Here is a 144179-nt window from a genome sequence, read left to right as displayed (position 1 = left end):
ATGAGTTGCTGAAGACCTATTCTACCACGAATCTTCGCGTGTGTCTCATTCTAGTTGGGTCTGGGAACAAACAAAGTTGGAGTTCCCGAGTGGGATGGTCTTCATGATATAATGCAGATCACATGACCATGTTTAAGTATGGTATGAGTATAACATAAGAACAACATGCAAATGTGAAACACGGGGATATGTATGACCAATAATTCATTGCGGGAACCGTGCAGAAGTAAAACAGATGAATAATGGCGACATACACTGCCGGGGAAAAGAAAGTACACATGAAAATTGGATTGAGTGAGTGAGTTGAGTTTAACGCCGCTTTTAACAGTATTCCAGTTAAATCGCGGCGTGTCAGCTTAATGTGGGAGGAAAGCCCGAAGTGATGCAGGTCTCAGACGTTTACCACTTCGGTGAAACCCACGAGCACGGGTATGGTGTGAAAATTGGATGTTACCAACACATAACAAACGTAATAAAACCTTACTAGGCTGAAGAGAGTCGCTGACACACTGCAAACTTAAGGTCCATTCACACCTGTGATGCTTGTATGAAATACATCATAATCGAATAACAATTTGTTTGTTTCATTTACAGCCACCACCAAACATGGGTGTATACCTTTTTTTTCCTGGCAGTTTATTGCACCGAAAGACACGTGAAGCAGATAGTCGCCAATGATAACTGTGAATATCACAATGTTTGCTGTTGATGGCCGTCAATGTCATCTCGATATATACACTACAGCTGGTCCATTCGCCACACACCCCGCGGTCACCATACCGTTATAGTGAGAAGGCACAAAACCACAGTCCATCGTAAGCGTCTCTAACGTTGACGCCTTTTTCAAAGACGGAGAAAAACACCAGACTTTGTTAGATGCACTGACAATTCTCACATAGACTAACGTGTACTTTTCACATTGCATCGTCTCTATACAATGAACAGTCTTCAAGAACAAGCATAGCAACTAAACAGTTTTAAAAGTACGTCTTGAGAACCAATTGACCATTTAAGGTCTTCAGGAATGATTATCCCAAAGAACAGTTTTCGACATCAGCTGGTGATTAATAACATCTTTAAGACGAATATCACAATGGGATGGCTTAAGAAGTTCAAATGTCCAACATCTTGAGAACATCAACTCACCAGCGCTTCTTTAAACTTCTTGAGTCCGGGGCGAATATATCGACACTCTTGGAGGTCCTCCCATTCTTCGTCAGTGATGGGCCCTCGGGTTGAAGGGGTGGAGAAGAAATACCTCGGCTGAAGCGGGGTGGGCTTTACCGTGTAAAGAGGGGGGAGGATAATAGGGGGTAGGCGAAGGGGTCGCGGCTTCTTATAGGTCACTCTGTCACCATCGAATCCAAACTCAGACACATGCTCAAACTGTCGGGAACTGTCGCATATCGAGGGAAAGCCATCCTGTCGTCTGCTGATGTGAACATCGGACATATCGCTCCGAGCCTCTCGCCACATTCTATCTTCTGGGTCGTACTTGGGTAGTTCCGACAGGTTGAGACTGTGGGCGAGGTAGCGGGGGTACCTCCCAACAACGCTCACCTTTCTAGCGCGATCCCTCCTCCCTCTGTTAGCCATGTCGGTGTCTGGGATTGTGAGAATCCGTTGCAGCAGGTTCATGTCGATGTTGGCGAGGTTTGGGTCGTTGTCTTTGAGTCCCAACGATTGGATGAGATCTTGCGTGACAGAAGGCATCCCCAATTCCCCGCCGCGCTTGCCGCAGCCGCCCTGACGGTCAGTGAAGTGTGTGGTTTCAAACCGCAGCTCCCCCAGGTAATTAAATCTCACACCGATCTTGCGTGTGTCCAGTTTCGCACAAAATGATTGAAGATGTTCAATCGAAATTCATTAACCTAGCACGTTTTTTCGTCAATCAAACTACCGACGCCTAATTTGTTCCTTCACAGAATGTTCATGCGCTATTAGCTCTGTAGATGAATAAACCACAACCTTTTCGCTTTTCGTCAATGAATCGATGAGTTCCCCAAGGGCGGATCGTGGGTCCACGGCACTCGCCACTAACTCTATATGTGAGTTGACATTGACGGACTGGACTATTTATCAGCGAGCGGAAACCCCCAACGACGCCTTGCCTCGGTATAACGCCCGCCACCTCGATATACCCCGCGTGTTGACGTACAGGTACAAGTTACGGCGTAGACTGACCCCCCGGGACGTCCACTCCAGGAAATGGATTATATGGTTGAGGCGGATCAGATCCGGGTATATTTGTAATATATGGAAAATATGATGTTGATTTGGGTTTTAGGACAAAGTTTCACCAAGCTTACTCTGGAAAGTAAATGTTGGTATAGGATTATGGTGTTTATTTTAGCTGCGTGTTATGGATGAGTGTATACGTATAGGGATCACTTAATTAGGAAAAACTTATACTTATGACAAATATTATGGCTTATGTGATATATATCTCATATTGCTTATGACATGTGATAAGTGATATAGTTCTACGTTTGTCTAAAGTGTTAGGTACCGCTACACCAACACGCACATTTCGACATCCCAACCTCCCAACTGGCCATTCAACCCAAGCGCGACCCCACATCCTGCACAATTCTCGCTCCCAACCCTTCACGCCTCTATCTCCCCACCCCACTCTCCAGACCTCACCCTCTCTGCCTCCTTCATGACATGACCCCGCCCATCCGATCCCGTGCCATTGAACACCCGTTCACATCACTTATTAATTCGGGTAATTCGTTTTCATGATGTGAACTATTAGGACTTATTTCCGAAAACAGGTATGCCGGACATAAACCTGTTTTCTTGGTCACGTGGGTCGCGTACATCTAGTACCTCTCCCCGACTTCCTTCAAGAGCTTGTTTATTTGTTTGTTTATTGTTCGACGCCGCACTCAGCAATATTCCAGCTCTATGACCGCGGTCTGTAAATAATCGAGTCTGGATCAGACAATCCAGTGATTGACAATATGAGCAACGACCTACGCAATAGGGATACGATGCCATGCATCAACCAAGTCAGTGAGCCTGACTACCCGACCTCGTTAGTCGCCTCTTACGACAAGCCCATTTCGAACCCGGAATCTTCACGGGACCCATTCAAGAGTAATTCTCTGTGTAGAAAATCTGAGTTTTGAGGTCAGTGGATGTGTTCGTGTTTTCTTACTATCTGTACGAAAGTCAAGATTGCTCTCACGATTATTCAGAGTATTATATCACCATTTTTTTAACAAATACCTTGGTTCCATTCGGTGACAGAGTGCCGTTGTACCAATCAACCTCAGTGCTTAGTGATCTTAACTCCCATTCCTTAACATATATTTAAAACAGTCGTAGCGTTAAGGTTATTTTGTACAACGTCTCCAAGCATAGTTCCATTTTTCATTTTTCAAAGCTAATCTGAAATCAGCTGAAAATCATCTTGAGCAAGGGAGTTAACTGACTATAAAATACCAGTTTCCACCCTGGCCGAATTAGGTTGGAATTATGGAGTTACAATTAAGCTGGATTAACGAGTCTATGCATAGTCCAATCAAAATCGTGTACGAAAGCGACATCCGGTTCCGGTTCGTAAACTGCCGTGTAGATTTCGGTCGATTGCAGGATTTGCAAAACATGTGTACCGCCAACTCGGCGTCAACAGATATTTTCCAGATGTTTTCATGTATTAATCAAGGTGATCACGCGATTTGATACGTTTCGCGAAGTAAGACCCGTTTTTTTCACAATATAAATTTTGATTAACTATCAGATCGTCTTAACTGGGCGCCGCCATTTTGTTTGGAGCAAGTGCAAGTGATGTGAGAGGTGGAATCTGATTGGTGCATAGGGGGGACATAACTGGTAATAGACACTGGTGGCGCGACGATCGAGCTTAGAAATTCCAGCCCAGTTCGGCAAGGGTGGAAACAGGACATATACAGGACGTATAGCCTAATAACTCCCTTGCCTGGGGAAATTGCTGAAAATAGCCAGTCAATGATATTAATTTCATGTGCGAGAGACATTCTGTGGGAAGTTTCTGATGGCGTAAAAGCTACAGTAGCGAACGCAGGATATTTATCACAATACAACTGAGATGTAATACACTAGACACTCGATGGTGATGGTTGCCAGAATGAAAGGTTTGTTTCAAGGTTGTCTTCAGTCTGTTTTGATACGAGACCTGTACATTCTCCCGACAGCCCGTCACGATGTACGTAAACTCATCTTACGATTACGTTATCGCCAGTCAAAGAGACGGTGTGTGACATATCATGTCTTCTCCCCTACATCGAGGTGCTCAGATCTCCAGCCTCAAGACAATGGCAAATATGCTTGGAGAAATACGAGAACGCCTTCTATGACCTTTGTCCCTGGAACACCACTGCGCATGTTTGTATGATACACACAAATACAAGGGCATTTCACAGTGATAGGAATATACTACCCAAAAGAAGTTAAAGCTCACTTGACTATTTCATAGTATTATATACTGAACAACAAAAGTTCCTGTGACATTGAATAAGATTTAATGCAAAGTTATGTTTTTTACCAAATCTGAAACAATTTCGGTTTGCAACAGAAAAAAGACTCCTGGAAAGTGTTCAAATGGTTTAATTTGCCATACTGACTTCAGAAAATGCGTGATTTCATAATAAAAAAACCATGAACATGCCAAAATGGCAATTTGCAAATCAATAGCGTGTGTGTCCACCTCTGGTTGCGATGCAAGCAACACATCTTCGTCTCATGGAATGGACCAGGCGTCGCACAAAGTCCTGTGGGATATCTGTCCATATCTGCTGGAGCATGTTTCGAAGTTCCTGGAGTGTCTGTGGAACACGTGGTTGACGTCAAAGGTGCCGATCCATCTCATCCCACATGTGCTCGATTGGTGAGAGATCAGGGGAGCGAGCCGGCCAGGGGATAACATTCACGTTGAAGAGAATCCTGAACAAGTCGACCAATATGAGGCCGGGCGTTGTCATGTTGAAAGGTAATGCCTGGGCCATGACGACGCACAAAAACGGTAGAACAACAGGGCCGATGATCTCGTCGCGGTAGCGCTGTCCATTGCGATTTCCCTCTACCACTATCAAACGGGTCCTCTGTCTTCTTCCATGACATAATGATTGACGTAACGTTCACCTCGACGTCGGTGCACTCGAATCCGTCCATCGCTGTGGCTGAGGTGAAAACGAGACTCGTCAGTGAAAAGAACTTGCCCCCACTGCGTAGACGCTGTCTGCACCACTGTAGACGTGCTTGACGGTGGTTTCCTGTCAAAATGGGACGTCTAGCGGGTCTTCTGGTGACAGTCCCTGCACATCTGAGGCGACGACGTACGGTTTGTGAAGATATTCGTCGAAGGCCAGGGATGCTTCTTGCAGTCACTGTTGCTGGCTGGAACCGATTTCGTATGTGTGTTGTTCGAATCCAGTTGTCTTGTCGATTATTGGTTACGCGTGGCCTGCCACTCCGAGAATGGTCTCTGACTGCATTGGTCTGTTGCCAACGTTGCCATAAACACCAAATGGTGTTTCTGTGGACGTTAAATTGTCTTGCAACATCACGTTGACTCGATCCTGCTTCAAGCATACCAAGGGCTCGCAGACGCTAATTTTCGGACAGGCGTGGCATTTCGTAACATTGAATAATTGCGTAATTTTGTTGTTTTTCTGAGTGGTTGTTGTCAACACTGTGCTAAACAATTAATATGGAATCCCGTTAACACACATGTTTTTATACCGATTCTTGGGTAGTGAAATGCATGGGGCTTGCATAAAAGTCAACTTTTGCATAGAAGCATGCTTTTCTGTAGCAGTTGCGATTTTGGGACTTGATTCCATACATGTACTACAATATTGAAAACCAAACTTTACATGTTTGAAAAATACACTAAAATATTGGTGTCACAGGAACTTTTGTTGTTGAGTATAGTTAGTCATGCCATGACAGACTAACTACAGTGATATGAAAGAATTGAATGTTTTATGGCTTTTTAACTTTATAACTTCTTTTGAGAAGTATATAACATGTGGTTTGTTTTCCACTGATGTCCTTCAAGTTTTGGTGAGTTGGAAATGCCCGTTGGAGCAACTGACCATTTAATACATGATATATTGTGATACTTTGGGGCATAGAACAGGTGACAACTAGCAACCAGCAATGTAGAGATTGAAGTAGATGTGACATTGGCGAAGTGCGATAACGGAGGACAGATGGGGTATAATGACGGCAGCCAGATGGGGTATGGTGACGGCGCTGGTATACTGATGGCAGACAGATGGGGTATGATGACGGCGCTGGTATATTGATGGCAGACAGATGGGGTATGATGACGGCGCTGGTATATTGATGGCAGACAGATGGGGTATGATGACGGCGCTGGTATATTGATGGCAGACAGATGGGGTATGATGACGGCAGACAGATGGGGTATGATGACGGCGCTGGTATATTGATGGCAGACAGATGGGGTATGATGACGGCGCTGGTATACTGATGGCAGACATATGGGGTATGATGACGGCGCTGGTATATTGATGGCAGACAGATGGGGTATGATGACGGCAGACATATGGGGTATGATGACGGCAGACAGATGGGGTATGATGACGGCGCTGGTATATTGATGGCAGACATATGGGGTATGATGACGGCGCTGGTATATTGATGGCAGACAGATGGGGTATGATGACGGCGCTGGTATACTGATGGCAGACAGATGGGGTATGATGACGGCGCTGGTATATTGATGGCAGACAGATGGGGTATGATGACGGCAGACAGATGGGGTATGATGACGGCGCTGGTATACTGATGGCAGACAGATGGGGTATGATGACGGCGCTGGTATATTGATGGCAGACAGATGGGGTATGATGACGGCGCTGGTATATTGATGGCAGACAGATGGGGTATGATGACGGCGCTGGTATACTGATGGCAGACATATGGGGTATGATGACGGCGCTGGTATATTGATGGCAGACATATGGGGTATGATGACGGCGCTGGTATACTGATGGCAGACATATGGGGTATGATGACGGCGCTGGTATATTGATGGCAGACATATGGGGTATGATGACGGCGCTGGTATATTGATGGCAGACAGATGGGGTATGATGACGGCGCTGGTATACTGATGGCAGACATATGGGGTATGATGACGGCGCTGGTATACTGATGGCAGACAGATGGGGTATGATGACGGCGCTGGTATACTGATGGCAGACAGATGGGGTATGATGACGGCGCTGGTATACTGATGGCAGACATATGGGGTATGATGACGGCGCTGGTATATTGATGGCAGACAGATGGGGTATGATGACGGCGCTGGTATACTGATGGCAGACAGATGGGGTATGATGACGGCGCTGGTATACTGATGGCAGACAGATGGGGTATGATGACGGCGCTGGTATACTGATGGCAGACATATGGGGTATGATGACGGCAGACAGATGGGGTATGATGACGGCAGACAGATGGGGTATGATGACGGCGCTGGTATATTGATGGCAGACAGATGGGGTATGATGACGGCGCTGGTATACTGATGGCAGACATATGGGGTATGATGACGGCAGACAGATGGGGTATGATGACGGCAGACAGATGGGGTATGATGACGGCGCTGGTATACTGATGGCAGACAGATGGGGTATGATGACGGCAGACAGATGGGGTATGATGACGGCGGAGGATATGAAGACTGCAGTCAGAGTGCGTATGATGACGGCGGAGGATATGAAGACGGCAGTCAGAGTGCATATGATGACGGCGGGGGGTATGAAGACGGCGGGCTAACGGGATATGACTGTGGGCTAAACGAATGAAAGCTCACATTTCCTTCAAGATGAATTAAAACGAAACTTTGTTATCGTAGTACATCACTGAATTAGAAAACGAGGCGGAAACTGACACAGACAAAGCAGGCTTCAAAGATGCGACAAAACAGGTCAGAGAAGATTGAACTCAATAACACCGCAAACCGTGACGCAAGGGATGCGAGTGCCATCCTTCCTCATAAAAGTCCCCATAGCAACGACAACGGACCGCGGTCGACTCTTATTCGTGTTCATCAACATACAACAAATCGAAATAAATCTACTTCACTCGTTAATTAGTTTCCATTAGTTAAAACTTCCCATCTACAAACAGTCAGAAAAGCACCTTACACAGTCAGAAATCAATAAGCTACCTTGTAGAGAGCAGAGCGTTCTCCACAATCTTGTCAAGTCTGTAATGGTCATATTCAGGACCCGTGACCAACTTGGTCATTTCGACTGGGTGTAGCGACTGTTGGTTGCATCAAGAGGTGAAATTGGGTTTAACGTCGCGTCCAAGATTATTGCACTTATATAGCGACGTGCATACACGTGTATATGTGGCTGCTTGTACTAGTCCGGACTGATGCCGATTTATAGTGCTAGCACACTTAGATACCATGCCGCAGTTTAACATGAATACCCCACTCAGACACAGTATGCTGACTCCGAGCCGACCAGTCCTTGTTTTAGCCTCTTAATGCCGAGCGCCAGACAGGGTAACAACAAGTACCATCTTTTAACGTCTTTTGGTATGACGCGGTCGGGGATCGAACCCCGGACCTTCCGCTCTCCGGACGAACGCTCTACCACTAGACCACGGAGGCGGTCGGTTGCATCAAGAAACCGCAACATGAATGACATGAATGGTTACACCAACAGGTACTTCCAACGTTCTGTTACTAGAAGTTTGTCGTAGTAAAAATAATAATAATGCAATGAATTTAACGAGAGTGCCCAACACATCGTCAGTGGATGCCCAGCTTTGGCACGAACGCAGTATCTTAAGCGACATGATCAGTGGCTCGATCATTTTATTACCGCCTTCGCCATGCTTCTGGTTTTGACACAGAGGTCCGTCCATGGTACGACCCGGAATATGTTGAGGGCGTCATGGAAAATGATAAATACAATTTTTCTTTGGAATAGGCCCATTTACAGCATCAGACGTAACCAGGCCAACAAACCTGGTCTTGTCCTTTTTGATAAATCCAATGAAATTATTTATATCATTGAATTTTCTGTCCCTTTTGACACAAATGTGATTGACAAGATTCAGGAAGAGCATGGCAAATATGCGGACCTCGTTTTCGAAATGTCACGCTTGCATCCCAAGTACCAAGTTGTTCGACTCTCCATTGTTCTCGGTGCAATCTGTTGACTGGCAATTGGAGAGTACCCGGGTTTGCTACAGCCCTTCTGACAATCTGGATAATGCAGAAGGCTGCAGTGTTGGGGAGTCTTCACATTCTCTGAAAAGTTCTGGGTGGGTTTGACTAGGCAGCGCTTCCTGGGAGAAGTCCCATTCGCTGTCTGGGCTGCGTGTAGAGGGGCAAGGGCCCTGAGATGATGATGAGCCTAACCAGCCTGACTGTGCAAGGATCACCCAAACCCGCTTCATTGTTTTATTTAAATCTGTACATAATGATAATATCTTTTACTTATATTGCGCTAGACTCCATACACAAGGCACATGCTGAAAGCGTTAACATTACCACCCCGGTCAAAGGATCAGTGTGCACTCGATTATCATTCTCAGCTCCATGGGGAGTATACAACCCAAGCGATAAGGTTAACAGCCACTTTACCATATCACCCTTAAGGGTACGGTCAAGTACAACATCAAGGGAGACTAGGGTCTCGCGACTATTCGCAGTCCTGAATTTGATTAAAGTCCCTCAAAAACACTTGCGTGGTTCAAAACACAAATTTTATTATTTATATCAATCAATCAGCTTCATATAACCCTAATTACACATTGTCACATTCTCTAACTACAACGCCTCGGCCTTCGGGCAATCCTACAAATTAATGTAGATGTATTCCGTGAGCGTGGGACTAGCAGTTCCGGGTCGTACCGGAAATGGTGATTGGGAAGTAATAGCTGTTATCAACCACACAACTCTCATATCACCTTCGCATTTCCATTTGTCGACTTAAAAGGTTTTTCTTCAATCGATATCATGACGGCTTTCATTCATAAATAACTTCGTGTCGATAGGGAATACTCATTAAAGTTTTAGGAGCGGCTGGTTGATCGGCCGGCCTTCCACGGCTAACGTGAGAAAATACTATTCGATGTGTTATTGTTTACTCCGGAACGATAAAAACAGTGGAATGGGTGTAGATAGTTGAGAGATATGCCCACAAGTTCAATTGAGGTCACAGTATACGTGTTAATGTTTTATATCACACGAAATATAAATTTGATCTGTTTGTGTAAGTTTGCTAAACAATATATTTGAATACAAATATTTATTTGTTAATTATGTTGTTTCACTGAATAGGACTTCACACCTGTAGTTTGAAGGTGGATAAGTAAATTGTAAGTGTGGGAGTTACAACTTGGTACAAATCTCACTGAAACATTTACAAAATAAAATGTATTATGTAAGGACAGATCCTTTGCAGAAAAATAAAAACCGGGGTCTCCATTTTCGTTTGAGAATAAAAATATGTTGAAAATTGTTAAGAACTTAAAGTGTTAATCAAAACGCATTACAATAACCAACTATTTTTTTCACCATAAAAACGTTCAAATCGTAAGATCATTTTTATATTAAAGAACAACTGGTGTTTAATTTAAATGTTTTAAGATAATTTAGAAAAACAATAAATAAGACTTTTTAAATATAAATACCTGAGATCATTCATAACATTTTACAATTGTAAAATTGTAAAATGTAGAGGTCACCTGTCAAAAAAGTCGTTTGTGGGGGTCACCTGTCAAAAAAGTCGTTTGTGGGGGTCACCGGTCCAAAAAGTCATTTTGACATGTCGCCTCTCAACCCAATTTAGAACAAACCAATTTCAACAAGCTCTTCTCAATTTAAAGGGATGGCAAAGGAGAAAGTTGTCTATGTGTTCACGTTAATCAACCGGTGGGTGATTACGGACACGCGGAAGATTGGTCGAACCAACTCCACATAGTTGAATATTGTATTGAATGATTTGTTTGTTTGTTGTTTAATGCCACACTCATCAATAGTCCAGCGAAATGACGGCGATCTGTAAATAATCAAGTCTGGATCAGACAATCAAGTAATTGACATCATGGGTATCGATCCACACAATTGGGATCGATGACATGTATCAACCAAGTCAGCGAGCCTGACCACCCGATCCCGTTAGTCGCCTCTTACGACAAGCATAGTCGCCTTTTACAGCAAACATGGGTTGCTGAAGACCTATTACCCCGGAATCTTCATGGGTCTGTATTAAATGCATTCGGTGTCCGTCATTAACGTGGTATTTATGTGGTATTTCATCCCCACGACGTCTTCGGGTGGTCACGAGGTGTACATAGTTATTTTCGCTTCAGCCATAAAAGTTGAGTGAAGAAAAATGTTGACAGTGTTTGTGTGTGCGTGTGCGTGCGTGCGTCCGTGCGTGCGTGTGCGTGCTCGTGTTCAGTGCGAGCCATGGACAGCGACTACCTGAGCGACTTCCTGGTCCTATAGGTGTAATGTTCAGGTAAGCGCCGTACATATACCAACTTGAGGTGAAAAGTAAAATGTTACTTCCGACATATTGGATTTGTAGTTACCCCTAGCTGATATATACACATTTTACTTTATAAGACATAATAATATACACTAGATTGTCATTAAGAGTTTGTTTCAGAAAGATTATCCACCTACGCAGACAACGGATCATAATATGATTCATACATTCACATGGTAACAAACCTACTTTTAAGCACGACGGACGCAGTTCCGACAGTGATTGTTCTGGCACCATTAAGTAAGGCATTGTCGGCATAAATGGAGCAGATTGATTTAGGACGTATGTACGCTACTGTGTGGTTGTTCTAAAGTTTGTAATGTTTTATATGAGGTAAGGTCACTTTTAAAGAAATACAGCATTTCAATGAAAGTTGCTTCTGATATATACTGAGGGGAGAAAGAAAGTGATTAATTTTCAAAGATTAGATATCTTAGAGGCCCATCAGCAGTTGTGTGTTAAGCGATTTTGTTTCAATTTGTAAAAGTTTTAAATGAAATCATATTTCAAAACATAAAACCAGGTAGAAGCAATCTTTGAGTTCGAAGAGCCAGTACAGTTCATTTTTTGGATACAATATCGCTAACTTTCAATTGAAATTCAAACATGTGATAAAATCAACTGAGAGGTACAATTTCTGTTGTCCTTCCGTTTATTTGATAGAAAGAGTGTACCCATGTCTACATAAGGGAGTGAAATATGGGGTTTTCAAAGACGTAGACATGTTAGAATGTTTGCATTGAAAGTTTTGTAAATATGGATTATACAGCTGCATGCTGGGAAATGGGAAGACATCCTGTATAAAATACTAGTTGCATACAACTTATTACCTCAAACAGGAAACCCTGTTCAGTTTTAATTAATGTCAAAACAAACTATTGAGAGAAGGCATCCCAACTAGCGTCCTGGTGTCAAGAACTTACGTTTCTGTTAGAACCTACACCGAAACGTCGCTGTTAATTGTAATAAAGAAGTTGTTCATCCATAAATTCTTATCCTTACATAGTTTCTGATATGGACATCGCATGGTACGGATTTTGACAGAATAGAAAGAAGAGGAATAGAGAAACGTATCTACATAACATTACTCACTCAGACGTTTTTGTTTTCTTTATTTTTGTGTACATTCCTACAAATGTTTTCGTTCGCATGATGAGGTAAAGCTGCTTTGCCACCTAGCATCAAGTCAATATTGACATCACAACTATCTTTCACAATTGATAACAGTGAGTGCATCAATTCGTTTCTAGCTAATTTAAAAAACGGTCATTCATCGAAAAAATATAATGAATTTTCAAATTGGCTGCCACATCGGCATTTGGGATCCTCGTTAAACCTTTTCTGAATAAAGAAGTTGGTGATCACAATGTCTTTGTAAATGTATTTTGGGGCACGGGTGGCCCAGTCGTCTAAGGCGCCGCGATTCGCTGTGCAGAGTTGCGTTCCTTGGGCATGCCAGAAACCTATGATTGTGGGTTCGAATCCCGGTTCGCCCCGATTATGTTTCTAGGTTTGTCAGCACAATACCCGTGCTCGTGGGTTTCACCGAAGTGGTAAACGTCTGAGACCTGCATTACTTCGGGCTTCGGGCCGTGATATAACTGGAATACTGTTAAAAGCGGCGTTAAACCCGACTCACTCACTCACTCACTCACTGTAAATGTATTTAAACAAAGAGTCAGAGATTGTTCATCATATGGCTGGCACACATCTGTAACAAACAAAACCGTCCTTCAATTCTAAGCTTAAATTAGGTCCTGTATAATACAAGGCTATGTTCCCTTGCACAACAAAGACGTCCTTATATCTCTTAGCAGGTATGATTCATTTGGAATACAAAATGTTCGTGGAGGTTTATGCATGTCAAGGTCAAAGAGATTTATTGCATGTAAGGCCTCCGGCCCATATACAAAGGAGTTACTTATAACTAGTTTCACATATTCGGATATATACTAATATTTAACAATTCGTTTCTTAGAGAAATCATATTGCATTTATAAACAGTTTTAATATGACAGCGTCGTCTTTTAAAGAGAAGAGACATAGAAGCAGGTACAGGATAATTCTTGTTTCTGGTATAAACTTGTTCCTTAGATCACAATAGTAAGGACCTAAAAGAAGTAAAAGGAAATTAATATTCTATAGCTGAATGACATAATGGGCATAACCTCTTCGATTTTTCAGTGGACACTTTTCTTCCTTCATTTATCATGAGATCTAACAATCCAAGCCTAAATTGACCATTTCTTGTTCGTTTCTCATTTTCAGCCACCATCAAACATGGTTATCCATTGTGTTTTGCTCCAGCCTAGAAGTGACCGGTGCCCTCTCACATGCTGGTTTTATTGTAATCATTTGTAATATGGGTCGTAAGTCCTTAAATAAAATAAACATCTTGAATCTTGAAATTGATGTCGAGGGAATTGGGCTTTATCTTAAATGAACAAAAGGTAGATTTCTTTAACCTAAATCAGCCCATATATGGATATCCGTGTTGATTGGTGCACCACGAAGCACTAAATAATTGCAGGTATAACGGTACTTGTTAGACTAACATATAGTCTCTGAAATGAACATATCGTACAGAAAAAACAGTTGTTCAGTTATCTTAATAAAAATATAATAAAAAGGGAGCCCAGTGATTCTCTTCATTTTCAGATACTGATACTGCAGTAATCTAGACTTGCCAAACATTATAGACTTGCATGGGCTGTAGTTGATATATTTGTATCAGGGTCTGTAAGACAGACTACGGTACTTGCGTGCAGGAGACAATGCATGACGTCGACAGCCGCTGACACTTGACAGATAAGTATCATCGAGTACTAGATGTATGTATATATCACCTGAGATGCTCTTGGTGTAGTGTTCGTGATAAACAATAGGTTTCAGACTTACTCATAAACAATTGAGACTAGGCATAAAACATTCCAGACCAAGTTGAAATGTGTAGTCCAACTTCACTTTTCAAATGCCCCTTGAACAAGAACGCCTGAAGTCTGACCCGTGCTAAATACAAAATATAGTTCATCTCCTATTTTCAACAAAAACAACATTTTATATTTGAATAAAAAATAATGGTATTTTTCATGAAACTAACTGTTTTCTGCCTTGACAATAACCACGAGGCAATGACGGCCGATATATAATAAATGTGTGGGTGAGGTGAAAGTGTTTAACGTGGCATTTGAAATTATTTTGTTAAGATTATTGTACATATATAGCGACGTGCATGCACGTACTCGCACGCGTCTGTGTGTGTGTGCGTGTGTGTGCTTGTGTGTGCTTGTATGTGCGTGCAGCTGCTTGTATTAGTCCGGACTAAGACCTAAGGACAGGTGTAATCTGATTTTTAATTTACTTCGACCTAATTAGCTTTGTTTGTTGTTTAACGCCGCACTCAGCAATATCCCAGCTATAGTCTAAGCTGTATGACGGCAGTCTGAAAAATAATCGAGTTTGACCAGACAATCCAATGATTGACTTCATGAGCATCGATCCACGCAGTTGGGATACGATGACATGCATCAACCAAGTCAGCAAGCCTGACCACCCGATCCCGTTAGTGGCCTTTACAGCAAACGTGGGTTGCTGAAGACCTCTCCTAACCGGGATCTTCACGGGTCCCAAATCAGCTTACTTGGTTAGACCTATATATGGCTGTCACGGCCAAAACATTCTAATTTGTAATATATCCTACGGTGATGAGCCAAGTTGGGTGTGAGTGAGGTGGTTTTACGCCGCTTTAAACATTACTCAGTGTCAGCTTATTATGGGAAGAAGGCCCAGGGTCACGCAGAACTTAGACATTTACCAGACAGATGAATTCCACGACCAACTGTATACTGCTGACAAACCAAGGATTCCTCACCAGGGCCCACTTGCACAAAGCGATCTAAGCGCTAAGATGATCGTAACTCCCATTCTTTAACATAGGCTTAAGATAGTCTTAGCGCTAAGATTGCTTTGTGCAAGTGGGTCCTGGGCCCCGTTCCTCAAAGCGATCTTAGTGCTAAGCCTATGTTAAAGTATGGGACTTACGATCACCTTAGCGCTAAGTTCGCTTTGGGGAACGGGGCCCAGGTCTACAGGCGCCACCCATGCCACCAGTTAAAAGTTTACCACCATTTCTCCACACCATTAGAATATAGGCACACTAGAGATTTACGACCTCTGTTTTTTTTCAAGAGTGAATAAGTGAGTATGGTTTTACGCGGCTTTTAGCAATATTCCAGCAATAATACGGCGGGGGATACAGGAATGGGCTTCACACACAGGGGTTTTCGGCGTGACGAGCGAACGCTTTAACCACAAGGCTACCCCACCGCCCTGTTTCACAAGAGAATCTACTCGACTTAAACCCTCCACGTGGCGGGCTCGGGGAACAAGCGCGCGTCTGATCTCCCCCTGCCTGACTCTCCAAACAGGTAATAATCAAAAGTGTCTTTGTTGATAAGACACGCGATCACACCAGCATTTGTCTTTTTGCGTTACACATCTTCACAGATGATAATTTATAAGGTGATTTACTGACGACATACGCACTTGCTTGAAGCGGAGTCCGTGCACAGTGAAATGTTCACAAGCTGTATAAGTGTTTTACGTGTCTTTTCATTGAGAGGGCCTAACAAACACAAATATTATTGGCTTCCGTTTTGTCACAAATGCGAATTATATTGATCTATCAAATTTATTCTATTGATTTTTTGTCAAGGTTGTGAATGAGAGAGTGGGTGAGTGAGTGGGATGGGTTCTTTAAACTATTTCAGCTTGATGTGAGAGAGCCCCAAGCTGCGCAGGTCGTAGTCCTCGATCACTCGTGTGACAACCACGAGCACGAATATGGTGCAGAGAAACCATTTATCAGAAAACAAAAACAAATGTATGTTGTAGGCAGTACAATTATCTGAGAGGATTTTGCTATCCTGGACCCCTCCTTTTTAAAAATGCTGGATCCGCCTTGCAGTGAAACCTCGTTAACTTTAGTGATCCGCCGACAGACCAAGGGTCATGAAATAAATCGAACTACTCTGATGTTCAAACCCGCTCTCATCGGATCCTGACACACCTTCCCGAGGCAAGGGGGTTAACTGAGTATGAATGTCCACAAACATGAAAAGATTTGGATATATAGACAGTTTGCGAATCGGATGTCGATTTCGTTACGCATATTGATTGGTCTGTGCATAGACTCGTTAGTCAAGCCAAAATATAACTCCGAAAGTCCAACCTTGTTAGGCAAGGATGGAAACTGGGCTTTTAGTCAGTCAACTCCCTTGCCTCGGTTGGTTGGTTGGTTGGTTTGTTGTTTAACGCCGCACTCAGCAATATTCCAGCTATATGACGGCGGTCTGTAAATAATCGAGTCTGGAACAGACAATCCAGTGATTAATGTCATGAGCATAGATCCACGTAATTGGGATCGATGACATGCATCAACCAAGTCAGCGAGCCTGACCACCCGATCCCGTTAGTCGCCTTTTACGACAAGCATAGTCATCTTTTACGGCAAGCATGGGTTGCTGAAGACCTATTCTAGCCCGGATCTTCACGGGTCCTTGCCTCGGGAATATGATCCTGACACAGCTCTAAGGGGCGCAATTTTACACAGAAATTTATCCCCTTATATATATAAACCCCTATCAAAAATATGCAAAATATTTTTTTCTCTCGGAAATGTGAGTGAGTGAATGTTGTTAAAGGCCGCACTCTCTAATATTCCTGCCACACCTCGACGTCTTAAAATTAGGCATGCCGGTCCACACCACAGGGTCACGCCGACAATCAACCAGTCCGGCCTAGCCGTCGGAGGTTATGCATTTTTTAAAGATACCGTGAAGTGAAAGGGGTTCACTGTAGGAGCACTTTGCTCATTCTGAGAAATACTTGACACAGTTTATATTCGTGTATATATTAACTATAAAATATGACTCATATATATATGAACATGTGTCAGTGCATTCTCCTCCCAATGAGGTCGTGTTCCGTGTTGACTTACACGTTGACCATAGGCCGTGCTGACTTGTTGACCACGCTCCGTGTTAAAAGTTCACCTGTCATTAGCCCCAAGGCCACGAGATCTTGTGGGTAGAGTCCGACTCATGTCCGGCCCTGTTGGTATAACAGGGAATCTATTTGCACTGTCATTATACCTCGAAGCTCTTATACCCCCGAATGTAAATGTTTTTGTGTATTATATGGCTATAGAATTTAAAGGTAAACAAAGAGGTATGATAAACACCCTTCGCGCCCACATAATCTTCATTATGGCAGAGAGTAGCAATAATCTATGGACATATTTCGTTTTTAAACAGATTCAGGTAAACACTTGCATGTTATGGACTTTTCTAACGCACAGGGGCCACGGGTGGCCCAGTCGTCTAAGGCGCCGCGTTTCGCTCTGCGGAGTTGCGTCCCTTGGGCACGGGTGGCCCAGTCGTCTGAGGCGCCGTGATTCGCTGTGTGGAGTTGCGTCCCTTGGGCACACCAGAAACCTATGATTGTGGGTTCGAATCCAGGTTTGCCTCGATTATGTTTCTAGGTTTGTCAGCACCATACCCGTGCTCGTGGGTTTCACCGAAGTGGTAAACGTCTGAGACCTGCATCACTTCGGGCTTTCCTCCCACTTTAAGCTGACACGCCGCGATAAAACTGTAATACTGTTAAAAGCGGCGTAAAACCCAACTCACTCACTCACTAACGCACAGGTACCCCGATACGCCGTAAACTCTCTCTGGTCACTTAGCTTTCATTCTGTTCCGTTCATGTTTAGTATAAGCTGTAAATCAACTGCGTAAATATCTGGGAAAAGGTGTCCTAAGTTGGAGAATTTACCCAATCCCATTCACTTTTTGTGATAAAATATGTTTAAATCAATATCAAATCATACGCCGTGATTGTGTTTTGGGGATTGCCAGCACCATACCCATGCTCGTGGGTTTCACCAAAGTGGTAAAAGCTGAGACCCGCATCACTCTGGGATCCCCACTCTGCGACCCCCCCCCCCCCAAAAAAAAAAAAAAATTAAAAAAAATTAAGCGGACACGCCGTGATATCGTTGGAATATTGTTCAAAGCAGCGTTAAACCCAAACTAATCGTTGAGCGCCAGACGAGTGTTTGTCTCTTGTGGTTGTCCAAGGCTGAATTTGAACTGAGCTACCTTGATCTTCCCTGTGACGAAGCCGCATTTCACTGTGCAGCGTTACACCATAAGACGTGCTGGTGTCAGCTGATTGTGGGTTCGAACCAAGATTCGCCTCATTTCTGATCCTCGGTTTGCTAACCATATTTGCCACATGATAAACAACTAAGGCATGCATCAGCTTGACCTTCCCTGCCACACGTAGCCCAGTAACAAAAGCGTTCGCCCGTCCCGCTAAAGCCACAGGTTCGATTCCCTACGTGGGTTAAATATGTGAAAGCCATTTCCGGTGTCCCGCAGTGTTATTGCTGAATACTGCTCAAATCTGGGTAAAACCTTCCTCTCTGAAAGTCACGGGAACACTTGCCTTAAAGGTTTATTTGTGTACAGTATATTTAGTATGTAGATAAAATGTTATCCATACAATACACTGAACTATGTACATCACTTAGTATGAACAAGCGTGAAATACCACGTCAATATGACATGTCCGGTTGTGTGCAAGGCAAGACATATTGTATGGTTTTCAAGATCTGCTCTGGAAACGAGCACTACTGCCATTTTCAGTCTAAGTCAAAGTCGTTGCTACGGAAACTTGAAAATAATTTTTTCAAAAATCCAAAACTACCAAAGGGCACAAGTTCACCATCTATCAGACCTATCTATGTGCCAAGTTTGGTTAAAACTATCTCTCATGGTTTTTGAGAAAACGAAAAGAAACGTGACGAACGGACAGCACCCATTCTATACTTCGTGGCGGGGGGTAATAAATATATGCAAATTTGGCAATTACAATGGAATTCTTGGTGCCCCCCTCCGTGATGCTGCTGAATATTGATAAAAGCGGCGTAAAACCTTCAGTTTTAAACATGGGAAGCATGGGAAGGTTCCGGTCCAGTTATAAAGCCATAGACGGGTCTAGTATCATTATTCACTGTAAATCTGCGTGAAACAGTCACTTGACACGGAAATATTCCTTTCTCTGTCGGCATTTTAAAACTACCCGTGGAGTAGGATTAAACCCATATTGAACTAAATACCCCCGTCAACAGGCTTACTTGACGGTACATAAGACCCGCTGAGGATCTGTCGAACATTCGCGGACACCTGCTTATTTTCTATACAGGAGTAGAATTATTTGTCGCATTTATCATAAATATTTACGTGTATTGAATAGGTATATATTTATCAAAGAGACTCGAAGCACTCTGTTCCCAGCGAGCTACGCCCTTGGGCAGAATATTTAATCGCCAGAACAATGCCGTGCTTTATACAGTTCCCTGATAGGCCTGTAGAGCAACTCCACTCGTGATAGTTTCGATATAGGTAAACCTAGCTCCTGGAATGTTATCTTGGAGACTTTACGATTATCACGACACATAAACACGTACATTAGTAAACCCGGAGGGGGAGATTAACACACTCACCTGATAGACACGGAATGGAAATTAACGAACCGAAATCTGCAAAAATCAAATATAGATAATACATTTCCCTGACATGCGAGCGTTTGTTTGTTTTTTAATGCTGCAGAGCTTTATGACAGCGGCCTGAAAATATTCAAATCTGGACCAGACGATCCAGTGATCGCTGTTGAAACAGTCCAGTGATACAGTCTTTGTATTCATGAATCTGATCTAAACTGATTGGGCCATTGTTCCAGGCCCGCAGGTGCGTTTCTCGGGGTGTGGGGGCGAATCATACATCCGTTGCTCCTACGGGCCTTTGTTGGGGAATTTGATATTGCCATGTGTAAATCATTTATCAAAGTTCTTGACATATAGTTCTCTACATATACACAAAGAAAAATGTTAAGGACCCCTGTATATTTTACAATGTTTGGTCATACGAGCGTTGGCAATGAAACCCTGATAACATAACTTCAGAAAAACGAATGTGGTTTGCATTGAGACATCCCTGACAATAAGAAAACATAAAAAGTTTATCCTGTTTTAAGATTTTAATCGTGATTCTAACAAACACTCAGAGGCACTGTATTTGTGTAAAAACAGTAGCCAGAGTAAGTATGGAGGTGCAGAATCAGGAACATAATTCCACATCATGATTGATGATGAAACGTCATTTTCTGTCCAAAGGTGACATTTATGACACAAATCATCAATATCGGGTAAACCCGCCACGTGCCCGGATGGCAGCCTCCAGCCTTCCTCTCATCCTCCAGTATGTCGTCTGATCTGCTGAATGGGCAACTGCAGCCATTCCCGATAAAGAGCTGCCTCCAATTGGGCCAGAGTCTGTAACGTGGGTCCATTGCCTGTGCTCGACGCCCCAATGAGTCCCAAAAATGCTCCAGCGGTTTCAGGTCAGGACTCAGCAGTGTCACCTCAGCGTCATTCTGCAGAATAGCTGTTACTGCTCTGGAACGATGTGGCCTAGCATTGTCATCCGTGTACACAGGTCGGGTTGCAAGTGAGCAGTTGTCGAAATGCTGCACAACAACTGGTTGCAGGAAGTTACGAATTTACCGAACAGGATTGAGGTTCCTTGGATGGTGACAAGATCCAACTTACAATAATGTGACAGGTGCACCCAAACCATTACCGAACCTCAACCATACGGGGTCATAGGTCTTCCCGGGTCTGTAGGCCATATTTGTTATTCCTCCAAACCCTCAATCGGCCATCCGTCACATGGAACAGGGACCTGCACTCAACGGACCAATGAACTCAAGGTCTCAGATTCCATGTTCTCCGGGCCAAGCACCATGCTAAACGAGTTTTCCGATGAAGATCGGTAAGGGAGGGATGCTTGATTACCCTTTTGAACTTCATTCCCGCCGACTTCAGTCGATTCCTCGCTGTTCTGGTTGACATCCGTCTATTGGGTAACCACTGGCGCTTCAGAACAGATGTTGCAAATGGTTAACGACGCACAAGCTGAAGCAGGGCCATGTCCTCACACCTTGAATTCATGTGAGGTCTTCCTGATCCTGAACAGCATTGGTTTGCCCGTGTTTTCGTACCAGTCTGCTGATTTCGGTATGATACCCCAGTTGACGTCCTCTGCTTTTGTAGGCCATGCCTGTCGAATGCATACCAATAATACGCCATCCTTACACCTCGGATAACCTTCTTCGTGTCATGTTCACAGATGATGGTTTATCAATGCAAGACATTACGTTAAATGCCCACAATTGCGGTAAACAATTACATTTTGAAAAATGCATGGATGGTATTCTGTATGTGAACAGATTTTGTATCTATACTATTGGCCTCATGGCCAGACCATACGAAATAAATTCTGTATGTTCATTCTGTATGTGCATGTCGTGCTGCGCTGTGACGTCACAGTTGCCATTGTACCGTCCTATCATTTCGATGGAACTTCTTGACTTACTCATCACGAAATTTGCAGTTGATGCGAATGGGGATAGTTCAGTATTAATTATTTCTTTGCGTACAGATGCAACTCACAGATAATGTGTCAATGAGGTGACACATCTTCACGAAGTTCGTCATGCAATCGTTCTGATCGGGTTTAAACTTGCTGAAGTAAACTGCTTGGTACCATTGGTGCATTGTCCACTTGGCCGCACAGGATCAATACATGAACACTCATTTTGAAGTAGATTTCTTTTATGCAATCGGCTTCTGAACCGTTTGTTTTTCTTGTTTAGGGTTGCAATCACCAATATATCGGCTTTATGACTGCAGCCTCTAAATAATAGTCTGGACCCGACAATACAGTGATCTACATTGTGAGCAACGATCCAGGCTGTTGATCCCAATCCTCTAACGAATGAGTGAGTGAGTATGGTTTTACCCCGCTTTTCGCAATATCATGGGGGTGGACACCAGAAATGGACTTTCCACATTGTACCCATGATGAGCGAACGCTTTAACCACTAGGTTACCCGACTGCCCCCTTTTATGACCCATATTGGTTGGCTTGGTCAATTCTAGGAAATGAATCTTAGACTTGGATAAAGTGGAATCTATACTGTATACAAATTAGGGTTAAGGCTCTGGATCACTCTACTGGAATTAACAAAGTGAATCAGCAAAGCCTCAACAACATATCACAAAATACTTAACTATTGATAAGGATATTCCTAATATTGCAGGACACATCAAACTGTTTACTGAGGAATCTTCAAATCTTATTTCTGCCACCAGTATACCAGCTGTCTCCCCTTTGTATCAGTCAAGCATTATTCATAGCCAGTAAACATCTTGTCTGGGTCTCACCATGTCTCTGGAAAGAGTGAGTGAGTATGGTTTTACGCCGCTTTTAGCAATATTCCAGCAACATCACGGTGGGGGAACCCAGAAATGGGCTTCACACATTGTACCCATGTCGGAACCAAACCCAGGTCTTTGGCGTGACTAGGGAACGTTTTAACCACTAGGCTACCCGGCCGCCCCGTCTCTGGAAAGGAAGTTCACATCTTTAATATTTAATAGGAGAAATTGTTTGTTCTTTGAACAACAGAATTTTTTTGGGTTCGTATTCCAAGCATGATGGACACTAGATCCCATTTGGTGTACACTCTAGATGACATGGCCGTCCAGGAATAACTCCCTGACCCAAACAAACCACAGGCAAAACATCCATCATATATACACTGTTTATTTTATCATGATTTGTACAAGTATGAAAACATGAAATGAATAGACGTAGGAAGGATGAGGCAATCACGATACATCTCAAAGATGACCTGATGGTTGATGATGCATCTGCCAGAGCACACAGCTTCCCTACCCAAATCTGTCTCTGTAGCACTAGCAACCAGACTCTGACGATGAAGGTAGAAACATGGTGGACAGGGTGACTTGAGGTAGTATGCCCTTGTGTCTTGTGTCGGTCATACATGGGTTTCTTTGTGTTATGATATGGATGTACATTTCTTGTGTGTAGAATGGTCATGACATGGTTGCAGCTATCTACAAACTACTGATCAAGTCAGGGCTCGGATTTCCATAAGGCTCCAGGCATTCACTGATGTTTGATAGTTGATTTCCGAGCAGTATGAAAACAGCCTGTTAGAAATCGAATCTGGACCAGACAATCCAGTGGTTGATGTTATGAGCAATGATCCACACCATCTGGACATGAAATCCACCAAAACATTGAATCTGACCTCCCCACCTTTTATGACTAGCATAGGTTGCAAGGAACCACCCATGAAGAACCAAACGACTTCCATTTATAAGCTGAGGTCTCCTGACCCCACACTTCAGGAAGCCCATTCTTTTCACAGGTACTGTATCATTAAAATACCACTGTGAAACTGATGAAGTGTATCGGATGACATGAACTATATAACGTTAGTATCAGACATTGTGTAAAGACCAATACGTGTTCTGATTCCTGGGTACTTGAAGACTCGACCATATTAAGGCTAAAAATATAATAGTCTTGGTTCTCAGGCACTGCCAACATCATCATGAAGTTTGCTGCACATTTTATTTCTAAAAACACACAAACCCAAAATCCTTAAATATTCCAAGTCCACCGGTAGTCAAATACTGTATTCCAGTATTTTACTCATCAAGGAATACATCAATGTAGGGTGGCCCTTTCCCAGGTTGATTGTACACAACTGTTTATTTGGTTACAAGCTAGTTTGAAACACACACCCCACAAAAAAACAAAAACACACTGACCGCCCACCCACACTATATTTTCACAAGCAATTGCCTGAGAACCAATTCTTTTACTGTTTTAAGCATAACATTGAGGACCTCCTGATATTTAAACGATACAACACAGCCCTCTCCAGCATACTTCCATCATGCAGAGCTCCAGATAAGCTGCGTATCTGCGTAAAATACGCATCAGAAATGCAGAAATACGCTGTAAAATAATATCCAAGCGTATCAAATACGCAACGAACATTACAGATACGCTACAAAAATAAAGCTTGAGCGTATCATCAAAATGTTGTGAAGTAACCCTGCGTATTCGATTGGCAAATCAGCAACTTATTTGGAAATTATAAACGGGCATTCCGTCAACCTAGCCAAACTCCACGATGATCATTTGCCATCACACTTTCTTGTGGAAGTATCGTGGTATTTTTGAGTCCTATAAAGCTCTCGAACCCACACAACACCAGTTTGCAGGGACTAGATGAATAGTGTTTTTAAATATGTAACTTAAATACCCACATGTGTAAAAACTAGTGGGTAACATAAATGTGAATACCCAGATAGAATTACTGATACCCAGTGATTTTAAAATGCATGGGTAAAATACCCAATACACCAAAAGCTTATCTGGAGCTCTGCATCATGTGTCCTGTGACAGTCAGTGTTCTTGTGTCCAGGCAGGACAGATCCAACATAAAGCACACCTGTCCACTATACTGGTGCTAACATGCATCAGTCTCACCACTCTCATACACAGAGCACATGGCTGATGCAGCTCTCACACACGTCCCATCTACACACGCTGTTGTTTCCTGTCTAGGGGAGTGATCTCCATTACACCAGCTGGTAGCCGAGGGGATCCTTGTTCTGGTCCAGGAGAGCCAGTGACGAGTCACGTATATGTCGCAGGAGTCGTTGAAGGTCATCCTTGTTGAATTCCTGTAACACAACAACAGTCATCAGTCCACAGTGAAGACCTTCAGCATTAAGGCCACACATCTTTTTGTAACTTTTTGTACTAGCCAAATAAAATGTTAACACACATCCCCCCCACCCCCTCCCCACCCAATATTCATATTCTGTTGCTATCAATATAAATAAATTATTATACATACCAAAATTAAAACCTGTTGAAAATGTATCTTGCAAACTTCAGAACATAATGAATTATGACAAACATTTTGAGGAATTCCCCAAAAGATATTTGCAATTGGAATTTTTGTACTGACCGGAATTTTTGGGTACAAAAAAAGAAAGAAAAAAAAGAAGTCTGGCCTAACATGAAAAACACAAACACAAGCATGGTCCAACAGAAAACGATAAAAGCGACAAATCTGGGATTCCATCAAATGATCATCAAATCCTGGCACAGCAAAGGGATGCAACTCCATGTTTGTTTACACGCTGAATTTGTTTCTAGGTTTGTCAGCACAATACCCGTGTTCGTGAGTGTCACCCAAGTGGAAACGTATAAGACCTGAATCACTTTAGACTTTACTCCCACATAAAACAGACACCCGTAATCTAACTGGAATACTGTTCAAAGCAGCATTGAAAGAGACTCATTCAATCATGCTGCACTCAGCAATAGTCCAGCTATATGATGACGGCCTGTAAATAATCGAGTCTGGACCGGATGCAACTCTGTAAGTTAATTGTAGCTTCTTGGATGAGCAAACATAGATTCACATATGAACCAGGAAGACATCTTGTTTTATCACCTACTGATCATCTCCTAAACCTACTACCAGTATACAAGGCTACATGTAGAACACTTTGACAGACTGCATTGGTAGGACAGGCAGGTATCATGGTCCTGCAGTCTTGATTCAGGGGATGAGTCATTATAAACATATTCATAAACAATCCCAAAATGTATAGGTCATAAATTAGACGAATCATTCTCTCCTACCTTGTATAGCTGATAGCGTTCTGCGGAGACATAGTCGGCCAGTTGGAGGCATTCTGCGAACAGTTCGCTGGTGTGTAGTACATAATGCAGGTTAAGGCACAATGCTGGTAGGTGGAGCTGTCTCAACAACGCCATCTGGTGGTGGCGGGACTCATCAACACTTTTCTCCTGTGTACAGAAGATGACATATGAAGTGTCGCTGTGTCATCACAATGCAGTGTGTGAAGTGAGTGAACGTTCTAGCCGTATCCATCTACCCGAGGCAAGGGAGTTATCCGACTATAAAAGCGATTACGGGTTATGTCCCTTCTCTGTCCCTCCTATTATCCAATCAGATTCCACCTCTCATATCACTTGCATTTGATTCAAACAAAATGGAGGCGCCCAGTCAAGACAATCTGATCGATAAGCAAGATATTTTTTGTAAAAACATGGATCTTACCTTGTGAAGTACAACAAATCACGTGAGCACCTAGATTTAAAACATTAAAAGATTTGGAAAACATCTGCTGGCACCCATTAGTCAGTACATAGGCTCTACAAATCTGCACGGCAGTCGCCATGTTGTTAATGAACCGAATGTCAATTTAGTTCTGTTATTTGGATTGGACTATGTATAAGACTTGTTTTCCAGCCAAAATATAACTCGATAATTTCTGCCTCGTTTGTCAAGGATGGAAACGGGACTGTTATAGTCAGTTAACTCCCTTGCCTCAGGAAGATGAGCTGCATCCTGTTGGAAAGCATATGAGGGCTTACTTCAAGTAGATTGAAGGTTGTTTTATGCTGGGTCAGGCAAACTAGAGGTCGACAGCATGAGCAATGATCAACAGAGCTGGGGCACAATGACACAAGATCTACTTTGGTCACCTTCATTAGTGTGACAAGCAAGGGTGCTGGGGACCTTTACCTCAGAATCCCCATGGGGATCTAACACAGGAAGGTGGTGAGTTCATGGCGATACTTATCAGGGCTTCATCTGCAGGATGTGACAGGTGAGTGAAGGGGAGATAACTGTGTCAACATACCTCCCTCTGATCCACCATCCAGCCTCCATCAGTAAACAGCAGCACATTGTATATATGGTCCTTAGTTGTCTGAAAACAGCAGCACATTGTATATATGGTCCTTAGTTGTCTGAAAACAGCAGCACATTGTATATACGGTCCTTAGTTGTCTGAAAACAGCAGCACATTGTATATACGGTCCTTAGTTGTCTGAAAACAGCAGCACATTGTATATACGGTCCTTAGTTGTCTGAAAACAGCAGCACATTGTATATACGGTCCTTAGTTGTCTGAAAACAGCAGCACATTGTATATACGGTCCTTAGTTGTCTGAAAACAGAAGCACATTGTATATACGGTCCTTAGTTGTCTGAAAACAGCAGCACATTGTATATACGGTCCTTAGTTGTCTGAAAACAGAAGCACATTGTATATACGGTCCTTAGTTGTCTGAAAACAGAAGCACATTGTATACACGGTCCTTAGTTGTCTGAAAACAGCAGCACATTGTATATACGGTCCTTAGTTGTCTGAAAACAGAAGCACATTGTATATACGGTCCTTAGTTGTCTGAAAACAGCAGCACATTGTATACACGGTCCTTAGTTGTCTGAAAACAGCAGCACATTGTATATACGGTCCTTAGTTGTCTGAAAACAGCAGCACATTGTATACACGGTCCTTAGTTGTCTAAAAACAGCAGCACATTGTATATACAGTCCTTAGCTGTCTGAAACACAAAACACATGTCTGTGCCATCCAGAGAAGCAAGAGTTGTGTCCCTTAGTTATCCCACAACAAGGAACAAAGCCATCAGATATCATCCAAGAAAATGGACACAATGAAAGAGACATATTACACAGCAAAACAAACCAAAGTGTTAATTAAGATATGATAGAATTTTGTCCATGATTATTTTCACACTGTATACATGAAAACTTTATCAGGAAACGTGTCTATCAAAGTTTAGCACTTCACAAATTAAATCGATGATGTGGCATCCTTATATATACTTGTACTGTTTTGTATAGATACATGACCTATCGATATACTTGTATTGTGTTACAGAGTACAGTGATGACCAACGTTTATTGACTCGGTTCACATGTTATTGCAAATATTTGTGGCTACTGGTAATTATAAGATGGCAACCTTTGTCTGCATCAGGAGCGTGTGCTTCCATCTGTCCACCTCCATCTGGTACTGCTTCATGCGATGTTCGTACGCCACACGGTCTGTGAAGCTGGCGCCCACTGTCAGATCAGGTTTGGCTGGCTTGCCGTGATGACAGAGGGAGAACCAGTCGTTGAAACTCTCAATGGCATCCTGAAACACGTATATAATTGTGGTCAAAGTTTACTGCCAGAACCCTTCTGCTGTCAACTGTGTGACTAAAGAATCAACTGGAGAAATTATGAAGAATATCACATTCCCAGGGGTTAATGAACAGATCTCGATCTGAAACATGAACAGGTGGAACCATCCACCAACCGTAGGATTCAAGCAACATGGGATAACATAAAGAAACAACATTTCAGTTTTTACTTTTCAAATTAAAGATTATCCACAAGCAGAAACATCCAACATAGTGAGTGAGTATGGTTTTACGCCGCTTTTACCAATATTCCAGCAATATCATGGCGGGGTACACCAGAAATGGGCTTCACACATTGTACCCATGTCGGGAATCGAACCCGGGTCTTCAGCATGACGAGCGAACGCTTTAACCACTAGGCTACCCAACTGCCCACATCGAACAGACTTAACCAAGAGATAATCTTCAGGCAATCTTTCAGTTCAAGGACATAGCAATGCTTCTGAAGCAAAGATTTCAGGACCTTGTTAAGTAAATTCACAAAGAAAAGGTGGAACTAGGTATGATTTGTAACTCTCGTCCTATAAAACAAAATGCAAACACCACACTACATGCTGGGTAAATCCTACCACTAGCATGACAAATGCATGACACTCACCAGGTAGGCCTTGATACACATGTACTCCCGGATAGCGTTCTCTTCCGACGACAGCAGGGATGTTGACCCAGTCTGCAGAAACCAGTTTGTACATGTATAAACTAAAGATCACAATGAAAGAGCTTTGTTTGTTGTTTAACGCCACACTCACCAATATTGCAGGTACATGTATATGACAGCGGTCTGTAAATAATCAAGTCTGGACCGGACAATCCAGTGATTGACATTATAAATATCGATCAACGCAATTGGGATACGATGACATGCATCAACCAAGTCAGCGAGCCTGACCACCCAACCCGTTAGTCACCTCTTACCACAAGCATAGTCGCTTTTTATGGCAAGCTAAAGACCTATTCTACCCCGGATCTTCACGGGTCTAATGAAAGAGGTGGATCAAATGTTTGTAACTTAAGGACAAGAAGCGATATACTGCTGATGTCAGAGAACTTTACCAACAGACTCGTATGACTATTCCCACACAACAATTTGATCATCTAGACTTCATTACAGTTGATTGTCCTCATTGTTTTCTCAAGACAACAAAGCAACTGATTTACTGAGTCTGGTGGGGAGAGAGCAGAGGTTTAAATGTCACAACTTGTCTTCAAGCAAGAACAGTGAGTGAGTGAGTGAGTGAGTGAGTGAGTGAGTGAGTGAGTGAGTGAGTGAGTGAGTGAGTGAGTGAGTGAGTGAGTGAGTGAGTGAGTGAGTGAGTGAGTGAGTGAGTGAGTGAGTGAGTGAGTGAGTGAGTGAGTGAGTGAGTGAGTGAGTGAGTGAGTGAGTGAGTGAGTGAGTGAGTGAGTGAGTGAGTGAGTGAGTGAGTGAGTGAGTGAGTGAGTGAGTGAGTGAGTGAGTGAGTGAGTGAGTGAGTGAGTGAGTGAGTGAGTGAGTGAGTGAGTGAGTGAGTGAGTGAGTGAGTGAGTGAGTGAGTGAGTGAGTGAGTGAGTGAGTGAGTGAGTGAGTGAGTGAGTGAGTATGGTTTTACGCCGCTTTTAGAAATATTCCAGCAATATCACGGCGGGGGACACCAGAACTGGGCTTCACATATTGTACCCATGTCGGGAATCGAACCCGGGTCTTCGGCATGACGAGCGAACACTTTAACCTCGAGGCTACCCGACCGCCCCACAAGCAAGAACAGCATGCCCATCATGCCTGGACAGTGTCAAAGACTCAAGAACATCTCCTACTGACAGTACCCCGAGGTTCTGGGTTACCTTGGAGAGCCAGATTCTGTAGATGACGTCCACCGAGTCGGCCGGCAGCTTGTCGAACACCTCTCTTGCAGCTACATGCTTCTTCACAGCTGCAAAACACACAAGTCTCATTTCAACAAAGATTCCGTGTTTGTTTGTTTGTTGTTTAATGCTGCACTCGGCAAAATTCCAGCTATATGATGGTGGTATGCACATAATTGATTCTGGACCAGACTATCGAGTGATTGATATCATGGGCATCAATCTAAGCAATTGGGATACGATGACATGAATCAACCATGTCAGCGAGCCTGACCATCCGAACCCGTTAGTCGCCTCTTATGACAAGCATTGTCACATGTTACAGCAAGCATGGGTTGCTGGAGACCAATTCTAACCCAGATCTTTAAGGGTCAAAGATTCAATGAGACATATGGATCCGTACCAGTAATAGTCCCACAAGCGCAAGCAACTAGGATATACATAGTCCAACATCAGACAACCGTATAAACTTATCTGACCTCTTGGTACAGATGTAATGGGATTATAACTCATTATTGAGGTGCTTATTTCATTGTTAAAAATTGTAGAATTTTCCTATTCGGAATATTCTATAAGTAATACGTTACCACTGTTATACCGAGGCTGTTGTCTCCCACAACTGCTGCTATAGCGAAATCTACCACAGAGATCTCAATTACCTCATGCAGCACGTGCGTAGCCACCCAGCTGCCATGTGACACCCTTCACTCTTGTCTCCTGCGAGAGCAAGTGCTCGGGGGACGGACGGGCGGGCAGCAGCCCAGTGGTAACGTATTACTTATAGAATATTCCGAATAGGAAAATTCTACAAATTACATTAAGTAATACGTTACCACTGTTATACCGAGGCTGACTACCACAGTAGGCGGTGGGGAGCACCTACAACCCGAATCCTGACTGCTAGCGTTCCTTCCGACCAGCGGAAGTAAACACCAAGGCGGAAGCACTCGATGCGCATGCACCTAGCTAGGTGTTACCCTATAGGAATACCAAAGCACTGTCAAGCGCATACCGTAAGGCTCAATCGTCATTGCCAAAACGATTGGTGACTCCAAACGGCCCCACTGGATAGGTATTTCATCGCCGCAGCGGATGAGAACACTGTATCCGCGTGAGCTTAATCTTAGATCAGGTTAAACAGTCGAAAAGAGGGAAATTAATTTCATTCAGACCGTATATCCCAGAGCAAGCCTACTTAAAGTATGCATTAGGCGCGTGACCTAATTCCAGTATTTGTAAGCATGCATCACAAGGTTGGGATACACGACAGACAATTAAAGACATAATTGTCAAAATACAAATAAGGACAAAGCACACAAAAAGCCGCCCTCACCTGTGGTGTGAGTGCGCTGGTTTGCGGGACCCCAACTCCTGTACCCACGGCAGTGGGAACATTGGAGTCGACCCAGATTGACCACCGTGCAAGGTCAGACGCCTGAGGAGTTCGGAATTGCGCTGGGCACACCCCTTAGGTGCCCGCTTGCGCCGTGATCCGCGGGCCAAGACGGTGCACACTCTCCACGACGGCATCAGCGACCTGTTTGAGGTAATGATTGGCAAAAACCGAGTCAGAACGCCAGTAACAACCTCGTAATATTCTGCGAACAGAGATATTCGAGTGTAGGGCAAATGTAGCCGCTAGCGCCCTGATCTCGTGCGGGTTTGACCCCGCTACCGGTAACCCCCGAGACCGGTACGCCAGATTGATGACAGAACGAAGCCACAACGCAATCGAGTTGCGAGTTATGTCAACCGTGCGATTAGGGTTACACGATATGAACAGACGGTCACGCCCTTGTCTACGTTCATTCGAAGCCTTAAGATAATACTTAAGGGCCCTAACCGGACACAGCGCTCTGTCCTCAGTATCAGCAGGATGTAAGATTTCTTTGAGTGATCTTACAGTGAATTCTCTCTCCGTTTGCCCGACTCTCTGATTCTTGGCGACGAAGCCCATGAGCAGGCCCAGGCGGACCGCTCCTTCGTCACCCCTATCGAATCGTACCTTGGCGACATCGAGTGCATGAATTTCGGATACACGTGCCGCCGTGGCAAAGGAGAGGAGAAATGCTGTTTTCCAAGTCACATGCCGGAACGAAGCACTATGCAAGGGTTCATACGGAGCTTCCGTAAGTGATTGCAACACTAGGGAAAGATCCAAGGCCGGTGCCCGAAGGCGGCCCTTCTTAAGATCGTGCTGTTTGAAACCCTTGATAATACCCCGTATCACCGGCTCTTTGGAGAGACTGGTACCCATAGCAACGTCCCGTACCGTAGCAACGGACGAGACATAGTTGGCAATGGAACCCCCGGAGAGTTTCCGGGTCTCTCGCAAGTGAGACATGAAACGAGCAATATCCTGCACAGATACCTTATCTGGCGAATGAATGTGATGTTTACAACACCACTTCGTGAAAATAACCCAACGTGCATTATACACCTTCTGGGTAGAATCACGATGCATACTAACGTATGCCCGAGACGCCCGGCGAGAAAAAAACTTTACTCCTCAGACGCTCGGTGACAACATCCACGCATGCAGATTGAACTGCCCTGCGTTTGGATGAAGCTGACGGGTGTGAGGGTGGATCAAGAGATCCGGTCTCACAGGCAGTGGAAGTGGCGACTGCGTGACCTGGGTCAGCAAGTCGGGGTACCACGATCTGTTCGGCCACATGGGCGCGATCAGTAACATTCGACAGCGAACTCCTCGGAGCCGGCTTAGAATGTGTGGTATCAACGCTGTCGGCGGGTAAGCATAAGCGACCAAGCCCGTCCAGTCTAACGCGAGAGCATCGTGATCGATGGCCCTCGGGTCCGGGACTGGTGATACAAACAACGGGAGTTGATTGTTGAACCGCGTTGCGAACAGGTCCACCATCGGACGACCCAAACGTTCGCACAGCCACTGAAACACTACTGGGTTCAGCATCCACTCTGTGGGGCTTGGATCCTGAGGCCTCGATAGAGCATCGGCCAGTACGTTCCGCACACCTGGGATGTGACGGGCGCGTATCTGGCACGGGACACTGTCCACCAGAGCGTAAAACTCGAACGTGAGATCGAGTAGCGAGTGACTGTGGGTTCCCCCCAGTTTGTTCACATAGGACACTACCGTCGTGTTGTCGGTCGCCAGCATGAGCCGGGCGTCGACGAGACGATGCTTCCAGTGATTGACTGCGTTGATCACTGCCTTGAACTCGAGACAAGTGATGTGAAGACCTAGTTCGTCTACGCACCACATCCCCGAGCTCACCTCCCCCTTTAGATGGGCGCCCCAGCCCACTAGAGAGGCGTCTGTATACAGGGTCAACGTGGCCCGGTAGGGCCGCATAGAGACTCCTGATAAGACAATGTAAGGGACCGTCCACCACTCCAGATGCGGTCGGAGCCGATCCGGGAGGGCGACGGTCGCACTGTTCACCTCCGTTGCTAACAACTGGATTAAAAACCGTTGCAGCGGGCGGAGTTGGAGACGACCCCGTGCGGTGCAGTCCTGGGCTGATACAAGTAGCCCTAACAGCTGTTCCCAAAAGTGAACAGTCTGTTGCACCGCTAAGACTTTGGCAATCAACGCCTGAATTTTGTGCCACCGGTCTGGGGGGACAAAGAGGCGATGGGACACCGTGTTGAACCGACCTCCGATGAACAGCAAGTTCTGAGAAGGGGTTAACTCGCTCTTGGGGAGATTGATAATCCACCCAAATTGCTCCAAGAGCCGACGTGCGAAAACGAGATGGCGTGACAGGGTGTCCGTCATTCGATTTGCTACTAGCGAGTCGTCCAGGTACGCAAAGTACCGGACACCCCTCCTGTGGAGGAACCCCACTATGGGGGTGGTTAACCGGGTGAACAGCCAGGGAGCGGACGTGTGAATCATTCTGAGTTCGGCACTGTCCTACTTGGGAACGAGAAATATCCTGGAGTAAAACCCCGGTGTTATTTCTGGTAGAGCTAACTCCCGTACTGCCCCTTCTCCACCAACCTGCCGATGGCATCGGCGAGGATGGGAAGATCGGTTTCCGAATCGAAACCTGCCAACGGGGCAACGGTGAGCGGCGGATTCGCTTTGAGATCAAGCCGATAGCCGTACCGAATCGTGTTGACCACCCACGGGTCGTCGAACACTTGTTCCCAATTCTCCCAGTAAGTCTGGAGTCTGGCTCCCACTGGGGAAGGAGAGGGGGCCCTGACAGGTTGCGGCAGGCGCAACTGTCCAGGGCCAAGTGACTCGGGTTCGCCTAAGGGCCAACCGAAGTTGGCGCTGTCGGCATACGAACCCCTCCAATGAGAGTCACCTGGAGGGGCCCATGCCGTCCGTCGACGACTTGGGCTTCCCCCAGTTCCCCGTCTTCCCGCGAAAGGGCAGCTGATTGCCCATACCGGAGCCCTCAGGGCGGGGCTACTTCCCAGAGGAAGAAGAACCCGACCCCTTAGACCTACCGGCCGCAGCAGCCTGGGGCGCGCTCCGGTTAGGAGCGGCACCCAGGCGCCTATGCAGGGACCCAACAAGAGCAAGTGTGTGCCGAGAGTCCTCGGCAACGTACTCCAGGGAAGCATTTAAACTGAGCAGGCAGTTGTAAATGCGCTGGTCACGGTCCGTGGGAGAACCTTCGACCAGACGGGCCGCTGCAGCCAAGTAAGTGTCTCCGTGAGACATGGAGTGCCGAGCGAGGGCGTCCAGCTGGTGCAAGGTAGCTTGCGTTACCGTAGCAGCCGGTGGGGCACGGACACCCAACCGCTCAACATGGGCCTCCGCGGTAGGACCAGCCTCGGGAAAGGCAAGGTCATGTACCGGGAAGAAACCCTTTCTCCACGACGTCGGAGGCAACGGGAGACCCCGACCGGAGGCCGCCGCGAAGGCGTTCTCCAAGGAAGGCTTGAAACCGCGCAGCAAGGTTGATGCGGGGAAAGCCGTGTCGGAAGACTCATCGTATACCTCGGAGGAACCCACAGTCGTGGATTCCCCGCGGTACCGGCCGGGGCATGTCCTCAAAGAGGTCATAAACCATGGCCACGCGGTCCTAAACCGATAGCGGGAGCAACAGTTCGGGGGAAGGACCGGTGACCACGGGAGCCGCCGCCGTACCGGTGGACCCCGCGTCCGACCCCGCGGCCACCGAAGTGGCCGGGGACGGAACAGCCAGCGGCCTATCCTGAGATAAGGCCGCCAGCTTGGAGTCCACAAGTTATGCAAGTAATGCAGCGACGGAATCCCCGGACAGCACACGGGCCGCCAAGAGATCCGCCGCTTTACCGGTGGACCCCGCGGCCACCGAAGAGGCCGGGGACGGAACAGCCAGCGGCCTTTCTTGCGATAAGGCCGCCAGCTTGGAGACCACAAGTTTCGACAACAATGCGGCGACGGAATCCCCAGACAGCCCGAGGGCCGCGAGGGGATCCGCCGCAGCCGAGGAGGTGGTACCCGCACGGGGACCCCGACCGGACGAACCGGCCACCTGGAGACGGACTGTACGTACAGCCGGTACCGCTCAAACTCCGCAGGCCCCAGACCTTCGCACAGGATGCACCGGGTGTCCCCGCAAGGAACCCTGCACCGCGGGCAACGATCCTGGGGATCCCGGGACGACAAAAACTTTCTGCACACCCCACAACTCCGAGGAGCAGGGATAGAGGGGGTGGATACTGGGGACATATCCATGTCAGACATTGATTGTTTGCTATAAACAAAGAACAAAACATGGTCACAACGCACGCACCACAATGATTCACAAACGAACATTTTCACAAGAAAATAAACGAGCAATGTGAACATATAACATACACATATAACTTTTATTAAAGAAATAAGTGATGTTAACCCCCAAAACATACAAGAACAGGGGAAACGTAAAACACAACGTGCATACGCGAACCCCGCAAGTATATAGAAAAAAGGGCGGGAAAAATTTCCCGTTTGGCGGGAAAATTATAACCAAGCGTAGCTACCGCAACGCCCCATAAAAGCACAGTTTATTAGAGAATAAACTATAATAAATATCACCAAATCTTCAAAAAAACGCTTCAGCAGGAGAAAACACGTCTTGCTAAGCAGACGAAGGAGACAAGAGTGAAGGGTGTCACATGGCAGCTGGGTGGCTACGCACGTGCTGCATGAGGTAATTGAGATCTCTGTGGTAGATTTCGCTATAGCAGCAGTTGTGGGAGACAACAGCCTCGGTATAACAGTGGTAACGTATTACTTAATGTAATTTAAACTGATCTTTTTTTCTCATTTGACAAAACTGAAGATATTTTAATACATAATCCACGCCTGATACGTTTAGTTTATATTTTCATTTTAAAAAATAATAAAAAATCCTGATACTTCATAAAAGAAAATGTGATCCAATATAGCACAAAGTTACTTCCCTTTACATGTGCACTGCTTTACTGCGCTTCTTGTGTTATGGTCATGGCAACAATAATAGTTTATATGCTTGTTTACGTAGGAAGGCCCTTTCCCAGATTGATAGTACACAACTGTTTATTTGCTTACACATGAGTTTGAACAAGCAAAAAAAAACCCCCCAAAAACCCACTGCCCATCTGCAATATATTTTCAAAAGTCAGCAATTCTTTTCCAGCCTAACATGCATAACTAGGCTTTGTTATGACTGGTCTGTGTGCAGTTGTGTGACGTAATTGTGAACATTTTGTTTTGTTTTGTATTGTTATAAACTTAAAGGAAACTGCCAATTGTTAAAAAGTAAAATAAAAAAATCTCTCAAAAGCAGTCCCATGAGCCTTGTTGATCACTCTTACTCCGCTCTGAATCCACTGTGGGCATAACTAGGGAGGAGCTCATTCACAAGGATGAAGCATACATGCATCTCACTCAAGGGTATCAGAGGTAGCAATGAGAACATAAGCCTCTGATATCTCACCGATGAATGACCTCATGACTGCGTTGGCCTGTTTCACAGCCTCCGACCGCTGCGACTGGTCAAACACCAGCCAGTCTATTGCCTCGATCTTCTTACGATCCTCCTGAAAAGAGAGAAAGCTCAATAAAAGTTTCAACAAGAACTACCTCCAAGTTAAGGAAGAGAATTTATGGATGTCCACTTCTTTATTATGAGGAACACAACGTTCAGGAGTATATACGTATGCTTCATGAGGTGAATGAATGCCATGAGACAGAGAGCATATGTACCTGTAAGAACGACAGAAGTAATAAGATAACAAAGGTGGAAACTTAACAAGGGAAGCCAACAGATAATTGGTGCTGATAGATGAATAGCAATAGACAATCTGAATGCCTTTCAAAGACTTTCGTACCTCAATCTCGTACAATAGCCGGGATATATCTCGATTTATAAACTAAGTACCCTTTGCAGACATTTTCTTCAAAATTCTTATTATCTGAAACTAAACCTAAAACCTCTTCCTCTCTATTTGCCCTAGCTGCAGACACAAGCCTCTTCTACCAAGCCATAACACTACTGGAATAACACAAACTTGGAGGTTTTACTGACATTGTCTGCAGACTTGGGGTTGAATATCGGCCTCTGAATATGTCTAGATAACTCCCTGTAGAGTGTGGTCCCACAATGGGACGATACACCAAGAATGTGTTTCATAGAGGAATGGGGAATTAGTTGACTGAATGTTGTGTTATGCCATAGTTAGCAACACTTCAGCCTTGACCAGAAAGGCACAAGCTACAATCCACTATGTTGGTGTATGATGACACACTGTCCACCAGGTCGGACACTACAGACAACATGTGACAGAGCGGTAACCTGTTCTAGCTTGGCATCTGCACAAGGTGTGTTGTACGGGAGATCTGTCAATCGATTTTCTGGTGTTGAGTGGATTTTGTGCCACTTTCAGCATTATCCTAAAGTATGCAGGGGACACTAACGACATGCTTCAAATATTGTATCAAATTGGGAATCAAACCTGGGTCTTAGATGAAAGGATTGGTCCGAATTCAAAGGTAAGGGCAAATTCTTTCTTCGACCTACCATAACAACACACATCAGGTACAGGTATTAGTGCCAGGGCCCACTTGCACAAAGCGATCTTTCTGCTACGATGATCTTAAGCCTATGCTTAAGTAAGGGAGTTACGATCAACTTAGCGCTAAGATCCCTTTGTGGAACTGGCCCCTGTGCTCTTCCTTAAGCTGCTATCACCATTTCACCAGCTACTGACCTCTGACACTGCGGTCTCGACAGACATGTCTGCTTTGACCTTGACCTCTGAGTCCCGATGGCGGATGTTCTCAACAACGGTCTTGGTGATGAGGGGGATATTGAGCCCCTCCTCCTCTGCGAGCTGCAGACAATGCTGCCTCTCCTCCTTGTTGTCAATACCTGTACATTTAACATCGTCAATACCTGTCCATCTAACATTATCAATACTTGTATATTGTAACATTGTCAATACATGTTCATGTAACATCGTCAATACCTGTACATGTAACATTGTCAATACCTGTATATTGCAACATTGTCAATACCTGTACATGTAACATTGTCAATACCTGTACATTGTAACATCGTCAATACCTTTTATTGTAACATTGTCAATACCTGTACATGTAACATTGTCAATACCTGTACATTGTAACATCGTCAATACTTGTACATTGTAACATTGTCAATACCTGTACATGTAACATAGTCAATACCTGTATATTGTAACATCGTCAATACCTGTACATTGTAACATTATCAATACCTGTACATTGTAACATCATCAATACCTTTTATTGTAACATTGACAATACCTGTATATTGTAACATTGTCAATACCTGTACATTGTAACATCGTCAATACCTTTATATTGTAACATCATCAATACTGTATATTGTAACATTGTCAATACCTGTACATTGTAACATTGTCAATACCTGTACATGTAACATAGTCAATACCTGTACATTGTAACATCGTCAATACCTGTACATTGTAACATCATCAATACCTGTATATTGTAACATTGTCAATACCTGTATATTGTAACATCGTCAATACCTGTACATTGTAACATTATCAATACCTGTACATTGTAACATCGTCAATACCTTTTATTGTAACATTGTCAATACCTGTACATGTAACATCGTCAATACCTGTACATTGTAACATCGTCAATACCTGTACATTGTAAAATTGTCAACTTGTACATTGTAACATCGTCAATACCTGTACATTGTAACATTGTCAATACCTGTAATGTAACGAGGATCCTGGCCCGGCTATGCCTTATACCACTTGGCCCACTGTGACAAATCACATAAGGTTCCCAAAATGAGACAAAGATGTTACTTCAGGTCGGTACATTTTGTTTTGTTCTAACCTTTCAGATGGTAATACAGCACCAACAACTGGGCCACCTCTACCCCTATAACATCTTGTGAAAACCCATGCATGACTGCTAGCCTGAGGTGTCACAGGACTGCTCTTACCTTCCAGAAACTTGGCGTACCAGATGACCTGGGACTCCTTTGGGAGAGTGGCGACGTAGTGCGCCACCTGATGCTTGTGTTTGTTGTTGATGAGGTCCTCCACGTATGTTTCCAGGATGGTGGTGCACAGCTCCTCCTGACAAACACACAGCGGTATCATCTACGTGTCACAGATGCAACTGAAGGAGGTGGTCTACTGACACTTGCCAGAATGTTATTTGGTTGGTTGGTTTGTTGTTTAACGCCGCATGCGTAAAAAGACAGGACAGCGAGCCTGACCACCCGATCCCGTTAGTCGCCTTTTACGACAAGCATAGTCGGCTTTTACGGCAAGCATGGGTTGCTGAAGACCTATTCTACCCCGGATCTTTACGGGTCTGCCAGAATGTGAACATGAATGGCACTACAGTGAGTGAATGTTTGTTTGTTTGTTTGTTGTTTAACGCCGCACTCGGAAATATTCCACTAATATGACTGCGGACTGTAATTGTAAATAATCAAGTCTGGACCAGACAATCAAGTGATTGACATCATGAGCACTGATCTATGCAACTGGGATACGATGACATGCAACAAACCAAGTCAGCCAGCCTGACCACCCAATCCCATGAGTCGCGTCTTACGACAAGCATGGGTTACTGAAAACCTATTCTACCCCGAGATTTTCTTGGGATAGTGAGTGGATGATTGAGGCTCTGTTCTGTAAAGCAGTATCAGTCATAGTGTAGCAGTTTACTATGGGAAAAAAGCCCAAAGTGATGCAGGTAAAATTGCTTCACAACAACGAAAATCCCAGAAAATGTTTTCTCAAACTCAAAATATATTATGCTACCATGGATATATTTAATCAATGCTACTTTCATTCTAACATTCAATATATTAATTGCAGTGATGTGGTGTGACCACTGACCTTTGTGCTGTGTCCAATGGCTCGCAGGAACAGCACCAGGTGGGCCATAAACCTGACTAGATGTGGCGGCAGTTTCTGGCGGTCTCGCCTCACCCAGTTGTACATAACCTCTATCAGGGCTGACAACACATCAACATGAACACGTCAATAACATTGGTAGCCATCTTATTTTCCCATATGTTTGTTTGTTGTCTAACGACACACTCGGCCATATTCCAGCTATATGACGACGGTCTGTAAATAAATGCGTCTAGACCAGACAATCCAGTGATTGACATCATAAGCTTTGATCCACGCAATTGGGACCGCAAGTCCACCCGATCCCGTTAGTCGCCTCTTACGATGACATGCATCAACCAAGTCAACGAGCCTGACCACCCAATCCCGTTAGTCGCCTCTTACGAAAAACATAGTCAGTCACCTTTTACGGCAAGCATGGGTTGCTGAAGACCTATTCCAACCCGGATCTTCACAGGTTACTTTCCAATAGGAATTAGGTAGCATTTCATTTAAAAAGCATGACTTTCTTGACTGTCTGTTGTTTATGCCACACTGAGCAGTATTCTACCTATACGACAGTGGCCTGTAAATAAATGATTGTGGACCAGACAGACCAGTGACTGACATGAGCAATGTCCCTTGCAGTTGGTGAATGATAATAAACAATCAGCCAAGCCACTGACGCTGACCAACCAATCCATTTGTCCACCTCTAACGACATATAGGTTGACCTATACTAAGCCAGAATCCCAACATACGCTTTACAAGCTGTTCCAAGCCACTTGGCAGGTTGCAAAAAGAGCTAAAGATATATATGCAAGTTAGCCATCCTAGTTGACAACTGCACATGCCAGTATGCAGAGATTCTAGCGACATGTGTGTGTGCTTACATTACATGTACATTTTTACATAGATTACTATTCTGGCCTAATGCCAACTTTATAGTGCCAGCTCACCGAGATACCATGCCTCAGGTTAACATGAATATCCCACTCAGACACAGTATGCTGACTCCGAGCTGACCAGTCCTTAATGCCGTGCACCAGGCATGTTAACAAGTACTATCTTTTAACATCTTTGGGTAAGACTTGGCCAGGGATCCACCCTGACTTTCCGCTCTGCCACTAGACCACGGAGGCGGTTGTAAATGCAGGGATTCTAAGTGACTGGTGACGAGGTATTGATGCTCTACCACTAGACCACGGTGGCGGTGGTAAATGCAGGGATTCTAAGTGACTGGTGAAGAGGTATTGATGCTCTACCACTAGACCACGGAGGCGGTCGTAAATGCAGGGATTCTAAGTGACTATGACGAGGTATTGATGCTCTACCACTAGACCACGGAGGCGGTCGTAAATGCAGGGATTCTAAGTGACTGGAGACGAGGCATTGATGCTCTACCACTAGGCCAAGGAGGCGGTCGTAAATGCAGGGATTCTAAGTGACTGGTGACGAGGCATTGATGCTCTACCACTAGGCCACGGAGGCGGTCGTAAATGCAGGGATTCTAAGTGACTGGTGACCAGGTATTGATGTAGTGTCAACTCACCATCCACATCTCCCAGGATGATGTATTTCTGTATGACATGGAACCACTTCTGGGACTCTGACCTCACCAACTGGCAGAAGCAGACAATATAGCATGGCATCAAAATATGGTAAAACATAACTAGAGATTTATTAGGGGCATGGTTTTTAGTAAATGATGTAATTCTTCATTATAAACGATTTCAGAAATCTGATCAACGTGGGTTTCAGAAGTTGTTAAATTAAAATACGGACACATTTGCGTTGGTTACAACATATGGCTGAAAACCGATCAGCTTATGAAACATCTAGCATCGATTAAGGTGTAAATTGCCATAGCATGATTAAGTACATTACAACTATTACCTCATCAAAACTTGCTTCAATATCTTGAAACACTTGACTGGGTTCTATGCTACAACAAAGAAAGTATGGTTTATTGAGTGAGTTTTGTTTGTTTTGTTTGTTTGTTGTTTACGCCGCACTCAGCAATATTCCAGCTATATGATGGCAGTCCGTAAATAATCGAGTCTGGACCAGACAATCCAGTGATTGACAGCATGAACATCGATCTTCGCAATTGGGATCAATGACATGTATCAACCAAGTCAGCGAGCCTGACCACCCGATCCCGTTAGTCGCCTTTTACGACAAGCATAGAGTGAGTGAGTGAGTGAGTGAGTGAGTGAGTGAGTGAGTGAGTGAGTGAGTGAGTATGGTTTTTACACTGCTTTTAGCAATATTCCAGCAATATCATGACAGGGAACACCAGAAATGGGCATCACACATTATACCCATGTAGGGAATCGAACCCTGATCTTCGGCGTGACAAGCAAACTACTAGGCTACACAACCAACCCTGGTTCATTGGACAAATGTCAAGCACAAAGGCTGCATAACACTTCAAAGTTGTCTTGTCAACTTGAACTTTTTGTCAGGGACCCCGGCATAATTACTCATCAGCACTATGGTACATACTGGCACACCACTTGCCACACACTATGCCTGTTTGTTCCACCACACCGCACTCAGCAGTATTCCAGCTGTATGATGGCTGTTTGTCAATAATCTGGACCAGACAATTGAGTGGATGATATTGTGAGCAATGATCACATCATCAACAAAGTCACCAAGCCAAGTCACTCTTACGACCAGCATAGGTTGCTGGGGACCAATTCTAACCCGGCATCTCCATGGGGCACTCAAACTAGGGATAACTCATTGATGGTCCCAGGACTTGAAGTAATGCGACTTAAAAGCAGCCGACTCTATTACAGTCAAGTATTCTTCCTTTCTACCACATGACACAGCTCTTACAATTAGATATGTCGGCATGTAACATAAGATGAGTCAAAAACACATTCTTTTAAAAATAAAACAATAAAAATAGATCAAGTGAAGATAGTACGTCTTGGACTGGCTATATATCTAAAGGAATGACACAAGAACTTTGAAAGGGGAGGGTCCAAATGTATGCAGTATTTGAGATTCAAAGATCATTAATAAGTGTACAATTAATTTAAAAAACAGAACAAACGACACACAAGACTCCCAAACATCCCAATGGAACATGATACAGTTTTGGAAAAAAAAAAAAGTTTTAAAACAAACAATCCCTACATAATGCTAACCAGGACTAGGGACAGGTGGCATGGGTGGCCCAGTCGTCTAAGGCGCCGTGATTCGCTGCTTTTAACAGTAATCCAGTATGTAGCGGCGTGTCAGCTTAATGTGGGAGGAAAGCTCGAAGTGATGCACGTCTCAGACGTTTACCACTTCGGTGAAACCCACGAGCACGGGTATGGTGCTGACAAACCTAGAAACATAATCGGGTGAACCAAAATTCTAACCCACAATCATAGGTTTCTAGCGTGCCCAAGGGACGCAACTCTGCACAGCGAATAGCGGCGCCTTAGACGACTGGGCCACTCGTGCCCCCCAAATAGTTCAAGATAACGTTACACTCCTAGTGCTCACAGTTTCTCCCAGTACTCGTTAGGCATGTCCTCTTGCAGACGATCAGCCATGCTGTTGAGACGCAGCTCCTGTTCAACCTTCACATCCACCATCACCTTGTAGTACGCCCACAGATAGTCGTACCACGTGCGGCACACGGGCAGCACGGCCTTCAGGTTCCCGCTCAACACGGCGTAGATGGCCTTCTCGTACAGGTTGAACTTGGACTGCGGAAACAAACAGTACGTCCTGGTAATACCAATAACAGGGCTTGTTCTCCAATCGCCAGCTGTTGAATATTCGAAGTGGTTTATTTTTATTCACACATTGATGGGCTGGCTGAGAGTGGAGAAGCTGTGTCTTCGCACTGGCTGGCTAAAATAATTGCCGGCACTATTTTCGGATCGGGGATTCCCAAGGTTGTCTGTGACGGATTCTTAAGTACCTAATAACATGAATAACGGGTCGGGTATAGAAGACTGGAGTATTCGATAGGAAAGATAATTCTAAATGAAACATGGGGACAAAGACATATAACTCGTAAGCAGTACATGTGGCTGCAGCAAATCAAAAACTGTTAGACTGAGCAAATCTAATTGGCCGTGAAAACCACGGGAATGGATCCAGGGGCTGTGTAGGGATACAGACAGATGTACAAAGATATACAGAATGGTAGAAAACTTGTATCTATAGAGAAAGTATGACAGGCTGAACCTACCTCCTGCGCCATGTTCCAGCACACCAACTTCCACACATCGCGGTAGGAGTTGCCCTGCACAGCGCCGATCTGACCGTCGTGACCCAGGCTCTCATAGTTGGGGTCATGAAACAAGCGCCAGCCCTCTAGTGTTGCAGCTCGCCACGACTGACCACACGTCTGACACACTTCCTGAGCCTGCCACACACAAACATGATTAAACAATACATCAAAGACTAGAAACACTATGCAGAGTATGATTTAGAGTTACCATACACAAGAAACTATCAAAGACCAAAAACGTTTGTCATCTGAACATGATGTCATCGTGGCCATCTGTGCAGTGTTAGTATAGTTTCAAGTCTTCGAAAGGCATTTAGAAGTGATACACACGAGGAAGACTTAATGGATGTCAACTTTATTACGAGGAACACAACGTTTCAGAGTATATATTTACTTCTTACTCCTTCATCAGGTGAATTGATGAAGGCGTGCGTATATACTCCGAAACGTTATGTTCCTCATAATAAAGAAGTCGACATCCATTCTCTTCCTCTTTATTTAGTTTGTTTCGTCATTAAACCTTTTGTACCCTATTGTTTGCAGCTTAACCTACTGTATACATAGTTTGCATTTGGTAGAAATAAAAAATGGTGCTTCGCAGCTTACTGGTGACCAACATGACCAGAGTAAGAAATAGGGAGGCAGCAGGCTACCTTGTCGAGCTGCCCAGCCCGGATACAGGCAAACAGATGCTGCAGGAGTCGGGTCTCGTCCTCCTTGTCCAGGTCGTCCAGGATCTTACTCTGACGGATCGGAGCATCCGGGTCCTGAAGTGGAACATGGAGAAACTCGGGTCACAGACAGCACATTGGACAAGGTATACTCTTTCAGTGAATGTCCTGGGTGCTGTTGTACAAAGCAACCCTAGCCCTATGACTGTTGCAAGTTTATGTGAAGGTATGTGAGTCATGATCACCTTAGCGCTAAGATCGCTATGTACAACAGCACCCTGGTAGGTTCTTGAGCTGAACTGATCATCTACTGGGGGTTTGGTAGTCTTGCGGTCAGTGTGAACGATGCTGAACGTGGTCAGGTTACGCCACACAGAGGGAACAGGGGCAGCATACTGGTGTAAAGTTCACTCCTTCAAAAAACACAGTGGCAGGTTCTAGAGCTGAACCAGTGTCAACCTTTCACATCTTCTATGTATCTAACCATTAATATCAGCTAGTGGCACATTCTAGAGCTGAACCAGTGTCAACCTTTCACATCTTCTATATGTCTAACCATCAATATCAGCTAGTGGCAGATTCTAGAGCTGAACCAGTGTCAACCTTTCACATCTTCTATATGTCTTACCATCAATATCAGCTAGTGGCAGATTCTAGAGCTGAACCAGTGTCAACCTTTCACATCTTCTATATGTCTAACCATCAATATCAGCTAGTGGCAGATTCTAGAGCTGAACCAGTGTCAACCTTTCACATCTTCTATATGTCTAACCATCAATATCAGCTAGTGGCAGATTCTAGAGCTGAACCAGTGTCAACCTTTCACATCTTCTATATGTCTAATCATCAATATCAGCTAGTGGCAGATTCTAGAGCTGAACCAGTGTCAACCTTTCACATCTTCTATATGTCTAACCATCAATATCAGCTAGTGGCAGATTCTAGAGCTGAACCAGTGTCAACCTTTCACATCTTCTATATATCTAACCATCAATATCAGCTAGTGGCAGATTCTAGAGCTGAACCAGTGTCAACCTTTCACATCTTCTATATGTCTAACCATCAATATCAGCTAGTGGCAGATTCTAGAGCTGAACCAGTGTCAACCTTTCACATCTTCTATATGTCTTACCATCAATATCAGCTAGTGGCAGATTCTAGAGCTGAACCAGTGTCAACCTTTCACATCTACTATATATCTAACCATCAATATCAGCTAGTGGCAGATTCTAGAGCTGAACCAGTGTCAACCTTTCACATCTTCTATATATCTAACCATCAATATCAGCTAGTGGCAGATTCTAGAGCTGAACCAGTGTCAACCTTTCACATCTTCTATATGTCTAACCATCAATATCAGCTAGTGGCAGATTCTAGAGCTGAACCAGTGTCAACCTTTCACATCTTCTATATATCTAACCATCAATATCAGCTAGTGGCAGATTCTAGAGCTGAACCAGTGTCAACCTTTCACATCTTCTATATGTCTAACCATCAATATCAGCTAGTGGCAGATTCTAGAGCTGAACCAGTGTCAACCTTTCACATCTTCTATATGTCTTACCATCAATATCAGCTAGTGGCAGATTCTAGAGCTGAACCAGTGTCAACCTTTCACATCTTCTATATGTCTAACCATCAATATCAGCTAGTGGCAGATTCTAGAGCTGAACCAGTGTCAACCTTTCACATCTACTATATATCTAACCATCAATATCAGCTAGTGGCAGATTCTAGAGCTGAACCAGTGTCAACCTTTCACATCTTCTATATGTCTAACCATCAATATCAGCTAGTGGCAGATTCTAGAGCTGAACCAGTGTCAACCTTTCACATCTTCTATATGTCTAACCATCAATATCAGCTAGTGGCAGATTCTAGAGCTGAACCAGTGTCAACCTTTCACATCTTCTATATATCTAACCATCAATATCAGCTAGTGGCAGATTCTAGAGCTGAACCAGTGTCAACCTTTCACATCTTCTATATGTCTAACCATCAATATCAGCTAGTGGCAGATTCTAGAGCTGAACCAGTGTCAACCTTTCACATCTTCTATATATCTAACCATCAATATCAGCTAGTGGCAGATTCTAGAGCTGAACCAGTGTCAACCTTTCACATCTTCTATATGTCTAACCATCAATATCAGCTAGTGGCAGATTCTAGAGCTGAACCAGTGTCAACCTTTCACATCTTCTATATGTCTAACCATCAATATCAGCTAGTGGCAGATTCTAGAGCTGAACCAGTGTCAACCTTTCACATCTTCTATATGTCTAACCATCAATATCAGCTAGTGGCAGATTCTAGAGCTGAACCAGTGTCAACCTTTCACATCTTCTATATATCTAACCATCAATATCAGCTAGTGGCAGATTCTAGAGCTGAACCAGTGTCAACCTTTCACATCTTCTATATATCTAACCATCAATATCAGCTAGTGGCAGATTCCAGAGCTGAACCAGTGTCAACCTTTCACATCTTCTATATATCCAACCATCAATATCAGCTGCTTTCCATCTTTGCAGGGGAAAATTTGGACATTTCACACAAAAAAGGAACAAAAATACTGACTTGTGTTTAAAATGTTGTACTGTTATGAAAGAGAATGTATTCAAAGAACGAGCAAGATAGTCAAGTTTTATAGCAACATTCAAGCAATATCCATGGGGTCACAAAAAATGGGCTTCACACATTTTACCCATCTGGGCAATCAGAGCAGGGCCTTAACGCGCAGGTCATAAATCAGGTGAATTTAAGCAACGTTGGTCGTGAAGAGTCTTTGGATGGGTGACCATGTTTCGGCAGGTTAACTCCTGAGAGTTTCTAGGGCTTCGGTCTTGCCCCTCACTGAAGCCCATGTAACACATGCGGTGTCTCCTTGGGCAAGTGACATTTTTCAAAATGAGCCTCAGTCCGGACTAGTACAAACGGCCACACAAACACATACATGTGCATGCACGTCGCTATATAAGTGCAATAATCTTGGACGCGACGTTAAACCCCATTTCACCTCACCTCGCCCTGTGTGGTGTGGAGATATGAGCAACATAAATAGCCTATTATTATTATCATTATAACCGCTAGGCTACCTCAGCAACTCGTATACAAGCAGTATTGTTCACGTACCAGTTGGTCCACCAGGGGTCTGTCGCTAGTGGTGGGGACTCCACGGGCCTTGTTCTGAAGCTGGTGAAGAGTGTTCTCCCTACAATATGGATGACATAATGAACTAAGACTTATAACACCACAGTCAGAGTTGGTCAGCAGGAGAAAATGTATTTAATACAACTGTCACCAAACCTCTTTGGAGGTGAAAAAGGGTAAAAGTAAAATAAATAACTCAAATTCACTGCTTACTAAATTACGGTCACTGTTGGTATGCAATTAACTCGTATTTGTCCTGTACCTAATGTAATGTCAGTCAAACAGTGAAGTTTTCTATTACATAGGTAATGCAGAGTAAATGTCAGAATGACATAAAATATGTTGCATTATGGGATGACCTAGGAGTCGAGAAAACGGACGTTTCCTCAGGACACGAGTCAAAGGTAGACTGTCTCATGTGAAAGTAACATGCTAACTACTGGCATTTTTTCACACCTATACTGTTTTTAAAAATGATAAATCATACGTTAGACTATTCAGGCTAGTAAACTTCTAAAACCTTTGCTTAGTGTCTGAAGTTGCAAACACAACCATGTCATGTACACACCATGCAACGGCCTGATCCGAGAAGAACTTGACGTTGTCAGCCAACATGGACAGGCTATCTTCAGCACAGTTCTCTAACCAGTCCACAACCAGCTGGGGAGGGCAAAACACAAATCTTGGAATATATATAGACATAACCCTTACAAGGGTTTACATGGTTTTCAAACAACACAATTCCCCCACCCACTGATTCTACATTTGTATATGGCCGAGCTACCTGACTGTGCTGTCCTCAAACGACGTCCACACAATTTTCCCAAAACAATTGATTCTACATTTGTATATGGCTAACCTATCAGCCTCTGCCTTACTGTGCTGTCCTTCTCAAACGACGTCCACACAATTTCCCCACCAACCAATTCTACATTTGTATATGACTGACCTACCTGACTCTGCCTTACTGTGCTGTCCTTCTCAAACAACGTCTTCATGACGTTCTGCTCACTTGGACTCGACACCTGATATAAAAAAGTCAGTAGGTGAGCATGGTGAGTGTTTGTCTGCGCAATATTCCAGATATATGAAGGCAGCCTGTAAATCAGTAAAATCTAAATATTTTTTTACATTTGTTTACTTATCCTGCAATAATTATGCAGGTTAAGTAAAAAATTCTCTCAGGTGATTATGATCGGTCCACACCGAGTTAGTGAGTGAGTGAGTATGGTTTAACGCCGCTTTTAGCAATATTCCAGCAATATCACGGCGGGGGACACCAGAAAGTGGCTTCACACATTGTACCCATGTCGGGAATCGAACCCGGGTCTTCGGCGTGATGAGCGAACGCTTTAACCACTAGGCTACCCGACCGCCCCACGACCAGCACAGGTTGCTGGGGACCAATTCTAAACCATAATCCCCAGCGTGAATGAATGAATGAATGAATGAATGAATGAATGAATGAATGAATGAATGAATGAATGAATGAATGAATGAATGAATGTTTACAAAGCAGTCAGCATTATTCCAGAAGTATCACTGTAGTCTCTTGATAGTATGACCTACTTCAATGCTCGGGTAAGATTCTCGCTACTGTTACATTGTTCCAACTTAATTTTGTTCCAACTCACAGGGGGAGGTTTGTCCACCATCATGTCCTCATCGTCCTCCGACCCCGTCACGCCCCACTCCAGGCGGTCACGGTACAACGACCGCACCAGCTGCCATGTCATCTTCTCCTTGTCCAACAGCTCAAACGTGTCGAATGTACGCTGGAATCTACACATAGACATTCATTCATCAGTAACTGATCACAAACACAGATCTCATTACAGACGAGCAGATTTCAAAATTATCACCAAGGCCATAATATTTTTAATAAGAGTTCTTATCCCAGCCATCTTCACATCATATATTGTCTAGAGAAGAAGAATCTGGCTGCATGTCAAAGACATCATATAGGTAGACCTGCCAAACATTCATGGTTCACATGAATCACATCAGTATGGTGGACAAATAAGTTTGGAGTGTAGTATTCAAGATATGATATGATATTCACAAATCGTAATGATAAACAAAACAGCTCCCCACACAATTTTTAATAATCCTAACTTGACAAACCTGTCTTGCTGCTTGGTCGCCCTGATTGCAAGTTTTCTTAGAATGATGACTTGGTCGGAGCAAACATTCTCATAGTCTAGCAGAAGGTCAAGGACACTGTTCTGACCGGAGTTATGTTTCATGCACTGCTCGAAGTCCCGATAGAGTCCCGCAGAGGCTGCAAGACAACATGGATCTGTGAGTGAGTGAGTGAGTGAGTTGGGTTTAATGCTGTTTTGAACACTATTCCAGTTATATCACGGCATGTCAACTTAATGTTGGAGGAAAGCCTAAAGTAATGCAGATCTCAGACGTTTACCACTTTGGTAAAACCCACGAGCACCAGTATGGTGCTGACAAACGTAGAAACCCCAATCATAGGTTTCTGGCATGTCCAAGGGACACAACTCTGCAAAGCAAATTGTGGCGTTTTAGACGACAGGGCCACCTGTGCCCCTACACCTTAGTGAGCTTGCTACAGAATGTCTATTAAGACCAATCATTCTCTGACATAGAATAAGTAATAATCTTGTGGCAATTCCAGGCAGACTGAGTGAGTTTGCTTCGACATTGCTCTTAGCCAGCTGTATCAAGCTAGACAGCGTACCTGAGTGGGGAAATGAGTTTGGGCATATGGCGTGACAAGACAATACTTTAATTACTGAGCTACCTCACTATAACCTAGAACAAATGCTAATTACATGACGTGACTGAAATTGGGATCAGTGTCGGGTGCCACAAAGCGATCTTTCATAGTCATAACTGTCCATGTTAAAGAATGGGAGTTGTGATCATCTCAATGCTAAGATCACTTTGTGCAAGGAGCCAAGGTGGCATGGGCCTACCTGCATGCCATCATGCTTGTACAAGATGGTAAAGGGCAGTAATCGCCTACCTGCATGCCATCATACTTGTATAAGATAGTAAAGGGCAGTAATTGCCTACCTGCATGCCATCATACTTGTATAAGATAGTAAAGGGCAGTAATTGCCTACCTGCATGCCATCATACTTGTATAAGATAGTAAAGGGCAGTAATTGCCTACCTGCATGCCATCATACTTGTATAAGATAGTAAAGGGCAGTAATTGCCTACCTGCATGCCATCATACTTGTATAAGATAGTAAAGGGCAGTAATTGCCTACCTGCATGCCATCATACTTGTATAAGATAGTAAAGGGCAGTAATTGCCTACCTGCATGCCATCATACTTGTATAAGATAGTAAAGGGCAGTAATTGCCTACCTGCATGCCATCATACTTGTATAAGATGGTAAAGGGCAGTAATTGCCTACCTGCATGCCATCATACTTGTATAAGATAGTAAAGGGCAGTAATTGCCTACCTGCATGCCATCATACTTGTATAAGATGGTAAAGGGCAGTAATTGCCTACCTGCATGCCATCATACTTGTATAAGATGGTAAAGGGCAGTAATTGCCTACCTGCATGCCATCATACTTGTATAAGATGGTAAAGGGCAGTAATCGCCTACCTGCCATGCCTGGGTCGTCCTCCAACAGCAGCGCTACATTGGTGCTGGTCACCTCCTCTGTCATGTCAAACTGGAGAACAAGGAACATGAGTTAGGTTGAGTTGAGTTGGAGTGGGGCGTATTTTGTTTGTTTGTTGTTTAAAGCCACACTCAGCAATATTCCAGCTATATGACGACAGTCTGTAAATAATCATGTCCGGACCAGACAATCCATTTTTTGACGTCATGAGCATTGATCCACGCAATTGGGATACAATGACATGCATCAACCAAGTCAGCGAGCCTGACCATCCGATACCTTAAGTCGCCTCTTACGACAAGCATGGGTTGCTGAAGGACTATTCTACCCCGGATCTTCATGGGTCGGGTGGGGCTTAACGTAGCGTTCAAGGTTTTTGCTCTTATATAGCAATGTGCATGCATGTGTGTGTCAGTATGGCAGCTTGTACTAGTCCAGACCAATGCTGTTTAATAGTGCTAGCTCACTGAGATACCATGGCGCAGTTTAACATGGATAGTGCAATGAGACACAGTATACTGACTCCAAAGCGACCAGTCCTTGTTTTAGCCCCTTACTGCAGAGTGCCATACAGTTTAAGAACAAGTACCATCCCTTAATTTCTTTTGGTATGACGCGGCCGGAATCAAATCCAGACCTTTCACTCTCTGGGCAGACAATCTCTCCACTAGACCACGGAGGCGGTCACAAGGAATACAAGCGAAATACCAACACTATTATGACAAATGTTTGAAAAGAAAACTCTACATATTTTTGAATTTTCCACCACAGAAATCTTCAATCAACACTTCCTCATTTTGTAACAAGAATAAATAATTCTTTTCATTATTTACACTTGAACAGCATAAACATGCTGAAGAAGGAACATAGAAAATGAACTCACCATATCCGTGCCCAGTTTCGACTGTGCTGGTCGAATCATTGACAGTGATGAATTAAAGGAGTCGTGGCCCATCTGTCAAGAAATGTTTACATCATCACCATGGTGATATTCCAACCAATCATTAACAGTCAATTTCTGTTTTCTGCATGCATACACAATCCCAAGCTCCTTCTCAGCGTGTGACACCTTCGTTACACTCTCGGTAACATCGCTGCCACCAGTGTGGGCGCGGCCATTACACGAATCTTGAAATTTGCCCTCTAACCCCAAATGTAGTAACATTTATACTTTTGTTTATGTCCTTGGGAATGCAAATACACTTATTTTTTAAAAGGTTTACGACTGACAAATATCCCAAATGAACTGTTTGTTTGTTTCATCAGATTGGTTCGAGATTGCAGACGAACGGAGAATCACCTTAATTCGCCCTTAAATTCTTACTATACCAATTACATGATAGTTGAAATGAATTAGATATTCAAATTAACAAAGAAAATAATTTTGTTAAGGTAAGAGAATTCGGCATCACAGCAGTCATCGCTTGTTTGTTAGCATACTGGTCCGTCGGTTGCGAGTTCAACTCCAAGTATGGCTGTGACCACCTATCACTGTGGGGAGCTTTGACAGGTGGCTGCGATAGTATAGAGAGCTCCGCAAACGGGCTATCGCTGTGAGGAGCTTGACACAATCCAAACAGAAAAGGCACTATGGTCTGACTTGTGTAAATCAACAAAATGCAGATAAACTTGACACACCCACATATATTCCATAGTCCTTAAAAAATCAAGTCAGTTCTTAATCAGGAAGCTCAGTTCAAATTCACTGATACTTGTGAACTATGTCTTACAGAAGCACTCACCTGACCTCCTTTCCTGGGTGTTGGTGTGAACATGTGTGACACATCATACTTCTCCGTGGTGGACACATGTGTCGGGGTGTCTACAACAGCAATAGTCAGTTAGGTTTAACACTGCCTTAAACAGTATTCATATACTGTAAATATTGATATTAATGTGTCTCCAAATCAACACCCCTGACCAAAGATGAGGATAAGCAGAGCTCCAGAGAAGCTTTTGGTGTTGTGGGTATTTTACCCATGCATTTTAAAACCATTGGGTATCAGTAATTCTATCTGGGTATTCAAATTTCTGTTACCCACTAGTTTTTACACATGTGGGTATTTAAGTTAAATATTTAAAAACACTATTCATCTAGTCCCTGCAAACTGGTGTCGAGTGGGTTCAAGAGCTTTATAGGACTAAAAAATACCACGATACTCCCACAAGAAAGTGTGATGGCAAATGATCATGATGTAACTGTCATCGTGGAGTTTGGCAAGGTTGACGGAATGCCTGTTTATAATTTCAAAATAAGTTGCTGATTTGCTAATTGAATACGCAGGGTTACTTCACAATATTTTGATGATACGCACAATTTTTATTTTTGTAGGGTATCAGTAATGTTCGTTGCGTATTTGATACGCTTGGATTTTATTTTACTGCATATTTCTGCATTTCTGATGCGTATATCATGCAGATACGAAGCTTATCTGGAGCTCTGGGATAAGTGTATGAAGCCTATCAGTGCGCGTTGGGTCGTGTCAATCTTTGTCGCAGTTGTTGTTGATGGTTGTTTTAGAGACATAAATGCAATGCGAAGTTTAGTTAATGTGAGCAAAGACCACTCGCGTTTTTTGCACTTAATTCACGGTCGGGTTAATTTTAAAATTTACAGTAATTCATATCGGTTATCCCTCGGCATGGCAGCTTGATGTGGGGGGAAAGTAATGAAGGTCTTAGGCTATGAAACCTGAGAACCATAAGCATCATAATCAGGACAAATTCAAAATGACTATTGTGTGTCTAGCATGGCTAAGGGAAACTAGGGACAGCAAATTGCAGCACCTGCAGTGATTACGACATAATGTGCCCCCACAAACAGAAATCAAACATACAACCAACTCACACAGACTACAAAAGTTTAGTTAATGTGAGCATAATAATGTATAACTGATTAAACACCTATTTCTTGTAACCGGCAACCACGACTACAACTTTCCTATTTCTAAGTAACAGGGTTGCCAAATGTCAGGAAACGAAAATCAAACATCTGCAGACGATGAATTATTAAAGTGCTAAAAGTACAAGCTTAATTGAAATTTGTAGTTTGATCTTTGTAAGATGCAAAATCATTACTTTTGCAAGGATCTAGTTTGACCATATTCAAAAGCTTGGACAATTCACCTGTTTCCTGCATTTTTTGTGAATTGAATTTGAGCATCAAAATGTATAATACTCAAAACAAGTTAAGGTCGACTTGGTTTTTTCATGTTACTATAGTTCATCTGTCAAGACATGGGACATTACCTATAGTAATATGAAAGAATCATGTGATCCTCCACTTGTTTTGAGTAGTATACATTGACACATCTTCCCAAGGCAAAAGAGATAACTGATGTTAAAAGTCCAGTTTCCTCCCTTGCCGAACGAGGCTGCAATTACTGGGCTCGATCTTAGCGACACTAGTGGCTATTACCAGTTTTGTCCCTTCTAAGCCTCTCCTATATATTAATCAGATTCCATTTCTCATATCACTTACATTTGCTTCAAACAAAATGGCGGCACCCAGTCAGAACGATCTGTTCGATAATCAAGATCTATATTGTGATAAAACGGGTCTCATATCGCAAAATGCATCAAATCACATGAGCACCTTGATTAAAAACATGAAAAAAAATGGAAAATATCTGTTGACGAGTTGGCGGTGCACATGCTTTGTAAATCCTGCAATCAACCAAAATCTGCACGACAGTTTACGAACCGGATTTTGATTTCGTTGCTCGATTTTGATTTGATGATGAATAGACTCGTTAGTCAAGCCAAAATGTAACTCCATAATTCCAGCGTAGTTCCGCAAGGGTGGAAACTGGACTTTTATAGTCAGTTAACTCTCTTGCCTCGGGAAGATGACATTGACACAATTATTAGACTTAGATAGGATGTTGTTCTGCTCCTGTCATTCTCAGTTGGAATACACAAAATAATTTACAACATAGAGATATATACAAAAACTAATCAACACCAAACCTACATTATTATTTAGTGCTGATAAAATCCTGGCCCACCTTCTGTCACTATTGTCAAATACTTGTTGAATAAGATACTCTAAGCATTAGCAAAACTTTGATGGCAAACAGGCTTGTGCTCATTCTATGGTGAAAAATGAAGGCCAAAATAAACTGGTAAATCTGGAAATTGAACCAGTGAGCAGTGGAATCTGGCAGTTGGGTGAATAGTTGCACCTTACACCTCTAGGCTACCCATTCCACCTCAAAGTCAAACTTACATGTGCTGTACTTGAGAAGTGTGTTGCGAGGTGTGCGTGGTCCGCGTGCTGTACTTGATGTTGCTCCCACTGCCTCGTCTAGCATGTGTATAGCTGGAGGAAACTAAGGAAAACTTGTCAGTTTGTCTCATAATAAACGAAATAGTTATACAAGGAATTATGTCCATGTTTATCATGTTTATATACATTTCCCACAAGAAGATAAAAAATATAAAATACTTATATAATATTATTTGTTTGTTATTCTGTTTCACAAGTTAAAGCTGCAAATATTTCAGCTATATGACCATGATGACAGTGGCCAGTAAATCGATTCTGGACCAGACAGTCGAGTGACTATTATTCTGAGCAATGATCCACACCACAGGGTAAGGATGACTGACAATCGGTCAAGTCACCAAGCCTGACCACCTGATCCCATAAACCACCATTTACAACAATTATTAAGTAAACACAACATTTGTGATACTTACTTCATCTTTTGACATTCAGGAAGCATCTCTATGTATGACTCAATGTGCATGGTTTAATTATCAACATGCTGTCAAAAGTATTAACCTCAATCATATCCATGTATATCTTTACGTACTGGGTCACTTTTTAAAATGGAAAATAAAATAATTATGTATGAAAATATCATGATAGGTATACATGCAAATGTGAGAATTCAGACCAATGGTGGAAAAAAGCAAATGACTTCTGTTAGAAATGTATGTGATAGCAGCATCAAGGGTGTCTTGATTAGGCCACATAATATATTATCCTCCATGATGGATTGTTTTCGCTTGATAAAATATGTGTCAGTTTTGGCCCGATCCCCTGGTGTATCACTCTGTATATCTAGAAGTGATAGAAGGATACACTTTTGTAGGTTGATTCCAGCACTGCGTCGACGGAACATCTGACTTTTTTCATCTGGCCTGGCTTCAGGCAGGTCAGAATCCAACATTGCCTCAAATGAGGCTTCACCCTATAAATTTAACTTAAGTTTAATCTTCACAAAAGTAAATTAACCTGAAAAGATTGGTTAATAGCTCTGAAACAATGCACACTTTTATTTTATCATCATTATAATTCATCATATTCATTCACTATATCCAGACGTACCCTATTTTCAAACAGTTAAGATGACATTGCTGATATTTTGAGGGATGAGTGAATCAAAACTCAAATTCTGCTTCACACCAGTAGGTAATGTCTTCAACAATAGAATTCAGCTCCATTAACAATCCTTGATAAAAGGTGTGACATCCATTGCCTCATCTGTAAACTTATGCTGCACTCGAGTGATGTCACCTATTTTCGAACACCAGATTGGCTTGCTACTTTAGTGGGGTTTCCATGAATGAACAGACCTGTTTGGGCGTAGAGTTCTCAACATATTTCTAGCAGGTTGGCATTAAAACTCAAACCGTAATTGAAAGATTGAAAGTTTGAAACCTAGTCACAAAATATGAATATTTGCCAAATCATAATTTTCACTCTTCCTTTTCATCATGGCATGGGCACAAATTCTGAAAGACGATGGACTGTTCTGACAGTACTTCACATGAGCCCAATGTTGACAGGCTGAATGTGTGCACTCTCAAGGCGACAGCCTTGTTGACACCCAACCTTTCGTTATAATGTAACAAAATCACTTTCAATATGACTGTTCGAAAATAGGGTACTCGGCGATATAAAGAGTGGTAACATCCATTAATTAACAGTTCATTAATTCTTGATTGATTGCCATTAGCATTACTTTCATGAAATCATCTTTGACAGGTATATGAGGGCGCTTAAGAGACACATTTTCACAAAAATCTACAGATGTTGTGTTTCAATGAATTTTCAGGTGTGATCCACTTTTGACAAAAACTAAAACCTATAATTTAAATGATCACATCATGAGAAATACAATAAACTGGATGGAAATGTCACCCTATTGTACGTATGGGGGTCCATCCTTTCCACCACGGGCGGATTATGAGGATAAACTCGAAGATATCTATTTTTCAAGTTGTTAGATTCGCGCTTTTCATTTCATGCCGCACATTTAAAGAACTTCCGGTAAGCTGCTTACAAAAGACGAATCGGTATCAATCGGATGATTAATATTTAAATGTACTCACATCCACCATGATTGACATTAATGTCTGCGAAAAAATATTTCGAAATTATTTATCAATTCATTAAGATGTATTAATCGCAAAATACAGGTTGTCTCCTGAACGCATTTTAGTACCTCGGAGCTTCATTTCTACTTTTCAGATTGATCGTAAATTCAAGATGGCATCCTCCAAGAAGAAACGTGTAAATGAGAGTCTGGCAAGTCGTGATGAAGATGTCGAGGCTGGAGAAGATGAACTAGACGATGACGACCTAGAATCTGATGATGAAGATGACGATGATGAATTTATAGATCAAGTACATATGCTAATTTCAACCAAATTGACGATAATGTCATTGCATAATTAGACAATATTTTCATGCAATATTTCTTTTTTTTATTTGCAATCATTGTAAATTTAAATTAGGTAAACTAAAGGTGTGCAGTCACAACCACTTTTTGAGAGCATTAAGATCTGAGTTTCTGACAATACAGTAAGTTGAATCAATTTGTCTGCTCAAAACGGACCACACTTGGTCAAAACAGCCCAGTGTCATTCAAGAATAACTATTGTCGTCGATATTACAATGAAAAAACACACCGCAGAAGTATGTTCATTATCCCTTATTTACTTAAGTCATATATATCAACACATACTTAAACATATTGATATTTGGATACAGTCGTGAATGTACATTCAAGACACACTTATACATTCACACACATACACATTTTTGCAATTATACTTGTTATTTTATGCTCAAAATTGATTATGTTTTGTGTATGACACACATAATCAATTCAAGTATGTTACCATGGTCCTTCAGTGTTCACTTGATTATATCTCTGCTTCCTGGGGAGTATTCAACCCAAGCTGCCTGTGAGGCTCTAAAAGGTTAACAGTCAAATTACCATTTCATCCTAGCAAGTACCCATTCACCAATTTTCTGAAAAAGAATCTGTAAATTGTATTACACACAAGAAAATACTGACTGTCATGAAGATTTTTTACCTTCGCTCAGCGAATAGAAAACTTTGGATTATGAATATTCTTGCTTTGATATGCATGATAACTACAAAATCATATGCTTGTTAGTCCTGAAACTCTAGTTCTTGTAGTACTAAGTGATGAAGTGGCACTGGATCTCAAAAATCAATATTCAGTTTCTATCCTATAAAATGGATGTTTCTTTTTAATCTTTCAGGAGGTTCAAGTGGAGTTTGAGGCTCGGATGCCAATTGATTCAGATTTTCATGGTATAAAGACTCTACTTCAACAGGTATGTCAATTGTCAACATGGTAAAGGTACTGATTGAAATAACTGTGATCAAGCAAAAGCATGATTATTATTTGAGCTGTTGGGTAGTTGCTGATTATGTGATCGTATTGTTCATTCAACACCTGTAATATGATAAATAACTGTTTTTTAAATATGATACAACTTACAGATGTTACAGTATAAATCACTTTAATATAATTCTTATATATCATGATATATTGTGTCTAGCATGTTTATTTATATTTTTATTTCAACAGTATTGTCTTCAGAGCATACTGGATGAACTGTAATTTTCCAAGTGGGAAGTTAATATGTTCATCAATATATCTGTTTATTTTCAGTTGTTCCTGAAAGCCAACATCAACCTGTCTGAGTTGACAGACACAATCATCGCCCAGAACTACGTAGGCAGTGTCATCAAGGTGATGTACAATGGTGTTTTCATATTTAAAATATGGGGGGATCGGGTAGCCTAGTGGTTAAAGCGTTCGCTCGCAACGCCTAAAACCCGGGTTCGATTCCCGACATGGGTACAATGTGTGAAGCCCATTTCTGGTGTCCCCCGCCGTGATATTGCTGGAATATTGCTAAAAGCGGCGTAAAACCATACTCACTCACTCACTCATTTAAAATATTATCACTGATTATGATCATTGTTCAGACTATTATTTCAGAACTTTCAAATTCGTCATAAAGAACACCAAGAAACTAGTGTTTGTAACCATGGTAACAGTGATTTGAAAGTGTTCAAAGAGAAGCAATTTCCATGTTATAACAGGGTTTGAATTTGGTAGGTTGTATAAGTTTTTTAACCTGCCTTTGAAATTGGATAATCATTCTCAATTATCCAGCATATTATTATGATCTCCATCCCATTATGATGCACACACTCTGGATCCATATGCCACCAAAGCCTCCTTGCGGACACAATCTCCATCTCCTGTATTGCTAACCTGGCACAGAATTTCTGTCACTGATGAGCTTAAACTCAACAACTAATCAAAACGACTTGTCTTAAATGTAGATGTTCATGAATACAGCAGCTTTGGTTGAGGAAGACCTTGATATGTTTAAATAAAGGATTTTATGACAAATCAAACTGAAATTGTAGTGAGAAAAGATGTTGGGGAGGTAGGGGTTAAGTCCTTAATATCCTCCCAATCGTTCCGCAATTGTATTTCGGTCGGTACATGAAAACTTGAGTCAAGTACTTTTGATATTGTTACTTCCCTATACAGAGTTCCTGTAACCATGGTAACTATTATAGTGTCATTTTATTGGACAGCAATTTTTAGTGTCTTGTTCTTTAAGGGGCATTCACACGGTACAACTAGTTGTATACAATTTGTTGCATGCAACAAATTGCATCGTGTGAACAAGCAAGTCTACAACTAGTTGTACCGTGTGAATGCCCCTTTAAACCAAACCAAAACAAATTTGTCCTTGTTTTTATCATAATGGAATGGAGATGTGATACGCTGTGGATGTTGGATAATGTGCCTTGAAGGTTCCGATACAATTCCTCATCTCAAGTAAATTACCTAAAACAGAATGTATAATGTGTGAAAAACCCTGCAGAAATCTGTTAAAAGTTTTGGAGAAAATGATTTGTATGTGATCTGTTCAGTCAGTAACCCCAGAGTTACCTCCCTTTCAATGAAATTTATTGAGTGAATTTGAAGGCTGAATTGCATCTGGCTGATTCTAGATATAGACTAGCTGTCACCTATGGCATGTCTATATGTTCATATGGCTGCTGTAAATTTCAAGGCTGATATATAAATAGTGTAGGTACCAACAGTTGTTTTGTAGCCTTGTCAAGCATGTGTAGCAGTGAAAGTGTGGATGGTGTGCATGTTGTTGACGGAGTCCCCGTTTGCTTGAACAGTGTGACTCTCCGGAGGAGGAGGATGAAGAGGAGGATGACGATGACCCCGTGTTCGGTATCTTCACCGTCATCAACCTCACAGACAAGAAGGTCAGACTTGGCAAATTACACAGTCTTTTTCTCACCTTACATAAAACTACTAATTTATGATTGGTTAAGGAGCTGGCAATTTTTTTCCATGTAGCCTGCCAATGTAGCCCGCTGAAAAAATAGTCGGAACACATCTTAGGTAACTTGCATATCCCGAATAAATATCGTCAAATGAACCAATGTTTATCCTAATGCATTGGGTAAAGGGAAGTAACTCGGTTCATTTGAATCGTCAGCTACTAGGTTTGAAACTGTGGACATATTCCGGATCTGTATGAATGAATATCGGTAAGACAAATTCGTTATCAACTGTTCCTACACGGCATCTAGTGTGGTGTACCCTGTGTGTGAACCTATGTACCCTTCGCCCGACAGCTCCAGATCGGTTGACAACTTCTAATGCCCAAATACTTTGAGTCTACTGACCTGAACATGGCTCTTAGAATCGTTTTTAGTAGATTTTAGTGTTATGATGTGGACTGTTATTAGTTGATCATACCAGATCGAACAGAATTTTACGGGACTCAGACTTTGGACTTGGGCTCTTGTTTAAAGAAGCTGTAAATGGCAAGATTAATTGGGTATCCAAGGTTAAAAATACTTTATATAAATTTGGTTTCGGTTATGTTTGGGAAAACCAATCAATTTCTTATCCAAAACTATTTATATTGGAATTTGTATCACAATTAAAATATATACATGAACAAGAAAGGCATTCAGATATTGCTAGTAGTCCGAAAATGTACACCTATTCTTTATTTAAATGAAATTTTTGTGTTGAAGCGTATCTTCTAAATATCAATATTTGCTTTATTGCTTAATATATGTGCTTTTCGGCTATCGTTGTAGTTCGCACACACTCCATATTGAAGTGGGTGGATATCACAATGTCACAAGAGACCAAAGACTTTGTAACCTCTGTAACATTGGTCTTATCGAAAACGAATACCATTTTCTGTTAATTTGTAAAACATATAATAATCTTAGAAACAAATATATTCCAGGAAAATATCATGTCCAATCTACATTACATAAATCTAACCTATGTTGTCATCACGTTATGCTGAAACCATGAAAAACCTTTCACTATATACATGTTTATTCCATGCCATGAATATTAGGAGCTCGTTAATGTCCACCGTGGGCCTGACTATCTAAATGTACAATGGGCCGATGGCCTACAGTGTGAATTGAAAAAAGAAATACAACGACTTCTGCTGAAGGAACAGTCAGTGCCAACAAGAAAAACTGATTATCTGTTCCATGCAAAGAATGCAGTTCTCATGACCTTGGCAAGGGGCAGCATTTGTCACAAGGATCATTATTTGTAATTCCTGTTTTAAAATAAACAAATGCCTATTGTCATCTGAAGAAAGGAAATCCATAATGTATATAATTTTGTCGTGAAGAGATAGTTTATAGACCCCCAGTTGCACTGAAGGGGTCGTTGTCGGCACAGGTACAACAGAAATGTACCGTAGCCCAAATCAAAATACAGAAAAGTATCAGGTGCCCTAAACGGAGGATGAGTCCATATTCCACAACCCGAAACCGAAACCGGTTCATGTTGTAGTTCTGGTTCGCCTGATTACGAGTGCATGCGTGCACCGCGGAATATTAGATTAATGTGCATACGTCACTGTGTATGATCGTTTCCTATATGATACGCTGGAATGCAGCTTAAGAAGATAATCTTAATGGACTCTTCCTAGGGTACGTTTCTGTATTTTGAGTTTGGCTAGGGTACATTTAAAAATACAGAAACGTACCTGGGATACATGTCTGTAGTACCTGTGCCGACAACCCTTCATTTACTTAATATATACACTTCTGTTATTTTCCGACAGGGTCTTGTTATGTTTTCGAACCCTCAGAGCTGTATCCAGAATGTATGTGACTCCATCTGCATTATGGATAGGTTTCGATATGCAAAAATAATTTTGATTACCTGTAGATAGATGGCTTTGTTCATGTGGCTGTGACATAAGGTGGTGTGATGCCAAGTTGAGAATTAAGTATGTATTTGTGTCTCCAGGACCGGGAGAGTGTTCAGCAGATCACAGGCATGTTGTCAGAGAAATGTCAGACAGCAGGTCAGGTGGACATGTCAAAGTTCTCTCTCCTGCTAAACGATCCAGACAGCCATCTTGGGTTGCTCGTGAGTGAGCGCTTCATCAACATACCACCACAGATTGCTGTGCCATCATTTGAGTCACTCAAGTAAGTTGGTTGGTTGGTTGGTTAGTTGTTTTACGCCACACTCAGCAATATTCCAGCTATATGACGGCGGTCTGTAAATAATCGAGTCTGGACCAGACAATCCAGTGATTGACGTCATGCGCATCGATCCACGCAATTGGGATACGATGACATGCTGCATGAACCAAGTCAGTGAGCCTGACCACCCAATCCCGTTAGTCGCCTTTTACAACAAGCAAAGTCGCCTTTTACGGCAAGCATGGGTTGCTGAAGACCTATTCTACCCCGGATCTTCATGGGTACACTCAAGTAAGTACTTACATAGCTGGATCATTGCTCATGACGAAATTATTTTCACTTTTTGTGATAATTACATGAAAAATCATGTTAAGTAATATATCGAAAGGAGGGGTGGTTCGGTCCTCTAAGGACCCGTGAAGACCTGGGCTAGAGTAGGTCTTTAGTAACCCATGCTTATCGTAAGAGGCGACTACGGGATCGGGTGGTCAGGCTCGCTGACTTGGTTGATCCATGTCATGGTATCCAAATTGCGTAGATCGATGCAACAAACAAACAGTTGTCTGAGGTGTCTCAATTCGCTGTTCAGAGTTGCATACCTTGGGGACGCCAGAAACCTGTGATTGTGGATATGACCCCGGTTGCCCAGGTCATGTTACTAGGTTTGTCAGCACCATACCTGTGCTCGTGGGTTTCACTAAAGTGGTAAACGTCAGAGACCACCATCACTGTGGGTTTTCCTCCGAAGAAAGCTGACACACTATGATATAACTGGAATACTGTTCAAAGCGGCGTTAAAACCAACCTCACCTTCTCACTAATATTGGCTGATCTTGCCACATGATACCACACAGTGATGGCTACTCCAGGAAAGCAGAAATAAGGCACTTTTGGTTTTCTTTCAGAGCTAAATGTTTATTGGCTGTGATTTAGCTGGAATATTGCCAACTGTGGGATTCAGTCATGACACCCATATACTAACACCTGAGAAATTGCAACTACTTGGGAAAGGAATCCATAAACCATCTCTATTTTTTTTTATCACAACTTGATGTGATACTTTCTTTTGAAAAAGGGGTGGTTGGGTAGCCTAGTGGTTAAGGTGTTTTCTCGTCACGCCGAAGTCTTGGGTTCAATTCCCGACATGGGTACAATGTGTGAAGCCAATTTCTCAGGTGCCCCGGCTGTCATATTGCTAGAATATTGCTAAAAGCAGTGTTAAACCTCACTCATTCTTTTGAAAAACATCAGAGGTTTTAAACCTTTAGAAATTCTTGACATATCAGTCTATATTGTCATTCTTCAATCACCTGATTGATAACTGATTTCGTAATAATTTCAGAGTACCATGAAATTAACACATTTTCATAATTTTGTCTTGAGATGTTACCCACAATGCATTACAGGAAGGACCTTCAGAAAGCCGTCAACAAGAAGATGAACTTCAAATTCGCCAACTTCCTTATGATCAGCAAGACATATCGGATGAAAGTTCCGGGGGAGAAATCTGGTGCCAAGGACGACCTGCTCTTCAGCAACTCGGAGGAGGAACTTATATATGAGGTACTTTTGGTGCAAAATGTTGTCAAAATTCAAAGAATTTACCATCGGGTCAGATGGAGAGTTTGCAATTACTTTTATGGCAGAAACTATTTTGCGTTTGAGAAGACGGTGTCTCTTGGCATCATATCATTGCTTGTTTGTTTAATCAAAGTGGTTGGGGCATGGGTTGTCTGTGATCTAAGGTGGTCTGTGATCTAAGGTGGTCTGTGACTTAAGGTTGTCTGTGAGCTAAGGTGGTCTGTGACCTAAGGTGGTCTGTGATCTGAGGTTGTCTGTGACTTTGGGTTGTCTGTGAGCTAAGGTGGTCTGTGACCTAAGGTTGTCTGTGATCCCAGTTGGTCTGTGATCCAAGATGGACTGTGATCAAAGGTGGTCTGTGATCCAAGGCGGTCTATGATCCAATGTGGTCCGTGATCTAAGGTGGTCCGTGATCCAAGGTGGACTTTGATCTAAGGTGGACTATGATCCCAGGTTGTCTGTAATCTAAGGTGGTCTGTGATCCAAGGTGGACCTCTGATCTGAGGTTGTCTGATCCAAGATGGACTGTGATTTTAGGTGGTCTGTGATCCATGGTGGTCTGTAATCCAAGGTGGACAGTGATCCAAGGTGGACAGTGATCTAAGGACCCAGGTTGGATCCCCAACATGGGTACAATATGTGAAGCCCCTTTCTGGTGTCCCCAGCCGTGATATTGGTGGAATATTGCTAAAAACGGCGTAAAACCTCTTTAACTCACTAAGGTGGACTGATCTAAGGTGGTCTGTGATCTAAGGTGGTCTGTGTTCTGAGGTGGAGTGTGATCTAAGGTGGTCTGTGATCTAAGGTGGACTGATCTAAGGTGGTCTGTGTTCTGAGGTGGAGTGTGATCTAAGGTGGTCTGTGATCTAAGGTGGACTGATCTAATGTCGTCTGTGTTCTGAGGTGGAGTGTGATCTAAGGTGTGGTCTAAGCTGGTTTGTGATCTAAGATGGTCTGTGATCTGATCTAATGTGGTCTGTGATCTGATCTAAGGTCTGTGCACTAAGGTGGTCTGTGATCTAAGGTGGTTTGTGATCTAAGGTGCACTGTGATCTGTGATCTAAGGTGAACTGATCTGGGGTTGTCTGATCTAAGGTGGTCTGTGATCTAAGGTGGACTGTGATCTAAGGTGGTCTGTGATCTTAGGTGGTGTCTGATCTCATTTAACATGGTCTGTGATCTAAGCTTGACTGATCGAAGGTGGTCTGTGATCTAAGGTGTGATGTAAGGTAGACTGTGATCTTAGGTGGTCTGTGATCTTAGGTGTGATTTAAGGCAGTCTGTGATTTAAGATGGTCTGTGATCTAAGGTGGACTGTGATCTGATCTAACATGGTCTGTTGTCTGATCTAAGGTGGTCTGTGCACTAAGGTGGACTGTGATCTGAATGATCTGTGATCTAAGGTGGTCTGTGGTCTTTATGTGTGCTATAAAGTGGTCTGTGATCTAACATAGTCTGTGATCTAAGGTGGACTGTGATGTCAAGCTGACACACAATGACATAACTTTCATACCAATCAGCGTGGCCATAAATGAATTCTCTTAAACAGTAAAATTATAGATTATTATCTGGACAGAGCTCCAGATAACCTTTTGAGCAACTGAGTGTTTACTCTAGGGTTTCTATTTTAATTGGGTTATTACATTTTTCATTGGGTAGCCAATATTCTTTCACTCATCTATTAATAACTATTGGGTTTTCCCCCAAAAGAGTGAACATTTTAAGATTTAAAAAAAATAAATGTTTTAGATGTGTATAACCATGATAACTGTTCTAAATATATAGGCTTGACTCCAAAAGTAAATTAGCTCGTAATTGTGTTTCGGATTTGGAAATTAGCTCGTTTGTATGCATGCTGAAAAATTTTCATTTGGTATTTACGAGTGTTGTTTTTCATTTAATGCATTCGTTTCTGTACGCAAGTTAATTGAAACTAATTGGATTTTGAATATATTTGGGGGGTATTTTAAGCAAATACGATGCTTATCTGTAGCTCTGTCTAGAGATGTCAACATGTCAACTGATGTCCTTCAGGTCTGTGACTCGCACTTCACCTACTCCGTGGCAAGTGAGCGGGACTCCGTGGTCACCGGACAGTGGGACGACGAGGACGATATGGAGGCTCTACGTACAGTCATGACTTTCTCAGCAGATAAACTCGACCTGATAATCGACAGACTAAAGACAGAGCTGTCAAACACTTGAATAAACTGTTGAAACCTGATGAATGTTGTGATTGTGTCACTTGTGGGTTGAAAGTCTTAAGAAACGTCCGTGTCTTCAATAAACCAGGGCCCCATGTCACAGAGCAATTGTAGCGCTACGACTGTTGTAAGTAAATCTGTGTCAAAGTATGGGAGTTAAAATAGTCGCAGCACTATGATAGTTCTTGAAATAGGACCCTGGTCCCCGTTCCACAAAGCGATCTTAGCGCTAAGACTGCCGTAAGTCTATGTTAAAGTATGGGAGTTTCGATCATCTCAGCGCTACGAGCGCTTTGTGGAACGGGGCCCTGAAGTGTTGATCACATCTTTAGTTTCCTTAGTGTTGCTCAGCAACTTATGTTTGGTGCCAAATTATCAGCATTGTCCAGTTCAATGTTATAATCAGTGGTTTAGATATGAGATACTGCTTAAGATAAGTTAAGGAATGTCCAATTCATTCCTATTACTATAGTTGATCTGTTATTGCATAACATTATCTATAGTAATATGAAATAATCACGTGTTCTTAACTTCTTTTGAGTAGTATATATATACTCACCGTCTAAAGAAACGCGAACCATAGAGACATATAGAGAGGTATGTATGATAAGAAGAGATGTTTCGAATGTGTACCAATTAATGACAAAACTAACAATCTGTCAAGTGTTCCCACAGAGTGACTTTATTCCTATCACGATATGCTGCACGTGATTTCCCAACTTTACATGCTAATGGTGCATCTCGTGTCATGGATCTATGATGTCACATGCGATGTGTTCATGAGCATCGGTTCACACAACATACCAGTATTTTTGTTCATCGAACCAATCTTATCGCTCTTCATATATTAACCAAGATGTATGGTATTTGCGTTTTTTTTTGCGGTGAGTATATATCCTACATGGAATGATGTTTCTGTGTTGCAATTAATCACATTTGTTTCAAAGAAACCTAATTCCAGGAGGGTCAGTCGGGTAGCCTAGTGGTTAAAGCGTTCGTTCGTCACACCGGGTTCGATTCCCTACATGGGCACAATGTGTGAAGCCCATTATAACTCAAGATAACTTGTATGTGAAACTCAAAAATGAGTGGACATCTGACAATTACTCTGGCTGCATGTTAAAAGTAGAAATTCTGATATTATTGAATCTGTGCGCTTCCATGCCATCCCTCGATGTTGTGTACTTACTGTACAGGGACTTAAGATAAACAAAGGGGCGGTCGGGTAGCCTGGTGGTTAAAGTGTTCGCTTGTCATGCCGAAAAAACTGGGTTCGATTCCCGATGTGGGTACAATGTGTGAAGCCCATTTCTGATGTTCCCTGCCGTGATATTGCTGGAATATTGCTAAAAGCGGCGTAAAAGCATACTCACTCGTCACAGCTGTCATATGTCTGTAAAAAAACATCAGTCATGAATATATGTCCCTTGGTATATGTAGACCCAGAGAGGGGTGTAGAGGCGTGCCACACCCACCACACCCCTGAAGTAGACAAACCTTATGACATACACAAAATCACGTTACTAAATTATTTGGTGACACGTTTTCAATAAAAATAAGAAGTAATTGACAATTTTTAAAATGTTAATTGAAATTTTCCTCAGGATTTATTTCCGTGTACTTCTTAAAATTTGTCTCCGTTTTCTATGAAGATTTTGTGTGAAGCTGACTTCAGCAATTTGAAGCAATTTGAAGCATGCCATTGCCTTTATCCAAATTCTTTGAAAGTAGAATCTACCACAACACACATTGTAAATGTGATGGTAACTGATTCACATTACATTGCACAGTAGATACTATGAAGTGTGATGTGCAAAATATACTACTCACCTTTTGATAGGGATATTCAGTTTTGTCATGTTTAAGTATACACTTGACAAATGAGAATAAGTTTTGTGTATCAAGGAAAGATAAAAATATTCCTATCAAAAGTAGAGTAGTATATTAGATAATTATTCAGCAGTTGACATTTTCCCCAAAATCTGTAGATTGTTTGTTTCCTGGCAGTTATTTTTAAACTGTGCTTAATAAAATAAAAGAATTGGTTCTCAGGCAATGTTTTGTGAAAAAATAGTGCTGGTGGGCGGTGTCTTTTGCGGTGGGGTGTGTGTGTTCAAAGTAGTATGTAACCAAATAAACAGTTGTGCACAATCAACCTGGGAAAGGACCTCCCTACATAAATGTATTCCTTAATGACTAAAATACTAGAATACAGTATTTGACTACTGCTGGACTTGGACAATTTAAGGATTTTTGATTTTTTAAAATAAAAACGAAACATGCGGCAAACAAAATGATGCGGGCGGTGCCTGAGAACCAAGACAATTATTTTTTTATGCCATGAAGGCCATGTTGTGAACATCCATTCTACTTGATGTAACCTGCAATTTGATTGGTCCATTCGAAATGTGTTTATTCATGTTATGATGGTGTATATTCAGATATAGTGTACATGTTGTACTGTTCCATTGTGTACAGTTCTACTGTTACTGTGTTCTGTGACTGTACAGTTCTGCTAATTGATGTTTGATGGGATGTTGTACTGTGAATCGAGTGGCGGGCTGAAGATTCCGATGTGCCAAACACTGCTATTGTCACTCACTCACACACACCAGTCCTTTTGACTAAGAACTTTTAACAACACTTTGAAAAAGAGAAACTATATTTTGTACCCAGAAATGCTATCCATCTGTAGCAGGGTGTGGAGTCATTTCATAGATGACATCAAAACCTGTTTGGTCATGTGGACAAGGTGCTCGACCTTGGATCAGAAGGTCCATGGTTCGTGTCCAATCACAGACTCAGAAAAGTTATGGTCACAACGCTGGCGCACAATATGGGACTGAGCATGTTAATATCAAATGTGCAGAGGGAAGTCTCATTGCCCTCTATGTGGCCCAGGTCGTGCGTTCTGTTGACGAAGGAGTAGGAGTAGCTGTTGTAGCTGGGTTTGGAGTCATCCTGAGGATGACATCCTTACCTTCACAAATATATCCTGTAACAAGGTCTCACCACTTGATTCTTAAATTCGCAAAACAAGAAGTCTTGGGTTTGTCTCGTCTCTATCCCCTCCCATTTTAATGGAACGCAATACCACTCAAGTTTTGAGAGGGATAAAATGTACAGAGTTTTCATTTGTATTATTTTTGGGTTCCCATCAATAATCCTCAGAAAAGGAGGGATTCTGAACCAATGTCCTGTATCCCTAATTTTTGTGTGTAATATATATATTTCCTTTTATTCTACAAGGTCCACTGAAAGGGTTTCCACAGCTCATCCCTATCAAAGTTGAGTAGTATTAATGTTCCTATGGTGACAAATCGATAAGGCTTCCACACCTCATTATCCCTTTCATATGTTGAGTAGAATGGATATAACCATTATTCCAAAAGTTCAACTGAAAGGCTTCCATATCTCTACCCCTATCAAAAGGTGAGTAGTATATACAGGTTCCTATTCCTTGAGGTGCAAACTCATAAGGCTTCCACATCTCATTATCCCAATCAAAAGTTGAGTAGAATACAAGTTGACAGCTAGACTTACAAAATCCTCCTGTTATATATTTGTAACTCTAGTACTGAGAGCCTGTAATAATATTGAACATGTGTTGCTATTGTTGTCAAGTATGGTTTGTAGAGAAACACTGAATAAATCTTGGAAATAAGTTAAGTTGTTATCTCATGTTTCCAGAAATGTGTAGAGGGCGCTGCAATTCTCTGTGCAGAGTTACATCCCTTGATCATGCCAGAAACCTGTTAGTGGGTTGGAATCGTGGTTTTCCCCGAGGTTTGTCAGCATCATACCCATGCTTGTGAGTTACCAAAGTGGTAGACGTCTGAGACCTGCATTACCTCCCACTTTCCTCCCACATCAAGCTGACATATGCCCTGATATAACTGGAATACTTCCAGTTAAACCCAACTCACTTACTCAGAATTTTGTGTTCTTACATGTTATAGGACAATGGTGATTTCATAAACAAAACAAAACAAAACAGTGACAATCTGTTGGGTTTTGATCAACATTTAATATTTTGGGGTTATTTACAGATTTTACAAATGAAATCATCTTCTGTTCATTTCTTCTTCTTCTTCTTACTACTGAGGCCAGTGAACTCAAAACTTTTCAAGGGATCAGCTTGTCTCTTCTGAAAACAATCAAATGTAGAATTATTTTGAGAATTAGATGAACATAATAATGTGTTGGCAGCACGATAGGTTATATGGCCGAAACATTAACAGTAAATATCATCTGGGGTGAAATGAGGTTTAACGTCGCGTTCAAGATTATTGCACTTGTATAGCGGCATCCATGTGTGGGGCTGTTTGTACTAGTCCGGACTGATGCCAAGTTATATTGCTAGCCCACTGAGATACCATGCCGCAGTTTAACATGAATACCCCACTCAGACACCAGTCCTTGGCTTATCCCCTTAATCCAGAGTGCCAGGCTGGGTAACAAAAAGTACCATCTTTTAACGTCATTTGGTATGATGCAGCCGGGGATCAAACTCCGGACCTTCCGCTCTCTGCGCGGACGCTCTATCGCTAGACCACGGAGGTGGTCTGAAATCATCCTCATCAACAACTTGTCACATTAATGCACCATGTTCACAATACACCACATGAAAACAGACACATCAGTAATCTTCCAGAAGACGGGACTTTCGGCTTAACAGGGTCCAGACTAACAAGGGTTCATTAACAAGAATTCCTGACTGACCTTGAACTTCAACTGTCCCCTAGATGGGCCGGGTTTGTTACTTTTCTTGGTTTTGTCGGTCTTTTCCTCCTGCTGTAGATTCTTCAGTGTCTTCGGAACTGAAACGATACCACAATGAAATGTTTGACCTTGATGAAATTGTGGCTGTTAGAGTAGGTGTAATGCCGCAATTAGTTAATCTTCATGCAGATTGAAGTTAGTTTGTTCCTGTTTATGATATTGTCTCAGGATTGGTGAGTTGTAGGATTTGGGTTTTTTTTGTTTAACACCGCACTCAGCAATATGCCAGCTGTATGATGGCGGTCTGTAAATAATCAAGTATGGACCAGACAATCCAGTGATTCGCATAATGAGCATGGATTTATGCAATTGGGATACGATGACGTGCATCAACCAAGTCAGCGAAGGTGACCACCAGATCACTGTAGCCGCCTGCTATGACAGGCAGGGTCACCTTTTACGGCAAGCATGGGTTAATGGGGTTAATCTTCATGGGTCCGAGATGTAGGAGAACAGAACACCAGATCTTTGGTTTAGTTGGATTCTACTACCGGTACCGGTAGGTTTTTAAAAATAGTCCAATTATATCATGGCAGGAGGAAATCAGATGCAGGTCACAGACTTTCACAATGAGCACGGGTATGGCGCCGACATAACTAGAAACATAAACTGGGAAGACCAGGATTCGAACTTCAATCATAGGTTTCTGGTGTGCCAAGGGAAACAACTCCGCACAGTGAATTGCAGTGCCTTCGACAAGTGGGCCACTCATGCCAATCTGTATCTATCGTCCAATGGTCCTCAACTGTCATTTAGGGCGGTGGGGTAGCCTAGTGGTTAAAATGTTCGCTCGTCATGCTGAATACCCGGGTTTCAATTCCCCACATGGGTGCAATGTGTGAGGCCATTTTTGGTGTCCGCCACCAGCATATTGCTGGAATATTGCTAAAAGCGGTGCAAAACCATACTCACTCACTCACTCACTCACTGTCATATGTGTGTAAGCATCCATCAGTGACTCACCGAGGTAGTCCGGGACGTGTTTGAGAACGACCTGTTTCTTGACGGTGTGGAGAGCCTTGTCGTGACGCAGCACTTGAAGGTCCTGGGGGTTGTCCTCAAAGTGAGACTAAAACAGACATCAGACACGATAAAAATATTTGACACCACAGGAAGTCTCAGTACTACATGTGTGCAATTGCTTTTAAATGTGTATGGGACGGTGTGGGCATCTTTTAACGCCGCACTCAGCAATATTCAAGCCACATGATGGGGGCCTGTGAATAGTGGAGACTGGACCAGACAATCCAGTGATTGATATAGTGAGCAAATATACATGCAGTTGTGATACGTTGACATCAAGTCTGACCATCCCATCCATTTAGTCACTTCTTACGACCAGCATAGGTTACTAGTAGAATTGTAATGATACGGTGGGGTTGCGATACGATACGTATCCAGATACTGTGGGTGCAATACCATTCGTATCCCAATACAGTACTTCCACAAGTTGACATTCTTTCTTTTTGCAGATGAATCAGAACCCTGAATCATTTGTTATTAAATTTTAGAGATCAAACATGGGATAATGTACAGCAGAAACCTATTGGTAGAGGTCACTGTGAATGTCATGCTATTTATGTCCAACATGAAATACTAGAGAATCTGCGAAAGTTTCTGTCTTTATTCATGTGTTCATACACCAATAAAATTTGTAATGAAATGTATCGTATGTATCGGGATACAAGGGTTGTAAATTAATGTATTGTATCCTTGGCCATCGTATCGCAATACAATACTGTATAGCGGTATCTAACACCACTAGTCGCAAGGGCCCAATTCTTACCTGGATTCTCAACAGGTTCCCAAATTAGTTGGCCCTTACAACTAGCAATGGGGTGCTGGGGACATATTCTACCCAGGTCCGCACTGGGGAAAGTGCATATAAAGGGACTTATATATTAGTTTATCTGCAACCTGTGGCCTACCTTCAGTTTCTCTGTTGTGAGCAGCTCCTGTCGAATCTCCTTCATCCGGGCATCTCGGATTGCCAGCCTCGTCACCGCCCGCATTGCATCCTGGAGTGAGTGAGTGAATCGTGTTTGATGTTGTTCATTATGGTGTATCTTCCTCACAGCGGCATTACACATTGAGTAAGTGAGTGGATAGTGTTTGATGTTGTTGTTGTTCGTTATGGTGTATCTTCCTCACAGGGACATGAGTGAATACTTTGAGTGCTTGAGTGGGTGAGTGAGTGAGTGAGTGGTGTTTGATGTTGTTCGTTACGGTATATCTTCCTCACAGCGGCATTACACATTGAGTAAGTGAGTGAGTGAGTGAATAGTGTTTGATGTTGTTGTTGTTCGTTATGGTGTATCTTCCTCACAGCGGCATTACACATTGAGTAAGTGAGTGAGTGAGTGAATAGTGTTTGATGTTGTTGTTGTTCGTTACGGTATATCTTCCTCACAGCGGCATTACACATTGAGTAAGTGAGTGGATAGTGTTTGATGTTGTTGTTGTTCGTTATGGTGTATCTTCCTCACAGGGACATTAGTGAATACTTTGAGTGCTTGAGTGGGTGAGTGGGTGAGTGAGTGAGTGAGTGGTGTTTGATGTTGTTCGTTACGGTATATCTTCCTCACAGCGGCATTACACATTGAGTAAGTGAGTGGATAGTGTTTGATGTTGTTGTTGTTCGTTATGGTGTATCTTCCTCACAGGGACATGAGTGAATACTTTGAGTGCTTGAGTGGGTGAGTGAGTGAGTGAGTGGTGTTTGATGTTGTTCGTTACGGTATATCTTCCTCACAGCGGCATTACACATTGAGTAAGTGAGTAAGTGAGTGAATAGTGTTTGATGTTGTTGTTGTTCGTTATGGTGTATCTTCCTCACAGGGACATGAGTGAATACTTTGAGTGCTTGAGTGGGTGAGTGAGTGAGTGAGTGGTGTTTGATGTTGTTCGTTACGGTGTATCTTCCTCACAGCGGCATTACACATTGAGTAAGTGAGTAAGTGAGTGAATAGTGTTTGATGTTGTTGTTGTTCGTTATGGTGTATCTTCCTCACAGCGGCATTACACATTGAGTAAGTGAGTGAGTGAGTGAATAGTGTTTGATGTTGTTGTTGTTCGTTATGGTGTATCTTCCTCACAGGGACATTAGTGAATACTTTGAGTGCTTGAGTGGGTGAGTGAGTGAGTGAGTGGTGTTTGATGTTGTTCGTTACGGTATATCTTCCTCACAGCGGCATTACACATTGAGTAAGTGAGTGGATAGTGTTTGATGTTGTTGTTGTTCGTTATGGTGTATCTTCCTCACAGGGACATTAGTGAATACTTTGAGTGCTTGAGTGGGTGAGTGAGTGAGTGAGTGGTGTTTGATGTTGTTCGTTACGGTATATCTTCCTCACAGCGGCATTACACATTGAGTAAGTGAGTGAGTGAGTGAATAGTGTTTGATGTTGTTGTTGTTCGTTATGGTGTATCTTCCTCACAGCGGCATTAATGAATACTGTGAGTGAGTGAGTGAGTGAGTGAGTGAGTGAGTGAGTGAGTGAGTGTCCATAGTACAGTACAATCCCCAAACCCTGTGTTTCACATCCTGGCAAGTTAGCTTAGTTTCAGGGGGGGAAGCCTTAAAAAGAGGGGTCATAAAAGTACATGTTTGGTGCTAAAATGTCAAGCATGATAAAAGGTCCTCAATTCTAACAGCTATTCTGGCCTAAATCCATTAAAGACCCATCTATGACATCAAATACTTTAAATGCAACTAATTCACATTGACAGTTTTCTGTAAAAGTTTATTTTGTAACTTACCCTAGATCGGTATCTGAAGCCTTCAATTTCCTCCATCTTGAAGTTGTAAGGTTTAAAGAGATTTTCGCCTTCAGCTGAAAGACAGAATGGTATTCATGACATGTAAGCTATGTTAGGGAGGGATGGGGAGGGATGGGGAGGGATGGGGCCGTCAGCAAAAACTTGACAGGATCAGGGAGGGGTCAACCTTTTCTTCAGCTGGACCTCACACGGCTTCCTATAAGAATGCAGTGAGTGAGTGAGTGAGTATGGTTTTACGCCGCTTTAGCAATATTCCAGCAATATCACGGCGAGGGACACCAGAAATGGGCTTCACACATTGTACCCATGTCGGGAATCGAACCCGGGTTTTCGGCGTGACGAGCGAATGCTTTAACCACTAGGCTACCCGACCGCCCCATAAGTATGCAGTAAATGGCTTAAGGAGTAATGCAGGATAAGTAAAACATTTATGTAATTGTGAGGGTCATGGAAATATGAACCCAAACAAATGAACGTCAGTGTGTAAAGATGTAGCGGTCTACCCACGTGCATGATCAGCTAGGTCATCCTCCACCTCCTGCAACATCGCCATCTCCTTGATGTTGACGAACGACAGCGCGGTGCCGTGGTTGTTGCCTCGTGCTGTCCTGAAGTCAACAACACATCATCATGTGGTCAGTCAACAACGTTACGTTGAAATATGGATGCATGCTTCCTGTACAAAAAGTTCACACCCAGGGCCCTGTTCCACAAAGCGATCTCAGCACTAAGGCGCTGGTAACTCCCATACGTTAACACAAACTTACAAAAATTATAGCGCTAAGATTGTTTGTTTGTTTGTTTGTTGTTTAGCGCTGCACTCAGCAATATTCCAGCTATATGACTGCGGTCTGTACATAATCGATTCTGGACCAGACAATCCAGTGACTGACATCATGAGGATTGATTTATGCAATTGGGATATGATGACATGCATCAACCAAGTCAGCGAGCCTGACCACCCGATCCCCCAAGTCGCCTCTTACAAGCATAGTTGTCTTTTACAGCAAGCATGGGTTGCTGAAGACCTATTCTACCCCGTATCTTCACGGGTGCCACACATTATTACCATGTAGGGATTCAAACCCGGGTCTTTGACGTGAAAGTCAATGCTTTCAACCACAAGGCTACCCATTCACACTTTAGAAAAGAGTGATCAGTGACTACAACTGTCAAAAACCAACCTTCCTACTCTGTGTATATAGGAGTCTACATTCCTGGGGAAGTCAAAGTTGATGACGTTTGAAACATTCTGGAAGTCAATTCCTCGGGACACTCCATACTCATGGATCTTCTTCTTGTGTCTGAAACATTCCCCAAACTCACTGATGCAAAGTCGTCTTAGTCTACCTGAAACATTCCCCAAACTCACTGATGCAAAGTCGTCTTAGTCTACCTGAAACATTCCCCAAACTCACTGATGCAAAGTCGTCTTAGTCTACCTGAAACATTCCCCAAACTCACTGATGCAAAGTCGTCTTAGTCTACCTGAAACATTCCCCAAACTCACTGATGCAAAGTCGTCTTAGTCTACCTGAAACATTCCCCAAACTCACTGACGCAAAGTCGTCTGAGTCTACCTGAAACAATATCTCAGCAATATCACTGCAGCTGTACATAATCATGACAAGACCTGTCACCTCTGTGCTACACAGCAATGGCAAATGTTTGTGGTTTCGCGTAAACCACACATCATTGACAACATTAATTCAAAAGGCAACATAAACCTGACTTACTTCTTCTTGTCTTGTGGCTTCTGTTTAGGATCGGCCAGAAGTGTTTCATCAGATGCAATGATGTAGCTGTATACATCCTCATTGAACTGGGTCACAATGTGACACCTGAAACACAAAGGATGAGCTGACAGTAATCACAGGTAACCACGGCAACTTCAACCTTCAGCAACAGAGGTTTTTATCGTCTATTTCAGAGAAAATGAGGCATGCACCACCCATCTGATGAATTTTTTTTTTTTAAAGTTTACTCATGTTATCATGATTTTGGCAAGATGCTATTTAGAATTCTATCTGCGTTTTACTGGAAATCTGATATGTTTAATGAGCAGGAAAGAACTGTTAAAACTGCGAGTCACACACACTTGCAATAGTTTCATGACAGTTATTTTTTCTGACCAACAACAAACATAAGATGTTAGGACTTAGGAGACATAATTCTTTTGGTTACTTCCACACATTGTCAAACCAGCTAGGATATCTTTAAGACATTTACCCTCACATCCTGTTTCCTTAATTTCATATTGTCACACACTGTCAACAGTGTAATCAGGAAATGTTTAACTGCCACATCTTGTCAAGTTTCTTATATAACACTGAATAGATCAGACATACGCCAGCCATGAGTGTTGTTCCATAAAGCACACACCTATGCTGTTTATGAAATGGCCGCTTATAAATACCTTTTTACAAAAGTTAAAGTAAAGGAAACAAAAGATAGAACAGAGATTTGACCATCTCTGACTCTGTGGTAAAGGAAAACGATTCTTCTGTCTACCATTACGAACCTGGAGTTGACTGGAAGTTCTGAGTTGAGGACACAGGCGTTGACACCAAACTGTTCCAGGAACAACTTCAACCTACAAGCACAAACAGCCACTAGGTTTACAGTATACGTCAAGTCAACACCAATATTCTTTTGCCATTAAATACAACTGGTTCTGAGGAAGATACTTTGCCAACAACCTGCAGATGGGTGCCTATTGTCTATTACCCATCTGTGTACCTCTTACTGACCAATCAGATTCCACCTTCAATATCACATGCATTTGTTTCAAACAAAATGGCGGCGCTCAGTCAAGATGATCTGATTGATAATCAAGATCTATACTGTAACATAACAGATCCTCCTTGAGAGTTTCATATACATTTGGTGGTGATAATGTTCTTTCAGTTCATTCAGAAATCTATATATTGCATCTCCCCTCAACTTTGAGAGTAAAACAAGATGGTAACCTAAGAACACCTTACACCAGTCACATCTTGATCCCAGCCTCGCAGTGGACCATGAGTTTCCTGTAGTGTATGTCTGTACCCCCCGTATGTATCAAGCAATGTCTTCACTTACTTGTAGCAGCGGTCTACCGAGTTGACAAACAGGATGGACTTCCCTCTGATTAGACCCAGCTTGAACAGAGCGCACATCAACGTGAACTTGTCCTCGTCTTCACACCTGCAATATGAGTGAGTGAGTGAGTGAGTTGGTGAGTGAGTGAGTGGATGAGTGAGTGAGTGAGTGAGTGAGTGAGTGAGTGAGTGTCACACTGCTTTGAACACAGGGAGGAAACCCAAAGGTATGGTCTCACACGTTTACCACTCGTGAACCCGTGTGATGACCATAGATATTAACCAGGGTGAATTCATCTTCCCAAGGCAAGGAGTTAACTGACTTTGAAAGTCCAGTTTCCACCCTTGCCGAACTAGGCTGGAATTCCTGGGCTCGATCGTAGCGCCACCAATGGTTATTACGAGTTATGTCCCTTTCAAGCCTCTCCTGTGGACCAATCAGATTCCATCTCTCGTATCACTTGCATTTGTTTCAAACAAAATGGCGGCGCCCAGTCAAGACGATCTGATCGATAATCAAGATCTATATTGATCTATATCAAGAAAAATCGGGTCTTACATCGTGAAGTGCATCAAATCAAGTGAGCACCTTGATTAGAAACATGAAAAGACTTGGAAATTATCTGTTGACAACAAGTTGGCGGTGCACATTTTTTGCAAGTCCTGCAACCGACCAAAATCTGCACAACTGTTTACTAACCGGATTTCGATTTCGGTGCGCGATTTTGATTGGACTATGCATAGACTCGTTAGTCCAGCCAAAATGTAACTCCATAATTCCTGCCTAGTTCGGCAAGGGTGGAAACTCGACTTTTATAGTCAGTTAACTCCCTTGCCTCGGGAAGATGGGCTAAATTTTGGCTCTGATCCCATTATCAGTGTATCCTGCTACCTAAAGGTATGCAACTCTCACAGTAAATTGTTAACTTGTTAACTTGTGACACTTTCAATCACTGGGCCACACCTGCCCCCTTGTGTAACTTTATGACATGAACAATACTTCAATTTAAAAGATCAGATGACAAATCAAATCCACTCGAGAACTTGTATTTAATGTGACATGAACACATGTTGTGATACAGACGTGTAGTGCTTGTTGCCATGACAACATGGACCTACTTGATGTGGTACTGTGCAAGCTGCCATGTCTCTGGAAGTCGACTTTCCTCAAGTTTCAAAATCACCTGTTCAATAAATAGTTTGATAAAATAAGTATCTGAGCACAAAAGTTCAAATAGGCCAGACCGAATTAGTTTCATTTGCTACGTATGAGTCTGACTCAATTTGCAACAACAAACACAAAAATGAACACAGGAAAATATGCCTCTTTTGACTCAAAGAATAAACCTCCCAGCCTGATATGTAACATACTTTTCCTAAAATGAAAAAAAACTTAAATTATCCCTGATAATATTACTATAATTTCATATGTTTTCTTGCATCTTGGGTAAATAAATATGTAAACCAAGAGACAGAATTGGCCTTGTGTTATGAATGACAATATGGTTAAGAGTGAGTTGAACAGTATTTCAGTTATATCACTGCGTTTTAGCTTGATTTGAACCCATGACAAAACAAGAGCCAATCAGGAACAATTTGAGATTTGAACCCACGATTGTAAGTTTCTGCCACAATAAGTTGCAGCACTCTCGACAGCTGTTCCACCCATGACACCAACGAATGAGTGAGCGTGGTAGGCAGGACAAGTTTTGTCAGTCTTCTATCTGTGACACTGGTGATACCGTTTCTCCCTCAGGAAATGTTGGTGTTGGACCACCCATCAAGCACCACATAAGCTGCATTCAAATACCTATCTCCTCATCCCAAACTTATTAAGACACCAAAATCACAAGCCCTCAGTTCTGCATCCCATGAATAAAACACATGATCAAGTCAAACTTTCTACATCACTGAAGACAAATTCGAAGTACTAACAGCGTTGTGGAGCACCATCTTCTTGAGAGCCTTCACGTCTTCTGTCAGGGTGGCAGACATCAGGAATGCTTGGTAGATCTTGGGCAGGTGTCTGCAGGTACACAATAATTTGTTTCTTTAAAATAATGTTATTTGCTTTAATTAAAACCGACTTAGATTACCTACAGCTTCAGCAGGTAACACACACACCTCCACATAATAGCACCACATCTTTTACTCTGATACCTCACTCAGTGAATATCCGAGGACACCTTCAAGGAGGTTTCATCAGGTGAACCTTTGGTGAAGTTTGACCGTCCAATCAAAATAAAGAGTGGCTGGGTTGAGCCAATCACATCTTCGCTTTCTAAAATGATTTGGCTTTGTTCATTTCCCACCTCTGTTACGAAATTTTCGATTATAACGAAATAAAGCCCGCACAGAACACAAACATTCCTACCATTACTCATGTGTGGCTCAGAAACGACTGGTGTCTAAAATATCCATAACAATATGATGCACTACCTATATTATTTACAGTCGGAACAGACCATAGAACTTTGTTTTTGAGACACAGAAATCAGATATGCAGGTCCGACTGGTTCGCTCATACGCCCCAGTATCAAGAGGCCTTGCCACTGATTGGCCGAAGTGAAAGCTCTCCTGGCATGACCTCTCACGGAGGTGTCTTCAGATCTTCACGCAGAGAGATATCATATCAGATTAAAAGATCTGATCTGAATGACATTGCTTTATTGTTAAGTCATACTAGAACCAGATATGTTATATAAAGCAATCCGAGAACTGTAATCAGACTTTTTGTGACTCTCTTAGATTTCAGAGTAACGACGACCAAAAAGCGGAGATATGAAAATGAAACTGTGAAATAATTTAATATTTTGAAAAAAGTATAAAAAAGAAAAGAGAAATGTTTGTGTTAAGTTAAATAAATGTTTTCACAGAATCTTATATCTTTAATTCCACCCTGAATTGTTTTTGGAAAATCTTAGTTTTGAAAGTCATGACCAATATACAATTCCAACAATGTGAGGACGAAGTCTTACTCCAAGAGTCTTTTGATGTCAAGTTCATATCCAAATGAAAACACCAGATCTGCCTCGTCTATGATGACCATCTCGAGTGAGTCACGCAGACACAGGTTGCCTGCTTCTATGTGCGCCAGCACCCGACTTGGTGTTCCCACGACGATGTCTGGCTTCTCCATCAACATTGGCCTACAACGAACATTCTCCATCAACACTTAACCAACAAACATCTGATCTTGATGCAGACATACTGGGATTATCATTACTGCTACAATATGATGACACACATCATAACCTATCTCGTGATAGATGCTACTTGATGACTTGACACTTGTCATGCTAAGAAGCTTATCCCAGTCTCGAGTCCGGAGACCTAACAAAACATTGGTCTTCAGCAAGCCTGCTTGTTGTAAGAGGCGACTAATGGGAACGCGTGGTCAGGCTCGCTGACTTAGTTAATGCATGTCATTTATTACGTAGATCTGGTCCAGACTTGAATATTTACAGACCACCATCTAGCTGGAATGCGACATTTAACAACAAACAAAATAAAGACATCATATAAATATATATATATATGAAGATCTCACCTTTGCGAGGGCAGCGGGTTTGGTTGCGAGATGTCGACACATCTCACCTCCCGAGAGCAACTGCTCGTCAAGTCCTAGCGCCACAAATAGGTAAACAATAAACATTTGGCATTTAGGATATTATATTTTACATTTAAACTTTTAGTAGCTTGTAATTGATGTTCGAAAAGCTTATTATCCAAACTTTTGAACTGCTCCATTACTTGTTCCAGTGTCAGTTAACAAAAAATCTAATCTCTGTGAAAATCAACAATACTTGTGTCACTGATCTGGAATAGTACATAATTTACCAATTCTGTGTGTACTTATAAGACAAAGGTCACTTTGGTCTTTCAGTCACAAGAAACTCCAAATGTTCTTCATGTATTCATTTGACGAAATTCTTCAAAGATTCACTAAGACGTACATTTGTGAGTGGTTGAGTGAGTGGTTGAGTGAGTGGTTGAGTGAGTGGTTGAGTGGTTGAGTTGGTGAGTGGGTGAGTGAGTGAGTGAGTGAGTGAGTGAGTGAGTGAGTGAGTGAGTGAGTGAGTGAGTGAGTGAGTGAGTGAGTGAGTGAATGAGTGAGTGAGTGAGTGAGTGAGACTGCTCACTGCTTTTAGCAATATTCCAGCAATATCACGGCAGGGGACACCAGAAATGGGCTTCACACATTGTAACCATGTGGGAAATCGAACCCTGAGTGAGTGAGTGAGTGAGTGAGTGAGTGAGTGAGTGAGTGAGTGAGTGATCGAGTGAGTGATCGAGTGAGTGAGTGATCGAGTGAGTGATCGAGTGAGTGAGGTAGGTTTATGCCCCTTTTGGCAGTATTTCAGCCATAACATAGTGTAGTGGACACCAAAACTTGTCTCTGCACATTGTAACAATACTGGGGTTGAAACATCCACCTGACCCACTAGACGACCTATGACACTTACCTTGATGTTTCTGAATGCTTGATTACACAGCTCCTTCGATGGAGTCAGGACTACAGCACGGACACACTGCTCCGTGGCCGACTGCAGGAAAAGCACATCACCAATGAGGATTACACTCAAACAGTTGTAACTACACAGACTGTAGGGGAACCTAGATGAGCTTTAAACATTGGAGTGAGTGTGAGTGAATTTGATATTACGCCGCTTTTAGAAATATTCCAGCAATATCACGGCGGGGGACACCAGAAATGGGCTTCACACATTGTACCCATGTCGGGAATCGAACCCGGGTCTTCGGCGTGATGAGCGAACGCTTTAACCACTAGGCTACCCGACCGCCCCGTTTAAACATTGGAATGATGAGGCTTGGAAATCAACCAAAACATGTTCATAACAGGAAAGGATGACATTCCAGGTTACAGCCGATGCAGTGGACATACAAGCATAGTGAGCTCATTAATAAGTATAACTCAGAGATTTAAAATAAAATAAGCCAATGGGACTGTGTTGGTCATGATGACACTTTTCCCCTGAAAGTGAAATAAATTATTTCGATTTTGTTGGGTTTATTAATTGTCCTAGGTGTATTAAGTCAATTTCCCAGAGAAGAAATATCATGGAAAGTATTCAGATGGCCCAGTGAAAGTTGTGAAATCACATGGTCTGTAATCAGATTCCAAACCAAAATTATTTGGGGGTGTGGTCTAAAGTGATGGTGCAGGGACGTGTGACAAATGCTTTCATTGGCTGATATGTTGGCTGACTTGTGATGCTTGGCAGCCTTGCGTTCAATAGATATTTTCTAGCCTTATGATCTCTTAATGAATGTCTTGTTTTGCCATAACACTCTTGAAAAACATTTCTCTTAATAAATGCCTTATTTTACGCAAATGTATCACATAATGGTAGATATTGTTAAGTCAATTCTCTTAGGTGAATTAACCAAGGACGACAGCTAAATACCAGCAAATGTACAGCTGCACAATTACTAACATCATCAACCAGGTATGTTGTTACAACAACAAAGCCAAAGACATCCAGTGTGAAGGATGTCGACACAAAAGAACATTCTCTTACTTACTGGAAGATCCTCTTTGACAAAGTTTAAATACTGGTTGCCTAGAAATACTCTTGAGATATATATATATATATATATTGTCTTTTATTTTCGCTTATTGTTGTTATAATATTTGGATGCCACCCCTCCAGATGATTTGTGGCGCTGTCCCAATGCTCAGAGACATATAGTTGTGCTTCGTGACAAAGTCTTTGGAGTTAATGATGGTCGGGTTGTGTGCCTTTTGGGGCGGGGGGGTCTTATTAACATTATTTCTGACTTTAAAATTTAACTATGGTCAAGCATTTGCAATTAAGTATGCTCTAAAGTATAAAATCAGCAAAGTTGCTATGCTGACTTTACTTGCCCTTTAAAACTGTAAAAACAAAAGCCATCAGCTCTAGTGATTCATCGAGAATTATAACAACCCTGGGCAGTTACTAAACGCGTGGCCAGTATATGAAATTAAGCATGAAAGTCAAGGGGTGCTTGTCATAACCTTAATGTTAAAACTGAAAGATTCAGGAGTCTCTAGAATAAAACACCATGGAAGCCTTCAAGAACTCCACACGAGGGATGACTGGTAGTATTGCCTATAACATTGTATTGCCTGACATTGCAATACTAGGGACACTAAACTGGATAAACTGAATCAGTATATGGTCACTAGTAATACAAAGTTGCTGTCTTGTTACAAGCTGATATCGATCCCATATACGTATTGGAAACATGATGACATGATAGCAGCGGCTATATTTGTTATATTTGTTACTGATCTTAACAAAGTAAGATATATACACTCATTACTGATATGTTTTGTGTGCGCTACTGTTGTATTCTCTTGCATTTTCTCAATGCTTTTTAACAAGGCATTTTAACAAAAAAAACTGGGCAGAATATCATGTAACAATAACTCCTGCATTTGTGTACATAGTGTACAGATATATCCTTATTTCATACCTAGTCATCACAATAATACATGTGTATTAAATATTGGAGCATCAAAAAGTAAACCCATGAAAGTTTCCATTTTGATTGTTTTGCTTTTAGTGTTTTTTAACATGTTTAACTATCCTTGTTCTGTTTGCAAAAAAAACCATATGAAAATATGTTGACAACCATAAGTAATAATTTCTCTCACCTGCTTTGCTGCCAGTATTTTTTGTATGACAGGAATACAGAATGCGGCAGTCTTGCCTGAGCCTGTGCGAGCACGAGCAAGTACATCCTTTCCCTCCAATGCCAGAGGAATGGCTTTCTCTTGAATTGGGGTTGGTTTTCTCCAGCCTGACTTAGAGATTGCCTGAAATAACAAAGTTACGTCAAACATCTTGAAATGACAGTTTCAACGTCACTAAAGACTAGTAATAAGTTGTATGGGCTGGTAGTTAAACATTGTTAAATAAACTAATCATTAAAATAATGAAAAGTGTGAAACTTTGCAGCAATAAAGATATTTCATAAACACTTAATATGTGCGTAATCAGTAATTCTGTATCATTGAAAATGGGTAAAGGTTCTGCAAGTAACCCCTTCCTTGAAATGAGTAATAAGAATTCAAAATCCTTGTCTAGAATTTTTAATTAAAATATCATTTATAGTTACATTGCCCTAACCCAGGCAAAATGTTAAGGAGTTATGGGTTGAAATATTTCCCCATTATATTGATACTATAGTGTTTGAGAAACAAGTGTTCAATTAACAACTGATCAATTATGTGTTTCCCTCTTCATAATGTTTCATGTTCCTGACCAGGCTAGAGTTCCCATAGCATAGAGCATGACATTTGGGTGGAACTTTGTGATGTTTGTTGCAAACCAAAGATTGATGACTGTATCCTTGAAATGAATCCTAATCATGTGACTGTCCAGAAAAAATACAGAAGTAGAAGAATTCTGGATGGGAGAAAATGGGAGAATATAAAGCACCCTGCAAACCTGACTCCCTATTAACTGACCCTACCCAGGTACCCACTGTAGATCTCAAGAATTAGGAACAAAATGTCTGATTGGGAATTGTTTTACCGCAGCCCTGGCCAAAACTATTTAGATAAACATGTATCAAACGATCAGATCATGCATACACTGAAGTTTTATTTTTAGACATAAACAAGTCAAAAGGAATGTGTGTATCATCAGAAAGAAATGCGAATATTAACGACTTGTAGTGTAACCACTGTGCTATTGTAGTGAGTGAGTGAGTTTGATTTTACGCCGCTTTTAGCAATATTCCAGCAATATCACGGCGTGTGCTATTGTAAGTTTTTGTCATTAAACAATAAATCATGTGACTAATGACGGGTCCGGGTAGTCCTGTGGGTACCGGGATCCTACTCAGGTCCCACCCGACCTGAGTTACCCGTCCCAGCCCTACTGCATGGTAACCAAGTCCTGACAAGACAAGCCAGTGGTTGATGGTGTGAGCAACGATCCACAACATCTGGATGAATTGACACACATCCGTTTAGCCAGGTCAGAAATCCGAAGATGGTCACATGGACATTACTACTATTTACAGACGTCTTTATTAAAGGTGTAGAATAAAAATATAATATTATCAGCTCCTCCTTCCATGCCAGTCTTTAACAGTGTTCAGTGTATTTAGCTATGTATTCACTTCAATTTCCTTACTTTCAAAAGGCGATCATCAAGTCCCATTTCGTGAAAGCCAAGAAATTCCGAATCAACATCGTCGTCTGACATAATTGTAGATTCTGTACACACTACCATGTGTTTGCACCAACTCGTTTACCTCGCGACAAACTAATAGGAGTATCTGTGGGTAAGAACTTATTGATTAAGACAGTTGTAGTTTTCTCCGCCAATATTTAAGTAATACATTTTCTTAATTATGAATTAATTTCTTCGAAACCTGTGTGCTTCTACCAAAATGTCAGGTATTAATATACAACACTTTTTTCCAAAACGTATTTAGTTGTTTTGAAAATACAACTTCGGAAAGGCACATAGTAACTCTAGTACAGCGCATGCAGTATTTCTTCTTCTGTCAGCTCACTGCATTAAGGATGCCGATATCGCTGTTTGGAGCTATATGTCCGCCATGTGTTCATACGGGCACCTGTCCTTACCCGAGTCTGAAATAACTGGAGAGGCTACCATAGTATTCTATTGAACGTCGTGTTAACGTTGTTATCGTATATCATAAACTGTGGTGAACTCTGGTTTACGCCATTTTGAGACTTTCAACATGTCGAAGAGGCATCGTATTGATGTGGGCGATTCTCACGGCAAAAGGAACAGGTTATTATATATTTCCAAATAGTTGGAACGATGTCGTTGTCATTTTGATGCGTGAGACGAAGTCGGTATTTCAAATTATATAAATGGATCAACATGCGTGATCAGACGATTCAGAATCGCATACATGTGATCCTACCTTTGTAGCCGGCATAGCTATAGATTTATGCCATTATGTTTCAAAATGCGTTTTGTAGTCATGGCCTTGTCATACATTAATCAGGTTTTAGATCTCTATCAACAGCATACCTAGATCTAGATCTAGATCTTCTTGATATTTAATCACATGAAGTGCCACTACACTTTCGGGTGAGGTTTAAAAAAATTCCCAGAATCTTCGTCGCTTTGGTAGTCTGTCTACTACGTTTCACATGGGGATGTTTTTTGTTAATAGTGAAGTAGTGGACAATATTAAACATGTTAAAGAAAAGGCAGATTATTATTACACTTTCCCTCATTATCTGGAATTCTAGATTTTAGGAAGATTCTAGACATTCAAGTTCAGCGTTTGTGTTGAAAACTTTGGAGTCTACTACTAGTCTGAACTTGACTCTTGGTATCACTTTCAGTAGATTTTATGTTATTATGTGGACTATTATTAGTTGACGGGAGTAGTGCACTGTACCGGGCGCACTTTTTCAGATCCAATTAGCGATGTGGGGGCTCGAACACGCTTCACCGTCTCTGCTAATTAATGCGTTAATTAGCCGACACTCTACCACAGGCGCTATCACATGTAATAAGGGCTTGTTTTACGGGTCATTAGAATCCCCATTAACATGCATGCGTAATTCAGTAAACAATGAATTGCGCATGCGTGTGACGTCACGGTCCGCTCTCCCATTCATCTTTTCTTGAAACCACACCCGCCATTGTTTATGTCAACATGACAGACCAATGGGATTAACTGGATTAACGCTTGAATAGGATTTGATGGCTAAGCCTTGCCCAAAGCAAGCTAACCCTAAGGACCAAAAAGGGGTGTAAGTTTCCCTAAGACCGAAAACGGGTGTTGATTCGAAAAGACGTGTAAGTTTCCCTAAGACTGAGAACGGGTGTTTGATCGTAAAGATGTGTAAGTTTCCCTAAGACCGAGAACGTGAAGCAAGAGTCACCAGAGTGTGAGGGACGGTAACGGTATAACGAGACAGCGGTGGCACTATAGCGCGGTAATTGAGCGGATGGTAGAGCTCGGCTGCGCCTGGTAAACTGCATTGTTGCCTAGTTGACTGAACAGGATTTTACTAGACTTGGATTAAGTTGGAATAGCCACAGACGGGCTTAGTCATGTTTTGTTTTAGTAATCGTAGCTAATAACACCAAGAACTATTGAAAGTGATCTTAATCGTATGGTAGATGTTTTTGACAGCAGAAACGGTTATAACTTCTTACGGCAGTTTTAATCATGGCTAAAGTAAGTTGTTTTGTGCCTACAGGGCAAACTGTTGAAATCAGATTTATTTAATACCTTTTGACAATGTTTATTAGAAACTGTCGCTGAATTTGTTCTTTTGTTGTTTAACGCTGCACTCAGAAATATTCCAGCTATATGACGGCGGTCTGTAAATAATCGAGTCTGGACCAGACAATCCAGTGATTGACATCATGAGCATCGATCCACGCAATTGGGATACAATGACATTTATCAACCAAGTCAGCGAGCATAACCACCCAATCCTGTTAGTGCCTCTTACGACAAACATAGTCGCCTTTTACGGCAAGCATGTGTTGCTGAAGACCTGTTCTACCACAGATCTTCATTTATGTGGGACAAACAAATGAAAATTAATCATTTTTATGAACACTCTGACTCTTTGTGTACAGAATAATTCACCAAAGAAACCTGTGATTGTTATCAATCTCAATGAAACTGAAGGAGATAGACTTTCTAAAGTAATACTACTTCTTGACAAAGTCTGGTTCACAACCAGCAATTTCATAATAGCTGTTAACATGGTTAATGGGAACTGCTATGGTTGATTTACATGTTATTCCATGTTAACTATACCATGTATACAGTGAGTAACATTATTGATTGTAAGGACAATCTTTCAAATAATTTATTTTATTATTCCTTGCATTATACTGACAATGGCATGGTTAAACTATGTTCCCAGTGCCTGAAGGGCCCACTTAAAATTATGTTTTTTAAACTTCAGTACCTTGTGACAATGAATGTGAAATGAAGCCAGTGATAAGTGTACTTTTGAACAAGTAAACATGACAAACACTTGAAAAAATTACAAACATGCACAGTATAATGCACAAATTAACATTGTGTATTATGAATCGCAATGAAGAGAAAGGGAGCAGCGTTTCTGAAATATGACTTATTATTATCTAGCCTTACTGAAATGACATTCACAAAGTTAGCAGATGGATCAAACTTTTTCTATTTGGCACATTTACATTCCAAAAGGCATTCCAGCATCACCATTGTTAACACCAAAATAAATGGGTCACACACAATAATCCAGTGCATAGCGACCTACACGATGTGATCAAATGATTGCTTCTGCCACATCATTCTCTGTCTCTTCGCCTCATAATGGAGCCTTGAGATTTAAGAGAATCTAGTTGTTTTTTGTGTGGAGATTCCCTTCAACATCATCTAGATGACGTACATAATCTGAGGGATAATGGACAAGGACAGTCCTGTTTGCCCAGGCTGTCGGAAATGTTGCCTTAATATTTCCACCTCTGACCTCACAAACTTTGTTGTGATTGCCGTGGCTGGTGTAGTTTGGACAAATGCTGCTCAGAATGCGAACACCTCACGGAAGAGTTCTTTAATGTAAATCTCCATCATTTACGATTTAAAAGTAGATCTAGGGTCTACTTTAGCTACTGATCTTGCTGCGATCAACTCAGTCATTGCTACTACACCTGGATCAAAGATATCTACAGTTGCTGAGCTTCAGGCCTCATTTGGTCCTACGAGTTGGGGGTCGGTCGGGTAGCCTAGTGGTTAAAGCGTTCGCTCGTCACGCTGAAGACCCGGGTTCGATTCCCGACATGGGTACAATGTGTGAAGCCCATTTCTGGTGTCCTGTGATATTGCTGGAATATTACTAAAAGCGGCTTAAAACCATACTCACTCACTCACCTACAATTTGGCGGACCAGTCATCTCGTCATCCTTCACCATTGACTTCAGCAGAATATGAACCGCTTGCTTACAAGCCTTTTCAGTTGATCACCTTCAAGACCATTTTCCTTCTGGCCCGTGTGACTTCTGCATGAGTTAGCAAAATCCATACTATGGATGTTAACAGGGTCCAGAATGGAAAGTTTTTCTGGGACTGATGGGATTTTATCACAAAAATCAGCTTCCGGGCCAACCAGATGATTTGTTTACCGTCCCATCGCTGGCATCTATCCTGAGCCCTGCTGACCATGAGGACATCTCTTTATGTCTGATTCGAGCGCTTTGGGTCTACCTTGAGGCTGTGTGACCACTTTGTCGTTTCCGAAAGAGACTCTTCATTCTATGGCGACCACAACAGAAGTTTCCCTTACTTACATTTTGGCTTAGCACGACCATTCTACGGGCCTAAATTCTTCAAGGATTGTTTCAGCCTGTCACATGCAATCCTCTTGAGACCCAAGCAATCACTTCTACCATGGGCCTACATGGCAACTGCTCTCTCTCCGCCATTATGGAAGGCTGCTTCTGGAAGTCTGATGCGGAATTCGCTTCCCACTACCTCCATGATATCTCTGTTACTGACGTCCAGAGTCTTCACCAATTCGGCCCCTTGGTCCTGGCACTTCAGTTGACGACTACACAGCGCAGATAGTAGATGCGTGTACCTGCTCCATATATGTACTGAATAAATCCTGGAACTTCAGGGTATATTATTGTTTTCATTTGTTTGGGTCGTAACCATGGTCATGCAGGGATGTGTTTGGGTAGATTGTTTATTAGAACCTGGAAACTTTGTTCAAGCATGTTTCCACATAGGATCAAAAGAAGAAAGAAGAAATGCATAGTGTGAGATAGGACGAGTATTGTAATATTAATATACAATTTATTGTAATATTTACAGTTTCTATCCCCGATTGATCTTGGCAGTCCTGATTTTTTTATCTAGAACCATGTCTTGGCTGTCCAGGCTGGTGAAAAAGAAATAATTAGACATGTGTCAACTATATAATTAATGTGCTTTGTTATTATGTTGAAATTGGTTTTGATTCTTTTTGCAGAGATGACGACCGAGACAAAGACCGGGACCGGGATCGGGATCGGGACAGAGATAAGGACAAGGACAAGCCCAAGTCCATATTTGAGCAGTTCAACATCCCGAGACCCACGCTGCAGATGAATCCCTTCACAGGTAATCAAGGCTTGTGGAGCCCAGCAGCAGCCGCTTCTCCATTACAAGACTAGGATTCACTCACTCAGTTTCAGTGGTGGGGTAGCCTAGTGGCTAAGCATTCACTGATGCTGAAGGCCCGGGTTCGGTTTCCCATGTGTGAAGCCCATTTCTGGTGTTCCCAGGCATGATATTGCCGGAATATTGCTAAAAGCAGTGTGAAATCTCTCTCTCTCTCTCTCTCTCTCTCCCTCTCCCTCTCCCTCTCCCTCTCCCTCTCCCCCCTCGCCCTCTCTCCCTCTCCCTACAATATACCATTTTGATCTCTGAAATAAAAAACCCATATGATTCAGGGTTGTGATTCATCTGGAAAAGAGAGAATATCAACTCATGAAATAGAAGTACTGTATCAGAGTATGCATCGTATCACATCCGTAAAGAGGCGACTAATGGGATCGGGGGGTCAGGCTCGCTGACTTGGTTGATGCGTGGATCGATGCTCATGATATCAATCACTGGATTGTCTGGTCCAGACTTGATTTTTACAGATCGCCGTCATATAGCTGGAATATTGCCGAGTGCGGCGTTAAACAAAAAACAAACAAAACAAACGTATCGCATCCATAGTGTCAGGATACATATTGTATTGCGACCTCAGTGTATTGTTACACCTATCCTGTGTGGGAACACTATTAATGTTGACTCACTCACTAACCATGAAGATCCAGGGTAAAATCGGTCTTCAGCAACTCATGCTTGCCGTATACATGGTATAAGGCAACTATGCTTGTCGTAGGAGGCGTCTGTAATGGGATCGGGTGGTCAGGCTCGCTGACTTAGTTGATGAATGTCATCGTAACCCCATTACGTGGATCGATGCTCATGTTATCAATTGTCTAGATTATTTACAGACTGCTGTCATATAGCTGGAATATTGCTAAGTGCAGCGTTAAACAACAAACAAACAATCAAACAAATGAATCACTCACTGATGTGTCTGGTTCCAGGGATGCCCTACTCCCCCCGCTACTACCAGCTGCTCAACAAGCGGATGACGCTGCCAGTCTGGGAGTACAAGGAAAAATTCATGGAGATGATGACCAAATACCAGACCATTGTCCTGGTGGGAGAAACTGGCTCTGGCAAGACCACACAGGTACTGTAGCCTTACTCATCGGTAACTCTGGACTGTATTACACAGGTAGTGTAGCCTTACTCATCGGTAACTCTGTACTGTATTACACAGACAGTGTAGCCTTATTCATCGGTAACTCTGTACTATATCACACAGGCAGTGTAGCCTTATTCATCAGTAACTCAGCACTGTATTACACAGGTAGTGTAGCCTTACTCATCGGTAACTCAGCATTGTATTACACAGGTTCTGTAGCCTTACTCATCGCTAACTCTGTACTGTATTACACAGGTAGTGTAGCCTTACTCATCGGTAACTCAGCATTGTATTACACAGGTAGTGTAGCCTTACTCATCGCTAACTCTGTACTGTATTACACAGGTAGTGTAGCCTTACTCATCGGTAACTCAGCACTGTATTACACAGGTTCTGTAGCCTTACTCATCGCTAACTCTGTACTGTATTACACAGGTAGTGTAGCCTTACTCACTGGTAACTCAGCACTGTATTACACAGGTAGTGAAGCCTTACTCATCGCTAACTCTGTACTGTATTACACAGGTAGTGTAGCCTTACTCATCGCTAACTCTGTACTGTATCACACAGGCACTGTAGCCTTATTCATCGGTAACTCAGCACTGTATTACACAGGTACTGTAGCCTTACTCATCGGTTACTCAGCACTGTATTACACAGTTAGTGTAGCCTTACTCATCGGTAACTCAGCACTGTATTACACAGTTAGTGTAGCCTTACTCATCGCTAACTCAGCACTGTATTACACAGGTAGTGAAGCCTTACTCATCGCTAACTCTGTACTGTATTACACAGGTAGTGTAGCCTTACTCATCGCTAACTCTGTACTGTATCACACAGGCACTGTAGCCTTATTCATCGGTTACTCAGCACTGTATTACACAGTTAGTGTAGCCTTACTCATCGGTTACTCAGCACTGTATTACACAGTAAGTGTAGCCTTACTCATCGGTAACTCAGCACTGTATCACACAGGCAGTGTAGCCTTACTCATCGCTAACTCAGCACTGTATTACACAGGTAGTGAAGCCTTACTCATCGCTAACTCTGTACTGTATTACACAGGTAGTGTAGCCTTACTCATCGCTAACTCTGTACTGTATCACACAGGCACTGTAGCCTTATTCATCGGTAACTCAGCACTGTATTACACAGGTACTGTAGCCTTACTCATCGGTTACTCAGCACTGTATTACACAGTTAGTGTAGCCTTACTCATCGGTAACTCAGCACTGTATTACACAGGTAGTGAAGCCTTACTCATCGGTAACTCAGCACTGTATTACACAGGTAGTGAAGCCTTACTCATCGGTAACTCAGCACTGTATTACACAGGTAGTGTAGCCTTACTCATCGCTAACTCTGTACTGTATCACACAGGCACTGTAGCCTTATTCATCTGTAACTCAGCACTGTATTACACAGGTACTGTAGCCTTACTCATCGGTTACTCAGCACTGTATTACACAGTTAGTGTAGCCTTACTCATCGGTAACTCAGCACTGTATTACACAGGTAGTGAAGCCTTACTCATCGGTAACTCAGCACTGTATTACACAGGTAGTGAAGCCTTACTCATCGGTAACTCAGCACTGTATCACACAGGCACTGTAGCCTTATTCATCGGTAACTCAGCACTGTATTACACAGGTACTGTAGCCTTTCTCATCGGTTACACAGCACTGTATTACACAGTTAGTGTAGCCTTACTCATTGGTAACTCAGCACTGTATTACACAGTTAGTGTAGCCTTACTCATCGGTTACTCAGCACTGTATCACACAGGCACTGTAGCCTTATTCATCGGTAACTCAGCACTGTATCACACAGGCAGTGTAGCCGAAAAGGTGCCATAACTCCATCTTGGGATTTGCTAATTGTTGGTTTGAATTCCTGATTCTCAATTATTTTGATGCTTAGTACGCCTTACACAAGATTTTAGTTTTGTCTAAAGTGGTAAATGCAGGTATTTTCTTAGACCTGCCCAGGGTCCGATTTTTGGCCCTAAGTCTGCAGCAAATGTCAGTAAAATTCCCAAATTGAAATTAAACCTTTCCCAACTCGGGGGTTATGGTTGTTCATAATGTTTTGCTTTTGTAGAAGTAAGTTGTATTTTACTAACACTGTATAGATGAAGAGGGTGTAATGCTTAGTTTAGTTTTTTTGCATTGAATGAAATAATAAAATTCAAGGTTATGATACGTCTGAATTTAGGTATATGGGGAACTCCCTGATTTTACCCCCTGTTTTCCTGTCAAGGGCATTTAGTTTGGAATATTAGATATGTCCCTGAAATGTCTACCAGTACCACATTTATCACTTTGGGCTTTCCTTGAACGTTCAGCTGACATAACACAGCTGATGTTAATGACATAATGTTGAAAGGTGTTAAACCCAGCTCATAACTGTGACCTTACTATACAGGCATTAAGCTTGAAATGTAAGGGAGTTAGTATTACTGGTATATAGGTAATTTGAGGTTCACATCCCATGATTCGTATCCAGTATAATTTTTAATGCTTGGTATAGCGGCTGTTTTCATATAGCGATTTTTATCATGTGTTTAATGTTCTACACTTGTCAAATACCCGGAGTGTGCATCCGTGCCTATTTATTGAATGTGTAAACATGTTGTACCAGCATCTTGTTTTGTTCTGTTTATGAACTTCAATTCGTACACCAGTGTTTCAGATTGCTTCTGAATTCAAAATTTAGAATTATGCAATATGTTGTGAAATGTATTGCAATACGGCCTTGTGTATCGTAAAATATTGTGATACACTTTAAACCTCCAATACCCAACCCTATTGAAAAGTAGCTCTAAAAATGATGTACATGAGCTTGAAAAGTGCCATGAGTGTTTGAACTGAAGTGTAACGTCAACATGTAAGATGCATGCCTTCAGGTTGATATAAAAAATAATCAGTATTTCATTTATGAACAGCCTTCATTTCAAATAGTAGCACCTTTTCTTTTGTAACTTGAGCCAATTCTTATTCAAACCCCAGGTGAATGTAATTCTGATTTATTTACTTCCTGTTTGTGTAGATCCCCCAATGGTGCCTTGAGTGGGTGCGAGCTCGGTTTGCCAAGAAGGCTGTTGCGTGTACACAGCCTAGAAGGGTGGCGGCCATGTCGGTGGCTCAGCGTGTGTCAGAGGAGATGGATGTCGGCCTGGGGCAGGAAGTGGGATACAACATCCGTTTTGAGGATTGCACCTCATCTAAAACAGTCATGAAGTAAGTACTGTTTTACCAAAATATTTTATGAGCTATGTTTAGTTTTTAGGGCTTCATTTCAATCTTATCCGAAATATAAATTCATCTCTTTTGAAGTGTCTGCATTTCCTGTTTGGGTTCTCAGATAATTGTACACTCATTTTCCTGTCAAAATCTTTGCTAGTCATTAGTTAGACTCATAGTTTCTGAGAACACAAGGTACTAAAGTGGGACACTTTTTGGCGGATGTTCACCCAACTCTGTTTCAAATCAGTACAGATCCAGATATGGTTGTGGCTATAGTACTTAATACTTATGTTGGCCACAACAGTATGTGAAGTCTTCATTGTGTGGTTGATAAATCTGGCAAAAAATGGCATAAAATCACCCATTTCCTCCAACTTGTTACTTGCAACTGAACTCAACTTATTTAGTTTTGTCAATGATACTAAAAAGATATTTGAAGTTATAACATATATGTGGGCAAGTGATCTAGTCATCTGTGTGATAGTGATGAAGTGTAGTGGTTTGTGGTAGGAGCAGGGGTAGATATAACAACAAATTATATGTAGCAATCAGGGCTTGTTCCTTTTAAGAGTTACTGGCCCTTCTCCAAAATAACTGGCCTACAACTAAATGGTGGAGGTCGTGAAGTGGCCGAACCTGAAGTCACGTAGCCACCAAGCCGGGCTCTTAAAATTTTAGAACTCCTCACCTGTAAAACGTGTTTTCCTGCACTCTGAGATTAAATATTGGCTTTCATTTGCCTCATTTCATGGCGATTTATTAGGGAATAAAGAAGTTGTTGTACGCAACATTTCAAAATGGCAGTCGGTTGTTATTGTACCGAGTTGATCCAATTAAAACCAATTAAATATACACAGAGAAGGGGTGAAATTTTGGCTAGCCAGACGGGCCATCTACTTTGTTTCAGCAATCCCTTTGTAAAATCCACCTCTGAGAAGTCGGTGTATTTGTAGTAGCTGTCCCTGTCCCTGTGTTTATGTTTTCCGTTGCTGTGTCTAGGTACATGACAGATGGTATGTTACTGAGAGAGGCCATGTCGGACCCCCTACTTGAAGCTTATGGAGTCATCATGTTGGATGAAGCTCACGAGCGTACCCTTGCGACTGACATCCTCATGGGCCTGTTAAAGGAGGTCGCCAAACAGCGATCGGATCTCAAGATTGTTGTCATGAGCGCTACCCTCGATGCCGGCAAATTCCAGGTACATCTCATGTCATGTTGATAATATGTTTGACCCGTGAAGATCCAGGGTAGAATAGATCTTCAGCAACCCATGCTTGCCGTAAAAGGCAACTATGCTTGTCGTAAAAGGCGACTAAAGGGATCGGGTGGTCAGGCTTGCTGACTTGGTTGATGCATGTCATCGATCTCAATTGCGTGGATCGATGCTCATGATATCAATCACTGGATTGTCTGGTCCAGACTCTATTATTTACAGACCGCAGTCATATAGCTGGAATATTGCTGAGTGCGGCGTTAAACAACATACAAACCAACCAACCAACCAATGATAATATGTTTAGTAATGGATTGTATGTGAGATACTTTAATGATACTGTAATACCACCACTGTGGCCCAGTGGATAGAGCGTCTGCCCGGAGAGAGGAAGGTCGTTGATTTCGATCCCCTGACAGCGTCTTACCAAAAGATGTTAAAAGTTGGTACTTGTTGTTAACCTGCCATTAAGGGGACAAAATGAGGACTGATTGGCTCGGAGTCAGTATAGTGTGTTACACTGCGGTATGGTATCTCAGTGGGCTAGCATCGGCACTAGTCTGGACAATTGCAAGCAGCTGATATTGTCCCATTGTTTATTCATTGCTAGCCTCTGTTATGACCTGATGATACTAAAACTTGTAGATACAGTTGTTAATGGTCAATATGTGTGACTGCCATCAGTAGATAGTTGGGGTTAGCATTTTTCATGATTATGTATCTTTCTTTGAAACAATTTGTTTTGCTGTCCACATGATCTTTTCTAATGGGGTTTCTGGGTTAGAATAGGGCCCCCAGCAATCTTTGCTTGTCGATATTGGGGATTATTTCAAGCACACTGTCATGAGATAGAACATTGCTGAGTGTGGCATTCCACAACAAACCAACAAACATGATTTTGAACTCTGAATCTCAACATGAAGAAATTGCTATGGACTTACAATCAGGAATGTTTGTTCCCTGTGTGTGTGTGTGTGTGTGTGTGTGTGTGTGTGTGTGTGTGTGTGTGTGTGTGTGTGTGTGTGTGTGTGTGTGTGTGTGTGTGTGTGTGTGTGTGTGTGTGTGTGTGTGTGTGTGTGTGTGTGTGTGTGTGTGTGTGTGTGTGTGTGTGAGTGAGTGAGTGAGTGAGTGAGATTAATGAGCATGGGTGGCCCAGTCGTCTTAAGCGCCACAATTCGCTGTTCAGAGTTGCCTCCCTTGGGCACACCAGAAACCTATGATTGTGGGTTTGAATCCTGGTCAGCCCAGATGATTTTTCTAAGTTTGTCAGAGCCATACCTGTGCTCGTGGGTTTCACCAAAGTGTTAAATGTCTAAAACCTGCATCACTTTGGGCTTTCCTCTCATGTTGAGCTGACAAATGGTGATATAACTGGAATACTGTTAAAAGCGGCTTTTAACCCAACTCACTAATTGAGCACTATACTTGACTCTACCTCCCACATGTGTGTTCCAGCACTATTTTGACAAGGCCCCACTGATGAGTGTCCCTGGTCGTACACATCCTGTGGAGATCTTCTACACACCCGAGCCAGAGCGTGACTACCTGGAGGCCGCCATCAGGACTGTCGTACAGATCCACATGTGTGAGGAGGGAGACGGAGACATTCTTCTCTTCTTGACAGGACAGGAGGTAACGTATGGAAGTGCATGTCTTCACATTGCGGTAGTGAAGATGATCAGTCATTCTTCTTTCCTCCCACGATAAGCAGACACATCGTGACATTAATAAAATACTGTTCAGAGCCGTGTGGCTGAAAATTATAGAAGTAGTAGTTGTAGTAGTGGTTATACTAGTGGTTATAGTAGTTGTAGTTGGAGAAGGATACCCGTGTAGATCCAGGTTAGAATAGATCTTCAGTAACCTATGCTTAAAGTAATAGGCGACTATGCTTGTTGTTAGAGGCGACTAACGGGATCGAGTGGTCAGGCTCGCTGACTTGGTTGATGCATGTCATCGCATACCAATTGCGTGGAACGATGCTCGTTAAAAGATGGTAGTTGTTGTTACCCTGTCTGGCGCTCGTCATTAAGGGGCTAAAACAGGGACTGGTCGGCTCGGAGTCAGTATACTGTGTCTGAGTGGGGTATTCATGTTAAACTGCGGCATGGTATCTCCGTGAGCTAGCACTATAAATCGGCATCAGTCCGGACTAGTACAAGCAGCCACACACACACACGTGCATGCACGTCGCTATATATAAGTGCAATAATCTTGGACACGGCGTTAAACCCCATATCACCTCACTGAATGAAGAAACTGAATGATAGCTACACCAAAAGTGTCTGACTTTGGTACCCCATCCTACACATCAGTATTGATTCCCAAAATGCATTCTTAGCTGCCTGGGGAGTGAGAATACAACCCAATCTGCCAAGTATTTCTATGAACCTTCACGAAGTAAATGAATGATAGTTCATAGCCACAGTTTTCTGACTTTAAGGAAATGAAACATGCACATCTTTGTTCCTGTATAGGAGATTGACGAGGCGTGCAAGAGACTGTCTCGGGAGGTGGACAACCTGGGTCCTGACGTGGGCAACTTGAAGTGTATCCCTTTGTACTCAACCCTCCCCCCAGCCCAGCAACAGCGCATCTTCGAGCCTGCCCCTGCCAAGAAGCCCAACGGAGCCATCGGGAGGAAGGTGGTGGTCTCCACCAACATTGCTGAAACATCCCTGACAATTGATGGTGTTGTGTTTGTGATAGACCCTGGCTTTGCCAAACAGAAGGTAGGGCTTCTGAAGGAATTTCAAGGGTCTTTAACCTTCTGATGTAGTGATTAAGCTTGTTTGCTCATATTCAGGCTCCGCTGCTGCTGTTGGTTTCTCTTATTGAGTTTTGTTACCTGAACCCGGAACTGTTAGCAGTAAATAGCTGATGTATAATCTATAATAAGCTGGTAACCGATTGACATTGTAACCATGGTAACCGATTGACCTTATAACCATGGTAACTGATTGACCTTGTAACCATGGTAACCGGTTGATTCCAGGTGTACAACCCCCGTATCCGAGTGGAGTCTCTCCTGGTGACTGCCATCAGTAAAGCCAGCGCCCAGCAGCGAGCCGGCCGAGCTGGCAGGACTCAGCCGGGGAAGTGTTTCCGTCTGTACACGGAGAAGGCGTACAAGCAGGAGATGCAGGACAACACGTACCCTGAGATCCTCCGGTCCAACCTCGGCTCTGTAGTGCTGCAACTCAAGAAGCTTGGTATCGATGATCTCGTGCACTTCGACTTCATGGATCCACCTGGTAGGTGTCAGGAAGGATTAATGTGTCAAGTTAATTCAGTCAGAAAATAGAAATCATATCAATGTTGTTTCTTTGGGAATTAAGTGTATGGTTATTTTCCCAGATGTAACTTCATTATCCTTGACGGCCCGTGAAGACGCCGGGGAAGAATAGGTCTTCAGCAAACCATACTTGCCGTATGTACACCGTAAAAGGTGACTATGCTTGTCGTAAAAGGCGATTAACGGGATCGGGTGGTCATGATATTAATCACTGGATTGTCTGGTCCAGACTCGATTATTTACAGACCGCCGTCATATAGCTGGGACATTGCTGAGTGCTGCATTAAACAACAAACCAACCAACCAATCATTATCCTTGACAGAGACAGACACCATTGGTCTGCAGCACACTTCGATGTACCTCTTTCATTAGACCCGTGAAGATCCGGGTAGAGAAAAGGTCTTCAGCAACCAATGCTTGCTGTAAAAGGCGACTCTGCTTGTCGTAAGGGGCAACTCACGGGATCCGGTAGTCAGACTTGCTGACTTGGTTGATGCATGTCATCAATCCCAATTGTGTGGATTGATGCTCATGATATTAATCACTGGATTGTCTGGTCCAGACTCGATTATTTACAGACCGCCGTCATATAGCTGGAATATTGCTGAGTGCTGCATTAAACAACAAACCAACCAACGTAAGGGGCAACTCACGGGATCCGGTAGTCAGGCTCGCTGACTTCGTTGATGCATGTCATTGTATCCCAATTGCATGGATCGATGCTCATGATCTCATATAGCTGACCGCTGTCATATAGCTGGAATATTGCTGAGTGCAGCAGTAAACAACAATCAAATGAAAATCATAAAACTAATGAGGATCGGTTAAGATGGTGTCGCATTGATTGCTTTGAATTTCTCCAGCTCCTGAGACGTTGATGAGGGCACTGGAGTTGTTGAACTACCTGGCAGCCCTTGATGACGACGGAGAGATCACAGAACTCGGCTCCATGATGGCTGAGTTTCCACTGGATCCACAGCTCGCTAAAATGGTTATTGCCAGCTGTGATTTCAGCTGTTCCAACGAGATTCTGTCGATAACGGCCATGTTGTCAGGTAATGGGACTCAGGTAGTAGATGGTCAGATTGAGGCAAGTAGAGGAAGGGTGTAGTGAAAACATTGATTCCTTCAAATAACAAGCATTCCTTGATCCTGTGGTCCTCTTTCTGTTCCAGAGGTATGGAATGTTATGCTCCTGGGGCTTGTTCCACAAACTTTAACATAGGCTGACGATCATTGTACTGCTAAGAGCACTCCATGGAACGGGCGGGGCGGTCTGGTAGCCTAGTGGTTAAAGCGCTCGCTCGTCACGCCAAAGACCCAGGTTCGATTACCGACATGGGTACAATGTGTGAAGCCCATTTCTGGTGTCCCCCACCGTGATATTGCTGGAATATTGCTAAAAGCGGCGTAAAACCATACTCACTCACTCACTCATGGAACGGGCCCTGTTCTTATATATAATAAAATCAATAAAAATTGTGGTTGTGACGTGTATCTGGATATATCTAGATATTGTGGTCCAGATATGATATATGGAAACTTGATACTTGCCATGTTCCATGATTCAAGATGCAGCAAAAAGATATTTGGTAAACCTGTTTCAATGTAACAATAGCTTGTTCATTCACTAAGGAAATAGCATTTTCACATGTATTTTCCTTGTGTACTCGTCTCATTTTGTATGGAGGGGAGACCTCAAGATGATCTTCAGACATCGTTTTCACTGATATATCATGCAAATGTCAGGCCAGTTGTGTCCCTTAGTCAGGCCAGGATCCTGTGATCAGGGGTTTGAATGCCAATGTTGTCGAAATTATTATTCTTGATTTGGTCGCACCATAACTTGTGGGTTTCAACAAAGTGGTAGAAATCTTTGACCTGCATCACTTCTGCCCTGCCTCCCACATTAAGCCCACATTAACTGACAAACCGTGGCGGTGGTGTTACACAAAGCTCACTGATTCCCTACAACCCTAGTGGCTGAGTATTCGCATGTGGGTTAAGAACAGCGGATATCATTTTTAATCGAGGTCCAACATTGTTCAACAGTCTCAAATACTACACTGCTTGTAAATATTTGAAGAACATGCAATATATTTATGATGAAATTTGTGCGGTTGATTCCATGTTGTTGTCCGCATCTGTATGTTTCTGCCCAAACAGTGCACACTGCCACAGTTAGATTGTTACAATGTGTTAAATGCAGTATATGTCTGCTTGAGAACATTTGCAATGTCAGTATTTGTCTCAGTTGCAGTTTAAGCTCTCCTGAATTAGAAGTGGCAGGTGCACTGTCTAACATACTGGCTTCCTTTTAGTCATGATGCTGTTTGACCTATGAGAACTAATGGCGCTGGGGCCGGGCCGTCATGGCCCCCACCCACCCCTGTTTAGTCCCGCAGTGCTTCGTTCGACCGGCTGAGGCCAAGAAACCTGCAGACGAGGCTAAGATGAGGTTCGCCCACATCGATGGTGATCACCTCACTCTGCTCAACGTATACCATGCTTTCAAGCAAAGTGAGTACATTGTAACACAGTCATTTAGCAATATTCCACCTAGTCTGTAAATAGGCAAGTCTGGACCAAGTCTGGACCATACAATCCAGTGACTGGAATCATGAGCATCGATCTACACAATAGGGATACGATGACATGCTTCAACCAATTCAGCGAGCCTGCCCACCCGATCCTGTTAGTCGCCTCTTGTGACAAGAATAGTTGCCTCTTATGGCAAGCATGGGTTGCTGAAGACGATTCTAACACCTTTCTTGATGGGAAGGATTGTTAATGATGAATAGATGAATAATGAACAAAATATGGATGAGTACATGTGGATGACGTATTTGTATAAAGATATTATGGATGACTATGAATGATTGATGTGCATGGATGAGTTGTTCATGGATTGGATGATAATGAACCATGGATGGATGAGTATTAGGATGAATTAAGGGGTGAGAATGATAATGTATGAACGGTTAATGGATGGGTTATGTTTGACTCACCAGTGGGGATCCGATTTAGAATAGTTCTTGCTACCGCTATCAAAGATCTGAGGAAATCCCATTACAGGTCACTTCAAGACAACTGATTCGCGAACTTGACCGACCACAGAAACGAATAACAAGAATTTGACATAAGCGAATCAGAAAGCAGTTATCTCGAGCTTACGGCACTAGTTTCAAACTGGCAACTTCCATTCCTGACTAAAATGTGAAAATTATGTTGACAAAGTTATCGATTCAAGATTTTAAAACTGAACAAAAGAACATTCTGGAATGTTGAATAAATGACCCAGATTGTACAGCAGTGCGTCCCACTGGCTATGCCAAATCTTTTCCGTTCAAATGTTTATCCCATTGAAGTGATAGATAGAAAATGATTTTCACGGAATCAGTCGTTACTGTTCGAGGTAGCATGATAAGAAAACACATTCCAACTGTCACTTTCCTGATCTGGTAAGCAACGCTCTGATTGGTCAGATGAAAGGTCGTTCTCACATGACCCGTAATGGGATGTCCTTAGATGTTTAACTGCAGCGAGAACTAAGATCTGATGTAAATGAGATTGAGACTACTTTTGGATCGCGTGGTCATGTTGGTTGATGGTGGTGAGTGTACCCTGACGACCTGGATCTTTGCTCATGATATCAATCACTGGATTGTCTAATCCGGACTTAATTATCTACAGGCAGCCATGGTAATATTGCTAATATTGCTGAGTATTGCATTCAACAAGAAAAACACACAAATGATTGATTTGTACCCACAATGATTTTGGATTGGTGAATTAGATGAATGTGAATGATTTGCAGATAATATTATGACAAAGATAATGATACTGACGATAGTGACCATTCCAGAGTATAATAAGGTGAATGATTGACAGATAATATTATAATGACAATGATAATGACTTAAATGCCCATTCTAGAGTATTTCAAGAAGGATACCTTGTTAACCTGTGTTATCTTCCGTTACAGACCAGGAGGACCAGCAATGGTGTTATGACAACTTCATCAACTTCCGGTCACTGAAGAGCGCGGACAATGTGCGGCAGCAGCTTGCTCGCATCATGGATCGCTTCAACCTGAGGCGGTCCAGCACTGACTTCACCAGCCGAGACTACTACATCAACATCAGGAAGGCGTTAGTCTCCGGTTACTTCATGCAGGTACGGCATTCAGGAGCGGGAGGGGAGTTATCATCCACCATGCCAAACATTTGACATGAGTCAGGAATAGGATCTCTATATACTGATGGAAATAAGTCAGGAAACACATTGCCGTGTAGAAAAGGAAAGTCTCCTGCAAAGTTTTGCATACAAATTGTTCCTATGAAGCGCACAGTGAAATGTCACTTTAATTTCTCCTGTCATCTTGAAGTACAGACATACTATTGCTGCCCTTCTTATCTGGTCATTTTTTGTCTCCCTCCGTATGTATACTGATCAAAATGAATAAGCGAACACTTAGTTTTCGACCCAGTAAAATGATCTGCTATCATGGGTTCCCAGTCTTGTCCACCAAATACACGTTGGAAACAATGCACACAAACACATCTCAACATTTGATTCTGACATGTTGAATTTGTATGGTGCTATTTAAAATGTACTGACGATAAAGCTTGTTTCCCTATATTTTTCATTGTTCCTTTTTTCGTTTCCATCAGTATATTTTTGGAACTTTGGGGATTGGCTTGAGTTGTCATACCTACTCAATATCCATTGAATAAAATGTAACGTAACTCATGTGTTGATGTGGAAAATCATGTTTAGAGTTATCTCCCTTGGTTATATGTACAGTCGCATGAAGTTGGAAAGTCTCTATCAGTCAGGATTGTTGTATCAAATACAATTGCAGTTATTTCAAGCATTTTATTTTGACTGAAGAATAATACTTGTAATTGTCAGGGATTGATTTAGCTGTATAAAACTTGCACCAGTGCACCCTATTATTGAAAACGCCAACCAAATATTTATGTAGACATGCACAAATGCACAAGTGCATGTAAAACAAATTCAATTTTGTGTCTGTTTTACACTGACCTTTAATCCCAACACTGATTTTTGAAGTCACTCAATACCTGAAGTTTTATGTACAGACTTGTCCTGCTTTCTTGGGCTTGTCACCAAACTGTGGATACTTTTACATTTGACAGGTATACATCATTAATTTATGTAAAATCTTGATAGTCATCACAGATCTGAGATTTTATTTATTTACGCCAGCTTATGCATCAATATTTCGGCTTCAATAAATTTATGGGACCAGGGTGCAGCCTGGTTTTGTCTGGTGCAACCAGCTTTTCTTGTCAACATGCACCTGGTGCAGGTTAAATCAAGTTAAATTGAGCCCTGACTGTGTATGTGTATCATGTTTATTTTCGCACCATGTCAAATTAGATCTGATCTAACCCTTAAGAGAATGAGTTTCTTTCAGCATGCATGTCCCCCCCCCTTGGCCGTGGGGAACAGCCATGGTCGGTCAAGAGTGTTGGGGTGGCATCATTTGTGTGATGATGTGTTATGAAATTGGCAACCTATGTTATCCCCTTTGTAAATGTTTCGTAGAAAATAGTTCAATATCCTCATTCAAGTAACGTTTTCCATGTTTTATTTGATATACTGCTTGTTTTCTAATTGTAAATTGAACTGATGACATATTTAACATCAGATTATGTACATTTAATGAAAGATTTTAATTTTCAGAATTAGCATTTCAAAGTTGAAAGTATTTCTTTGTCAGCTAGAGATTTAAGATAAACAGATTACGACAATTTTTTGTTTTGAAGAGGCATTAATTATGTATGAGTTAGTTTAGGAAATAGAACCATTCTGTTTTTAGTTATGAGGAAACATTAGGTTGGTTCAGGTGATTCTGTATGTAGCTGGGTGTGTGCTAACCTTTACGGCTGTGCTGCAGATCGCTCACCTGGAGCGGACGGGTCACTACTTGACTGTGAAGGACAACCAGGTAGTACAGCTTCACCCGTCCACCGTCCTCGACCACAAGCCGGAGTGGGTGCTCTACAATGAGTTTGTGCTCACCACCAAGAACTACATCAGGACTGTCACGGATATCAAGCCAGAGTGGTGTGTACTGGTTCTATTTATTTTATTTGAACATATTTTATTGTCCAAAAAGACGAAGGTGCTGGGCACAAGTTCACCACGTATTGCCGTCTTCTCCCTTGTAGAAGAACTGGTTCTGTAATATTCAAAAGAAGTAAAGGACCATGACAGATTTACAATGGTAATCAGAGCTCCAGATAAGCTTTTGGTGTTGTGGGTATTTTACCCATGCATTTTAAAATCACTGCATATCAGCTATTCTATCTGGGTATTCAAATTTCTGTTACCCACTAGTTTTTACACATGTGGGTATTAAGTTAAATATTTAAAAACACTATTCATCTAGTCCCTGCAAACTGGTGTTGTGTGGGTTCGAGAGCTTTATAGGACTCATAAATACCACGATACTTCCACAAGAAAGTGTGATGGCAAATGATCATGATGTAACTGTCATTTGGAGTTTGGCAAGGTTGACGGAATGCCCGTTTATAATTTCAAAATAAGTTGCTGATTTGCCAATCGAATACGCAGGGTTACTTCACAATATTTTGAATATACGCACAAATTTTATTTTTGTAGCGTATCTGTAATGTTCGTTGCGTATTATTTTACTGCATATTTCTGCATTTCTGATGCGTATTTTACGCAGATACGCAGCTTATCTGGATCTCTGGTAATATACTTAACAAAAACAAGTTAGGGACCATGAATATTTAGGGAATATTTGTTTGTAGTGAAGACTGAGCACGCAATTTCATAAAAATATTCCCAAATATATTTTTTATCCCTAACTTTTATTGTATATTATATATGAAAGAATTTAAAGGTCCTTGACTTCTTTTTAGCATTGTAGTACCAGATTACTACGTATGTGAAAGTGATGGACTAGTTGTCAGGAAAGAAGCAGCCCTTGTTAGAATAAGTTCCCAGGAGCCTATGCTGGTCGGAAGAGACAACTTCATGTATTCATGGTCAGGCTCTCAGATGCCAGTGGTGTCACTACTTTCTCACATCAATCACGGGATTGACTGGTCACATCTTCCTAAGGCAAGGGAGGTAACTAACTCTAAAAGTCCACTTTCCACCCTTGCCGAACTAGGCTGAAATGTCTTGGCTTGATCATAGCACCACTGGTGACTATTATGACCCCTCCTATTGACCCGTCAGATTCCACCTCTCATATCACTTGGACTTGCCTCAAACGAAATGGCGTTGCCCAGTCAAGATGATCTGTTCGATGATCAAGATCTATATTGTAATAAAAAGGGTCTTACCTCGTGAAGTGCTTCAAGTCATGTGAGCACCTTGATTTTAAACATGAAAAGATTTGGAAAATGTCTGTCGACGACCAGTTCACGGTACACATCCGTTGCAAATCCTGCAGTCGACCAAAATCTGCACGTTGAAATCGTTGTTTACGAACCGGATGTCGATTTTGTTACGCGATTTTGATTGGACTGAGCATAGACTTGTTAGTCCAGCCAAAATATGACTCCATAATTCTAGCCTAGTCTTTGCCTCGGAGATGGACTGGTCCAGGCTTGATTATTTTCAGGCCGCTGTGAAATAGCTGAAATATTGCTGAGTGCAACAAAGACATATAGCATCAGGGACTCATACTGATTAGAAGGATGGCATCATTTGCTTTTTTTTGTTTGTAGCCAATTACTTTCCTGGCCATCTGAGATACTGTAGGACAGATTAGGTCCTTGTGTGGCATGTGGTATGAGATGCCCAGAGATGCAGGGGGGATGAGATTGTGACCTACCTGTGCCCCCTTCTATTATTGACCCTCACAGTGGGTTAGTTAGCTGTTGATGTGAAACCCCAGACTGCCGCCCCACTACCATTTCAGCAGAGCTGATTCAGTGGTAAAAGTGTGAGGCAGATCACTGTGATGGTTCTCCTAGATCTGGGTTTGATACCAAGATTTACTGTATGATCTGACCTGTGGTCTGTCAGCACCATTCCCAAGCTTGCAGGTTCATGGTACAAGATTGATAGTGCTGCATCTCTCTCTCTCTCTCACTCACTCACTCACTCACTCACTCACTCACTCACTCACTCACTCACTCACTCACTCACTCACTCACTCACTCACTCACTCACTCACCCTCTCACTCACTCACTCACCCTCTCACTCACTCACTGTAAACATCTTTGGCCCACCCACATATAGCTGTTATTCTGAGACGTAATTTGATGACATGAAATGTAGCTGCCTGTTGCTTGTGTCCGCAGGTTGATCAAGATCGCGCCCCAGTACTACGACATGTCCAACTTCCCCAACTGCGAGGCCCGACGGATGCTGGAGAGGATCATTGCCAAGCTGGAGAGCAAGCAGTACCAAGAAGGCTTTTGATCAGCCTTGCCTATAGGAAATGTCAGCTACTGTTACTATATTGTGCAAGATCTGGGACCAATATCTCCAAGGCCGGCCCTCGTACATGTAGGCCGAGGTTGCACCTGTCTGTATCTGAAGTTGCCCTGTGATCCAACTGGGACTGATATCTAAGGCCCTTATTGATGTAGACTTAGGTGCTCCTGTACCCAATGTGTGCTCTGTGTTCAGCTGTGATTCTATGGACCCAGGATACAAGGTTAAAATTGAAGCGTTAATTGCCCAGTGCTAAGCTGGGGCCAAGTCCTGTAATCGTGACAAGGATGCAAGGTTACGGCAATGTGTATCCAAGACATTACGTTCCCACCGTTCAAAATCAACAAACCTGTCTTGTATTTAAGACGCTACCATGTCTACTAGTCAGCTTACCAAAATGTAATCTATATCAGTCTATCAATGACAGATTACCCTCACAAAAAATGGACGATGTCGAAAGTTATTATGGAGCAGTGAATACACATGGGCAACACACCTCAGCGAAGGACAAGGACATGGAACATGTAGGACACTAGATACAGATTTGTATCTGCATTACTACATGTACTGCTTCAAGCATCAATGGCTGAAAGCTGTGTACCGCATTGGACAGTTGAGTTTCCTTTGAGGGACTGACATACAGACATGGTCAACGCTTGGAGGACAAGTGGGCAATTAATGTCATGTTGCAGCACTTGAAGTACAAGTGCCATTTGTATATAAATATGCACTTAATGTTTGCTAGCATCGTGTGTACAGGGCAGATCTAAGTGGTGCCAAGAGTCTGGGTTTGAACCCAGGCAGGAAGTGCTAATGTGTGATAGATCGTGGACATAAGTATTACATGTTGTTGAACATCATCTCATGAAACTGTTTCCGTTTCCGAAATCATTGCCACCGTTTTGTTTCATTTTTAAGGTAGAAGTAAACAGAGAAAGAATGATTTCAAATTGTTCTGTTTTGTGACTATGGTTACTGGACTGTAGATCATTCGATACCAGACTGGAATTTTTCAGCTTTGTTTGTTTCATTGGTGTAATAGGGAATCAAAGTTATTCATCTCATTTATTTTGAATGAAAGGATTATGAAAGTGAAAATGTCGACCCCCATGACCACATGGTGGATTGTGCTTTTTGGACTGTTGAGTGAATTTGTTGTGGTTGCAAATAACAAAGATGTTTTTCCATACTGTTTATCATACTCCATAGTAGTCGTCGCAGCAATGCCTTGTCACTAATCCTCCCACTGGCTGTAAACTTGCTGATGTAGCATGAAGTGTATACTCTCTGTCTCTCAAATATCTACTCACACCCTGGGGAACGACTATGAGTTCTGCCTCCATCATCCAAGAAGATGACATCGCCCCTTTCACATCATAACAAGTAGTTGTGGTCGTTTCCCGTGTTTCTGTGCAACACTCACCTGTGATACCAGTCTATCTTGGTATGGCTTTCTGGAGATTGATGAAATATGTGTGCAAGTACACGTAAACATCACAGTACAAGATCTCTTCACTGTTGCCTGTCAGGGCCTCCATGTAGGGCGGACATGAAATATCTTGTGAATGTGTGAACTTGAGCATGTGTGAAACAAAGTCTGTTGTATGACTTGTGTTGACCCGATCTCGTAAGAGATGCCATGGTATAGAAGGTAGAGGGAGTATGAGCTGTCCAAGACAGTGATTAAAGTTGGTCCTTCTGCTAGTCCGATCCTTGTGCGCCAGACTAGTAAACATACCATCCTCGATAGACAAGTTCTTTCAGTACTTCACAGTACCACTACAGAATGTCAGGTAATATTTTTATAAAGTTTAAATAAGCTGTGTTAGGTTTGTAATTGGATTACACTTTTGTAAGAAATATTCTCAAACTTATTATTTATTCTTAATTTCATATCAAAACTTGATCAATTTATTATGCCTTTCTGTTTATCAACTAATTTTGCCATTATCATTAGTAAGATATTTTGAAATACAAACAGTCTTTGATAGAACAGCATTCTAAAAATTCTGACAGTCAATGTATAAGAATGTTCCTCAAAGACATTCCTGAGTTTGAAGGTTTGTGTTGTCAACATTTAAACATTTGCATTAAATCAGATTGAATTGAAACAAGGGTACTTTGTTTGTGCAGCAAGCACCTGGTACATCTATGTACAGGTGTATGTTACTTGATGCCTTTTGCTGTCAATGGCATTCTTCTGTCTGGATTTTTTAATTGGTTAGTTCAAGTATATTTCCGATCGCCTGATTCTTTGTTAAACTTCAGTAACCGAAGAAGTTGTGTATTTGTCGATGTGTTCTTATGAATGTTACCTCAATTTTATCATCTGATTCATTTTGCACATGAGAGGAAATAAAATGTAAATAAAGTGTTTGGATTTGTAGTATGTTCGCAACCTTTCATCTCGAGGATGAATGAATTTTAAGCAGAATCTTGCAACCTCGTCTTGTTTCCGATTTAGGGTTTATGCAGCATTTGAGAGATGTTAGTTTGTTGTACAAGACCTGTCTCTGCATATAATCCAATACAAGGTTCACATGCAAAGACATATTCCAGACTACAGTTTGTGGCCAACCAGATCTGGGACCCATGTCTGTGCTGTGTAGAATTGATCAGCAACCCCATTCATGCCATGAAAGGTGACTATGCTTGTTGTAAGAGGCAGTTAATGGGATTGGGTGATCCGGCTTGCTGACTTGGTTGATGCTTGTCATCGTATCCCAATTATGTGGATTGATGCTCATGATGTCAATCACTGGTTTGTCTGGTCCAGACTCATTAACAGACCACTGTCACATAGCTGGAATATTGCTGAGTGGGATGTTAAACAACAAAGAAACAAATATATCATCCATGTACACGGTTCCGCTCAAAATATCTGGGAATAAAATGAACAAGACCTGCGTGAAAGTCAAAATATATTCTTGATTCCTAGTCACCGGTTGAGCCGCCAGTGGCACAATGATCTATGGCGCCGCAATTGTGCCTTGTTGCATCCCATAGGTGTTACAGAAAAAACGCACACAAAAACAAAGCATGATCGTCGTTTCGAATGCTCGATGCGCACCGACCGTTTCTTTTGCTAGCACCATAGGATGCTAGTGGGTTTTTACCAACGTGGTCAACATCTGAGAGCTGCGTGCATCACTTTGACATTTCCTCCCACATCAAGCTGATGACACACCGTGATATAACAGAAATACTCTTCAAGAAGATGTCAAACTCGTCCACCCACTCTCTCTCAATATTTTCACGAATGGTTAAGTGACATACAAAGCTGCCTCAGCGACATTATGGATCGGATGTACAGGCAGCTGTGATGATACAGCTGAAATTTTGCTGACTGAGGTGAAAAAAAATCACTTCCAAGATGTCTCGCAAATGTAACTACCGTATTTCATCAAAAGACACTACTACCAACACATGAATCCCTCTAACTGGGTCATACTATCTAAAAAAGAGAGGCCGGTCCATTATTTCATCAAATTATTTATCCCTAGCTCATCAACTTATGGCATCTAATGATTACTCCCTTTCACTTAGACCGCGGGGGCACGGGTGGCCCAGTCGTCTGAGGCGCCGCGATTCGCTGTGCAGAGTTGCGTCCCTTGGCCACGCCAGAAACCTATGATTGTGGGTTCGAATCCAAAAGACGTCAAAAGATGGTGATTGTTGTTACCCTGTCTGGCGCTCGGCATTGAGGGGCTAAAACAAGGACTGGTCGGCTCGGAGTCAGTATACTGTGTCTTAGTGGGGTATTCATGTTAAACTGCGGCATGGTATCTCAGTGGGCTAGCACTATAAATCGGCATCAGTCCGGACTAGTACAAGCAGCCACACAAACACACACACACATACATGCACGTCGCTATATAAGTGAAATAATCTTGAACGCGACGTTAAACCCGAATTTCACCTCACCTCACCTCTTTATTATCAAATAGTGGAAGTACGGTAGACGGGTGACGCCTGGCATCTAATGGAGGAAATACTGCAATCCACCGTCTAATATAGAGATCTTGTATCTCCTTGGTTATTGAAATAATTAATTGGTGGTGATTTTATTAATCAAGTTTTATTAATCAAATGTTTCACTGTTATCCTAGGGACATTTCTGACCCGTGAAGAATAGAATAGGTCTTCAGTAACCCGTGCTTGCCGTAAGAGAGGCAACTATGCTTGTCTTAAGAGGCGACTAACGGGATGAGGCTTGCTTACGTGGTTGATGCATGTAATCGTATCCCAATTGTGTGGCTCGATGCTCATCATATCAATCCCTGGATTGTCTGGTTCAGACTCAATTATTTACAGATCGCGGTCATATAGCTGCGGTATTGCCGAATTTTATAAACAAAAACAACAACAACAACAACAACAAAATCTTCTCAAGTTCTGAACACAAAAGACCGCTAAATTTAAATTATGTCAGGTAAGTATAAATTATGTATAAAAGGCAGATTGTTAAGGTTTTTGTGAAGCGTTTTTCTAATATTTGACCCAAGCTGATTTCCATGGGAGATGGTGTACTTGAAGACAGGACAAACATTATGGTACAAAATCATCTTAGGTCACTTTCTTCATAATACTGAAGTTCTAAAACTCCCGATTCTATCACTCATTAGAACGGTCGGGTAGCCTTGTGGTTAAAGCGTTCGCTCGTCACGTCGAAGACCCGGGTTCGATTCCCGACATGGGTACAATGTGAGAGCCCATTTCTGGTGTCCCCCGCCGTGATATTTCTGGAATATTGCTAAAAGCGGCGTAAAACCATACACACTCATTACAGCCATATATGTATTTGACCATGTCTGAAGTTCAATTCTTGCAAGTGCAAAAGAAAAAAGGCTGAAGTACTCAAGGAAATGGAAAAAAACTTTTTTCGATCTCAGATTTTAAATAAATGCAGTTAATATACAAAATATATAAATATTCAAACAACTCAGTTAGTAGTAATTGGGCCTTGGCACAAATACAGCGTATCAAAGGCTTTTATGTCTTTTTACACGTAAAAGTGTGTAAAGAAAAATATGAACAAAACAGACTATTGTGAAAATGAGCACAACCAGGTGTCAGTAGAACAAGGTGAATGTCCATGACCTATGACACCTTGACGACAGGTGAAAACAGGTGCTTGAAACCCACGTGCATGTGATTTGTCAGTGGTTAGTGATTTGTGAGTGGCATTGTGGGATAGTGAATCATCGTCAAAATATCAGAACGTAAAAGTAACATATTCCCTTCTCAAATAACAACTTACATGTCATTATTATTATGTACATAAACATAGCTGTTATTTTAATTGTTGTTTTGATAACTTTTTCCAGGCTAATTTGCATAATGCCTATAGCCTGTTTCTGCCATGTCAATTTGGACTTAGTTTTATTTTTGAATGTTGAAAGTGCCTACAAATTACCTCCTGTAAAATACATTTTGTATTGAACACTGTGATAAAACTAGCAAATCCAGACTAGTACTTTTCCAGTTGTTTTGTTATTTCGTATTTACATCTACGTAATGCTTTGTGTCGATTATTAAATCCAGCAAAACAGGTTTTTTTCCATTTCCATGAGTACTTTAGTTGTCAGCCATGTAAACATGTTTGATAATTTTCATACCTAAATTTCAACGTTTTCCGTCATGGTCCTTAACCTAGTCTTCCTGCCCATAATCTATATAGCTTGAAATAACTAGTTTCCTTACAACCACTAATTTTTAAATACAGCATTTATTTTATCTGACATTGACACAGTTTACACACGCAAGGTCGAAAAAGAAAAAAAAATAGTTCACTTATCACTTCAATCCATTCCAGACCAGGCCATCTTATCTTTCAAGGAAAAGGCGCAGTCCAGTGCCGTTGTACAAAGCGATCTTAGCGCTAAGGGCACCGTGACTTCCATACCTTAGCACTGACTTATGCAGTCGTAGCGCTCAGGTTGTTCTGTACAACGGAACCCAGATCCGGTATGACTGTAACAACATGATAGTCTATGGATGAGTCAATGCGTATTTTGACGGGGGAGGTGAGGTGAAATGGAGTTTAACGTCACGTCCAAGATTATAGCACTTATATAGCGACGTGCATGTACGTGTGTGTGTTTGGGTGGCTGCTTGTACTAGTCCGGACTGATGCCGATTTATAGTGCTAGGTCACTGAGATACCATGCCGCAGTTTAACATGAATACCCAACTCAGACACAGTATATTGACTCCGAGCCAACCAGCCCCTTAATGCCGAGCGCCAGACAGGGTAACAACAAGTACCATCTTTTAACGTCTTTTGGTATGACGCGGTCGGGGATCGAACCCCGGACCTTCCGCTCTCCGGGCGGACGCTCTACCACTAGACCACGGAGGCGGTCCTTTTGAGGGGGGAAATTAGATCAGATTGAAGACGAAGTTGAGTCCTAACGTTTTCAGTCGGTAATAAAAAAACCAAATACAAAATTTAATACTAATAGAAAAAAGTCGAGCGGTGATTCCAGCTCTTGTAATTCAACTCAAGTCCAGGAAGCAGGCGTATCCTACTCGCGGCTGTACATGCTGTCGGAATACCAGACTAACAGTGAGTGAGTGAGTGAGGTTTTACGCCGCTTTTAGCAATATTCCAGCAATATCACGGCGGGGGACACCAGAAATGGGCTTCACACATTGTACCCATGTCGGGAATCGAACCCGGGTCTTCGGCGTGACGAGCTAACGCTTTAACCACTAATCTACCCGACCGCCCCCTAACTAACAGTGAAGATGTAAACATGTATATATACACTGAACCGCAAAAGAAACGTCACCATGGATAGAAATATGAGAAACCTTATTTTTTCAAACACTGTAAACATACTTTGAGACATATAAAAAAGATGAAACTTGGCAAAACTGATCATCAAGGTTGAAATTAAAGTGTCAAATGTTCTTAAAGTGAAACACAACACTAGTCTCTAAATTAAGTGGCATCACAAGTCAATATCTCGTGTGTCCGGCATGTGCATTGATGACTTCCGTGCAACGTCGATACATGGAATGGATGAGGCGGTTGATGAAGGCCATAGGCACCTTGATCCCACACTCTGAGGAACGCCTGACGCAGTTCAGCTGCAGTTGTCGGCCTTGGTCGGACGTCATTAAGCCGTCTTTGAGTCTCGTCCCTCATGTGCTCAATGGGATTTAAATCGGGACTGAGGGCAGCCCACTGCATGGTTCCGATGCCATTCTGCTGGAGGAAGTCTCTTGTTGTTCTCGCAGTGTGGGCACGGGCGTTATCATGCTGAAACTCGTGGTTTCGGTGACCCAAATGAGGTATGGCGCGTGGTCTCAAAACTTGATCAACGTACCGAGATGCTGTGACACCATTGCCTCTCCCTGGACCAATGCTCTGGAAGACCACAGGGCATACCCTCTGTGCAAGACCAATTCCACCCCACACCATGATGCTATGACCACCCCACGAATCTCTCTCAACAACATAAGCATCCGAATAACGTTCTCCACGGCGTCGCCATACTCTCTCGCTGCCATCTGCTGTTGAGATACAGTAACGGCTCTCGTCTGAGAAGAGGACTCTTCACCACTGCTGCATGGTGGTGCCAATGCTGGTGCTGTGTTGCCCACTAAAGACGGTCCCGGCGATGACGTGGTGTCAGAATAGGTCTTCGGTGTGGCCTGTGACAGTGAAGGTGTCTGCTCGTCAATCGTCGACGCACGGTGTCCGCAGTAATGTGTCGCTGGTTTGTCCCCATGGTCTGTCGAACAGTTTCCGCAGCAGTAACAAAGCGATCTTGAAGATGCTTTCATACAGTCTGACGATCCTGACGTCGGGTGGTGACCCTTGGTGTTTTTATCATCAAATTTCATTTTTCCGGACAAGGTATGTTAAATTTTAGAAACTTTGTCAAAAATTAACCAGATATTTAAATGACAACCTTCATGCAATGTTACTTGAGGTGACGTTTCTTTTGCGGTTTAGTATATAAACTAACCAGTTGTTTTATAATCATATTGAGGTAATATTTATAAGAACGAGAGGATTTTGAGTGCATTGTGCTCCATCACAATATAAAGGGCGAGTCATTGCGAACCGCATGTACTTGCGTCACGAACTTATGATAATTATAACGGCCGGCAGCTGGACTAGTTTCATGTTGTGTTTGCACCAAGTAACCCGGAAAGCAAGCGGGCATGTTTTAAATTATTCTTTCTGTGACGTCGGTGGAATGATTGTAATACGCACTTGAATTTTTTAAACCTTTGTCAAATACCATCCTCTATATGTCAGGCCTAGTATTTCAGTAAACCTGCAATAAGGGTCACCTAAATGCTAGTATTGGAGACATAGAGGATCGCCAAATACATACAACCTAACATTCCACACCAGGTCCTGGCAGGGCTCCGTTCCACAAAGCGATCTTAGTGCTACGTTGATCGTAAGCCTATGATAAAGTAGGCCAGAATTGTATATTGTCTTGATGAAAAACTAACCTGTAAATTAAAAAAAATATATATATGTAGACAACATATCTTAATAATTGTATTTTGTTGTTGCAATAACCACAAAAATGACTACTACTTTCATAATGAAATAAGTTTAAATATCCTGCACCTTCAGGTTAACATAATTTGTTCGGGTATCACAAAATGCTTTGGTCTCTCAAACCTTATGAAATCATATCATCCTTTCATTATGATAACTGCATGGTCGCCTATACTACCGGGCAAAAGAAAGTATACACCCATGTTTGATAGTGGCTAACATTGGAACACACAAGAAATGATTATTTGATGGTGATGTATTTGATACGGATTGTGTTTTGGAACTTAACTTTGCTATGTTTCCACTGCTTCTTTCAGCCTAGCAACGTTTGTAAACGTTTGCAATGTTTTGGCAAAATCCAGTTTTGAAATATATATACTTTCTTTTGCCGGGCAGTTTACGTACACACTGTTATGAAATTTCCCAAATGAATATGATGTTTCTTTTGAGAAAACCCGAACCCCATTTGTAATTTTCTTTTACGAGCCTCTCACTGAACCACAATAACTTGATTGTCGAATAGTATTCTATGTGTCGGGGGTAACGTTCTTGATCGTCCCTGTAGTGTTACTACTTACACTCCTCTGACATATTTTTCTTCAACGTCAAACACCCATTAAACATGGGACTGCGACGTACGTGAAGATCCGGGGTAGAATAGGTCTTCAGCAACCCATGCTTGCCGTAAAGGGCGACTACGCTTGTCGTAAGAGGCGACTAACGGGATCGGGTGGTCAGGCTCGCTGATTTGGTTGATGCATGTCATCGTATCCCAATTTCGTGGATCGTTGCTCATGATGTCAATCACTGAATTGTCTGGTCCAGACTCGATTATTTACAGAGCGCGGTCATATAGATGGAATACTGCTGAGTGCGGCGTTAAACAATAAATATACAAACAAGCATATGATGTTAATTCCGCCATTCCGTAGTCCTTGCAAATGTGATTCAAGTTATTACAACTGTTTCCTTGCATGCCTGCCATCTCAAATATTATAATGTATACTAGTCTAAAAAAATGTTAAAGAACACCCGATTCTTTCATGCTACTATAAGTGAATATTTTATGACAGATTCACTATAGCGCGGACCTAAATTATTTAGGTCCGTGACGATGGTAGTAGCCTAGCTAATATGAAATATATCATAGAACCATCTCCCTTGTTAATATGAAACAATCGGGTTTTGTTTAACTTGTTTTGAATACTTAAAATAATATAGTAATTAATGGATATCCCAAATAATGGGTATTATGGTACTAATTACAAATGTCCTGTATCTCGAGGTTTATACATATTATATTTAACAAAATATGCTCATCAACTTCCGTTTCCCTACACATATCACGGTATTCATCGCCTACCCACGAGATGACGAATTAAGAAGTTTCCTTGACATTTCCTGGGTCGTTCACTTTTGTTTACATGCGTAGGTTACATTTGCGTGTCACGTACTCTCTCAGCGACAAACACTTCTCGGTCACTGTCATTGTGATTGCTATCACACGGGCAGCCGACGCTTTATGTTGATATTATAGAACAAAATATTAACCAATGAAATTCGAGAGACGAGCACATTCAACCAATGAAAACCCTCCGCTCTCAGAGATGTCGAATAAGCACGGTGATAACGCGTGGTCTTCTATTATTAGAAACAAAACATACATCAGTAAATGAGCGTGTAGGAGTTGGAACCATCCCTGTCAGAGCTCCAGGGTTGTCGACTGGCGTTAGGTTTGCCAAGCAGTAAGTATTCTGTACAATGCATAATCTTTAGCATTCTGTATAATGCACGATTGTGCATGGAAACGACAAGTCAGCGTGACATTATGGGTCATTCTGCCCAAACGCAGAATGACACACAAGTTCACCCTAAAACGTGAACCTCTGCACGTGTGTAGTGGATTGAAGTCGTGGCCGTATGATTTCGTTCCATGCAGCAGCAAGTCATTGAAACAGGTCGCCAACAGACAGGTAAACCATCTTGTTCCCCTAAAGTGTTAACTGTGGCCAGTGTTCAGAATCAGCTGATCTGTCACCTGTATTCGCGGGTGGTTAACGGAGACACGACATATTTTGTTTATGTTGGTGAGATATGGACAATTCTTGGACTCTGGACCCAGGGTGCGTGGACAATAGAAGTCGGTGTCTTATCGCATTAGTATAGGGCACAGGTCTGGAGGACACGTTTGGGGGTTATCACATTCACAGGCAAATTTGGTCACGGTTCAACAACTGTTCAACGACACTATAAATAAACGTGCAATTAAATACAACGAATTTGCAAACTTCATGAGCAATAGTTCCTTCGTATACATACATGCCTTCAGGTGGGTAAGACTTCGCCCGTATCCCCACTCTAAACGTTATGTATAATATGTACTGCCGCTCAATCCTTTTAATTATATATATTTTTGAGGGGGACACCGGCGGAAGTGTTAAAAAATTTGCTTTGAATTATCTTCATAACATGTTGAGGAATCTTCTTTCATTTGGAATCAATAATCAGAGCTCCAGATAAGCTTTTGGTGTTGTGGGTATTTTACCCATGCATTTTGAAATCATTGGGTATCAGTACTTCTACCTGGGTATTCAAATTTCTGTTACCCACTAGCTTTTACACATGTGGGTATTAATGTTAAATATTAAAAAACACTATTCATCTAGTCCCTGCAAACTGGTGTCGTGTGGGTTCGAGAGCTTTATAGGACTAAAAAATACCATGATACTTCCACAAGAAAGTGTGATGGCATATGATCATGATGTAACTGTCATCGTGGAGTTTGGCAAGGTTGACGGAATGCCTGTTTATAATTTCAAAATAAGTTGCTGATTTGCTAATCGAATACGCAGGGTTACTTCACAATATTTTGATGATACGCACAAGTTTTATTTTTATAGCATATCTGTAATGTTCGTTGCGTATTTGATACGCTTGGATTTTATTTTACTGTGTATTTCTGCATTTCTGTTACGTATTTTACGCAGATATGCAGCTAATCTGATGCTCTGATAATGTAGAAAATATTATTGCATGACATAGCCCTTGCAGGCTGTATCAGGCCTAGATCACCTGGGGCTGGCCTAGAACTATGGGTGGTGGCCCAGCTGTCTAAGGCACCAGAATTCACTGTGCATCCCTTACACTTGCATCACTTAGGCTTGCCAGAATCCTCCATCATTAGTTCTTCATGTCCCAAGAAGTTTGCTCGCTCAATATTTTTGTCTTTTAGGCCACACATTTTGTATTTTTCGTTTCACGGCTTGCCACCCAGGAAAAGCACCTGGAAAAGAAATAAATGAAACATGAAAATATTTATTTTTATTATGTCTTCCACTGGTAATGTAGACCTTCTTATACAATAAGTCATGCTATATATAAATTACATGTCAACATCACTATCAGTGATTCAAGTCAAGAAGCCAGCTGCAGTTTTAACTCCATGGTAGAATGACTTTAATATGAATAAATATAAATAAATGAATAAATGATTGACATAGCTATCTATTTTTATTTATATTTCGGCCCACTTTGTGTGGAAAAGCTGGAATAAATCTGTGAGACATAAAATTAAAAAAGTGTGGCCTTATGATGAAATTATTTGGGCCAGTGTTAGTGGGAAATAATACATGTCAAAGTACAGGATTTTTAACATGTTTGTGTTTTTACGTACAATGAATTTCATCAATTATAAATAATAATTGATGAAATTTATTGTATGAAGTAAATAGTTACTTTAATTTTGTAATTTGTTTGATTTATTTGTAGTTTCATCTTTATATTTTTCTTATCCATCAATGAATGTAATAAATAAAAATAAATTGAAACTATTTTGTACTAATTTTAGGAATGTGACTTTTGGTTGAACACCTGAAAAAAAGAAGCATCAGGTTTTTAAGTCTTGCAGGTCTTGAGTTGTTGTATCCGACTGGGAAAACAAGGCTTACCTGTGATATGTATATAGGATGGTCACAAATATATCAAAGAAGTGTTATGTTCTTAATCTAATGTAAATATTTTCATCATTCAGCTGTGTCCGCCATGATTCCAGTTCCAGAAGAGTGTTGTCAAGAGAAAGGGGACGTCACGGAGTATTCCAGGTATTTTGTCATGTGTCGCTATATGCAGTCGGGAAGCTGTCCCAGTTTTCAGTTGGAATTTGTAACATAAAATAAGGAAACTGAGATACATTTTCTCCCTCTTTGACGGTGTGTTCTGAATGTGTAACAACCTCTGGGACTATGATTTGTGGGGCGGTCGGGTAGCCTAGTGGTTAAAGCGTTAGCTCATCACGCCGAAGACCCGGGTTCGATTCCCGACATGGGTACAATGTGTGAAGCCCATTTCTGGTGTCCCCCGCCGTGATATTGCTTGAATATTGCTAAAAGCGGCGTAAAACCCATACTCACTCACTCACTCATGATTTGTGACCACCATGAGATAGGGGACCTCGTGGGTGAGACATCCCATTTTGACTTCTCGGTATATTTTACAACTACAGTATCTTAGCAACACACAAATACAATAATGAAACTTTAGTTTATTTATTACAGAGATACATGACATCAAACATTTGGACTCACTTGTTGCAAAGTCCTATTTTCAGTTTTATAGCTGTTTATGTGATAATTGCAGATTTTAGATATAATGTCTGATTAATTGCACATAGACATATATGCTGAAATGTTTTGAAATAATGTTTTTATTACATTACGAATTGTCGAGAGAAAAATAAGACATTTTTGTGCAGTCAACACGCATGGCTGTCTAAGCAGAAGTAAAGGACATCAACCATCCTTCTTTTTGAAGTCACAGCACAATTGTATCCTAGCACCAAAGGTCCTTTTCTTCTGGATGGTCACATTTATTGTGTTGATGGGATCATTGTTTCAGTTTCAAGCTCACCTGACTGGGAGTCAAGTGAGCTTTTGTCGTGGTATGTTGTTCATCGTTTGTCCATCTGTCCGTCCGTTGTAAACTTTTCAATCTCTCCTCTGAACTACAAGGGCTGTGACGCAAAGCATAGGAATAATACCAGCTATTGTGTCTCTAAAAGTGCTCACAGAATTCCAATCTTGTTCTTAACATGGCTGGGGGGCACGGGTGGCCTAGTAGTCTCAGGCGCCATGATTCGCTGTGCAGAGTTGCGTCCCTTGGGCATGCCAGAAACCTAATGATTGTGGGTTCGAATCTTGGTTTGCCTCGATTATGTTTTTAGGTTTGTTTCACCGAAGTGGTAACCGTCTGAGACCTGCATCACTTTGGGCTTTCCTCCCACATTAAGCTGACACGCTGCGATATAACTGGGATAATGTTAAAAGTGGCGTTAAACCCAACTCACTCACTTAACATGGCTGCCATAGTGGCCATATTGAAAATTTGGCCTTAACTCTGTTATTTCTGCTTGTACCCTATGATTTTTTATATTAGTAAGCATGTGGTTTTCAGAGTAACATATAATACTTCCAGTTGCCACCTTTGACTTTCACATACCCCTGTCACGTATCCTTGATGAAATTGCACTTTGTACGAACGATCTCAGCCATGGTGTCTCTTAAACTGCTCACAGAATTCTGATGTGAATTTAAACATGACTATACTGAAATCAGTTAATGACAATTAATCAGATATTCTTTTCGAGATGTATTGAAATTTGGCCTAGGTGTACATGAGTTAAGAAATCAAATTGCTGGATGCCCAGCCATCATTTTTGCCAATTTGTGTGTTGTGTGTTGACTACCGCTTGGAGGATCAGGTACTGACAGGCTAGGGCTAGGGATTGACAGCCCTTCCCAGAGGGGTCTCTTTTTAAGGACGGACCAATTGCGTGGATCGATGCTCATGTTGTCAGTCACTGGATTGTCTGGTCCAGCCTCGATTACTTACAGACTGCCGTCATTTTGCTGGAATATTGCTGAGTACGGCGCTAAACAATAAACAAACAAACAAACTTTAAAGGCTTTTCTCCCACAAGCTAACATGCCATGATTTGATTCAAATAACCCAACTTTCTCACTCACTTATAAAATTCTGTTGCAAAAGAGTGCAAAATTAAAATATTTTCAATTTTTGAAACATATGTCTTGGATATGATTGTAGATTGAGAACGGTTCTGATTGTCCAGATTGATGATTGGTGGATCATGTGAGCAGGCTCTTCAACTCTAGTGATGATTGACATGGCTTATTATCCCCCGCCGCGCGAAAGCGCGAAGCAGGGGATATAGTATTCACGACCGTCCGTACGTCCCACCTGTTTGTTGCCGCGATATCTCAAGAACTAAACACTGGATTGTCTTCATATTTGGAACTATGGTGTATATACAGACTCCGCAGACACCAGTCGGTTTTGGTGACCTTGATCCCATTTTAAAGGTCACAGCAGGCAAATCTGCTTTTGGAGTTGGAAAACGGTGTTGCCGCGATATCTCAAGAACTAAACACTGGATTGTCTTCATATTTGGAACTATGGTGTATATACAGACACCGCAGACACCAGTCGGTTTTGGTGACCTTGACCCCATTGTCAAGGTCACAGCAGGCAAATCTGCTTTTGGAGTTAGAAAACGGTGTTGCTGCGATATCTCAAGAACTAATCGCTGGATTGTCTTCATATTTGGAACTATAGTGTATATACAGACACCGCATACACCTGTCAGATTTGGTGACCTTGACCCCATTTTCAAGGTCACAGCAGGCAAATCTGTTTTTGGAATTGGAAAACGGTGTTGCCACAATATCTCAAGAACTAATCGCTGGATTGTCTTCATATTTGGTAGTATGGTGTACAGGCGGGGGATATTTCGTCACTCTGTGACAAATACTTGTTGTAAATCATTTTTGGCCTTTCGTTTATTATGGACAAAATGATAGGATCAATCATCCACTGTACAATTGTTAGGTATAGGTCAATAAGGGGCGGTCGGGTAGCCTAGTGGTTAAAGCGTTCGCTCGTCACGCCGAAGACCCGGGTTCGATTCCCGACATGGGTACAATGTGTGAAGCCCATTTCTGGTGTCCCCCGCCGTGACATTGCTGGAATATTGCTAAAAGCGGCGTAAAACCAAACTCACTCACTCACTATAGGTCAACAAGATCATTTCAGGTTGGGATACCAGGCGGTTTGATAACTGAGTTTACAGGACCACCTGTGTGGCCATTGGCATCAATCCCAATATGCCTTGCGTAACGGAGCGCTTAGTCACTTTCACTGAAGAGAGCATTAATTAATGATAATGATATGGACAGCAAAGATATGACAAAAATTGTAAATTTTACTATAAATGGTATATTTGAGTAGTTATCCTGTGTCACACTGTGCATTTCTTTCTTCTTTGATCCTGGTGTGGAAATGTTCAAGAACAAAGTTTCCAGCTTCAAAAAACGCTTCACCATGGCACATCCCATAAATCACCATGGTCACCACCTAAACAATCTAATCAGCTCCAAATTGATATTCGTCCAGGAGCATGGCTTGGGTTATAACACACTGATCTTCATAGGTTTAGGTGGGCAAACACTAAGCAGCATATTTGCGGACCCAATTAAAATAGAAACCCTAGACTAAAAACTCAATTGCTCAAGAGGTATCTGGAGCTCTGTCTTTCTACTTGGCCCCAACAGACTTCAGATTAACTATAGTAATATGAAACAACCGGGTGTTCTTGAACTTCTGGGGCGGTCGGGTAGCCTCGTCATTAAAGCGTTAGCTCAAAGACCCGGGTTCAATTCCCGACATGGGTACAATGTGTGATGCCCATTTCTGGTGTCCCCCTGCCGTGATATTGCTGGAATATTGCTAAAAGCGGTGTAAAACCTCTCACTCACCCACCCACCCACCCGCCCGCCCACCCACCCACCCACCCACTCACTCACTCACTCACTCACTCACTCACTCACTCACTCACTCACTCGAACATCTTTTGATTTGTATATATAACAACTCCCTCACTGGTAATGCCATTGTTTCAGGAAGCGAGATGGAAGCCCTCAACCACACTGTGATGGTCCGGTGGTGAAACAGTGCAAGGTGAAGGAGGAAGATTCAAATCAAATGACCTCTGAACCCAACACAGCATGGGGTCCATTGTTTAAGAACCGCCAACATTTTGTGGACTTGCATGTCTGTTAAGACTCACATCCATGTTCCTCATCCCTCCTCACATACTCCTGAACTCTGGGTGATGCTACACAATATCAGCATGTATCATGCTGGCATCTACAGTTTCCAGTTCTTTAAGAAATCAACGAGTCTGTTTTAGAGACTGTGACAGAAACGTGATGGGCCATCTAGCACCGAACAATTTTGAAAGGTTAAACTATTCAGCCGTAATCTGTTCACATTGATTTTGTCCAACTCGTTCAGATGAAGATGAGGGGCGGTCGGGTAGCCTAGTGATTAAAGCGTTCGTTGTCACGCCGAAGGCCCGGGTTCGAATCCGGACATGGTTACAATGTGTGAAGTCCATTTCTCGTGTCCCCCGCCGTGATATTGCTGGAATATTGCTAAAAGCGGCGTAAAACCAAACTCACTAACTCACTGACTGATGAAGATGAAGCTATTGGGAGATTTCCATGCTGCGGTTGTGGCTGCGGAGAATTCCGTGGCATGATTCTTCGGGTGGCAACGTTTCTTGATACAAACACTCCAGACATGAAGAAAGGAAAGACCTTTGTCAGTCTTGTTGCTGAGATCGTCATGTCAGTTTACATAACTTCTTCTTAATTATTACTCTGCTATCATCATTGTACATTCCCATTTTTACTATTACTCCAGTTTCACTGTAAATATGTATTCCATGATGTTTGTACACACAATCAGTGTCCCATTTGACTTTGTCATCGACTGTAAATGATTTGTCATATTTTCATTCTTAATCTTGTATTATTTCAGTCTTTGCATGTCTTTTTGACCTTTCATGCTGGGATATGGGGTATTTCTGTATGGATAGTTTCTAAGGCTTAAAAAAAATAAAGGAATTGGTTCTCAGGCAATGGCTTTTGAAATATTGTGCGAGCGGGAGGTGGTGTTTTATTTTGGTTGTTCAGGCTAGTTTGTAACCAAATTTGTTTACAATAATTTAAGCGAAATCATGTTCTTAAGTATTGTAGCATTTCACAGTTGGGGTTGTGTCATCGAGACACAGAATATTTAAAGTTTTCATTTAAAAAAAAAATGAAAATAAAAGTGAAACGTGCAGCAGACTTTATGATGATGCAGGCGGTGAATGAGAACCAAGACTATTCTTTTTTTAGCCTGATATGTTCAAAGATCTGTACAAAATCAGCTTGTGGTCTAAGGGAGACAACTCTACAGAAATCAGGCCTACCTGTGAGATAATATATTAGTTTCCAATGTTTTGTTGTTTAAAGACACACGCCTAGCGCCTACCTCATTTGGTAATAATATGCATAGAGTTTCCATTGTGTATGATAGTCTTGTACACTACAGTACAATATGCCCTGATTTACTTTATTGATGATTTTATGATCACTTCAAGTACTTGCTGATATGTAATGGCAGAAAGAAAGAAGCAAGTCCTTGGTTTGAATTGTATTTTGACTTGGAGGATTGCCAGTGTAATGAATACACAGACTACTAACATCCAATTCACTGACATACTTTGATGATGTGTATGTTTTAGAACACTTTACATGCTTAAGTAAACATTTATATGTTTTAAAAAACTTTTTTTTGTAATTATCCTTTCATAATAAGCTTTGTCTGATACACTCAGCAATATTCCATCTATATGACGGCGGTCTGTAAATAATAGAGTCTGGACCAGACAATCCAGTGATTGATATGAGCATCGATTGGGATACCATTACATTCATCCACCAAGTCCCGCTAGTTGCCTCTTACGACAAGCACTCCCCTTTTACGGCAAGCATGGTTTGCTGAAGACCTATTCTACCTCGGATCTTCACGGCTCAGTAAATAATTGAAGTAATGAAAAAAATTTGAAATTTTGAGTTTTTGAAATAAGAAAAATCTCGAAAAATTACGAAAAGTAACGAAAAAAACCCCTAGAAATGTGGAGAAAATTAATATAATTAAAATAACGGGAAATTTCGATTAAAAAATACATATGCTTCCAAAGTGGCACCATTAGGCTTGCTTAGATCTTGATGGGTTTTGTGAATGTGATTCAGCCCCTGGAAAGTAGCAGAGGATCACCCTAATACCCACCCTAAAACCCACAGGTAACGCACACACACATGATAACATTACCAGCTCACCTTGGTTTGATAAAATTAAAGACAACTGGTCGCTCTTCCAAAATTTATGCAGCCACTTAAAAGTAAAAGAAAGCTATTACCGACTCAGACGCAGATAAATTTGCTAACACCTTCACCACCGCAATCATTACGCAGCAAGTAAATCAATAACTAAAGCAAACCTAACATCGCGAGAAGCTCCAAGTACACCCAACAAAAACTTTAGATGGTCAAATTATACACTTTAAAACATAAGCTAAATTCCTATGGGTAATCGTCGATCAGTATCTCATGGGTCTTACGGATAAGTTCATGTCAAATGAGAAGTGAGTAAGTGAGTGGTTTTTAACGCCGCTTTTAACAGTATTCCAGTTAACTCGCGCCGTGACAGCTTATTTTTTGGGAGGAAAGCCCGATTGATGCTGGTCTTACACGTTTACCATTTCAGTGAAACCCACGAGCACGGGTATGGTGCTGACAAACCTAGAAACATAATCGGGGCGAACCAGGTTTCGAACCAGGTTTCGAACCCACAATCATAGGTTTCTGGTGTGCCCAAGGGACGCAACTCAGCCAACGAATTGCGGCGCCTTAGATGACTGGGCTACCCGTGCCCCCTCATGTCAAAGACCTACAGTGGGTGCACTATAAGGACTTTAAGGGGGAAGGGTGGCCCAGTCGTCTAAGGCGCCGCGATTCGCTGTACAGAGTTGCGTCCCTTGGTCATTCCAGAAACCTATGATAAGGGACTCATGATGAGCTGCAAGCAACTCATTGGGGTTCGAATACAACCTTCAGGTCAAACCTTGATCATGGGTAGCAGGTCGACCGTAATCTTTCAAAAAGCCAAACACTGAACTAAATACATCTACATTACTGAACTCTCAAAATAGCACTCTGTACTACAACGGACACTCCCTTTGAGGCCCTTCTAGCACTAACGGGAAAGCTTCCCCTCGAGCTCCGAAGGGAACTCTCACTAAATAATTGGTCCGGCGCCGTCCACACCACATTAACGGAACTAAATAATACCAGTGTTATCCCCAAACTATCATTTGTTACATTTGACCACTTTCTAAATGGCATTGTGTATTCAAAGCATGGGAGCCCTTACAATTTACACTTGTAAGAGGGGTACACAGAGTACGTGATCTAGACTACCAGTTGTCGGACTTTCTTTTTGTGGAAGCCTGGGGTTAGATCACTGACTTTGTGTGGTGGCGATTAGGTGCCTCACTCTGGGAGTGTGGGTTCGAATCCCGAATGGGACTCAACCCCAAAATATACTAGAATCTGAACTTTACTAAGAAAGTGTTATCCTAAATATAACATTTGTTATAAATAATGCTAAAAGCCTAGAACCACATATAACATAGCTCATCCAAGTAAGCAGTGAGTGAGTGAGTTTGGTTTTACGCCGCTTTAGCAATATTCGAGCAATATCACGACGGGGGACACCAGAAATGGGCTTCACACATTGTACTCCCAAATAAGCAAAGGTCAACAACTAAGCTTTAGTTACACACTCAATAAAGTAAACGAACTAGGGCTTAGCCACATCAAAGCATAAAAAAACCCCAACCACATCCCTTTATACTCCAACTACCAATTCCAACCACAAAACAAATTTACACTACGATACACTAACAGATGGGCTTCGATCTCCTAACCATCTACCGCCAATGCATAAACCAAACATGGGGAGACTGGCACAAAATCTACACATGGGTCCCTTAAACAGCCAACAACCGAATTGTTACCGTGTTTCGTTTTGTCGCTGTATGCACTTGACTACACAGGACAGGCAGGCAGATTCTAAACAAACGTAACTCCCATAGTCTGGGGTTAGAGAAGTGATCATCGACGAATCATTTGTCAGTTGTGTAATGAAATTCTGTGGAATAACAACGTTTGCCTGTAGCAGAGAGTTCTGTTATCTATCATTGGTGGCAGCGGCGGGATAACGTATTCATCACTTGGAAATGGCTAGTGCTGGTGTATCACAGTGGGACGAGTGTGAAGGGGATGATATTGAGACTCATTTGAGTCAATTGGAAAGTTTATTCGTCGTCAGAGATATCACCGAGGAAGCCAAGAAAGTAGCGTGCGTTCACTTAGCGCCGAAAGAAGAAGCCAAACGAATTTTCACGACATTATCTGAGGAGCAGCAACAATCATACTCGGGTGTGAAACAGCGTTTCCAGACAGTGAATACACAATGCCATTTAGAAAGTGGTCAAATGTAACAAATGTTATATTTGGGATAACATTTTCTTAGTAAAGTACAGATTCTCGTACTTTCTTTTGGTTGAGTACCGCCCGGGATTCGAACCCACACTTGCCAGAGTGAGGCACCTAATCGCATAACATTTGTTACATTTGACCACTTTCTAAATGGCATTGTGTGTTCATAGTTTTCGGCCATGGGAGCCGTGTCAATTTACGCTGTCAGAGGGGTACTCAAAGTACATGATCTAGACTACCAGTTGTCGGACTTTCATTTTTGGGAAGCCTCGGTGGCTGAGTGGGTTAGATCGCTGACTTTGTGTGCTGGCGATTAGGTGCCTCACTCTGGCAAGTGTGGGTTCGAATCCCGGACGGGACTCAACCCCCCAAAAAGTACGAGAATCTGTACTTTACTAAGAAAGAGTTATCCCAAATATAACATTTGTTACGTTTTTAGACAGGTTCAAGTCGTTGAAAACAGCAGTTTCTTACCAACAGGAACTGACAGATAGGAAACAGACAGGCAGTTTATTCAGTAGTTTAGGCATCAAGGCCCATAGTACAATGGATATTGGATATTAACATTTGTCACGTGATGTACATGATCAGATTTTAAATCAAGTCACTCATTATAAAGACATGTTTCAAGAATACAGAAACAGCATGGATCATATCAGGATGTTCAGAGTTGAGCAGATTTAACATTAACTGACGGTCTTTACAAATACCTTGCAACGTGGGGAGATATTTATACCTTAAATGGGAATACGTTTCACATATAAATGACATGGTATTCAGCCTCCACTTCTCCAGATGAACAGTTTGTACAAATAGAGTTCACAATATCACCGTCTTTGGACTTGCGACATACATTTACATTTAAATTGTGCAATGAATTTCTAAGGTTACAATAAGCTCTGATTAAACGTTTATCATTTAAACATGTTAAATATCTTTCAGTTTGTAACAATGATTTTACTTTGCTGTAATTGCTAAGATAAAGTGATTCAGTAATACTTTGGTGCCACTGTTGACAAAATATAGGATAGGAAACAGATTTAGAACAAGGATGAAACGGACATGCAGCTGAAATATATCATAACATATCTTGTGTTAAAAGCATTTCCTGACGTCATTGGTGTTGTTGCTATAGCAGCACTCAGCACAGCATGCTACAGGAAAACACTCAATCCAGAGGTGGGGCAAAAATTATCTTGGATAACTGCAGATCATGTTACTTTTGAAAACTACTAGCTGCAGTGTCAGCGTCTACTGGGGCAGACCGCCTCCGTGGTCTAGTGGTAGAGCGTCCGCCCGGAGAGCGGAAGGCTCGATCCCCGGCTGCGTCATACCAAAAAGACGTTAAAAGATGGTACTTGTTGTTACCCTGTCTGGCGCTCGGCATTAAGGGACGAAAACAAGGACTGGTCGGCTCGGAGTCAGTATACTGTGTCTAGTGGGGTATTCATGGTAAACTGCGGCATGGTATCTCCGTGAACTAGCACTATAAATCGGCATCAGTCTGGACTAGTACAAGCAGACACACACACACACACACACACACACACACACACACACACACACACACACACACACACACACACACACACACACACACACACGTGCATGCACGTCGCGATATAAGTGCAATAATCTTGGACCCGACGTTAAACCCAATTTCACCTCACCTCTCATCTACCGGGGCAACTGTTTCATTCACCACAGTGTCAATTTGGGTCTCCAGGGCCTACTTGCACAAAGCGATCTTAGCGCTACAACTACAGCCTATGTTAAAGTATGGGAGTTACGATCATCTTAGCGCTAAGATCGCTTTGTGCAAGTGGGCCCAGATGTCTTGGACGATCGTGACGTCTCGTCCGACGTCGATTATTGATGACCCTAAGCCGACCATGTTCAGCACACGGTCGAATCCTGTATGTTGTCAGGCTGGTCCGCTCCGCGATAACAAAAGACCCTTCTCTTTGCATTAAGCTTTTTGCTGGACCCTGGATTATTTTCAGGTTGGAATAACACCATTTAAAGCGGTGTTTGGCCGTATTGCTCGGAACAAGATGCATTTGGATGTTGCTTCGAGTAAAACATTGGATCCTTCATCTAGACTTTCTAAGATGTTGGAAATCAATGAACAAGTTAGGAAGAAAATAGTCGATGAGCAGGACAAGCGGAGTCAGACCAATGGTGACACGACACAGTTCGTTCCATCCTGAAAAAAAATATCCCAAGTGTCCCGTGCGTTTAGCAATCAAAAAGTGTAATTTCCTGACTGTGGGACAAGTACCGTCAAACGTGTGCTGCAATGAGCCCTGGGCCTGTCGGGCCTAAACAGAACGACACCTAGACAGGATCGTCTCATTACTGTAATTGCACTGTACGCAATAGATTCAAATATGCGCCTGTTCCTAATAGAGAATTCCGTACAATAACACTATGACGAAGTTTAACATCTACCATTAAACGCCGGCTCCATGCAGCCCGCCTGAAAGCAAGGCGTCATGTGAAGCACGTCAATATCACAAATTGCCCGAGTGTTTGGCAAATCAAAAAGTGTAATTTCTCGACTGTAGGATAAGTACCGTCAAACGGGTGGGGTTGCAATGAGTCGTGAGTTTGGCAGGCCTAAAAGAACAAAACCTAGACACGATCGTCTCATTCCATTCAAATCTGTTATCAATGGAGAATTCCGTGCCATAGCAGGGAGGCTAACTCCAACAATACACCGTTACAAACTGGCTCTGTGCAGCCCGCCTGAAAGCAAGGCGTCCTGTGAAGGGCGTGACCCTAACAACTTTGCATTGGTGGCAAAGATTGGGGTGGACTAGTGACACAGGGACGGGCTGTGCGCCATTGGCGTTATACCTTGTTTAGAGATAAATCAAGCTCAGCCTCCGATTCACAGATGGCAGAAAACGTTGTTGGCGACGTAGCGGCGAGCGGTATGTAAGGGCAACAATTCTGGACCATTAGGTGATGTGGGGCGGTATCACACATGACAGGCGAACTAATTTGATTATTGTGAATGGACACTTGACTGGCGAGTGCTATGTTGACGAAATGTTGCGTCCTTTCGTTGTTTTTGCTCGATGTGTCGGTAGAATTTATGAACTGCAACATGACAATGTCTGACCACATCCAGAGCGTAGGCCAGAGAACACGCACCCTCCAACGAGGCCAAGCTTGGGGTACCTCTTCAGAAAATATTTATAGAATAGTATTTCTTTCTCAAACATGTTGCGTGTTGGATTCCAAATTCAATTTGGCATGTCAAAATCTGCAGGTAATCTAGCTCAACACTGAAATCACACCACGTTAATCTCCTTATCCCTAATACCCTTCTGCGTAATCTTGTAACGTGTACATTACACAACTTAAAACTACATAAGTCGCTACAGGTGGTGTGAAGATAAACGGAATAAATATATTCTGTACCAATCATATCTCTTGGGCCTTAGACGTTGGTAAACTTTGGTCAAGTGAAACCGCCAACCACGGATATTGCGCTGACAAAACTAGAACCACAATTAGGGCGAATGTGGAATTCCAACCCACGACCAGGTTAAGGAGCATGACGTCACGACCAGATGACATCACTAATCTCTCTGCCACTGAAGCTGGTTAGGGGGCACGAGTGTCCCAGTCTCCCGTGCTCGTGGGTTTCACCGAAGTGGTAAACGTCTGAGACCTGCATCACTTCGGGCTTTCCTCCCACATTAAGCTGACACGCCGTGATATAACTGGAACACTGTTAGAAGCGGCGTTAAACCCAACTCACTCACTCACTCACTTTTTACGCCGTGATGATCCCCTGGATCAAAGTTGACTTTTTGAGATACGAGTACTGTCTCGGGTGCATTTTAAACGGGTGTTAAGCTCTATTGCATTGATGATTGTGAGTTCCCCTCACTCACTCACTCACTGAAGCTGGTTAGTTCTCCCTTGTACACTAGAGACACACACTGAAATAGTTGGGTGAATGATTTTGAATGATAAATACAGTAGATTCTCACCCTCGTGTCTTTTGATGTAAAATATTAACATTCGTCGATAACAGTTTGAAACTTTAATCGACTCGTGTTGATGTGAAAGCAATTCTCTATTTCCAAAAATAGTCTTAATTTAACATTAAGAATGCTAACCTCATTGCGCAGCGTATTTATTTGCAGGTATTTACAGGTAATACCAAATTCGTCTTTAACTGTGAATGTTAACATGTTATATATGAAACATTTATGTAAATATGACTTGTAAATGTAGTAAATAATCATCTCCACTTCACTGTAAACAGAACAAATAATAACCCCGCATAGTGCCTATAAACACATGAGACCTGCACCACTTCGGACTTTCCTCCCACATTAAGCTGACACGCCGTCACATTACTGGAATAATGTTAAAAGCGGCGTTAAACCCAACTCCCTCACTCACTCACTGCATCACTTCGGACGTTCCTTCCACATTAAGCTGACACGCCGTCACATTACTGGAACAATGTTAAAAGCGGCGTTAAACCCAACTCACTCACCCTAGAAACACCAACATGCACATAATTCAGAAATATCCACGAAAAATAGGCAAATGTCCACCCCACCGCACTCGCTGGACCCCAGAGAGTGAGTGAGTGATTGAGTGAGTGAGTGTGTGAGTATGGTTTTACGCCGCTTTTAGCAATATTCCAGCAATATCACGGCGGGGGACACCAGAAATGGGCTTCACACTGGACCCAAGAGACGTCTCTAAGCATGTATTTCTTCCTTAAATCATTGAGGGTGCATGGCCACTATGAAGGAACATTCTAATATTTTGGATTTCACCTCTAAATCATACCAGATTTTGTCCTTCACCTCCCCCCCCTCCCCCACCCACCCCCACCCCTACACTCCCCCCTCCCCGTTTTCCTCCTTTTATCCACGAGAGATGAAATAATTCCACGCACAGTCAAACTATGTCAGGGGACCTACCATCAGAAAATCACCTTCCCGAAAACCTCTCTAGTTAGGCACTTTTAAACAAACCTTTGCCATTTTAGTTTTAAACAATTCTCAGGCACATGAACACATCTGACATAAGGGTCTCTTAAATGTTTGTTGTAAATTTCTTAAAGTATTCAGACCTTCTGGGCCATAAACGGTCCTTGTTATTTCTTGTCCTGTCCAAACCAACAAAGACACTGGACGTTACCGTTCTTTCTTGTCACAGCATCACAGTGCCGTCTGTTCACCAGTCACTTCAATAACAAACATCTCCATCTTCTCAGCTATAGGTTTGATACGAAGCATTCTAAACACAGCCTTTCTGAAGTCCGCCATCCTAAACGTGTAGATCACTAGATTAAAGGAGCTCCCTGCCAAGACAAGGAAGAAGGTGGTTCTCTTCCATGGCCCGCTTCCATACGGTATCGTGAGCGGCGTAGCTATTGTCACCGACATCGCTGCAGTAAAGCCGTACACGAGCGTCACGATAGCTGCTGCTTGAGACTTAGTGTGGCGGGTTCTGATTCCGTACGATTTATCCTTTTTGATATGTCCCCTGGTGACATAAAACACGCGTCCGTAGATTACAAATGTACATACATGAAAAACCAAAATTATCAGACTTGCAATCCATTCAAGCACGAAAGATTGAGAAGTGTAGAATGCTGAAAAAATGGCGGCATTCATCGTTAGAATGACCCATGTCATGATGACGATCTTGACGCTTCCACGCACAGTCATGTGACCCCTGTAGTGGAATGGCCGTTCCACACCATACAGCCGCTCAAGAGCTAAAACCATAATGTTGGCACTGGATAACATTAAACATAAAAATATAACGAAGTATCTTACATATGCAAACCGACTACAGTATAACTCCGGCACATAGTCAGGCAGGATGTTGACCGGGAAGCCGACGATGCAGTAGAAGAAGTCTCCTGCAGCCAGGTTGGCCAGGAAAACGTTGCAAGGTTTATGTAGCATCCTCGTGGTGGCAAACGCGGCAATGATGATGGCGTTACCGACGCTGCTGACAGCGACAACAACAACGCCTACGACCGTGATGGCCATTAGCCAACCCCCTTCAATCCTTCTCTCGATGATTTCAGGGATGCAGCCTATATGAAGGGTCGCGTTGGTCATCATCTCGTCAGTGAACGCTGAACACAGTTGATGGTATGTTTTGGATCCAGTGAGGATCCAGAATGTAAAACTCGTCAAAAGGAAAACGGGGTTTTCTGTCCAGCACGTTACGATGCAAGAGTCAGAGCAATACGATGACCCGCAATCTTCCACACCAGTCTTGTATTACCTGAGTTGCAAACAGGCAATGTACATTGTCATGACACAGTTTCCCGTATTCTGTCACTGATATTCATGTTGATTCGAGTCCAAGTCTCGTCCACAGTTCTCTCCACTGTTTGGCATTCAAACTATTCCCGTTGTCCACGTATAAGCTCCTTTCCGAGGTTTCAGGGTCTGCAGTGAAGCCTCGGAATTAAAGAGTTCGCTCGTCACGCTGAAACAGGGTTCGATTCCCATATGGGAAAATGTCTGAAGTCCTTTTCTGGTGTCATCCCACGATGTAGTGTTGAAAGCGGCGTAAAACCATACTCACTCGGTTTGAGTCTTGCCTTCTAGGGAGGTCGTTAATAGCTGTCTGTGGTGCGCGATAGATTAACTTGAATATATCCTCGTTCAATGAAACAAATCAGCAGTGACACCTGGTTTCATCACTTTCATTTAACTTGGTTGTTACAATTGTTACGGCAAAACTGAGGTGGAATGACCGATATGAGTCTCAGCACACACCCCATGCGTTATACAACATCAATCTCTTGCCAAACGTATCCCGTTTGAACAGGGACAGATATTGTGATGAACTGAGCATGTTGTGCAGTCTCAAAGTCTTTATTTCAGATCAAACGTAACTGGTTTCTCACGCCTCAACACCTATTCCGCTCGATGGACGCTGAAGACCCCGATGTTGCACGTAGGCTGGCTTAGGATTTGTCATGCGCCGCTACTGATTGCTGGTTATACAGGGTAGCATAGGCGTTAATACGTTCCTTCGTCACACCGAGCTCCCGGGTTCGATTGGAATATTGCTAAAGGCGGCGTTAAACAATACTCACTCACCCACGCACTCACGCACGCACTCACGCACTCACTCACGCACGCACGCACGCACGCACTCGCTCGCTCGCTCACTTACGCACGCACGCACGCACTCACGCACGCACGCACGCACGCACGCACTCACGCAAAGTTTGAGTGAACAGTCAAATATATCATATAGTGCCAATGGCTTGCGACCACGTTTGTCTACAGAAAAATGGTCGACGTATGGGGAAACCCCTATCTATGCATATCTAGTCAAATTGTGTACAGTAAACTACGGTTATAACGAACCCAAAGGGACCACTAATTTGAGTTCGTTATAACCGTTGTTCGTTTTAAGCATATATACAGCATATGTACAACAAATGGCCGGTACTAATAATAAGTTCGTTATATCGGTCAGTTCGTTATAAGCGTGTTCGTTATAACCGTAGTTTATTGTATTGAGAAAGAAGGCAGCGCATCGAGCTTGAAAGTAGTTGTTCCTCACAGGGGACCTCATTTGCATATTTGCCGGCTCCAAGTTCATTGGAATGGGTTACCGCATCGATAACGGTAGCCATTATATGGTGCAAACTAATAGCGATTCTTAACGTTTGAAGCCGGGGTGGACGTTTGGAGCGTGGAGGGATATGTAGTCTGGTGGTTAAACAGATCGGCCTTCACATTGAAAGTCCCGTTCCTCACTTTGTTGCGTCTCTCGTCGTATCGTGCATTGGCTGGAATATTGCTGAACATCGCTCACAATTTGGGGAAAAAAGATGCTTCAGACTATCCAAATGTTTACTAAATTTGCCAGTTGTTAGAGGTACCTATCCAGGCTCTCTCCTTTTAAGTTTTCGTGTATTTAATTTTGGAGGATTTTGGGCACTGTCACGGCGATTTCGATAACATTACGCTCGATTATTGTATTCGAATTGTTTTTGCATTTCTGTGACAAATGAGCTTTCATAGTTATGAACGCTCTTCTAATGTATACGTTTTGCGTTTTCAGGGTGTATTTTGCAAAATGAACAATTTGTGTAATTTTTCTTCAAAATGTATTTTAATATTTGTTGTCACATTGAGACCATAATGTTTAATGTTGAGCTTGGTTGACTTTTCGGAGTTGTCGCCCTGACAATAGGAGTGGTTTACATTTTGTTTAACTAGCAGCCAGTTTTGCAAATTGTATTAATACCTGCCCCAAGTAGAATTATAGGTGGTGTTTGCGTTAATTCACTTTTTACCTAAGTGGAAGAATCTGAACTTTCCTGTAGTACCAATATCCTTCATTGTAAGTCACGGCATGCTGACTTTTACTGACAATGTTTATTCTAGTTTCTTCTCATTGTTGACCGCCTCCGTGGTCTAGTGGTAGAGCGTCCGCCCGGAGAGCAGAAGGTTCGGGGTTCGATCCCCGGCCGCGTCATACCCAAAGACGTTAAAAGATGGTACTTGTTGTTACCCTGTCTGGCGCTCGGCATTAAGGGGCTAAAACAAGGACTGGTCGGCTCGGAGTCAGTATACTGTGTCTTAGTGGGGTATTCATGTTAAACTGCGGCATGGTATCTCAGTGAGCTAGCACTATAGATCGGCATCAGTCCGGACTAGTACAAGCAGCCACACAAACACACACACGTACATGCACGTCGCTATATAAGTGCAATAATCTTGGACGCGACGTTAAACCCCATTTCACCTCACCTCTTCTCATTGTTACTAGGCTCAAAGCCCATGCTATCTTTTGTAGGATGAATTTTAGGACTCTTTTGTGTATTGCCGTTGGTACACTGACAATTCCAGTTCGATGAAACAGTACAATCCTATTCCTTTTCCACTGTCAATATACTTTGATCAAATAGTAATCTCTTTAACACAGCTAAGCACTCAGATCTCCCTTAACGACGTAACGTTACCAGATGACCTTCAGTGCGTTAACAGATGACGCATTGAAACGAAATATTTGCGTAACTCACAGCTCTCACAAGTGTTGTATTCTGGGGTTGGGGGAGGAAGGGGGGGGGGGGGGGGGGGGGGGGGGGACTGTGTGTACATTTACTGTTGCTACTACTACTACTACTACTACTACTACTACTACTACTACTGCTACACCACAAGATGCACCGCGCGATGTCATACACTGTGTCCAATACAAACCAATGACATGTGACTCATTCTTCAGTGCATTCTCTATACTTGAGGGGGCACGGGTGGCCCAGTCGTCTAAGGCGCCGCGATTCGCTGTGCAGAGTTGCGTCCCTTGGGCACGCCAGACACCTATGATTGTGGGTTCGAATCCCGGTTCGCCCCAATTATGTTTCTAGGTTTGTCAGCACCATACCCGTGCTCGTGGGTTTCACCGAAGTGGTAAAGGTCTGAGACCTGCATCACTTCGGGCTTTCCTCCCACATTAAGCTGACACGCCGTGATATAACTGGAACACTGTTAGAAGCGGCGTTAAACCCAACTCACTCACTCACTCACTTTTTACGCCGTGATGATCCCCTGGATCAAAGTTGACTTTTTGAGATACGAGTACTGTCTCGGGTGCATTTTAAACGGGTGTTAAGCTCTATTGCATTGATGATTGTGAGTTCCCCTCACTCACTCACTCACTGAAGCTGGTTAGTTCTCCCTTGTACACTAGAGACACACACTGAAATAGTTGGGTGAATGATTTTGAATGATAAATACAGTAGATTCTCACCCTCGTGTCTTTTGATGTAAAATATTAACATTCGTCGATAACAGTTTGAAACTTTAATCGACTCGTGTTGATGTGAAAGCAATTCTCTATTTCCAAGAATAGTCTTAATTTAACATTAAGAATGCTAACCTCATTGCGCAGCGTATTTATTTGCAGGTATTTACAGGTAATACCAAATTCGTCTTTAACTGTGAATGTGAACATGTTATATATGAAACATTTATGTAAATATGACTTGTAAATGTAGTAAATAATCATCTCCACTTCACTATAAACAGAACAAATAATAACCCCGCATAGTGCCTATAAACACATGAGACCTGCACCACTTCGACTTTCCTCCCACATTAAGCTGACACGCCGTCACATTACTGGAATAATGTAAAAGCGGCGTTAAACCCAACTCCCTCACTCACTCACTGCATCACTTCGGACGTTCCTTCCACATTAAGCTGACACGCCGTCACATTACTGGAACAATGTTAAAAGCGGCGTTAAACCCAACTCACTCACCCTAGAAACACCAACATGCACATAATTCAGAAATATCCACGAAAAATAGGCAAATGTCCCACCCCACCGCACTCGCTGGACCCCAGAGAGTGAGTGAGTGATTGAGTGAGTGAGTGTGTGAGTATGGTTTTACGCCGCTTTTAGCAATATTCCAGCAATATCACGGCGGGGGACACCAGAAATGGGCTTCACACTAGGAACCCAAGAGACGTCTCTAAGCATGTATTTCTTCCTTAAATCATTGAGGGTGCATGGCCACTATGAAGGAACATTCTAATATTTTGGATTTCACCTCTAAATCATACCAGATTTTGTCTTACTTCCACCCCCCCCCCCCCCCCCCCCCCCCCCCCCCCCCCCCCCCCTACACTCCCCCCTCCCCGTTTTCCTCCTTTTATCCACGAGAGATGAAATAATTCACGCACAGTCAAACTATGTCAGGGGACCTACCATCAGAAAATCACCTTCCCGAAAACCTCTCTAGTTAGGCACTTTTAAACAAACCTTTGCCATTTTAGTTTTAAACAATTCTCAGGCACATGAACACATCTGACATAAGGGTCTCTTAAATGTTTGTTGTAAATTTCTTAAAGTATTCAGACCTTCTGGGCCATAAACGGTCCTTGTTATTTCTTGTCCTGTCCAAACCAACAAAGACACTGGACGTTACCGTTCTTTCTTGTCACAGCATCACAGTGCCGTCTGTTCACCAGTCACTTCAATAACAAACATCTCCATCTTCTCAGCTATAGGTTTGATGCGAAGCATTCTAAACACAGCTTTTCTAAAGTCCGCCATCCTAAACGTGTAGATCACTAGATTAAAGGAGCTCCCTGCCAAGACAAGGAAGAAGGTGGTTCTCTTCCATGGCCGTTTCCATACGGTATCGTGAGCGGCGTAGCTATTGTCACCGACATCGCTGCAGTAAAGCCGTACACGAGCGTCACGATAGCTGCTGCTTGAGACTTAGTGTGGCGGGTTCTGATTCCGTACGATTTATCCTTTTGATATGTCCCCTGGTGACATAAAACACGCGTCCGTAGATTACAAATGTACATACATGAAAAACCAAAATTATCAGACTTGCAATCCATTCAAGCACGAAAGATTGAGAAGTGTAGAATGCTGAAAAAATGGCGGCATTCATCGTTAGAATGACCCATGTCATGATGACGATCTTGACGCTTCCACGCACAGTCATGTGACCCCTGTAGTGGAATGGCCGTTCCACACCATACAGCCGCTCAAGAGCTAAAACCATAATGTTGGCACTGGATAACATTAAACATAAAAATATAACGAAGTATCTTACATATGCAAACCGACTACAGTATAACTCCGGCACATAGTCAGGCAGGATGTTGACCGGGAAGCCGACGATGCAGTAGAAGAAGTCCTCCTGCAGCCAGGTTGGCCAGGAAAACGTTGCAAGGTTTATGTAGCATCCTCGTGGTGGCAAACGCGGCAATGATGATGGCGTTACCGACGCTGCTGACAGCGACAACAACAACGCCTACGACCGTGATGGCCATTAGCCAACCCCCTTCAATCCTTCTCTCGATGATTTCAGGATGCAGCCTATATGAAGGGTCGCGTTGGTCATCATCTCGTCAGTGAAGGCTGAAACAGTTGATGGTATGTTTTGGATCCAGTGAGGATCCAGAATGTAAACTCGTCAAAAGGAAAACGGGGTTTTCTGTCCAGCACGTTACGATGCAAGAGTCAGAGCAATACGATGACCCGCAATCTCCAACACAAGTCTTGTATTACCTGAGTTGCGAACAGGGCAATGTACATTGTCATGACACAGTTTCCCGTATTCTGTCACTGATATTCATGTTGATTCGAGTCCAAGTCTCGTCCACAGTTCTCGTCACTGTTTGGCATTCAAACTATTCCCGTTGTCCACGTATAAGCTCCTTTCCGAGGTTTCAGGGTCTGCAGTGAAGCCTCGGAATTAAAGAGTTCGCTCGTCACGCTGAAACAGGGTTCGATTCCCATATGGAAAAATGTCTGAAGTCCTTTTCTGGTGTCATCCCACGATGTAGTGTTGAAAGCGGCGTAAAACCATACTCACTCGGTTTGAGTCTTGCCTTCTAGGGAGGTCGTTAATAGCTGTCTGTGGTGCGCGATAGATTAACTTGAATATATCCTCGTTCCATAAAACAAATCAGCAGTGACACCTGGTTTTATCACTTTCATTTAACTTGGTTGTTACAATTGTTACGGCAAAACTGAGGTGGAGTGACCGATATGAGTCTCAGCACACACCCCATGCGTGATACAACATCAATCTCTTGCCAAACGTATCCCGTTTGAACAGGGACAGATATTGTGATGAACTGAGCATGTTGTGCAGTCTCAAAGTCTTTATTTCAGATCAAACGTAACTGGTTTCTCACGCCTCAACACCTATTCCGCTCGATGGACGCTGAAGACCCCGATGTTGCACGTAGGCTGGCTTAGGATTTGTCATGCGCCGCTACTGATTGCTGGTTATACAGGGTAGCATAGGCGTTAATACGTTCCTTCGTCACACCGAGCTCCCGGGTTCGATTGGAATATTGCTAAAGGCGGCGTTAAACAATACTCACTCACTCCCACGCACTTCACGCACGCACTCACGCACTCACTCACGCACGCACGCACGCACTCGCTCGCTCGCTCACTTACGCACGCACGCACGCACGCACTCACGCACGCACGCACTCACGCACGCACACGCACGCACGCACTCACGCAAAGTTTGAGGGAACAG

At 42.3% G+C, this 144179-nt stretch overlaps 4 protein-coding genes across 5 annotated transcripts; 2 read left to right on the top strand and 2 right to left on the bottom strand.

Annotated features, from left to right (window-relative positions):
• Positions 1–24810: 24810 nt before the first annotated feature.
• On the bottom strand, positions 24811–58736 carry LOC124115908 (nuclear pore complex protein Nup107-like). Of its 2 annotated transcripts, XM_048402610.1 has the most exons (26): positions 58589–58736; positions 57527–57635; positions 56666–56758; positions 54180–54259; positions 53321–53392; positions 52419–52488; positions 50945–51101; positions 50455–50602; positions 49774–49845; positions 49389–49480; positions 48803–48881; positions 45653–45766; positions 44958–45134; positions 44261–44466; positions 42650–42698; positions 42306–42375; positions 40757–40875; positions 39847–39982; positions 38588–38748; positions 37315–37417; positions 30407–30495; positions 29187–29258; positions 28366–28539; positions 27235–27303; positions 26207–26374; positions 24811–25233 (listed from the first exon to the last, which is right to left on the bottom strand). In XM_048402610.1, the coding sequence occupies exons 1-26, from the start codon at positions 58610–58612 to the stop codon at positions 25129–25131; spliced, it is 2808 nt and encodes a 935-aa protein (XP_048258567.1). In that variant the 5' UTR covers positions 58613–58736; the 3' UTR covers positions 24811–25128. The 2 variants fall into 2 exon arrangements, with proteins under 2 accessions (XP_048258567.1, XP_048258568.1); XM_048402611.1 differs by lacking the exons at positions 24811–25233; positions 26207–26374; positions 27235–27303 and adding an exon at positions 27350–27903.
• A 171-nt stretch (positions 58737–58907) lies between these two features.
• LOC124115910 (BRCA2 and CDKN1A-interacting protein-like) lies at positions 58908–68037 on the top strand. Its single transcript, XM_046477071.2, has 7 exons — positions 58908–59074; positions 59963–60037; positions 60379–60459; positions 61926–62015; positions 64051–64235; positions 65639–65795; positions 67848–68037. Exons 1-7 carry the CDS (start codon positions 58937–58939, stop codon positions 68016–68018), a joined length of 897 nt encoding a protein of 298 aa, XP_046333027.1. The 5' UTR covers positions 58908–58936; the 3' UTR covers positions 68019–68037.
• Positions 68038–72024: 3987 nt separating this feature from the next.
• Positions 72025–87958, bottom strand: LOC124115907 (probable ATP-dependent RNA helicase DDX56). The gene is made up of 17 exons (XM_046477069.2): positions 87813–87958; positions 86324–86485; positions 84126–84206; positions 83210–83283; positions 82638–82808; positions 81595–81685; positions 80779–80843; positions 79661–79765; positions 79101–79172; positions 78316–78420; positions 77764–77883; positions 77087–77187; positions 76559–76632; positions 74728–74817; positions 73763–73868; positions 72740–72837; positions 72025–72164 (listed from the first exon to the last, which is right to left on the bottom strand). Exons 1-17 carry the CDS (start codon positions 87909–87911, stop codon positions 72093–72095), a joined length of 1686 nt encoding a protein of 561 aa, XP_046333025.1. The 5' UTR covers positions 87912–87958; the 3' UTR covers positions 72025–72092.
• Positions 87959–88268: 310 nt separating this feature from the next.
• LOC124115906 (putative pre-mRNA-splicing factor ATP-dependent RNA helicase PRP1) lies at positions 88269–112506 on the top strand. The gene is made up of 13 exons (XM_046477068.2): positions 88269–88442; positions 92645–92775; positions 93762–93910; positions 96974–97164; positions 98170–98371; positions 99842–100018; positions 100864–101118; positions 101382–101640; positions 102546–102737; positions 104080–104202; positions 105668–105858; positions 107609–107778; positions 109999–112506. The coding sequence occupies exons 1-13, from the start codon at positions 88390–88392 to the stop codon at positions 110117–110119; spliced, it is 2214 nt and encodes a 737-aa protein (XP_046333024.1). The 5' UTR covers positions 88269–88389; the 3' UTR covers positions 110120–112506.
• Positions 112507–144179: the final 31673 nt, after the last annotated feature.

The sequence above is a fragment of the Haliotis rufescens genome, unplaced genomic scaffold, assembly GCF_023055435.1.
Source record: "Haliotis rufescens isolate VD_foot unplaced genomic scaffold, xgHalRufe1.0.p SCAF_27, whole genome shotgun sequence".
Classification (NCBI taxonomy): domain Eukaryota; kingdom Metazoa; phylum Mollusca; class Gastropoda; order Lepetellida; family Haliotidae; genus Haliotis; species Haliotis rufescens.
The sequence above is the reverse complement of the archived record's forward strand: the minus strand, read 5'-3'. Positions and strand labels throughout refer to the sequence as shown.

Bases quoted from the DNA above. Each gene is read 5' to 3' on its own strand.
- LOC124115908 (XM_048402610.1), bottom strand. From the start codon at position 58,612: ATGGACCCCCATACGTACAATAGG. The intron at 45,767-48,802 runs GTACGTGAACAA...GTTCCACTTCAG, and splicing joins GACCCCTGGTGGACCAACTG to GACCCGGATGCTCCGATCCG. The intron at 40,876-42,305 runs GTGAGTTGACAC...ATGTGTTGTCAG, and splicing joins CATCCTGGGAGATGTGGATG to CCCTGATAGAGGTTATGTAC.
- LOC124115910 (XM_046477071.2), top strand. From the start codon at position 58,937: ATGGCATCCTCCAAGAAGAAACGTGTAAATGAGAGTCTGGCAAGTCGT. The intron at 60,038-60,378 runs GTATGTCAATTG...GTTTATTTTCAG, and splicing joins TAAAGACTCTACTTCAACAG to TTGTTCCTGAAAGCCAACAT. The intron at 65,796-67,847 runs GTACTTTTGGTG...GATGTCCTTCAG, and splicing joins AGGAGGAACTTATATATGAG to GTCTGTGACTCGCACTTCAC.
- LOC124115907 (XM_046477069.2), bottom strand. From the start codon at position 87,911: ATGGTAGTGTGTACAGAATCTACAATTATGTCAGACGACGATGTTGAT. The intron at 83,284-84,125 runs GTAAGTGTCATA...TTGTGGCGCTAG, and splicing joins AAGCATTCAGAAACATCAAG to GACTTGACGAGCAGTTGCTC. The intron at 79,766-80,778 runs GTAGGTCCATGT...CTCATATTGCAG, and splicing joins CTTGCACAGTACCACATCAA to GTGTGAAGACGAGGACAAGT.
- LOC124115906 (XM_046477068.2), top strand. From the start codon at position 88,390: ATGTCGAAGAGGCATCGTATTGATGTGGGCGATTCTCACGGCAAAAGG. The intron at 88,443-92,644 runs GTTATTATATAT...TTCTTTTTGCAG, and splicing joins TCTCACGGCAAAAGGAACAG to AGATGACGACCGAGACAAAG. The intron at 101,119-101,381 runs GTAGGGCTTCTG...GGTTGATTCCAG, and splicing joins CTGGCTTTGCCAAACAGAAG to GTGTACAACCCCCGTATCCG.